At 43.7% G+C, this 136,484-nt stretch overlaps 20 protein-coding genes and 1 non-coding gene across 34 annotated transcripts; 8 read left to right on the top strand and 13 right to left on the bottom strand.

Annotated features, from left to right (window-relative positions):
• Positions 1–36,888: 36,888 nt before the first annotated feature.
• On the bottom strand, positions 36,889–37,540 carry LOC132262064 (ER membrane protein complex subunit 5). Its single transcript, XM_059761195.1, has 3 exons — positions 37,390–37,540; positions 37,270–37,322; positions 36,889–37,207 (listed from the first exon to the last, which is right to left on the bottom strand). Exons 1-3 carry the CDS (start codon positions 37,469–37,471, stop codon positions 36,998–37,000), a joined length of 345 nt encoding a protein of 114 aa, XP_059617178.1. The 5' UTR covers positions 37,472–37,540; the 3' UTR covers positions 36,889–36,997.
• LOC132262062 (leukocyte receptor cluster member 1 homolog) lies at positions 37,538–38,666 on the top strand. The gene is made up of 3 exons (XM_059761193.1): positions 37,538–37,633; positions 37,693–37,792; positions 37,854–38,666. The coding sequence occupies exons 1-3, from the start codon at positions 37,611–37,613 to the stop codon at positions 38,664–38,666; spliced, it is 936 nt and encodes a 311-aa protein (XP_059617176.1). The 5' UTR covers positions 37,538–37,610.
• Positions 38,667–38,708: 42 nt separating this feature from the next.
• On the bottom strand, positions 38,709–40,382 carry LOC132262063 (large ribosomal subunit protein uL16m). Its single transcript, XM_059761194.1, has 3 exons — positions 39,521–40,382; positions 39,389–39,463; positions 38,709–39,325 (listed from the first exon to the last, which is right to left on the bottom strand). The coding sequence occupies exons 1-3, from the start codon at positions 39,552–39,554 to the stop codon at positions 38,709–38,711; spliced, it is 726 nt and encodes a 241-aa protein (XP_059617177.1). The 5' UTR covers positions 39,555–40,382.
• Positions 40,140–40,348, bottom strand: LOC132263590 (small nucleolar RNA U3). The gene has a single exon (XR_009468498.1). It is a non-coding gene; the product is annotated as a small nucleolar RNA U3 (small nucleolar RNA).
• Positions 40,383–40,412: 30 nt separating the features above from the next.
• LOC132262061 (transcription factor GAGA) lies at positions 40,413–42,983 on the bottom strand. Of its 4 annotated transcripts, none has more exons than XM_059761188.1 (4): positions 42,837–42,983; positions 41,788–42,734; positions 41,663–41,725; positions 40,413–40,787 (listed from the first exon to the last, which is right to left on the bottom strand). In XM_059761188.1, the coding sequence occupies exons 2-4, from the start codon at positions 42,731–42,733 to the stop codon at positions 40,567–40,569; spliced, it is 1,230 nt and encodes a 409-aa protein (XP_059617171.1). In that variant the 5' UTR covers position 42,734; positions 42,837–42,983; the 3' UTR covers positions 40,413–40,566. The 4 variants fall into 4 exon arrangements, with proteins under 4 accessions (XP_059617171.1, XP_059617172.1, XP_059617173.1 ...); XM_059761189.1 differs by having other exon boundaries at positions 41,663–41,722; XM_059761190.1 differs by lacking the exon at positions 40,413–40,787 and adding an exon at positions 40,795–41,352.
• Positions 42,984–43,316: 333 nt separating this feature from the next.
• On the bottom strand, positions 43,317–45,089 carry LOC132262629 (serine hydroxymethyltransferase). The gene is made up of 3 exons (XM_059761954.1): positions 44,958–45,089; positions 44,682–44,899; positions 43,317–44,613 (listed from the first exon to the last, which is right to left on the bottom strand). Exons 1-3 carry the CDS (start codon positions 44,964–44,966, stop codon positions 43,410–43,412), a joined length of 1,431 nt encoding a protein of 476 aa, XP_059617937.1. The 5' UTR covers positions 44,967–45,089; the 3' UTR covers positions 43,317–43,409.
• A 1,201-nt stretch (positions 45,090–46,290) lies between these two features.
• Positions 46,291–48,467, bottom strand: LOC132262625 (translation initiation factor eIF-2B subunit epsilon). The gene is made up of 2 exons (XM_059761948.1): positions 48,252–48,467; positions 46,291–48,192 (listed from the first exon to the last, which is right to left on the bottom strand). Exons 1-2 carry the CDS (start codon positions 48,345–48,347, stop codon positions 46,321–46,323), a joined length of 1,968 nt encoding a protein of 655 aa, XP_059617931.1. The 5' UTR covers positions 48,348–48,467; the 3' UTR covers positions 46,291–46,320.
• A 295-nt stretch (positions 48,468–48,762) lies between these two features.
• Positions 48,763–49,919, top strand: LOC132262633 (uncharacterized). Its single transcript, XM_059761960.1, has 2 exons — positions 48,763–49,438; positions 49,505–49,919. The coding sequence occupies exons 1-2, from the start codon at positions 48,959–48,961 to the stop codon at positions 49,883–49,885; spliced, it is 861 nt and encodes a 286-aa protein (XP_059617943.1). The 5' UTR covers positions 48,763–48,958; the 3' UTR covers positions 49,886–49,919.
• A 79-nt stretch (positions 49,920–49,998) lies between these two features.
• LOC132262624 (ER degradation-enhancing alpha-mannosidase-like protein 2) lies at positions 49,999–52,371 on the top strand. Its single transcript, XM_059761947.1, has 2 exons — positions 49,999–50,209; positions 50,273–52,371. Exons 1-2 carry the CDS (start codon positions 50,100–50,102, stop codon positions 52,323–52,325), a joined length of 2,163 nt encoding a protein of 720 aa, XP_059617930.1. The 5' UTR covers positions 49,999–50,099; the 3' UTR covers positions 52,326–52,371.
• On the bottom strand, positions 52,363–53,396 carry LOC132261606 (uncharacterized). The gene is made up of 3 exons (XM_059760493.1): positions 53,285–53,396; positions 52,941–53,222; positions 52,363–52,862 (listed from the first exon to the last, which is right to left on the bottom strand). Exons 1-3 carry the CDS (start codon positions 53,331–53,333, stop codon positions 52,363–52,365), a joined length of 831 nt encoding a protein of 276 aa, XP_059616476.1. The 5' UTR covers positions 53,334–53,396.
• Positions 53,397–53,608: 212 nt separating this feature from the next.
• LOC132262623 (anoctamin-1) lies at positions 53,609–61,370 on the top strand. Of its 8 annotated transcripts, none has more exons than XM_059761939.1 (6): positions 53,609–53,638; positions 54,252–54,574; positions 57,710–58,667; positions 58,730–58,962; positions 59,041–59,871; positions 59,932–61,370. In XM_059761939.1, the coding sequence occupies exons 2-6, from the start codon at positions 54,290–54,292 to the stop codon at positions 60,454–60,456; spliced, it is 2,832 nt and encodes a 943-aa protein (XP_059617922.1). In that variant the 5' UTR covers positions 53,609–53,638; positions 54,252–54,289; the 3' UTR covers positions 60,457–61,370. The 8 variants fall into 8 exon arrangements, with proteins under 8 accessions (XP_059617922.1, XP_059617923.1, XP_059617921.1 ...); XM_059761940.1 differs by lacking the exon at positions 53,609–53,638 and adding an exon at positions 53,910–54,014 and having other exon boundaries at positions 54,252–54,514; XM_059761938.1 differs by lacking the exon at positions 53,609–53,638 and adding an exon at positions 53,910–54,014.
• A 67-nt stretch (positions 61,371–61,437) lies between these two features.
• On the bottom strand, positions 61,438–63,630 carry LOC132262632 (uncharacterized). The gene is made up of 3 exons (XM_059761959.1): positions 63,556–63,630; positions 62,460–62,763; positions 61,438–62,402 (listed from the first exon to the last, which is right to left on the bottom strand). Exons 2-3 carry the CDS (start codon positions 62,548–62,550, stop codon positions 61,567–61,569), a joined length of 927 nt encoding a protein of 308 aa, XP_059617942.1. The 5' UTR covers positions 62,551–62,763; positions 63,556–63,630; the 3' UTR covers positions 61,438–61,566.
• Positions 63,631–63,907: 277 nt separating this feature from the next.
• Positions 63,908–65,077, top strand: LOC132262631 (uncharacterized). The gene is made up of 2 exons (XM_059761958.1): positions 63,908–64,028; positions 64,208–65,077. Exons 1-2 carry the CDS (start codon positions 63,920–63,922, stop codon positions 65,050–65,052), a joined length of 954 nt encoding a protein of 317 aa, XP_059617941.1. The 5' UTR covers positions 63,908–63,919; the 3' UTR covers positions 65,053–65,077.
• Positions 65,078–65,084: 7 nt separating this feature from the next.
• On the bottom strand, positions 65,085–74,862 carry LOC132262620 (E3 ubiquitin-protein ligase UBR1). Its single transcript, XM_059761935.1, has 6 exons — positions 74,746–74,862; positions 73,810–74,347; positions 70,814–71,352; positions 68,252–70,176; positions 68,077–68,188; positions 65,085–68,014 (listed from the first exon to the last, which is right to left on the bottom strand). Exons 2-6 carry the CDS (start codon positions 73,991–73,993, stop codon positions 65,399–65,401), a joined length of 5,376 nt encoding a protein of 1,791 aa, XP_059617918.1. The 5' UTR covers positions 73,994–74,347; positions 74,746–74,862; the 3' UTR covers positions 65,085–65,398.
• A 63-nt stretch (positions 74,863–74,925) lies between these two features.
• On the top strand, positions 74,926–76,715 carry LOC132262626 (5-methylcytosine rRNA methyltransferase NSUN4). Of its 2 annotated transcripts, none has more exons than XM_059761949.1 (3): positions 74,926–75,057; positions 75,158–75,344; positions 75,406–76,715. In XM_059761949.1, exons 1-3 carry the CDS (start codon positions 74,995–74,997, stop codon positions 76,650–76,652), a joined length of 1,497 nt encoding a protein of 498 aa, XP_059617932.1. In that variant the 5' UTR covers positions 74,926–74,994; the 3' UTR covers positions 76,653–76,715. The 2 variants fall into 2 exon arrangements, with proteins under 2 accessions (XP_059617932.1, XP_059617933.1); XM_059761950.1 differs by having other exon boundaries at positions 74,952–75,057; positions 75,141–75,344.
• On the bottom strand, positions 76,693–79,909 carry LOC132262635 (sialin). Its single transcript, XM_059761962.1, has 5 exons — positions 79,748–79,909; positions 78,287–78,501; positions 77,897–78,210; positions 77,064–77,829; positions 76,693–77,000 (listed from the first exon to the last, which is right to left on the bottom strand). The coding sequence occupies exons 1-5, from the start codon at positions 79,785–79,787 to the stop codon at positions 76,791–76,793; spliced, it is 1,545 nt and encodes a 514-aa protein (XP_059617945.1). The 5' UTR covers positions 79,788–79,909; the 3' UTR covers positions 76,693–76,790.
• Positions 79,910–81,167: 1,258 nt separating this feature from the next.
• Positions 81,168–82,100, bottom strand: LOC132261603 (uncharacterized). The gene is made up of 2 exons (XM_059760491.1): positions 81,503–82,100; positions 81,168–81,446 (listed from the first exon to the last, which is right to left on the bottom strand). The coding sequence occupies exons 1-2, from the start codon at positions 82,098–82,100 to the stop codon at positions 81,280–81,282; spliced, it is 765 nt and encodes a 254-aa protein (XP_059616474.1). The 3' UTR covers positions 81,168–81,279.
• A 9,407-nt stretch (positions 82,101–91,507) lies between these two features.
• LOC132262621 (protein timeless) lies at positions 91,508–101,650 on the bottom strand. 3 transcript variants are annotated; one of them, XM_059761936.1, is made up of 15 exons: positions 101,364–101,650; positions 98,961–99,229; positions 97,622–98,380; positions 97,386–97,567; positions 96,243–96,547; positions 96,042–96,183; positions 95,472–95,983; positions 95,219–95,417; positions 94,707–95,147; positions 94,472–94,649; positions 94,204–94,404; positions 94,006–94,141; positions 93,825–93,908; positions 92,811–93,011; positions 91,508–92,755 (listed from the first exon to the last, which is right to left on the bottom strand). In XM_059761936.1, exons 2-15 carry the CDS (start codon positions 99,055–99,057, stop codon positions 92,662–92,664), a joined length of 3,531 nt encoding a protein of 1,176 aa, XP_059617919.1. In that variant the 5' UTR covers positions 99,058–99,229; positions 101,364–101,650; the 3' UTR covers positions 91,508–92,661. The 3 variants fall into 3 exon arrangements, 2 of the variants coding, with proteins under 2 accessions (XP_059617919.1, XP_059617920.1); XM_059761937.1 differs by having other exon boundaries at positions 97,386–97,548; positions 97,618–98,380; positions 101,364–101,649; XR_009468462.1 differs by lacking the exon at positions 91,508–92,755 and having other exon boundaries at positions 92,905–93,011; positions 93,713–93,908.
• Positions 101,651–103,323: 1,673 nt separating this feature from the next.
• LOC132262129 (programmed cell death protein 10) lies at positions 103,324–104,881 on the bottom strand. Its single transcript, XM_059761274.1, has 4 exons — positions 104,685–104,881; positions 104,140–104,450; positions 103,913–104,077; positions 103,324–103,764 (listed from the first exon to the last, which is right to left on the bottom strand). The coding sequence occupies exons 1-4, from the start codon at positions 104,754–104,756 to the stop codon at positions 103,680–103,682; spliced, it is 633 nt and encodes a 210-aa protein (XP_059617257.1). The 5' UTR covers positions 104,757–104,881; the 3' UTR covers positions 103,324–103,679.
• A 96-nt stretch (positions 104,882–104,977) lies between these two features.
• On the top strand, positions 104,978–106,624 carry LOC132262127 (WD repeat-containing protein 55 homolog). The gene is made up of 3 exons (XM_059761272.1): positions 104,978–105,108; positions 105,175–106,023; positions 106,079–106,624. Coding segments are annotated over exons 1-3 (1,332 nt in total). The 5' UTR covers positions 104,978–105,106; the 3' UTR covers positions 106,560–106,624.
• Positions 106,625–106,662: 38 nt separating this feature from the next.
• Positions 106,663–108,549, top strand: LOC132262128 (beta-1,4-galactosyltransferase 2). The gene has a single exon (XM_059761273.1). The coding sequence runs from the start codon at positions 106,810–106,812 to the stop codon at positions 107,755–107,757; it is 948 nt and encodes a 315-aa protein (XP_059617256.1). The 5' UTR covers positions 106,663–106,809; the 3' UTR covers positions 107,758–108,549.
• Positions 108,550–136,484: the final 27,935 nt, after the last annotated feature.

The raw sequence follows: 136,484 nt of genomic DNA, 5'->3' as shown, positions 1-136,484 counted from the left end.
ATAAAATGCGGACTTGAGAAAATTGCCCAATATCTCAGAATAGTGGGTTGTTTACCAGACCGAGGACGAGAGAAAAAAAAATCATCAAAATGGAAGAATTAGCCGGGAAATTGTGTGCAGAAAGCCTGACAGTATTTCCTACTATGTGTGATAGGTATATAAAATGAGATGTCATAGAAGGGAGATTTGAGATATTTATTGTGGAGACCAGTAATAATCCAAAATATCTCGCTCGGGGGGTGGGAAAATTCCTCTCGTGGCGTGTGTGTATGTGGTGATATATTAAATGGGAGAGAGTATGGCATTTTTGGGATTCAGCATCAAGAGGAGAAGCTATCTGTTATCTCGGGTGGTAACCTGTTCAAATCTCAGGCGCAAATATTTTCTTATTTCGCTCACATGTGAAGCCACAGTCATTTTCCATATTTATTTCCTTTTTATTTCACCCTGTCTGTCAGTGGATAAGTGTGAAATCATAAAATACTTCATTCACCCCGACCACCCCAAAAATCAAAACTACGTTGTAAGCGATGTTTCATGGGGGGACGCTTCTCTGGGGGCGCCCTTGGGTTTGGGGGTGCGTTTCTTGTTTTCAACACACTCGCCTTCGCCCCGTCCTGGCCACCCTTCCCGTCGCCCATCCGAGAGAACAGTGAAAGTCCATGAGGAGTTGGGCTGAAATGGTTGTAAGTTCCGGAAAGTGCTTTTTTCCTTGTCACTTGTTTCTTTTCTCGTGTGCGCCGTTGTCGTCCCCTTGGGAAAATTTGGTCACCAATAACAACCAGCAGTTCACCAAAAAAAGAGACCATCTGTCACAATCTATTTATCACTTGCTCCTGCTGTACGAAATTCGCACACCGCCACCCACCGGCCGCCCTCCTCGGCTCAAAGAAAGTGTCATAATATTTCAGCAGTCAGCAGCAGAATGTCTTCGTGCCGTGCTTGTACATGTTTCTGTTTTTCACCAACTTCTGTGTCAAACAACACGTTTATAAATTAGTTGTTGACATTACCATCCGGGACGCATGTCTAAATACAAATGGAGTGGCCGCGCTGCGCTAGTGAATCGGATTGGAACTTTTTCAACTCCACAGACGTGCCATCCGATGAATTGTCCAGCAAATGCTCAGAATAGACGACTTTATAGCCGGCGAGTGGCACGACCCACTCCTTCTGGGCCGCAGACAGATCTCTCGTTGGCTGGAGAGAGAAAAATGGCCATTGGGTGAATTTATAGAGAATTATGGCCATGCGATTTTTCTTCCTCACAGAGCGTCACTTCCGAAGAAAAACTAGGCAATATTCGCAAATTACGCCATAAATCTGGAGACTCAATCATAAACTTCACATGTACGTGCAAACTATTTCATATTCAGCTGGTCATTTGAATTTCTCTTAGATAAATACACATTGCACTAAGAGTGAACCACCGAAATTATCTGGCACGTGAGATAAGTTTCAACTCTCTTTTTTCGTGTCATCCTGGCTTTCTAATAAATTTAATTTTACCTGCATTTTGCGGCAAGTTTCTACGCTCTTTCTCTTCTTTTTCATGCACCAACCGATGTCATTTCTCTCCGTGGCGCGAGGAAATTTGCCACAAGATAAATATAACTACTTAAAATTCATGGGAATCATTTGAAATATTATCAGTAGAAAGGAATTCCTCGCAAATGGAGGCTACTGAGAAGAGATTGAACATGAACCAAAGCTCCTCCAAGATTAAATAGTTAATTTCAGTCTATCGGTGAGTCTGTTCCAAAACATTGCCGACAATGTTGGACAAATTGAGCATTTTCAGTTTAAATTCACCCAAGTCGTATTTTATTCATCAACAAAATCCCGTCAGCAGATTAAAGAGGTAAACTTTGGGACTTAGACTTGACTTTCTTTCTGTATATTTCTCCTCTAAACTGCAAAAAGTCAAACATGATCCGCATGAGGACGAACTTTGAGTTTAAGTCACTCCGTGGCACCGTTCGTCTCTCGATAGATCGCCAACAAGAGGGTGAGACGGCGTGAAAAATGCCGCCCGCCCATGAATGATTAAAATTAACCCCTGATAAATAAATCCCTAGGAAGTAAACGTGTCTCTGTCCACCCCCTCAATTCGCTGAGGCGTCATCGCACTTCCTTTTATTATTTTTATTTTATTCGTGGTTGCTCCCTTCGACGGAGGTGCTTGATGCTTTGATAAAAAATGTAACAAGTCGCAAATGAGAGTTGTAATACAATTTTTCTTTGTCACTGTCAATTTGCGTGCGAAATGTTCAATTTTTATATGTTAATAAAACATTTAGTGTCACTCGAAGAACGTAAATTCCACATGGTTGATTTCTTTTTCACAGCTTCTCCAGAGGCCAAGGGTAGAGGAAAAGCATGGAAAGCTTTTCACTTGTGTGCCTATTGCCTCTCTGCTCGGCTTTCTCTCTGTCAGTCTGCCCGTTTACATATATTTACATATAAATTTTTCTCTCCTCTTTTTCCATCTCGCTCCTTGTCTTTCACGCTGGATGAAACACCGTGGAAGGACGCACATTAGAGAGTGGAAGAGGAAAAACATGAAACGCTTCCATCGCGCCCATGATACAGTGGGTGGTGAAAGACTGAAGACGATGCCGATCAGTGGAGCGTAAGTAAGAATTTGTACCTATGATATCTATGTGCACAGTGCCGACATGGAGAAATTCGACAACATGCAAAAGAATTTGCAATAAACCCCGAAAAAAAGAGAAATTGATTCAACAGTTTGGAATTTTGCCATACAATCGCCTTGTGCAGTCTATAGACTGCATAGAATGCGCTTAATGTATGCAGAACCACCGATTTTGGCTGTGCTCTAATTAATGTTGCACACTAAAGAGTAGACTTTAGTTTAGTCCTAATTAACTGGAGCGTCGAGACTTGTGCTGCTCAGTGTACATCTTCACCTTGTTCGTGTGTTATGTTGTGTGCAGCTGTAAGTTTCACGAGAGTGAGATCGGCAGAATAGTTAGGTGGGAAATGAAGAGGATTGTCGGCGGGGGTGTGAGTGAAAGGGGTGAAAGTGCTTGTGAAAAAGTTCTCCCACCAAGCAGTCACTTCCTCCTTGCAAAGCGCACACATTATAACATTTTGAACGTTACTGCCGTGCGTGACTGGAATGGCTGTGGCGCTGGTGAGAGTGTCGATGCCATGGAAAAGTGCTCGAAGGGGAGACCCTTTTTCCCATCACCCACCCCCACCCCGACGCCAGGCGGCAGAGGGGATACACAAGGAAAAAATACACCGTGTGTATGCTCATGGCAGATACACGAGTGGCAGAGGATACACTTAAAGATGTGTGTTGTTGTGGCAATTTGCGGTTGATGAGATCCACGTAGAGAAAATAAATACAAAGTTTCATTAAAAAATGTTTCACTTATGTTTTTATTGTCGCACAGGCGAAATCGGGGCGAATGTCTTATTTGCAATAGTCAAGATCGGGGGTGGCGATATTCTTTATTATTGCACACCCACATCGCTGAACAGTATAATTTAGTTCAATTTCATGGATTATCCAACCATTCGTGGATTCCCTTTCAACTCCCACGCGCTGCGCCCCCTTTAAAAAATATCACGCACACACAAGGAAATCAATTTGGAGTTTTTGAGAGAAATCACAAGGATTCCAAGAGCGGCAGATTTGTAAATTGGGCGGGGTTTGCAAGTGGGCGGAGCTTCACTGCAGTGCAGGGACTTTTGATCCGGAAAAAAAGCAGATCATGAGGCAAATTGATAATTTGTGTTTATGCGAAGTGAATAATATTCAGATGATTATTCCGCCTATGGAGATTTGGCGTGGAAACTACTGCTTGTCATCCCTGGATTGTGCGTGTGTGGGCGAAAGGTGTTCCAGTCAGTGTGTTCTGTTGTTATGAAATTCAGCACATCCTCTTTACACGTACGAAATTATTCACGCCATGTGGATCCATATAAAACGTCCGGATCTCTGTTTTATTCAGTTCACTCTAATCATTTCCTGGGAAAACACATCTCGCATACACGCGCATTCCAAAGGCCCCAAAATTTTGTCTTGTCTCCCATATCATACATTAGCCAAAATACTTGTGCAGCAGCCAACACTCCGAGAGTCACTGTGCTAAGTTCACATTGGTTTGTCTGCAAATACAATATAATACCTGTATAATGTATTGCGCAGTATAATTTCAGCACGGTAAATATTATCAAGGCATGTGAAAGAGCGCCCAGAGAAGAGTGAGCTAAATGGTAATTCCTTAAACGAACAGCTCATTAGCAGCCAAAGTCAGGTGCTTTTAATTGTTTTTCCTTCCTCTCAAAAGCTGTGTTCTTTACTCTCTCGCTCGCCTCTCTTTTTTCTGCACCCTCCATCCGAACATACACATGGCAAAGAGAATAAACATGAATAATGTTTTGTTCACAGAAATTTATCATTTAACTATGTATGCGTACGTGAAGGATATTCGACGAAAGAATGGGAACGGAACTCCAGGTATTCTTCTGGCAAAGCACTTTTTATCCGCTTTATGCAAATACACTTTTGCATTTTAGCTCCATAATAAATTCCCCTATAAAGCGCATTTCTCTCCGTGAAATGAGTCGGACAAATTATTATTCACCTGGATTCTGTGCAGAACAGAGTGCAGTAATTTATGGAATGATACCGATTATTTTATGCTTAAAAAGCTGCATGGGTTTTTTCCTTACGTTAAGCAGAAGTTAAAGTCAACAATAAGCAAGAGAATGACATCAAATTCGCAAAGAGCATTTGACAATCCACATTACTGCTCAACGTGATGGTTTTTGCCCAAGAGACAACTCTTGGTGGCGTGAAATTAGATAAAGACCAGAGAGAGAGAGAGAGACAAGGCTCATCATCTGAAAAATAGAAGAAACACACTGGATGTGAGATTATCATTTGTGTGCTTAGGCACTTTGATATTAATGGTGACATTCTCTTGCTGTATTTAGTTTAATAATTGCTCCTTTTGTGCCCGTCTCGGTGGGTTGGCGTGGCAAAAAAATTCTATACTTCGGCAAATAGACGCAAAATTGTAATAAGTTTATTGTCTCCGGACTTTCCATCTTGCCGTATTTGATACTGAATTCATGAGCATTTCATGCTCTAATTTTTACCGAAGCACCTTTTGCCCTAAATTAATTACGCCATGACTTCGTTTCTTCTCTTTTTGACCTGAAATTGTCGAAATTTATTTCCATTCCCCTTCAATGAATTCAACTTCACAATACTCGAGAATATAGAACAAATATTGGAGAACCAAACTTTTTCTATTATGTATGTAGATGATTTTGCTTTCATATTAATATCTCAAATTGAAAATATTTTATATATGATTTTGCAGTTCAACTCGTGGTAAAATATTCAGGTAACTTGAAAGGTTTGCCTGTGTATAATTGAAAACGATATTAATATAGTTTTGAATGAAATGCACACTTTTGGCAAGAGCTGAAGCACACCACAATCGTAACTATGTGCAATTGCTATAATGGGCATAGAGAAATACACCCATTTTGGCTGGAAAATACATGCCTAACAGCAATTACAGAGAAAACTTTCAAATGACCAACCCTCAGACAAACATCATAGTAGAGAGAGAGAGAGAGTGAAACCACATCAGAGAAATGAATGATAATTCTAATTAACATTTAAAATTGTTTAATTTTATGAAACTTATTCTCTAATAATGAAAATTACCCTATTATTTCACTTGCAACTGCGCCATTCAGTGACCACAACTATAGTGTACTTAAATACACTTTTATTTACTCGTGGAGTAGCTTTAAACGAGTAAAAATATTCAAAGTCTGCGCTTTCTCGCAAATTTCAAGAGTTGCACAAACAATTGCACTTAAATTAGTAGCCAATAAATCCCAGAATTCTCATTGCGTTCGGCATTCATGCGGAAGGCAATATGGAAAAATTGCTGAATAGATTTTCAAACATCCAACTCGGCGCGTATGTGCAAAAGAGCGGTATCATGTGTTTTCTTTTTAATTAAACAAAATTTGTCGTTCTTGCCACGAATTGAAAAATATCCCACATACACCCCAATTAGGGATGGTTTGTTTCACACACTGTTGTGTGAAATTTTCCTGAGCTTTGAGCTCCACATCACGTTAATATGATATTCAAATGGAGATACTGCACAATATGCAAAAAAATTACACAGTGGCTCTATTTGAAAATAATCACGGTCATTTGAGTAGCCAAAATGTGCGTATCAATGCCGAATAATCGCCAAAAAATACAGCTGTAATTTTGCCAATTTCAAGTTTCAGCTTAATACGAAATCAATTGACTCGCAGTTCCAAAGGACACACATATGTACACGCATTATGCAGATAGACTGCACATGACACACATAAAATACGTGGATGGAAAGCTGAAGCACCAGCAACATGGCGTTTAATCAGATTTACCATGATTCATTTAATTAGCGAAGCTCTATGTGACTACATATGCGGACTGTATGAGCGCTAGTTGCGAAGGATCAATGTATAAGTCCTGGGAAATTAGTTGAATTGCAGCACAGAAATGCATATAGAATGACGCTGATTTTTTACAACATTTACCTAGTGGAAAAAGTGGAGTAAAGAGGATTTTGGTCATGAAAAAATATCACACAGCAGCGCTTTTATGCAACAGACAGGAGATTTGCAACAATGCATATGTATATGACTTGATAGGCTAAGTAAGACTCTTTATGGTGTGCCCAATCCGGCTGAGAGAATAGAGATGAGTGAAAGCTTAATTCCAAATATCTCATGCATTGAATCAGGAAGAATTTCTCATGGCACATTTTTATGCAGATCGCCATATAAATGGTCTCTCCAAGTGGGAGTGAATGGCATGAGCACGGCGCGGGGATAATAAATGACGAGCCGTAGTTTTGGAGTACATTATCGTGGCTGGAATGGTGTGGAAGCTGGAGAGAAGGGCCCCACATAATGTGCAGAGAATATTGCAGGTGGAATGTTCATTGTGAATAAAATAAAGGTAGAAAGACTAATCGCAAATTCTTTATTCCAAAATAATGATCTCAAATTCGAATTACCCCATTTTCAACGAATACTTCACTGTGAAGTACATTCATTCCATTTCCAACATTCAGCATCGACGATGGAGAAGTAAGAGAATATAATTCCCCCTTGAGCACATACCGTACTGAGTTAAGTACCTGATATTATTACGAAATTGTTATTGCTTTTCTCTCGAATTGATTTTCTACGTTTGTGTCGATGATGGAAAGAGCAGAAAGAGCCCCACACGGATGTCTTTAGTACTCTCTTTTCCTGTACTATTCCAATGATTGCTCGACTAGAGTTTTCAACTAGAAAGTGATACTTGTGGCTGTGCGAATGGCGGGCCATTTGAACATGTCGTGCCACCCATCTATTTTCCATCTCAATTGCCTCCTGAAAATTCTTCGATATATGCTCACTTAAAAATAGTTATGGAGAGGAATTTAAATTATTCACTTTCATCCGAATCCTCCTCCGCAAACTTCACTTCATGTCATCTCTCTCTCACTCTCTCCCTTGCCAAATTTCTCCGAGGAATATGTCCCACGGCACTTTTGTACTTAGCATATGAGACAATGCGACATTTGATGAAGAGAAATTCCATCTGCCAGCGACGATGGTAAAAAATTCAATTCGTCACGCTGGATACACAGCGTGAATAAAAGAAGAAAAAAAAAATTATATGTATAATGTGGAATGGTAGAAAAAAATCTTCTATTACTTTTCAATTCTTCCTGGGAACAATTTATCGACCCACATTCATTCATATTATATACTTCTCAAATGCACGAGCTTTGCTCAACTTCTCGTGCAACGTCTCAAAGTACATTTCTCGGTGTCCAATTGTCTCTGCAATGATCCTCTTTGGCGTCCAAGGAGATGATTTGAGAACGGTATACCAGACGGAAGGCGCCCTCACAGGAGTATATACAGGGCGATGGGGGTAAATACCTCTCAGGTGAGCCGACATGCCCACTGGGACAGTTAAAATCAATTACACTGTAACTTTATCAGGCAACCCGAGCAGAGATATTACTTGCAGAGGAATTTTGATCTCCCACGTGCTTCTAAATCCTCAGTTCTCCCTTCAGCTCTCCTCCTTCCAATTTTGCAAAGTGAAGAACACGGAGAAACTCCCATTCTGGAATTTTTCAATCGAAATCGAAATGAGACTCAGTTGAACGATGAAAAATTAAGAATTAAAGTCACTCGCGATTTTAGACCATTACTTTTGTTTATTACCCAACAATCTTCAGATTTTTTTCACGCATTTTCACACACTACGACTAAAACCATAATTTCGACATTAGTTGATCAGCTAACCAAGTTTGAGAGGCATTTAGAAGTTTCGATTGTATTTACCAAAGGCAAATTTTCCCCTTTTTGAGAGCACTGACATCTTTTCCTGCTTTTAGAAGTTCGTATCCAAATTTTGATTTTTTCTTTTCTCCTAATGTTAAGTATTTGATTGAGATCATTAAGATTCCTCATAAATCGGCTAGTGACTTTCCCCTTGTCTTGCCCAATAACACTATTTACTTGACTATTTACGTGCATATTTAATAAGATTAAATTCGTATTATTCATAGATTTTGGAATCGTCGGAATCGACGAAAACCAATAAAATATAAATAAATAAATAAATTATTCATAGAAGTTTTTATAATGACGTATCGGTCGAAAAATAGCTCATTCAATTCAAAACTAGAGCACTTGAAGTGTTAATGAAAAAAATGGACGTGCAGGACACTCTGAGCACTCAAACCGGATGTCCAATACCTTGTCGTCCTTTTTTCAAACGCACACTATATGCCATCAAAGACACACAAATTTTAAAAATCCATTTGCTCAGTTGCCATATGGGAGAATGATTCGTATGTGAAATAGATAGAAATGTTTTTTTTCGTACAGTGCGGCTTTCATGACCGATGCCATGAGAGAAAAAAGTCCGGAGAATTGATAAGTGTATATGTATGGCGTGGAGGATTCATCTTGATCGAGGCCGGTCGCGAAAGAGGGTGTTCGCGAGTGATGCTGCTAATCGCCTCAGTGGGAAAACACAGCCGAGCGTCACGGGTGGCGGAAAGATATTCGATGGGTGGACGGATACACAGCAACATGGCACGCTTCCATATGCTCAATATAGAGAGAATCCGCATGGATGACCTTTTTTGCCTGGGCGTCACGCACTTGGAAATGTTTCAATGCATAGTTATTAGTTTGTTGGCAATCCCTAAAATACGACTTCAATTTAGCTATGTAAATTCAAGTCTAGCCAATGTTCTCTTAATTTGGTGCAGTAATGCTAGATGTATAGAGAGCCCCCTATTTGCCGTCCCGCCCTTGTCCGCACATTTCGCAGTGCGCTATATATGGGCCCATGGCTTATATTCTGTGCGATGCTCGCAAACGGTGGGGGTGCACATATGTACCGGGGCTCGGTTGGGCCGTGCCAGGAGAAGAGTTAGAGACAAAGGATGGCGTGTTTAATAGAACACATACGGAACTCGTCGTAAATGGAGATTCATGGTTTAATGGATGGGTTTCGTACACACTCACATCGAGTTTGTTTGGATCCGCTCTCACTCTCTCTCACTCTCGCCAAACCATGTGGGGGCATTATAAGAGGCTATGGGGGATTGATATCAATTAAACTGTATCGGACTTTATTGCTGGTGGGGCTTTGTGGTGCTATCGAATCAGTCCTAAATCAATAAAATAAACTGACTATCCTGCCCGACCCTGGGAGTCACTCTATGTACGATAGAATGATACAATTTCTATCTAATAAAATTGTGCCAATTCACTTCAAAAAACCATATTTTCGCCCTCCCTAGACCATCTGGCTTCCATAATGAAGCCATCAAAACTACAAATACAATGTACTCTCCTCTGTTCGCTCATCCATCCTCATCTTCTTCAACTTTCAGTGACTCAATGGCTTCTTTTCGCTGGGGAATAGATACCTGGTCATGCTCCACATATGTGGAATTTATAACGACTTCTAACTGCATAGTTGCTGGATATTATGAGGCAAGCCATAGAAGACAGATGAGAATATCTCTCTTTTTACCCCATTTCGGAAACCACAGCCTCACATACAAACTATCAGACACCCAAGGAAGTTCATGCGCACTCTATGGATGTCCTTGCCATTTGTGCCCATTCAGGATATCTGTGAGAAGGAGAGGAGGAAGCTGAGGAAGCAAAAGTGATATGTTAGCAAAAAAATGTTGAGGTACGTCATTGTAAGAAATTTCTATTTACTTTCTTCAACTAATCTGGGATTTACCACCCGAGAAAAATTCTCATTGCTCTCTATTGTAAAATCTACCAGATTAACTGTCTGATCTTGGAGGATTTTGGCCTTTTTCTTCTCACCATTATACACATATTGGCCCCTAATAAAATGAAGCAATTCCTCTTCGTTCGCCTAAACTTGTCGGTCGACAATATATGTACAAATCCTTATACTCTTTCAACCATTGTCTCAACGGTCTCGTTGGCATTCCAGCTTTCAGGCAACTGAATAATGTACATATTTTTGGTATTTAGACTTCAATGTAACAATATCTGCAGGGGAATTCTCACAACATCCACAATTCAAGGGGTCTGATTATCAATATTAAACTTAGATTTCCTCCGTAAAAATAAGGAAAACCCCTTTAATCTAAAGTACTGGAGGGCAATTTTTCACATTGAGCTGAAGTTTATCCCAGAATTGGTTGGAAAATTTTTATAATTTATCAATACCCTAGGTGAATGACATTCTGTGGCATGCTTAAGTCTAACGCCAGCACCCGGAGAAGGTAAATTGACCTGGTGGCCCCGAAGTATCTTGATCAGACGCCTGTCGCGCTCATAAAGCGAGTCAATTCATCGTGGAGAGTGGTTGAAAGCCACAAGAACTTTGTCACTAAAGCCATGAGTTGTGTCTGCGAGCACAGTCCCCGGTATTCTGTATAAAATCTGTCAATATTCACCTCATAGTGAGATATAAGACGGCTATGCTGGCGGGTATGTAAAAGAGGGCACAAGTGAGCACCCTCAGCGATGCTTTCACTATGAAATCCCATCAAAGGTGAGAGAGCTGTCTAAGTACATTTATTTAAATGAATATAATTTGTTTTGGTTTCGCTGACAAAAATAAAATGCGCCCCCATCCCTTGTGGCTTGGCATGGGAGCTCGAGAGCTCCCCACAGTGTCGGAATACAGCAAGAGAGACAGCTTGGTTAAGAGGTTTCCGGCACTCCGTGATATATCGCATTCGAGGAGTTTCGATTCAATCCCACACTTGGTCCCTTTTCCCACCTTTTTGCACCACGCCAGCGACTCCTTCTGAATGTCTTATATCTAAGACATATGTTGCTTGGCGAAGGGATTGGATTATAGATTGAATGTAAACACATCGCACTGTGTGGTGAAATTTTACTCATCCACTTTTGCTGCTTCAATTAACAACCATTGTAGCTGAATTTCTGGATTTTTAAAAAATAAAATTTGAAAATTCTGATAGATGAGATACTGTGATTGGCAATTGTGCATTTGAGATTCTCCGCAAGGATGAAACTTTTCGAAAAAACCCTCTTACACTTTTTAGTGATGCACGCGGTGTTTGTCTTCGTCCGCCACTTACAAATCTCAAGGGGGAATTTTGAAAAGCGAACGCTTTTTTCCCAATGGTTGATACTGTTTCCGAAAAAAGGGGTGGAAAATGGTGGGTAAATTCACAAGGCCGGAATAAATCTTTTCCAATTCTCCCCGCCGCGCCCTCGAGAAATCCCGAAAATGGTGTGGATACACAAAGGATATCTCGTGGAACAATGTAAAAGTTATGAAAAGTACCAGAATTCATATTAATTTTGAGACTCGATTTCACGAAGCGACTTCCAACGCAGTGTATATTTTCTAACACACCATTAAGCCATTTTCCACTTTGTAATTTGTCTATAAAACAATTCATTATGCTGGAAAATGGAGAGGAAAAAATGAGAATGGAGGAGAGCTCTCGAAAGTTGGGAAATGCGGGAGTAATGACGGTGGGTGGAGTGGGTGTCTTGTATAAATTGGAAAGATGGTGTTATTAAGCAGCATTTCACTGAGATTATGTGAAAATTAAATTTTTACGGTTAAATAACAGCCACTTACGCCATAGCCTTTTGCTTTCATGTCACCAATCGCGCTAAGCAAGATTCTCAAGACATACTTTTTTTGCCGCGCGCTCTTCGCGGGGTGAAGGAAAAAAAGGCGTGCGCGCCTCCCCCTTCTTGAGTGAAGGTGAAAATGCTGCGGAGGAACAACAAAGGAAAGTGATGGATGGACAGTGGGTGGGGCAATTGCAAAATGCCTTTAAAAAGAATGAGGAGCGCGCGCGGAAGGAGAAAGCGAAGGCATGGAGTACTTCCTGTTCCACCAAACAAATCTGCCGAGAGAAACACGAATATGGTATACTATTCATGGCGCTATTCCTGTGTATTCACATGGAAGCACTTCCTCTCTCGCGTATAATCCAATTTATCAACTTTCCAAACTTCTATTTGCCATAATTTGTCTTGGTCACAAGTTTTCATTTCACACAACCACACACTTGCTGTTTTCATGCTGCGGCTCAAAAATACACCCATCCGTGCTTCACAGCTCTCGATTTGGTCACACAGCATCTTGTCCCTGAATAAATGAGAGCAGAACGCTCCTTCATGCATGCACAAGTTTTCCAGAGAATGAAACATATCCTGGCTATACCCATCTATATAGAAATGTCATGATTTTTATGGGTGTGCAGCGCTGAACTTTCCACCCAGTCACAAATCACCGCTTCCGAAAGTGTCTTCAAGGCGTTGCCAATGTGATTTTTTCCTGAGACACTCTTAATTAAATTCTTAATGGACCAGAAGGACTCTATATACTGGAAAATTTATCACAGAAGTGCTGGCGGATGGAGCTTCTAACCTGCAGCAATTTTCTTCATGCCACGCACTTGAGTATTCTCAATGAGAAAGTTTGCAATTTGACCTTTTTTAGAATTGTTTTGCTCCATTCTCTTGGCTCAGAAATTCACTGTACAAGGATGATAGCAGTTTCATTGTTCTACGAATAGTTTGAAAAGGAGCCAGAAAGTTTTGCCAGTGAAATAATTCTTCTATACATCTCGCGAAGCAATTTCACCTCTTCCCAGCAGACGATGTATCAAACGATTTATTAATGAGGAAATTTCATTAATATCCCATTTGAGCTAATGTAACGTGTCGTGCTTCAATGTGAGGTGCCACTTGGGGAGTCCTAAAATAAAATACAACACGACACGATACCTTCTATTTTTATCAGACATCAGCTGATATAATTTAATCAAATGTGCCATAAATATAGCGTGACAAACCACTGCAAATTTACCTCGAATCGATTTTGATTTGCTCTATGCAATGTTCACGGCACGAGGGGTTGTTTCTTTCACCATATAATTAACGTTGGGTGATTGATTCTAAATAGATTGTAATTTTGTGCCATTTTCTCGCATTGAACATATATTTAATTATACTGTTTTTCGCGAAGGAATTTCAACATATGAATTGATATTCCTGTAATTCACTGTGGATGTGTTAATAAAAGATAAAATGCTTAAGAGATCAATTTGTCTCATTTCTCTTACTTTCGGGCACACTTTCCACCCTCCATTCGGTCTGTTGCTGCACCCGCAATGCCCACTTGAAGGAAATACGTGCTCTCTTATCTAATCTCCAGTAACCTAGTTCCTGTTTCAATTGAAACACTGTGAGCCAGAGCCGCTTTCCGCCTGTTCCATCCTCCCTGTGGCTCCTGATAGCGGACAGCCAATGGATTGTACTTTTCGGTAGCGTAAAAAATTGTGGACAATAAATTCCTTTTATAGTATTATTTGGTACCAAATTCGCACCATGGCACGGCATCGCGCACAACTTGATTTTTATTACTCTGACGGGGGTTGGGGTGGCGGTGAGTTTCGGGGGGATGAGATAGGAAGAGTCACAACTTCACACAATATCGACTTTTAACCCTCCGTTCCGTGCTGGAATTTCTGGCCACATCCTGGGAAAATAATAAAAAATCCACACTTGGTGTCTCTCGAAATTGAATTAATCCAACTCCCTTCTGATTGGATTCCGATACTTCCTTCTCTGCCACACTTCCGCCCCACCTCTCTGGTCGGGACTTCGAGACGGAGTCCTCAATCAACCGCCCCCGACTTCTTGCCGCACAGCATCCGCTGCTCTGGACGAAGTTCGGGGGCGCACTAAAATATACCATAAGAGCCATGTGGATGGTAAATTTACAGTGTTGTGTGATTAAGTAGGGAAATATATCAGTGGTCGCTTGGATAGGTTTGTTATCGGAAAATAAAGTCGATTTACACGTGATAGTCGTTTATGCCGTCAATAAATGGTGGAGATACTGAACACCCTCACGCATGGAATTGGCGTTTTTCCTTCGCACAAGATAAATGGAGAGGTCGTGTTGACAAGGTGATGGGATTTTTCTAAAATTGGGATGAAACATATACCCCGGATCGAAACTTTTACGTCTCCCACCCACACACGCCGCCACCCTTCGAGCCTCCGTCACTTCTGACCCGCCCTCCTGGGTCCTGCCGTAAAGAATTACCATATAAATTTACTACACTTTTCTCTCTAATAAAAATATCGTCTTTCACAATAAATACATCGAGAGAATGTTTATATTATCCCTTCGCATTTTGGATAATATTAAATGTAATGGATATTGATAGAAATAGAATTTTTGATTTTTTAGCCCATAAAGCACTCTCGTGGCAAGTCTAGGGGTGTTTCCGAAATGACCCAATTTAGCGAAGGATATAGGATGTATCGAGGAACGTGATACGGCGAGAGAAACGGATCTCTAGTCAGGATCAAGTGCTGTCGGACAAAATCCTGATATAAATGAACATTTTGTACACAATGCATTTGTCAATCCTAAATGGCATTCAGAAATCAATCAATTTTTGCCACTCTTTCTACACTGACCTCAATTCTATGCGGTGTTCTTCATCACGGATTATCTCATCAAAGTCCCCAATTAACAAGATACTCTCTTTGAACAGCTTCAATTTCCCCAAAAATTTGGTGTCTGGGAAAAGTCATTGTTTCAAAGTTTTCCTTGTTATTCCCGCAATTTCTCTTCCTGGAAACCCTTTTTTTTCACCCAACCAGCAAAATCTCTCATATAATACACCCCCAAATTCAATCGGATTTCAAGCCACAGGGAAAAGAAAATTAATAAGAACAAATCCGACAAAATATATCATAACAAGGGGTTGAAATCGTTTAAAATTAAGCGCTAAAATCTGAGCTTAAAATCCAATTAGAGCCCAAGTGGGAGGAAAATCGCATAAAAATATTTCATTCTTGTCAGAAGGGCGCTGGTGCCATGGCGTGGGGATGTACAGAAAGGATTCAATTTTCACTTTTTGCACCGCGCTCGCGTGGGCGTCGGGATTCTTCTGGGCTTTGGGTATCTGTGGGTGCTGTCAATGCGCACTTTTTTTCACCAACGCCTCTGCCATATCACGTTACATAACACTTATGGGACGAATATTAAAAATCAATACGATAATATTTCCAGGTTATACTGTAGCACACAGCCACGCGGCCAACGCTCAGCATTCGTCTCTGGCATTCGTCATGCATTTAATGACGGTAAATTGTGGTGCAGAATGAAGAGTTTCACGCGCGGAGGTCTCGTGCAAATTTGATGCATGCCATAAATGATTTGGCACAGGAAGATGGAAGACGGCGAGGAAAGTGGGTGGGACTCATCTGAGTCAATATTGCAATGGTCCCGAATGGTTGGGAGCGCCGCGTTTCAGCTCACCCGCCGAAGTGGTGGGTGGATATTTCCCAGCTTTTGCCTTTGGTGGTTTTGTGGCAAGAAATGCATTTTGTGTACGTGATTCTCAGATAAATTGACGTCTCAAAGTTTGTGCAACCTCTTCAGCTATGCTTTGTCGCGTTTCATCATCACAAACACAAGCTTCGTGGCTCCAGTTGCAGACACAGAAGCCAACCACTGTGCCATTCCATCCATGTCAAGTCATGCCATCAAGATCCACTACGGAGGAATGCGCGCGAAGGGGAAAACAGAAGGCAATTTCTGACGGAGATTACCTCAACTCTCGCCTGAACTCGAACCAATTCGACAGAACAACACTCGAAAATACGGAATCCCTTCTACAACTCAAGCTTAAGTATATCAAATGAAGTTATATGAGAAAATTCTCAACAACCCCTCCCGATTCAGTGCATTCTGGCTGTACACTGGGAGAAAACATCAACAATTTCATCGGGAACGTGACTAAGAAATTGATCAGTGAAAGCAGCGAAAACATGAACAGATTTGCAGTGATAGAAATCCCAAGAAATCCATAATTGTATAGGAAAACTGAGTCGGCGACATCAACACATTTCTCTGAGTACAATTCAACCTAAATAACCTATGAGATAAATTCCACGAGGGAATCCATCCATTCCGATTGCAGTGGTATTAAATATGAAATTGAATAAAAGTTTAATGCTTCGGTGCTCAGAAAAATATTTTGATAAGACGAATTTGAAAATAGGGCGGTAATTTTTGGCGAAAAAGGGAAATCCACCGTCTCATGACACATTTTTCCATACAATCCCTCACTCTTCTTCAACTTTTGTAAGTGCTGAGGTATTTACTCTTCGTTATGGTATAAATCATTCCTCGTGACTGAAAAGCGAAGCCAATTTGCTGCCTGCGGATTTACTTAATCCCCGAGCAAGTCACATCGCTGGAAAGCCTATCGATCAATTGCGATTTATTTATTATGAGAAGGGTAAGAGGGGTACAAAAAAAATATTTTGCACACAGATAAGGGTTGTTCTTTTTTCCACACCCTCAGCAAATTTTTATTCATTCCCGCACACAAACCCTCAGCGAGAGCTGCGAGATTTACTACCCACTCTGGGAAATTATCTAATGATAAGGTATTTCAATGAAATTAAATCTCTCAGCAAAATAGGGCTTTTCGAGAAGGTGAAGCGACCTTTTTCCGCTTAGCATATTAATTTATGAGGCATATATTGATGATTTGATTTCCCCACTTTGCCATCTTCGTGGGTGTGCAGTGATATTTCACAAAATGACACTACTTTGATAGCATCCGGTTGCTCTTGTCGTTTTATTTCACAAGCAAACGTGCTTTAGATAAATTAAGAGTTATGCAAACTTTGGCATTCTCGACATGTTAGCATTCAGTGCACCTTTCATTAAGCTGGCAATTATTTATTAATTGCGCCATAATGAAATGAATAATTCAGTATCCTATTTAGGAGTTGATGCACTCGAGAAGTTTCAGGAAGGCATCAATAATTGAATTCTGGATGAGTCAAAGAGTTCTGTGCAGATAGGGTTATTAAAGGTAATCATGCTCATTGATGAATTATAGCATTATGGGTGAGATTCACAAATTGGGTAATTTTATTTCAATTTTCCAACTTTTTTCCATCACCGCGCTCCTCCCAACGCAGACTCCGCATATCTTGAGTCCCCAAAGTGGCACTAGCACACACAGAGCTAAGCGCTTGGGAATAAAAATACGAGGAAAGAAGTGCAATAAATTGTAAGAAGTGGTCTCCATTAGATATATAAATTTCTTTGGCGTGAAAACTTTGCTGTATGCGCCAAATAAGGCAGGGTGTTAGATAAGAGATTCTGCAACTATGTGTGTGCACTTGAGCTGCATACTTTGACGTGCGAGAATGCTGTATTTTACAGACTCCATACCTGGGAGCTTTTGTACGTCCTTAAGAACGCCATGAGAGACGAATTTAATGGTTTTCATTAGAATCTAAATTGAATTGTGAACTATGGGTGGGAGAGTGGGTGAAAGTGGGCGAAAAAAGCAATGTGTGGAAGCTTAAGGAGCTTTTGTCCTCATTTCTCTGCCACTCACTTCCCGTACTCCCGACACCGCCTCTTGTTAGAATATTGCAAGTCTGAAAATCCCACATCACACCCAAGTATTTTCCACCAAGAAAACTTCTGTGGCAATCAACACAAATGTTGCTGCCGAAAAAATACCATTTCATTTCCTCTCCTTCACATCTATCGAACCAGGAGTCATAGCGCCGGTGGTAAAGTCTCTGTATGGGTGGGAAAAATTTTTGCCTACATTAGTGCCCCAACTTTTAGTTGCATGAAAAATGATTCGCGATATTCGGCACAGTATTAAACACGTCTTTCTCGTCAGTCATGCCCTCATCACTCCATAGCTATATGGCAAAAAATTGCCTCATATATACAGCATTTTTGCACAAAAAGAGAGTCCATTCACATCCCAACCCATGCTTGGAAAAATATGAAAGGAAAATTTTCGAACTTTTCGTTAGTTAACGACTTTTACATTTCGTGTGCCCCATTTTCTGGCCCCATCACACCCCAGCTCACAGGCTTTTGCTTCGTCTCATGAGAAATGAAGGAAAGGGTGGCTCAAGTGAGGGTATCTCGACATCTGGCCTGCCACCCACTCAGCCTGAGACACGTTAGGTGAATTAGGAAGTGAGAAGCCTGATTAGAAAATCATATGCATCCTATTAAATACCAGTCCTAAACTGTACATTTCAGTGACAAATTGTCCTCTTGAAGGCCACACCCACTCAAATTTCCCGCCCAGTCCAATTTAGGCCACGCGTATTTTTAAACAACTTCTGTTCTTCCTCTGCAAAAGGGATGCCAGAACTCCTCAAAATCCTCAATTTTATCTATTCGAAGCCACATTCTGGGTAAACAATCAGTAAAGCCATTACATAAGCAGACGCGGTGCGCAATAACCTAAAAAAAGCCATACGAAGAAAAGTTCAATAGAAAACTTTTACTCATATTACGCCTTCCTGGAACAGCATGCGTTATTCATCCACAAAAAAATTTGATTAACGTGCCTCTCCCTCATCACATTCGTCTCTCTGTCCACCCCTTCCCCAATGATGGGATGGAAAAGTTTAAACCTTTCTGTAAATGATGTGCAATATATCTTGGAAAATTGTTTTATTGTCATTAATTTCCGCACGAGTTTGACGATGAAAGGGCTTTTTTCATACGAGACGCCTTTCTTGGGGGAGCTTTTGAATTATTGTAACTATATAGGCATATTCTCTGGGGAAACGCTTGAAATCTTGGGTACTGTGGAAAATTTTAATTGTCGCCCGTTTTGGTGCCATTCGAGGGTGTATTTGTAGTTTGCAATATCATCAACCATTTCCTGTGACATTAATATTTCCGTGGAAACCGAATTATTTCACATTTTATAGGCAATTATTGCTGTAATGGCAATATTGAGTTATTTTTGGAAGGGTAGAGAAAGCACACAATCGGAAAACTGGAGAGAATTTCGATTTATTGAGTAAATTGTACTTCCTTCTTGATTGTTTTTTTTTCTCTCTGTTTTCCTTCTATACCCACTTATCGTCTTTTCCCAATGAAGTGCATGTGTAAAATTATACCAATTGACGTCATGTGAGATATTTCAAAGTTGGGCAAAGGAGAAAATGTTAAATCACGGGAAAACACACCCACGATATTTCCATTTCATGTATGTTTTCTCCCTATTTCCCTATTTAATGATGGATTACGACAATTGTGTTTCACCTCTGTTGAGGGCTGTATTACCATAAAATAAATGTGGAAATTGCTTCTACATAATTATGATTGATTTCTCAAAAACACCAGACGAATTTGAAGGAAAGAAAAACCGCCGTTTCATTGAATATTTTAAGCTTCGCGCAATGCCTTGAAACCACGGAGTGGCAAAGCTCACACAAAGAGCTTCATTGCCATTCGAGGGTGAGTGAAGAATTTGCAACTCCATGCATTTCATACTCAAAGTCCCTGGATTTAAGTATAAGTGCAATGAAAAGTTTCAAAGGGTGAAAATTGTAGGAATTATTTTCACCACACCGACCATAGTGGTATTATTTAATGTTTATCAATTTACTTTTGAATACCTTTCTTGCACGAAAAGTGCACAAATGCATTCCATGGTTTATGGTGAAATCATGGAGAACAAACTTCAACTGTGGAATTCCCATTAAAATTGCTGAGTATTTCCTCTCTGCCGTCTGTTTATTATTATTTTTCTTGTGACGAGACATAAGCAAACACCCCACGAACCTAACGATAAATAATTAATTCACGAAATATTATTCATGAGTGAAATTCATAGACAGAGCGGTGTGAGTTTGGTGGCGAGCGAGCGAGCACAAAAAAGCCAACCACTGGAAGAATGTTGGGAAAATGGTTGTAGAAGGAATCTCAGCGGATAAAATTCTTCGCGTGAAGATGAACGGTCATAATTTGTTGATATAAAACTATGGTATAAATTAAGGGTATGCACCACCCTCCACATTTTTCATACCAACGAATAAAATCCTTCAGCCACTTGTTTGTTTAACTCGGCACAAGTGAAAACTTTTCTTTATGCGCCACACCTTTTGAGGATGCTCTTTTCCGGTTATTCTTCCAACCCAGAATACCAGCCCAGCTTGTCTTCTTTCAACCACTTTGGCTCCACTTTAGCTCACGCCCACCCTCGCTGTCTCTCCTCACCGGTCGACTTCTGGGTGGCAATATGTGCGGCACGGGTTGGACAAGCTGGGGAGCACGGAAAAAAGTATGGGTACAAGGTAAAACTTAAAAAATTTGTGATTTATTGTAAAAAAGGTGGTTGCTTTTGGGAAAGTTGCTACACTAACTTGGTCTGCCGTTCGTGGCATTTTTAGTGTGTGTGAAGGATGAAAAATTGGAGGGAAAGATGAGAGAATGCTGATGCCATTTGCTGTGTGCACGAGCGAATGATCTATCCTGAATCTGCAGTGTTAAATTTGGACGAGGAGTAAATTTTTCTATAATCATCCCACGTTCATTCATGCCAAAGCCCAATTGGCGTGCTAAAAATTGAATAATTAATCACAATTTCAATATTGCTCCTGTTTGAACTTCACGCAATCGAGCGGTAAAATATTAGAATTGTTCTGCATCTTTCCAAACTTCCACCAAGAAGTGTATATATGTACATAGTTTTTGGAGACCTATAAATGGTGGATATGTAAAATAATTTACGACTCTCTGGCAGGATAATCACGTAGATAAAATATTGCTCTTATTTATTTTCTCGCTTTCGTCCCACATTGAATTGAGTGAGAGATATATAGGAAGGAGTCAAAACGTGCTGGTTATACTTCCTTGTGCAGTTGAGGAAACTCACCGAGGCGAAACCGCCCCAACCCCAAGAGCCCCACCGAACAAGTGAGCGCAACAACTCCTATCCAATCAACTCCAATCTCAATTCATATCATTCTATTTCGCGCCAAACGACCACCAAACCATCGAGAATAGTTCTTTTGAGCTCACACCATTTTTTCTCGGCCTCTCGTGAATATGTACAGCCAAGGCGGCATGTATTAAAGATTGCTGAATGCTTAAATAGAATCGATACTCGTCTGTATGGAGCTCACGCAACCCATTCGTTCAACTTGTACAACATTTCTGGGGCTTGGGAATATGTGATTTTAGCCATTTGCCACCTCTCGTGGATGCCACACAATCAGGGTGACCAAATTCTGCAGATTTCATCCTTGATTTAGCACAATTGTGGACCAACATCAGCACCATTTTGCCGCCTCTCCAAATCATGCTTAAAAATCCAATTTCACCCCTGCTGCAGCGCCACAAATTGCACTCCACACAACTCCAGCTGAGTTGCAAGAGTGCATGGAAAAACTATATCAAGGGAATTACTCCTGACGAACACAAATATTCACTTGAGTGGAAATTATCACATACTGCAGCATGCAACGCTTTTCCCGGGGAAATTATTCTTAGAAAACTCCTGACGTTCATGTGAAGTGGTTTTGAAGGAATTTCCACATGACTATTGAGGCACATTAAATCATACAAACTATAGCAATGCTGAAAGCCATTTACAAGCTCACAAAATGAGGCGCCGCAGAGCTGAAATTTTAGAATAGGGGCATCTTAGGTGAAAGCTTAGTATGATTGTTTGTGTAAAGAGATACTTCCTTCCAGTTTAATTCTCAAGAAGTGAAGTTTGCTTCCTTGAGGAGTACGATAACACATTTGAATAGAGAATATGAGGGAAAAGGGAATTCAGATTGGCAACACATGAAAATTATGTTACTATGTTACACTACAGCTCATGTTTAGGATGCCTAATTAGGTCAGCCAAAGATACAGTGGCGAAAATTTGTTTAGCACACCTTAGAAATTTAGGCCAATTTCCCTTTTAGGGCTAAAAATTCGATATTTCTTTCATTCTTCAAGACAATTAATTAAACTCAAAAAATGAACCAGATTTTAAAATCAATAATAATAAATTTATGTTAATAGTTTTGAATGTCTAGAAGACATTTTGCATCATAGAGCACCTTGATTTTGACTTGTTAACTTGATTTTTGTGCATTTTTAGCTACCGTTTAACGCTTTTGTTGCAATTTCTTCATTTCTTCCGCACAACCGCGGCCCAAATCGTGTGCACAGGTTTTTTATGAAGTGCAAAATAGGAATTCGAGTTGGTCGTTCAAGAGCAATTATGCAGTCGTGTAAATTACAGTACTTTTTCTCTTTAGAAAGTATGATTTTAAGTCAATTTCTTATAATAATGTCCAGAAAATTGGTAATTTATTATTGATTGAAGCAAAGCCAACACTTTAGTTCATTAATTGGTCATCAATTTAGTTTTTTTTTTAGTATTTCTTGAAGCATTTGCAGTCTATTTATAAGCGCCACAAAGTGAAGAATTAAATGAGAAAAATATTCCCCATCAATTACAATAAAATGGATAAATGGAGCAAGCAAAAATTGCATTCAATCCACTGGTGAGCACTTCATTAAATCGCAGAGAACTGTACATAATGTATTGTGTGGTGAGTGGGTGAATCGGTGTACGACGTGAGTGAAGCATCGAAGGAGGAAAAACAACGAGGAAAGGAGTTGTGGAGGGAGTAGTCATTAGAACAAAAGATAAGATAAAATCATACAAAATTCCTTTCTCATTCACTGGCTCCCACATCGCCCTTTACGAGATAGTGAAAGTTCTCATGACGACGCCCAATGAGAGTACATCTTTCACACATTTTTCCTCACCTTTATCACGAAATCCCTTTCATCCCCTCGCCCTCCACCCACACACACACTCGCCACCCGCACATTACGGCAAAGGCGAGCCATTCGCACGAGTGTGTTAATAAAAGAGTCCAAGGATTGTGGTGCTATATTTTTCATGCCAATAAAAATTAATTGAACTTGTTTTGTTAATTAATTCAATATATAAAGCACACCCTCGGCGTCTGAGCAATTTGCCCGGTGAGAGCCATTTGTGTCTTGTGAATGGAATACAAATCAACTTATGACCATTAGCCACAGTTATAGTGAGACGATTTCTGCCATATCGGGTGAAATGAATCGCATTAAAAATTTATAGAGTGGGCGTCATTCTGCGAAGAAAACGGCAATTGCACGCAACTTGCAGGAAATTGTGGAAAATTATGCTGTTGCCATCACTGTGACTGTGAAAATCCACTCGCGATGCCATCAATCAGAGCATAAGATATAATCAAAGATGGGACAGATTTGAGGGGATTTTTGCGCGGATTGCCAATAAAATTATTTCGCCCATGAAAGCCATACTTATTTATAGGCAACGCCATCGAGGGGATGAATTTATGCTGTCGAAGAAGTAAGACAGTGTCATCAATCAGATTATTAAAATCATCCACACTCCGCGAGAAACAATCGCGACATTAAATCTCGCTGGATAAAATCTTTGTGATATATTTCCACCCCTCAGTTGGTGGAAAAGGTGGTGTCTCACCGGGCAATAACGGTTGGGGAGTGAAATTCATGAGAAATTACTTGTGAAATTTCCTCACTGGCGGTGTGAGATAAATGCTGGGAAATACCAATAAACTTTTCCATGATCTTTTGACTGTGCTCCGCGTTCTTTTTGTCACCCTCGTGACACATTAACTTCTCCTGTTTCAATCATATCCTTTCACCCCGCGGACCTCGACACCTGGGATAATCTCCACTCAATTTAGCAACAATGTGGAATTGTTGGGCGGAAAAGTTTCCCATGAAATGTTGAGAGGTGAATTTATCACGGTGGCTCTTCCGCCCTCTTGAAATACTCTTTTTTTATGCTCTTCTCTTTTCAATTGACTGGGAATGTATTTTTATGCCATTTTGTTTTTGGTGTATGTGTGACACAAAATCCCTATGAGTGCTTAAACTTTTTCCACCCTTCTCATTTTCCACACAGTGTGGTGCAAAAGAAATTCTTGTCTCGAGCACTGAAATTCCGCGATTTGGAGCATAGATCAGGCATTTTAGAGAGGAATAATCCTTCAAGGGAATTTACTGGAAATGTTAAATTGAGCGTGTTTTATGGCAAAAAGAGATCTCATGGTGGAAAGCTGAGATAATTGGAAAATTTCCATCTCCCACATAACTACATTGAAATCAAGACAATTCCCCAGCGATAAGTTTTTGAATAATCATGGTAATACGTTCGCAGAGATAGGATTATTCGACTTATAGCATAATATCACACAATGGCTTGCGAATAATATATGCCTATAGTTAGATATTGTGACTTATTAGTTGCAAGAAAATTAAACTTGCACGATTGTCCCTGCAAAATAGAGTAAAAATTCAATTGTATACCTAGTTCTGATTGCTTAGGGTTCGTACATATTCAGTTGTGAGCATCAGGAATGGTGAGGAATTAGAAGGGAGTCGTCAATGAAAACCAATTTGAAGGATAACGCACGAATTCCTCCAATGATGCCTCATATTAAATTCTCAGTTAATCCTCTCATTTGCATTTCATTGGCGCGAAGTGTGAGGAAATGGAGCCCAATTTGCAAAATGAGTAAATCATGGCAGCTGGCAAAAGGCTATCACTTCTCCAGTCAGTCTCGCGAGAATGGTGTGAACCCCAGCGAATGGGGATGAGAGCACGAAAAAGTTTCAATTAAAACAGACAGATGGAAAAAATTGAATATTCTGGGAAACTTTCGCATAAATTAACATTTTTCCAGTAAATTGGATTGTTGCAGATGAAAACTTTGCAGATTCGTCCCCATTTTTTTTACTCTGTCTAAACATACATGCAATATATAGTATGTGCACTTAATTGACGTTCAAATTTTCATTGACAAAATAACCTAGAATGACAGTCATATCCGCATATCATAGAGTAGATTTCAGACAATTATTGCTGATGTGAATTGGACGAACACTTGTCAAAATGGGATCAGAAGAGCTTTCCGTTTTGAATGCGATTTCCCGGGACATGAATTGGATTAAAAGCATATTAATGGACATGAGCCGTGTCATCTCCATCAAAACTGAAGTATATATGGAAAAATTGTACATGATGTTCCGGACGTGGGGCCCATTGAGAACAATAATAATTCATGCCAGGGGTTCAATGAGCGATTTTATGATGGCTCCGGGGTGAGTGGCTGGCACTAAGGGAGGTCTTTAAGTGTATATTGTATTTGACATATCGGAATATTATTTATTATACATGGAGCGTCCTTGAGGAGGAATCCACGCACAATATTTGTCCATCACTCATGTGCACCTCCACTCACCAAGGGGTGAATTGGCGATGAAGCCCGGTCAACAGGCGCCCATTGAGGCAATCATCAATTCACCGAATGATTGATTCATGACCATGAAGAGGCGCTCACGAGGGATGAATGGAGAAGGAGCGCCTCAGGAGGGTCTCGATATTTCCTGGTGGATCATCTCCATTTCTCCGGAGACCGTTGAATTGGCATCTGGGAGAGGAATTGCACACGCAATATATAATAAATCTTATTGTTTACATGGCACGACAGGGATGATTTCAGTTGAACTACTCACCAGATGCATGCGGTTTCGATTACATATGTAAATCATGCCCAAGTAAGTCATTGAACAAATTCAAATGTCCATACATCTCCCACATGCACACACAGCAATTCTAGACTATCAATGGGATTTCGGCCAATTGCGGTCTGTGTGATCTCTGTCCAACTGCCTGTATTGTTGCTAATTTGCTAAAATTTCTTATTCCGCCAGTGGCGAACGCCAAGTATTCGTCTCACTCTTTGCACGTCCAAATCTATTCATCTCCCACGACCAAGAGAGTCTTAGCCACTTCTCACTTTTGTCCTTGTCCGTGGCCGAGGCTCAGTCTCAGTGTGAGAATGTCGAGTCTGCTGTGCACCCAACAGAGATAAGAGGCCAATAAACGATTCAATTTAACCAACCATTGCGGCTGGAATCCTTAGCTATTTATCCCAATTTTCTGGGCTTTTACTAACACCCGTCACATATAAGTGAATAAGAGCTGGCAGAGAAGAAAGGCGAGAATGGGGCATTTTCTGACGTGGCGCCACCGGAGAAAGGGTGGCTAAACAACGAGGAAAAAAAGAGAAACACTATCCTCAAACTAAATTCAATAAATATACACAGACACAGTGCGGAAAAAGGGCCACTTGAGCATTGTGTGGATGTGAAGGGAAAGTAATGAAAAGCAGTTTGTCAGTGTATCTTATATTCAATTTTCTCCACTGATCTGGAAATTGATTGTGATTGCCTTATAAATGATTCAGGCAGTCTCTCGTGCGGCGAGAAAAACACCATAGCATCAAAGGAGAAGAATCAATTCCACCAACTATTATGGATCTTGATTAAGCAACTTACTAAATTAATGTTTGTTTAGATCTCTCAGGCATCCTTGCGTTCGGAACAAAAGGGGGAAGACTTTCTCTTATTGCACCAACTCAATCACTCTGGCACATTTCCTTTTCACTCCGCACCGTCAAGTTCCCATTCGGCTTTATCATCTTCATCCCGCTAGTATCGAAAATAAAACACACCCCACAATGCGAGATGAGGCGGCGTCAAGAGGAGAATGAATGCCAAATGACAAATTTTCTATTCAATAAACCACACTTTTGGCAGAATACACAACGGCGTCAGCATCAATTATATACACCCATTTCCCTCCTTCCGGGAAATACTATGTACTCGATTAAGAGCATTTGTGTTGCGGACTGAGGAATGGCATTCGGATGCCACCCTTCAAGCAATAGCAGAGAAGATAATCGTAAATAGAGAAGATTTAAAGTCAAGATAACACCCAATTGATTGACCCTCATCATGGTTAGTCATAAAACTCGCAGTCTCGCTTAGATGGCACGTTAGGGAAGTTGACTTAAAACTACCACCCAAGGATATCCTTACTGGGGCACATTCCATTTGCTGTTCATTGATTCCATGGGCAGTCGAATGTGTTGTGCACTAAATGAAGGTAGAAAATGATCTGCAAGTGGATTAAAAATCTAGATTTCAGGCTATAGAATTCACCACATCCTCAATAAATTATGTTGACAGGAGAGCGAGAGATATGAGGTCAGTAGAGTGGTTTTTGGTCGTTTTTTTTACCACAAAAAATGCCATTTTAATTGTATATAAAGCCTTGCACATTTGCTATGCGATTGTCCAACTATTGCTGAACTTTATGCTATTGCTGGCAAACGTGTACATATTTTAGATTGGCAAAAAGGCGAGAATGGAAGTGAAAGAAGTATAAAAACGTGATGATTTAATTTTAAAACGATTTCTCTCTCAAACACCACGAGTATTGATTCTTGCCCTCAAGACATGCTGAAATGATTTGGGCCTCCAATTTCATCGGAAAATGTGTTTGGTTATACTTTCTCTGTTTGTTCTGTGGGTGGAGGGACTTTTCACACGATCCGCACCGCAGGAGGGAATAAAAACTCATCCACCCAGTGTTTCGGGGGTGTATTTGTGAGAAGATAAAGAGGGAAATTTCACCGATAAATAATAAAATACTAAAATGAATTTAAAGGGGATGACTTTCAGCGTCTTTTTTTCACGCAGCGAAACTCATTCTCTCAAGGTCCTCTCCTTTGACCACTTCACGTCTTCCTAATAAAATTTTACGGCACCGCAAACATGCCTCGGGAGCATTTGAGGAGTGCGAGAGAGAGAGAGAGTCCCATCACCCTTCGAAAAGGGGTGAGATTGCGATGAAAATTCCACCCATCCAATTGTCAATGCAAAGTTTTCCATTATGATTTTTATGGCATCGCATTGTAGTATTTTTCTATTATTTTGGATTTCTTTCCGCAGCCACTTTTGGCACAAATGCGCCACCGGCATGGCAGAAATTTAACCCATCGCAAGCGGAAGTGGTGATGAAAAGGCGAGAGATTTGATATTTCCCCAATGACAGAGTAATTTAAATATCAATTTTCGATTTCCATCCAAGAGAGGCTCATGTGTGTTGAGACATAGCTTTCGCCATCACCCCAAAGATCGCTTCTCCTTCGCTGTATATCAGATACATATGTACATATACAGTGAAAATCCTCTTAAGAGGAAAAGTTGCGCTCTTCCTCCTGACACTCCTTATATTTTCTGCCGGAATTTTGCCAGGGATGCTTGGAAATTAATGACGATTCGATAAAATTCAATTACAGCAAATCTCGTTATGTGCGTTCCTCTGTCTATTTAGCCATGGTTATACACCAAATAGAGTAGAAATGCTTCATGGCAAACATAGAGTTGCCTCTAAGATTAGTGCATTTCGAAATTTTAATCATGAAAGCAATTTCATATGTGAAACTTTCCTTAAATTTACATTTAATTGTATTGTCAGGCACAAAAGCATAATAGAGAGTTAAATGAGATAATTTAAAACTTTCAGTGGGAGAAAGAGCTCTTCCACAAGGCGGCAAGGGAGCCACTTTGAGGCGTCCCCAGAAAAGAAAATGTGAAACAAAGTTCTACACAGTGTGTAACACCAGAAAATTGACTTTCCCAATGCAATAGGGAGAATCCGTGGGATTTTCTATTATTCGATTAAGCGAGATAAAGGATGGGGGAAAGTTGAAAGTCAGAGATTCTCTATGCCATTAGGAATTGACGAAAAAGCTGCTGAAAGGCATTGATATTCAGTACATAGGAAAATTATTATCTTCAAAGTTCAAAATTCCATTAAAATTATTATATGTATTATATCCACAAACACTATGCTGTGGCTTTGCTCACTAAATCTATACTTTAATGTTGTGTTTAGTTGATGTCACATCAATTCAAAAATACTATGTAACATTAATTGCAAATCCACATGTTCGCGTCCTTGTGGTTTTCACACAGTTACCTATAGATATCCATGGAAGATTGAAAGTTATTAAAGAAACTTTCTATTTCTACTTTCCAATCCAAACTTTTCGTATAAGTTCATTTTCCTGTATGTTCAAGGATATCCGAGGGAACGATATGGAGTGAGAAAAGAATAAATGAGAGTCATATCTCCAGGAAAAAACTCTCAAATATCTCCTTATCTTACAATAAGTCCGCTATACGTATTGTTTATTAAGTGAATTTTATAACTTTTCCCTCCGAGCAGCGCGTTTCAAGTTAAAAGGGAAATATTTGGTCATTTCTTGTGATTTTACACTCGAACAGTCTATTTAATATGCTGTAAGTGGGAAAAGAAAAATCCCTGTAAATTCTGCAATATCACGAAAAGAAGCACATAATTAACGCTATAAGAGAATTTTCTTCTAAAAACTTTTCACGAAATTCCCTTCCTGATTACACTTTGGGCGGAAAGTCGAAACTTTCAGTATAAAATTAATGATTAAATACTTTTTGCATGATGTTGTAATTGAATATATTCTATAAACAAGCTTTTCAGCAAATTCTCTCTGCTTATGTGACAAAGTTCCTGCATAGCTTGCATTGGATGAAATGTGCTGAGCACTTTGCAGAGTGCCAAAATCTGTTAAATTTTTTAAAACATTCTTTCGCATCTCGTGTGTTGTCTAGCTGATTAAACATTCCCTTGGGTATTTTGTCTATTAATTACGCCGCGCCAGCGATAGCGTTGTAATTTACAGCATCATTACCATGATAGAGGGACACAATTTCTGTGAGAAAATTTCCTCCTCGCAAAATGATAATTATTTCCTCCGCTCGCAATACGGAAAATCACTCTCATTATTTTCCCGCGGTGCACACAATATATTCTCTCCCTCCATCTCAATTGCAAGCTCTTCCGCCATGATAAGTGAATGTCACAATTAGACCAGTTTCTTTTGTGCCGCGATTTCAATATCGGAAATTGTATACATTTCACTTTTTGCAATTGCCAAGGCCCGGATAAGAAGGCGCAATTGCAAAGAAAAGTATCTATTTTCGTATGACGATTTGCACTGAAGAGAATATCTGCAATTCAACAGACATTTCATGTCACATTAATATCCCCCTCGTTGCAGTGTGAGGACAGATTCTTTTTCCGCGCCATAATCTGTGCATCCTGCCGTGCTATCTGCTTCGGTAGAGGACAAGTGGAAACTTCTGCAGAAAGCGACGAGGAGAATAAAAGTTGTTGTCTGCAGAAAGTGATTAAATGTGTATGTTTGGCTTGCTTTTGATGCTTTCATATTGTCACACAGGAATCATATCGAGGGAATACCGACAAATTACTCCACGAGAATACAATTTATAAATCGAAAATGATAAAGGATGACGGCCATCGTTGACCGAGCCTCAGTGTAATCAAATAATTGAATCAGGACAAATTGCATCAAGCTCTCATGGGGGAAATCTTGGGGAAGGTGATTTTCCCACTCTGCAATAGTGCAATTCAGCCACTCCGTGAGCACTCAAGTATACATACATACAGTCTATGAAAGACGATATGATACAAATATAATACTCGCACCACCATAAATGTGAGTTTGCTGTGGAAAACAGTCCGCCTGGAGACATCAGTCAACAGCCACTGTGCAGCTCACGGAGCAACATAGCAGAAATTGGAAATTTTAAGCAATATATACGTTGGCAATAATGCACTTACAGCGTACTTTTGTAACCTGACTGTAATTAAGAGATGAGAATGGACTAATGGCAGTCGCTTCGGCATCCATCAACCGTGTCATTTGATCAAGAGTCTTCTGGCCATTGATGAGTAAAATCAATCAACCCTGAGAGAGCTTGCCTTATGAAGGAGAGATTCATGCACCAGTAAACTTCATGTGGCCGGCAAACAACTAAATGCCATTGTTGACAAAATAATCCCATGATTGAGCTTCAATTTATTGCCCCTTGTGCCGGAGCACTTCTTTTGTACTCAATCTCCCAGCATGAGGGACACTTCAAGTTGTTTCACTGCAATTTTCCAAGTAAGAAGTTGTGAAAAGTATAGTAAATGCAGTCTCATCGTATGAGGATTTAGGGAAAAAAAGACTTTTATCGAATAAATCGTTGGATATTGAATAAAACTGAAAAGTAAATTGCTTGAAATTTCTGTCTCATTACATGTTAGTTGACAACTTCAATAAAAAAGATTTATTGAGATGACTTCTGTCTCCTCTTTTTATTTAAAATCTTATAGCTATATCCACGAAGCACACTTCTTGGCAAACTTAAGACGTTTCATCCAGTCAGTCTTGAACACTCATTCCAAGTACTCAAGAGTGGATATTTTAAATTTTGTTACTGTATATTTAATGCGTATTTATATGTATACATTACTGTCATAATTAGTATGAATCAAATCTGAAATATAGCCAGTGAGTGTAGTATTTCAGAACGTGTTATCTATATATAATGATATCATTATTTATAAGTCTCTAAATAAGCATTGATCAGTGATTCCTTTTTATTTATCTGTCCGATTCTTCGCCGCGAAACCACATATTTTTGAATAATTAATCTCAACCACAACTAGGCTCTATTCAATGCGTGGCATTTAATTGGAGACTTTGCATGGTCCATCAATTACTTTGTCACGCAAACAGATGATTTCGTATTATGTTCACATATTATGGGAAGTAAATTGCAAGTGATATCGTGATTAATTCTTGAACAAGCTGTGCGGCCATTCAAGTCAATTTGCTTGATTGAGTGCTAAATGTTCGCTTAATTATTGCCCACTATCGTTACTTTGCATCTCCGCGGGACGCATCAGCCCTTCACGGAAGGGCCGAAGAGTGGCACATAAATCACTGGGTGGGAAATATATTGGGCAACATGAGATTACACACAAATTAATGTTGAACTGCAATGAGAAGTGCTGTGGCAATTTACAAGCCGTATTTGCATAATTTTCTTCATCATGCCCAACATTCACATATTTTCACGGTGGATGTCCTTTTGCAGTTTCATTCGCATTACTCATGCCCAGGGAGTCACACCGCGCGCACAGCATATATTTTTGGCCGCAAAAGAGGCAGAACCTTATGCTGTCGACGATGGCTTATGGAAATTGCAGTGGAAATTCCACCAACGCTGCTCGAGGGATTTGATTGATTTCGTGATTTGATGCATAATCCAATCTCCGCAGGACATCACAATATGCCATATCCATGTCACTTGCGATTCTGCACTGAGGGGAATTGTATATGACAATTGAGCAAATCGTGCAAATATTTTTCGACATTGCAATGCCATTACCTGTCTTTTTTTCCCTTGAGTGGCCGTCAAACTCTCTCGCTGGCAAATCAGTTTCCAGCTAGATAAAAGTCACCCACTTTTAACGTGTCACAGTGGTGAGTAATTTCCTCTCAGTACAGCAATATTATTCTGCAGTATTTGCCTCCTTTGCATGCACGCCTTCAAGGATTTTCATATGGCGCGCCAAAGTGGGCGGCATGAGAGCGACTCTTCTGGGCAGACGATTGGGATTTTTATGCAATAAATCATTGATTTTTCATGAGTGAACACAAACAAATTCAGACAATACGACCGAATCAGGGAAAATGTCGTGGGTGGAGGAGAAGCGCCAAACTGGGTGGGCGATGTGAAAAATTTATGTCAATTGTATTTATATCTCTTGGGTATTGTTTCGAACTTGAATTCAATTGTAGCCCAGAAATCAATATAATTTATCACACCACTTTGTGCATTTCCCCAGATACTCAGCACCAAAAGTAAATACATTTTTCACTGGTGGCCAAAAGGGCGGGAAACAGAGAGAGAGTTCACGTGAATTGCGAGTTGCAGTTAATAAAAAAGAGAGCTGATGGTGGAAAAAGAAGCGAGCCGCCATGGTAGAGCCATTTTCGTCGAGTGCATAAAATGTGTATAAAATCCCATTTCATTGCTTGTCATCTCAGTCATTTTCCTGCAATTTTCCCAACAATTTTCAGCACACAATAAGCCCTTCTCGCTGGGTGCACACCGCACCATTCCAGCCACTCGCTGGGCAATTAAAAAAATCCACATGCAAAATGCATGTGGATTTGCAGTGAAGTGTGAACAGCGCTCAAAAGAGTTGCACTCTCAAATGTGGATGCCAATGTGACACCGGCAAGAGGCATTCTGTCACATGTCCTCTTAAAAATTCCACCCACACAGACCTCATCAGTGGAAGCGAAAGAGCCAAACCAATAAGATGATTGTCATTGAAATTTATTCGATTGTGAGCCAATTTCTACAATGGAAATGCATCAATTGCTATTACCTTTTTTTTCCTCCTGTGTCACATGGGGAAAATTCACAAGGAATGTCCTAATGTGTGTACATAATTTGGGTGAACGAAAATAAATATTTAAAGATTCGTGTGTCACGAAGTTTTCCCAGAATAAATTGTAGGCCAAACATTATTGTTCTGTTTATGCATTAGCTATTCAAATGAACATGTTTTTTTCCCCTGTTCCGCTTCCCATCGAATTATTTCCAATTTTGCCAAAAGACGCGAAGAATATATGTCTCGTTAGAGATGTAGAGCAAGGCAGTTGCATGTGCGCTGCACTCCAAGAGGTTTGAAGACAAGCAAAACAATGTGTAAAATTGAGCCATTAACTTGCACTACACATTAGCTACAGCTGCATATATTAATGTTCTAATCACACATGCTAAATGTGTACAGAAATATTCAGAGAACCATGAAAACTGCCTCAATTCCATTTAACATTCTTCACACTTTCTCTGTGAAATTCAATCCAACGCCAAAAAAGGGGTGAATAAATACTTAAATGGCAAATTACTCTGCCAACGAGAAAATTTCTCAATTCCAACACATTTATAGCCAATAAAGTGTTAATCAATCCAATCCAAAATCAAGCGATTCATCCGAATTGCGTGTTTTAATATGATCGAAATTGCATGTAGTGCACAAGTATTTCCATGTAGAATTTTCAATACCTACCCAATTATTGGTCAATATAATTGAACCAAAATCATATATGTAATTTGAAACGAAACGCACTTTCAAGGGCTCTCACCGACATATTTTCAACCATATTATATTTCAATGCACTTCAGCTTTATTGCATTTCCCCTGGGTAATTCCCAAAATACTTCACTTATTGGTTAACGTTTTGCTGTATGTAGCAAAATACTTCAGTGTCGCAAATTATCAATCAAAATTCCAAAATAACTCTGTAAATTCGACAAAGATATTTTGTGAAATTTAATTCATCACCATTGGCGGCAAATGTCAATATTCCTAATTTATTTGGACGCTTTTACATGGCCAAAACCATATTCTATCGGGAAATGTGAATGAAAAATCAACCAACTGTGGATTTCAATCGATCTCGAAATCCCTAATAAGCTCCATCAATATTATGTTTTACAGACTTTACCGTGATGAGAGGCGAAGTTCGACATTGCATTAAATCAAATGAATTCCGATAGTAATCCAACAGAGTTCTGAGAAGTCCTTATAGCGAAATTCCGCCAAAATCAGGAGTGACACACATTTATTTGCATGCTCCACAAACTTAATTACTTTTTTTTCCACCATTGAATTCGCTTGCATTAAATTGTCATGGGTGGAAAAAAAAAATGAATGGAGCGACAAAAATTTCACATTCATATTGACTGCTTTCTATTCATGAAGCGAAATTATTTTTAAACAATGCAAATAATAAATTCTCGAATCGCATAAATTATAGAAGAACGGATAAATGCTGTTTTCGGCTGTACTCACATTTTTCCTCCACACGATAGACAATGTGATGTAGAATCCATGTAAAATCGCGTAACAATTCAATCCCTGGAAAATCGCATTTATTGAAAAAGCATAATGCAAATATGGCCATATTTGCTCCACTGGCCAGCGAATGCATAATAACGCATAGGATGCGCATAGTTCTGCGGTGTGCCTTCACGCCAGGTGTGCAGAAAAAGCGTGAGGAATATGCTAAAATCACCACGAGGATGCTGATGAAAAATGACCACACTTGGGAGATCCCTCAATTATTAAATGCAATTTGCTTGTGGAATTTTTCTTACCCCTGTTGGAACCCAGTTTAATTGCACTTGAGAAATTCCCATGAAAATTCCATTTGTTTGTGGAATTTTAAATGTGCACCCCAATTGAACTAAGCTCCTTGAAATTTATTATTTTAATTAATATTACTGAAAATTTTCACCCTCCTGAAAAACTTTTCTAATTTGCATTTAAGTCCTGTTTGAATTATGGCGAAAAACTGCACGAATGGAGGTGAAAGCACTTAGCTAAGTACTCAAAGTTCGCATCAGCTCAAACCAGAATTTCATACTTGATTTCTGTGCTTTTACTTGCATTCCCTAATTATTCAAGGATTGAATAATAAAAAATTCAACGATGGCTGATTGAGATGTCAATCTTTCCACTATTGGAACAACAATTTTCCCTACAAGGGAAACTAATCAGACGTGAACTTTAGTTTCCACTTCAATCGAATGGAATTACCTCTTATTAATGCTCGAACGAATTGCCAGATTTTTGTTCTCAAAAGTGGCGTCAACTTTTCTCTCCTCCTTTTTGTCGCTTAACTAGTTTATTAGGGATTAACCGAGCTTATTGATCTGAATACAGATTTTCAAAGTAACATTTTCACTTAATTCTAGGGTTAGAATGGTTCACATCGAAAAGCCATGACTTAATTAGTAATGAAGAGAACAAATTGGTTCAGTAAAAGAGACTTTAATGTGTAAAATTCTAAAAATTTCCTTAGTTGCTCAAAAATTGGCAGTTTTCCAGAATTTTTTGGCTGTTTTTTCCTTCTCGTCCTCTTCCTGCTGCTCCTGTACACAGTCTAGAGCGGAAAGATCTCTTCTTTCTCATTTAAGCCACTAATTATTGCATCGAGAATGTCTAGGGGCCTAGTATTTTAAGTATTGCATGGGTTTTTTTTGTGTGGACAAATGCGTTTTCTCGGCAAATTTGCGCCGATTTTCCGCCCGAGAGCACCGAGACAGGGGCTCTTGAAGCTCGTAGCAAGTCGAGGAGGCGCCCCAGTGCCACCCTCTGCGAAGGAATGAGCATTCCATGCGGGCTCGCCATTGAATTTGCATAGAGCGGAAGTTATTTGGAGCATTGCGGTTTTTCCGAGAGAGAGTTTTCGGCATGTTCCTCTGGTGCAAATGGGCACCCAGAGGCAGACACAATATCAAATTTTTGAGTGGCAGGGGCTCCGCATTTAAATGCTGCCGCCAATTAAGAGTGTTTACATTCAAAACTCCCCACGTGAAGGGTGGTGAAGGAGAGCAAACACTGTCGATTCGAATTGTTTTGCCATCCCAAAAAGGAACGGAAGGAGAGACAACTTTTTCCACCCTCACCCCTTCCGCTGGAGCCCCTTTTGCGGGAGCCGGAGTGACGACTGTGTTATTCAAATGTCGAAAAACGGCTCGGCGAGACCAAAACCACCCACAATCACAGCCCACTTAATGCAATTTTCTTCCAGTGAAATTCAAATGAATGGCGCAAATTTTCATATCAAATGGAAAATGAAATTAAAAACTTTTCCCTCCGCATTCGCCTTTGGTGTTAATTCAATTAATTGGATTCCTTACATTCGAATAGATTCCGGAGTAAAGGGGGGCTTCCCGGACGCCTCAGTCGACGCTCGTCTCCACGCTGTCATCGTACTGACCGGAAAGGCTTTTTCCGCGGTGGTTGAAGATGTAGAATGAGGGGATGTTGCCCAGCGTTTCCCAGGACTTGGCTTGCAGATCTACAGCTGCCCGGATTTCACGGAACTCACCGACTACTTGCAGAATACTATACACCAGCACTATCAGGCTCACCACAGCCTGCAGCACAATCTAGAAGAGAGACAAGCAATATAGTCTCGGGGAAGTCTCCCACACCGCCTGACGGTACTCACATCAAATGGCAGGGAATTGAACTCCTGTTCCGTGATTCTCAGGTATGTTCTGTCTGCAGATGGAGACAAAGTGAGGTTAGTTTACTTGTTTTTCACCTTCTTCGCGGCATCTCTACTCACGTTGCGCTGCAGAATAGGCTACATGAATCAGTGACACAAATCCCACCACTAGTAGGAATTTATGGAAATTTTTAACAGCCATTTGAGGGAGTTTTCGTGGAAATCAGCCGACTTGGCAAAAATATGACACTTTGCTGGAAACTCGATAATTCGATATATCGAAGGATTTATCGCGAAACACTTCAATTGCTGACAGCTGTTTTGCGAATGAAAGCAAAACAATGAATATCTTGCCAAAGAAAAGGTGCGTTTTTGTGGGCGGAAAATCTATTTTTCCCTGATGATATATGTGTGATCTTTCAGATGGCACGTGCGAACGAGGGAGAATATTGCACGAGTGCGACGGGACGAGAAGAAAGCGGCGGACGAGGAGAAGGAACGTCTCCGGAGGATTGCTCTTGCGGTATGTTAGAAATCCTCTTATCCCCAGAAGAGTGTAATTGGACGAGTGAATTATATTTCAGGAGCAAGAAGCTCGGATAGACACCCTGAGACAGCAGGCAAAGGATCGACGGCACAGTGAAGTGACTTCCAGTCGAGAAATCCAGGAAAAGCAGCAGTCTGGAGAGCATGTGAACTTCTTCAGTGACCTGGAGAGTGGGAAGTACCAGGCTGAGGGTCAGAATGCTGAACACTTGAAGGAGAAGAAGGAGGAGACGGAGAAGTACGAGAAGCAAGTGGGATATCTGACCTACTTGGGTCAGGACACGAATGAAGCCCTCGGGAAGCGAAGCTGGTACGAGGAAGTGCCGAAGAGACAGGATGTCTACGCAGAGAGTGGGAAGATTGTGGAGAAGGGTCTGAAATCGAAGATGTATAACGATCCTCTGAACGTGATGAAGCGATATTTGGCTACAGGATCGTCGTCAAAAACATCCAGTTCCACTCCTGTGCCAAAGCCTGCCCTCCTGAAGACGTACGAGTCCGTGCTTCATTCATACAGGGCGGAGGCAGTGCCTAAGAAGAGAGCGAAGAAGCACAAGTCGAAAGAGAAGAAGAGGAAACGCAAGCGTTCAAGATCTGAGTCTGAAGATGAGGAGGAGCGACAAGCCAGGAAAGTGAAGCTTGAGAAATTGCGCGCTGAGAGACTCGAGAGGGAAAAGGCAGAGCGCCAGCGGACGGAAGCCTTCCTGGCTAAGCTCAGAGGTGATCCGGAGCCGAAGAAGGAGCCGGAAAAGGCAGTTCCCGTGCGGCCCATGAAGCAGAAATACAATTCGCAGTTTAATCCGGAACTGGCAAAGCAGAATTACGACTGGAGACACCAAGATTACAAGTAAACTGTTTATCATACTAAATTACGAGCTTCCCGGAAAGTCTTTCTATCTGTACCTGCCGAACCACTTGTGGTCAAAGGGCGACAGCCAATTGTGGCAGCCGCCGAAGTTGTTCTGAATCACGTACTTCATCGTGTATGGATTGACATTGGCGGCTTCCCGCTCGCGCTCCTTCGCCTCGCGCTTCTCCAGGATCTCCTGCGACACCACGAGAGCCTTGAAGGGCAGCTTGTGCGCCACCAATTGCAGGATTTTGTACGCCTCCGGGAACTCAAGGTGGCCGCCCAGCTCGACAATCACACGCCCCTCCTTGATGGGACTCACGTAGTGGTCAATGGGACCCTTGCCGCCGCCCATGCGCTGTCCCTGGCCCTTCTTCGTCACCGGCTGCCACGGCGCGTCCACGCGCCAAATGGCGAACATCCGACTCACGTCGAGCTGCCGTCCAATGCCGAACCTCATCATCTCGAAGTGATTCCACTTGAGTCGTCCACCGCCCAGCGCTATGATTCCGTACTGCTGGTGGATGAGCTTATTGTGTACCAACTCGGGGCCTCGCATCAGTTTCAGGCGCTTCTGCATCTTCGGCGGTCGCATGCCGCCAAGATATAAGGGCGCTCGATCCATCATTTTCAACTTTGGTCTGTCCACAGGTTCAATGGCTGTTCAAAGATAGGAAATTCATTACTTTCCCGACTGTTTCTGGGCCATTTCTCAAGACTCACGATCAAATTTAATGGGAGCGGGGAAGTTTCTCAGACCCACTCGTTGGCCACAATTCCATGGCATTCCGGAGGTTTCTGGAAAGATTTCTGCAATTAAATGTTGCTAAAGATACCGAAGGACAAGATTCATACCTATACACGTGACTATTCTACTTAATTTTAGCATATTTGCAAGAAAATTTATTGACTGTAAAAACCGTGTGAAAATGCACCAAAAATGAGGTTATGTGAATTGATATTCGATATATCGACTTTATCAATTCGAAGCGCGATTTTTATTTTGCGGGCAATTTGAACACAAATGCAAATGCTCAATTTTCCTGATGCCAAGGAAAATAGAAATATTTCCAGTTTAAAAACAAATTTTACCATTTTGAGGGCTTTATAAATATTATAAATACCAGAATCTTTTTTAAATCAACCATATAATCTCGAAAAACAATAAAATTGATTTTTCTAAGTAAAATAATTCATGAAAATGCCTCAGCTTGTTGACAGAGAAGCTATAGAAGATCTTTACTTAATTCTTTAGCAAGTATTCTAAGAGAATCCCCTGGTTTGATACATAGAAAATAACAAATGCCTTGGTGAGGGTTAAGCAGAAAACAAAAGCGCAAAAAATTCCCGCATTCTCGAATGCTTTCTTCTCTATGGCTGAAGAAAAAAGGCAGTCAAAGCCAAGAATAGCGCTCAAGTCAGTGAAGATTCGTCTCCTATGTTTTTTTGCTGTGTATGAAAAAGTTTTAAAAATACCACTCAGCTTGCACCTTGACCACCACCTCGGAAGCCCGAGGCTGACGATCTTCAACGGCCCGGGAGTTGCACCGGAGTGCATCTCGCGGGCCCTTTTCACGCTCCGGACAAGGTGCTGTGCCTCATCATCGTGGCTGATTGGTCATCCAATTTGGACTACCGTTAATGAAGACAAACTACAGAAATGATCCTGTGAAGTATAGTCTTAACTCATCGGTCACTCGGCTTCGGTCTTCAGTGCGACCAACAAGTGTTGTGTTCACGAAGTATATGCGGAGTGAGAAAAATGATGATTTTCTTTGCATTTTACTTGTCAACTCATCTGCACGCTCACATTAAAGTACAATTTCTCTGTTTTACTTCAGTTGGGGGCCTTAATAGAAAAATACACACACTTTCGCTGGCGCTCCGTCGCCGTTTCTGCCCTATTTGGCCTCCTTCGCGTCACTCTGCGGCGCATTCTTGTACTCATGGGCGATCCGGATGTGCTCTCGCAGGCTGTACTTGTTCTTGAAGCTCTTCTGGCAGTAGTCACACTTACGCGGCGGCTGAGACGTGTGCTGCGTCCTTACGTGGCGCCAGAGATTCACTGTCGTGATGACCAGCTTGCAGAATTGACACTGAGACCACTTCGTGTTGGACGTATCTGAACAAAAGGCAGGATTTTTAGTGGATACACGCGCTGATCGACCAGGATCTTTAATAGTCCCAATTTATACACACATAAACACGTGGAAACATTAGTTTTATGTCCTATTCTCTACACTAAGTCAACACTTCTAGTCATTATTTGTGGGATTCTTCGCTAAAAACAATAAATGTCGTGTGCATAAAAACGCTTTGATTACAATGATTGCATTCTCGGAAACAGAATCATGTCATATTTCTTCTCCTTGACCTTCTTTTCTTCTCTCTTATCGCGGCGCTATCAATTGTATTTAATTTGGTCGCGCGGAAGAAGTGATAATGTGACGATAAAGTTTAGGAATCACTGGATTCCTAAAACTTGTGAATGTTCAATTTGGCATCAAAGTTGAGGGTTATTTTGTGAATCTTGTTCAAATGTGTCCGCATATCGTAACTTCGTGAGAATGATCTCTTGCATACTGGACACTTGGTCTTCCCGCTATGCAAATCCCTGTGTAGTGTCAATGACATCGGATGCTTGAACCCTTTCCAGCAAATGCTGCAACGGAAACGTAGTTGGGCATCTGCATGTGAAAGAGAGAGAGAGAGAGACAAATGAAACATAAGGAACAAAACAGAAAAATAAGGGCAGGACAGAGACTGATAAGCGCAACATTATCTCTCAAACCCCGGTGAGAAGAGGTGTCTCTTGTTTTGCACAAAAAATATATAGAGAGAGAGGCATCTTGTCAAACACCCGACACCATTAAGACCACACACAAGATTGTTATCAATTCCAAAACACTTGAGAAGATTTCCCAGAAAACAACAGCCAAGCCGCGATTCTGAACCCCATTTGAATTGGGAAGTTATGAGTGGATCAAGTGTTCATACCTTGCTGCAATCCCTTGTCGTCCGCCTTTCCTTGATTGTCCGCGCTGTATTTGCTCTGATCTGCTGCGAAGGAAGGTGGAAAGATTAGCCACAGAACACTTCATTGAGTTCCTTGAGCCACTCACTGTACTCCGATGTGTGAAGGTCGCCCGAATCCACTTCCTGCACAGTGTAGGACTGCTCCATGTCGCCCTCCGACACACTGCGCACGGCCAGAATCTGCGGCTTCGAGTCCCCATCCGTTATGTCCTGATCCTGCGAATCGCCGGCCTCGTCGTCCGCACTGGCGCCCGCGTCGTCCGTCCGCTCCTCCAGCAGCACCTCCTCGCCCGCATTGGTGCTCTCGTCTGCCGTCGTGGAGATGTCGATGTACTCCGGGATGTCGATCTTCATGGGCGTGAACTCCACATTGGCGTTCTCGATGGTGATCGTGTCCGGGCTCTGCTTCACGAAGTTGATGCCCTCGATGGCGATGTTGTCGTCCGAGTCAATGTAGAAGCGCTTTCGCTTCGGCTGTGCCGTCTCCGTCGTCACTGTGCTGAGTGTCGTGCTCTTCGGCGGCAGCCTCACGATCTCTCTCACCGTCGCCTGGCCACTGCCCGTCACCATTCTCGTCACAATCCCTGACGTCTGCGCCTTCGTGGCCGACGCCACGCTGAACTGCTTGCTCACCGGCGTGGGCACAGGTGTGTCGCGGCCCTCCTTGTCGGTGCTGCCCTCCGTCAAGCCCTGCACAGACAGCAATTCCGCCGTGTGCAGAAACGACGGCAGAGATTCCTGCACCACATTAACCTCGCCCTGGTAGATGAACTCGATAATCGACGACAGATCCTCAAAGCGCACATTCTTGAACACAATCACAGGGTGCTGACAGGGATTCTCCTGGAACACCTCGCGGAAGTATGTGCTGCAGGCTGACAGGATCACCTTGTGCGCCCGGATCTTGCGCCCCTCGCAGCTCAGCGTCACGTCCACCAGGTCCTCCTGGGTGCGCAGCGAGTCGAAGGCGTACGTCAGGTGATTCACGTAGTTGTTCCATCGCAGGAAGAATTGCTGAGTTGTGGCAGACATCCTGAGGCGAAACGAACAATTTCACCCAGTGTGACATCACATTCTTCCCACCACCAAATCACACACCCCACCGTCGCCCCCCGCGCAAAAACCCCAAACCCACCTGCCTTGTGGTCTCTTCTTGCCGCTTGTGATGTTTTCCCCACGAAAATGGGTAAGTTTCCACTGGATTTTTCCAATAATTCCACACTGAAAAACACCAAACTTGCTTCTCCAAACAAGTTGACACAATATTACTGACACACCATTCCACCGCGAGGGGGCGCTGGGCGTGGAAAAAGAGCGCGTCAGGCGCGAAATTCGAAAGATGATTGCATGCAAGAACTATTCAGCCGCGGCGGTCGCGCCTTAGAGACGACGGACGCCACTGGATTTAGCCGAGATTAATCATTCGTTGCCTCAAACCACATCTTTCTGATTCAGATCAGAGCATCAAATACACTTTATTCGCTTTATTTGAGCTCTCAAAAAGCCACTTTTCCTATAATTATCTTACACGTTTCACATATAAATTCCCTAAATTCCTTATTATATGGACGAAATATAGCGCCAAGGGGTAGACTTTTGTACAAATACGTAGAAATTTTCTTCGCAGCGGCGCCAAAATATATTTGCAAGCCTCTTATTTGAAATACAAAAGCCACACTTTATCGGACAAAAACTCTAGCCAGGAAGTCTAGTAATCCTCAATTCCGGGCAGTGGGAATGTCGTGCTGTACTCCTCAATCTCATGTCGCAGCGCAGAGACTTTCTGTACGAACGCCTCGTCCTTGTGAAGGAGATTCTTGAAGTCGACAAACTTGGGACCCGATGCCGTTGAGATCTCCTTGCAGAGTTTCAGTCCGCGATCGATAAAGTCCACCACGCGGTCCATGTCCTTCTCCACGAGGCCACGAGTGGTGAGAGCAGGCGTGCCCAGTCGGATGCCCGAGGGATTGAGAGCAGATTTGTCACCAGGAACCGTGTTCTTGTTGCACGCAATGGAGATCTCCTCCAGAAGGTACTCCGCCTTGGCTCCCGTCAGTCCCACGCCGCGCAGGTCCATGAGCACGAGATGGACATCTGTGCCGCCAGTGGCAATTGAGTAGCCTCTCTCGATCAGACCCTTGCACAGGCGCTGAGCATTAAGGATCACCTGCTTCTGGTACTCAACGAACTCCGGCGACTTGGCTTGCAGGAAAGTCGTGGCGATGGCAGCGATGGCGTGATTGTGAGGACCACCCTGAAGACCCGGGAAGACAGCCTGATTGATCTTCGACTCCAGATCGTACATCACTTTGTCTCCGTTCGCCTTGACACTTCGCACGCCCTTTCGGAAGAAGATCACGCCCGCTCTGGGGCCTCGCAGGGTCTTGTGTGTTGTCGTGCTCACCACGTCGCAGTACTCAAACGGACTGGGAATCACTCCAGCCGCCACGAGGCCAGAAACGTGGGCCATGTCGGCGAACAAGAAGGCTCCGTTCTGGTTGGCGATGTCACGGAAACGCTTGTAGTCCAGGCAGCGAGAGTAGCAGGACATGCCTGCGATGATGACTTTCGGCTTGAAGAGCTTCGCGTTCTCCTCCAGCTTGTCATAGTCGATCAGGCCACTCTTGGCGTCCACCTTGTACGGCATGCTCTCGAAGAAGATGGACGTGGCGGAGATCTTCTTCGTGGCTGTCATGAAGCCGTGCGTCAAGTGGCCGCCATCGGGCAGATCCAGGCCCATGATGCGATCGTGGGGGTTGCAAATGCCCGTGTAGACCGCCAAATTGGCCGGAGAGCCTGAGTACGGCTGCACGTTGACGCCCCATTCCTCGGGATTCAGCTTGTACGCCTCCAGAGCACGCTTCTGACACAGCACCTCAATCTGATCAATGAACTGGTTCCCGCCATAGTATCTGAGGAGATTATCATTGCTCTGATTAGTCTCGTTAAGTCCAATTTCCGCTCGGGAGGCGCGTCTCACCGCTGTCCCGGCAGCCCCTCGGAGTATTTGTTGTGCAGACACGAGCTGAGACACTGAAGCACGGGCACGGATGTGAAGTTCTCACTGGCAATCATCTCCAGGCCGCGCAGCTGCCGCACTTTCTCTTTCTTGATCAGCTCCATCAGCTCAGGATCGGAATCCCAGAGATTAGAGTGCAGAAGGGCAGAGTTTCCTGCCATGTTGCTGGTTGTGCTGAACTGTAAGATAAGAAGAGATTGTAGATAAATTACCCAGGAAGAGATTGGAAGCGCCTACAGAAGCCATCCTGAGTTCTGTTCCCGGTGAAGATGCAGCAAGATCGAGAAATTACTCTCAAATGATCACTTTCTATGGCATATGGGGCATGAAAGCAGAATAATCTCGGCCCTGGGTGAGGTCAAGTAGGTCAGGCGATAGCGGTGTGTGATATTTGCGGAGAATTATCGCGAAAACAGCTCGTCCGGGAGCCTTGAAATCCCTCCCGGCGAGTTGCATCACAAGCGCAACAAGTGGTTTCCCACATTTCACACCATCTTTCCCACAGAACTGCTGCACTTACCGATCTTGCTGTTGCACAGACTCCAAGAAGATGTGCTTTCGCACTAGTTTTCCTACAAGACCACCACTTTGATGAGCTGGAGACGCCAAGAACCGCTGTAGCGTCCACCAAATTGGCTCCCAGCACACGTGGTACTCCTACTTTCCATACCAGACTGCAGATGGCACGTGACATTGTTTACTCAAATGTCAATTTATCGCCTCCGATCGATGGTTTTCCTCGTGCAAACAATAGAATTCCCGCAATAATATTATTTCACAGAATACATAATATTGCTTATTTGTTGGAGCATCTGTCCACCACTGACTTTTTCAACAAATCCACCACCATCCATCAATAATTTGTGCGCAAATTGTGTGAGAAGTTGGGAGCCGCACTATCGCATCGCTCGCGAGAACCGATAGCCTTTGACCTGGTACTCAAGACGATTTCACGCCAATATTATACAAAGAAGGTAATTACTTGCCGTCCACACACTCTATCGCTATACTTTATGGCCCCAAATATAGAAATACATTTTTTACCCGGCACTTTCAGTCACTTTTTTGGGGTTGTGCAATTGTTCCGATTGGAATGGCGCGCATGTGCTATTTCAAATTATATAACCCGATCAACGGCAAAAAACGAAAAATCATAATGTGCGCTAGACGTAGCAATTCGAGGACTTCAAGGACATCGTGCATTACGGTCATGTACCTCGTCCATGTACGGCGTCTCCTCCTCGACTCCCCGGCTTCTCCCAACTATGGTCAGCCCTGAGTTCGCGGCTGAAGCAGGAAGTCAAGAAATTTCAAAACACACGTTTTTCTTCTGTGCATTTTCACGAATTCTGACTTTCTTCATTTGTTCGAAATGAAAAAGGAATCAGTATGTCTCATTTCATATTCTGCTCGGAAAATTTAGTTGTCTGGCATTTTCGGCTGGCTGAGATGTTTCAATAGTGTTTCATTTATGTTTCGGCTTTTTAGCTAGCCGAGGCACACACCGCAATTCGACTGGAGTTCAGCTCAAGTGCATTGGCGTAGCTTCACAGATAAAATAACCATTCAATTCGATTCAGCTCAGTGCATTTACAAAATCTCAATCGCTACTCTCGTCACTGCTGGCCTCCTGGAACCACACAATAAGCTTCTTGAGGCCTTCCCTGAGCCACTCGGCATCCTCTCCCAAGTCCTCGTGCCAGGAGACAATGGCCTCCTCGCTCAGGAGGTCCTCATCGTAGAAAAAGTGCACAATCTGGGAGACTCTTGGCTTCAGATTGCTGTTCTCCTGACAAATATCCTGAATTGCCTTCAAGCAGTCGTGCATGGCTGCCTCGCCTTTGATGTAGTTCTTCAACACTGGTCCCAGATGACTGTAGATCTGCTTCAGCGCCGCCAGAACGCTCGTTGTGGCCTCGGCGAGAGGCGACAAGTGAAAGATGGCCTGGACAACGTAGAAATTGACCTCCGAGAGCGACATATTGTAGGCATAGCGTGAAGAATTGATTTCCAGGACGAGAAACTCTGGGTTGGATTTCTCCTCGAAGCCTCTCTTGAGACTGTCGATCACCTCCGAGAGGAAAATGTTGGCATCTTCAGGCACAGGAGAGGCTCGCTGAGATTCTTCCTCATCTGAGCTGGAACTGTGATCGCTCTCGTGATCTGCGTAATCTGTCGGAGCCATTCTCTTCACTGTCGTCTGCGTGATGTCCTTATCGTCATCGTCCGAGTCTTGAGCATCAGTTTCTCGCTCCTCGAGGACGACGAATGCGGATTTTCCGAGTTTCTGGCTCGGTTCCGAGAATTCCGGCGCCGTCGATTGGATCGTCAGCTTGTCTATGCTGCTCTTCTCAGGCAGAATCACTCTGTCTCCACACACTGCGCCTCCAGTCACTGTTGAGTCCTTCTTAACTATGCATCCTTGGCCGAGGACGCAATGATCCAGCCGGCAATTGTCCTCCACTGTGACGTCGTCGAAGATGAAGGAATTTGTGATCTTACAGTTGTTGCCAATCCGGCAGCGCTTCCCCACCACACAGTCAGACAGCCAGGACTTCTCGCCCACCGAGCTCGCCTCATGGATCACGAGACTGCCCTTGAGGACGCTGCTTCTGGCCAGCTGCACACTCTTGTTCTTGTACACGAGGTTCTTCGAGATGTTGTACTGCAGCTTCAGCCGCCCGATGCCCATGTCTGGCGATAGAGGATGCGTCCACCGATGGATGATGTCGTTGCTGACCATCTTGTACTTCTGCCAGTTGCTCACTTTCATCGCATACTCGCCGGCAGACAACTCAGCCACGTAAATCCGACTGTCGAGGATCTCCTCGTTGATTAGCAGTCCGCGGATGAAGTCATCGCGCGTCTCGAAGTCGAAGTTGTCGGCAAAGAGGGGCAGGACGGTTGGAGAGCAGATGGCGATCTGGGGATCGCCATAATCGTGTCGAATCTCCGCGCCCGACGGGAGTTTGAAGTACTCCAGGCCAAAGGAGAACTTCCTCTCGCGACTCAAAGGATTCTGTCGCTGGTGCGTGAGTAGACGATTGTTCAGTCGATCGACAGCCACAGTCACTTCGTCCCCTGTGCGCATTTCCGGCGGCAACTCCATGTACAGCACCGTCATGCAGGCGCCCTTGTCGAACTTCGCGATCTGCTTGTGCCTCTCCAGCAGCGGAATCATATTGACATTCGAGATTGTGTCACCAGTCATGAGAATAAAATGTCCTCGAATCAGTCCCTTGGCGTCAATGTCCCTGAGGACATCGCCCACAGAATGACTGCCCTCAGATCCAATCACTGTGATTGTCATCTTCACCGACCAGATGTAGTATTCCTTCAATCGCTGCTCAATGTGGCTCCGCACCTGCTCCAGCCCATTGCTCACCACGATGAACGTCTCCTCGATGCGGCTGAAATTGAGGAACTCAATGGCATAGTCCAGGAAGGGCACATTGACGATGGGCAGGAGCGCCTGAAAGAAATTCCAAGTGAGTATTGTGAAACTCAATTCACGCTTCAACAAGTTTCTACCAGTGGTTTTGTGTCGGTAAATGGTGCGAAATTGTCCGTAAAGTTGTCCGCCACGATCAGAGCCTGACTGATTTCCTTTTTCTCCAGTTTTTCCATGATTTTTCCAGCAAAATACCGCAATATTTACCCAACAGCCGTGATTCCGTGGCAATTAGCTTCAATGTGAGGTTATGTGCCATCCAGCTGACATTTTCGGAAAATTAGGTTCTCCCACTCCGAATAAGAAAATAAATTACACTCCGTATATGTAGTGTAAAAAATGTGTAATAATAGTTCAGTGGCGAGGAGCGCGCCAAAAAAATTTCTCAATTGCGTCTTTCATGCATTTTCTACTAAAATAGTTACAGATAAAACATGAAAAATGGTAAATTTCCATAGGTTTATTTCATGAATTTACGATATGTGATACGCGCTGGGTTGCAGAAATTCTGGTTGAGATTAATGTTTTCCTTCTTTTTTTTAAATTAAACACTACATATCACAAACTTATCAATGCTTTTTCATGTTTTTCATAGTAATAAAAACTCGTTTTTATTTTTGATGTCAATATTTTTCTACGCGTGTCACCGCAGTGCCTCCTAAGGAAGTGTAATTTATTGTAAAATTACATGGAAACACTTCTTGAAGAAAGCTTCAGGAAGTGCATGAACGTCTGAAAAGTGCGAGAAGTGGAGCTGCTATTGAGAAGTGACAGAAGTGTCGTGAAAATGGAAGAAGAAATTCAATCTCTTTGCCCCAAAATCTGGGACGTCGTAGACGTGGAGCGGCAGAAGTTCTTGCAAGGCTGGCTGAAGATTCAAGAGTACGCTGAAGAGGCAACGTCGATTCCTCTGAATGTGAAACTTCTGCTGGCCGCTGTGGGATTCTACGATCCCGTGATGCTGGCGACTCTGACGGAAAAGGAAATCGGGATTGCGGAGTCCTGCACCAGGAGCTTGATGGTGAGCGGAGTTTCCTGTGGTCAGGAGCACAATTGCGAGGAGCTGGTCAGGAAGAGTCTCTGGGGTGGTCACTACAATCGACCGCAAACCTTCCAAATCAAGCCTGGATACAAGAACGTCTTGCTCTTCATCACGAAGACACTGAAGAAGGGAAAGGGCATGCCAATCAATGAGAGAAGCACTCCCACCAGCAGTTGTGGTGAAGGAGAAAATTCTGAAATTTGTAATAAGGAATTCCTGCTCAGAGTAAGTTCTCAGTTTCTTTTGTACACCTCAAGAATTTTGTAGTTATCTTCGTTTTCATCATTGCAGAAAGTAAACAAATGGATTGTGTCGAAGAATGCAGATTCTAGAATTCTCCTCGTAACTGAGATTACACTGTCAGCACCGAGGAAAGCAGAAATCTTGTGTCCTTTCTGCGTGTCGGCGATTCAAGTGACCCTCCATGATCGCCGATGGGTGATATCGAACTTCCAGAAGCACTACGACAGACACATTGGAGATGTTCCGATCAAGAAAAGGAAGAAGATGCAAGAATCCATTCTGGAGCTGTGTAAGCTTGAGTATGGCGAACAAGGATCAACGCCGGAGAATCAGCAGAAGAGAATAAAAGAAGAAACGGGCATTAAGATAAAAGATGATGTGAGAGATGATCCTCTATTTTCTCAAGAAAGTGATGATGAATTTATGTGAGGAACGTGAGCAAAATACTCAAAATATAAAATAAAAGAAGTATTTATCTTGGTATTTATTTATAGAATTTGTATGGAAAATTACCAAAAAAGTATTATTATTTTACTTTGTTTTTATACTTTTTGGGTAGTTTTTTTGCATAACGAAAATTATTTGAATTTTTTCCGAAATTCCATGCCAATCAGCTGTCATAAAATAACAATAAAGCAGGAAAATGACCTGTTCACGTGGAAAATTATATTTCCTGCTGCTTTTCCTCTTCCTGGCCATTCTAAAATGTGACGCTCTTCGCAAATACACAAAGGAGGACATCAAAAACCTTCGGTAAGTTAATGAGTGTTCCTAAAATCCACCAATTCAATTGAATAGCTGAAACTCCTTTTCCAGAGAAGAAGTTCGAGAAATGTTCCAGCATGCTTACGATGGCTACTTGAGACATGCCAGCGATTTTGACGAACTCCGGCCACTGTCCTGCGACGGCGTGGATACTTGGGGCAGTTATTCCCTCACCCTGATCGATGCCCTGGACACGCTGGCGGTGATGGGAAACAACACCGAATTCCAGAGAGTTGTGGAGATTCTCGTGAATAACTCCAACTTCGACTCAGACATCAATGTGAGTGTCTTCGAGACAAACATTCGGATCGTCGGTGGACTCTTGAGTGCCCACTTGCTGTCCAGACGGGCGGGAGTGGAGCTGGAGCCTGGTTGGCCATGCAATGGACCACTGTTGCGAATGGCTGAGGACGTGGCCAAGAGATTGCTGCCTGCATTCGACACCAAGACGGGAATGCCGTATGGAACGGTGAATCTGAAGCACGGCATCCCGCCGGGAGAGACCAGCGTCACGTGCACAGCTGGTGTGGGGACGTTTATTGTGGAGTTTGGCGCGCTGAGTCGCCTGACAGGTGATCCGATTTACGAGGAAGTTGCTCTGAATGCTCTCTACGCTCTGCAGACGTTCAAGTCACCGATCGGACTGTTCGGGAATCACATCGACGTGCAGACGGGCAGGTGGACGGCCCAGGACGCAGGCATTGGCGCCGGCGTCGATTCGTACTATGAGTATCTGGTCAAGGGAGCGCTAATGCTGAATCGACCGGAACTCATGAAGATGTTCAACGCCGGCCGAGCGTCTGTGGAGAAATTCCTGAAGCGTGACGACTGGTATATTTGGGTCAGCATGAACAAGGGACAGGTCACACTTCCCGTCTTTCAATCACTGGAAGCCTACTGGCCAGGCGTGCTGAGTCTCATCGGTGACATCAGTGCTGCCATGAAGACGCTGCACAATTACGTGGGCGTGTGGAAGCAGTACGGCTTCTTGCCGGAATTCTATAACATCCCAAATGCTGAAGCGGGCGCCAATCGGGAGAACTACCCGCTCAGGCCGGAGCTGATAGAGTCTGTGATGTACTTGTACAGAGCCACGGGGGATCCGTTTCTGCTGCAAGTGGGCGAGGACATGCTGAGGAGTATCCAGCACAGTGCCAGGACGTCTTGCGGTTACGCCACGATCAAGAACGTGAGGGATCACAGGAAGGAGGACCGAATGGAGTCCTTCTTCCTGGCGGAGACCACAAAATACCTCTACTTGCTCTTCGATCCGGACAACTTCTTGAACAACGACGGGCGTTCGGGAACAGTGATCAGCACGCCGAATGGAGAGTGCGTGATTGAGGCTGGTGGATATATCTTCAACACAGAAGCCCATCCCATCGATCCAGCGGCTCTGCGCTGTTGTTATGATGTGCCACGCCAAGATCTCCTGGCCGGATACAAAACCATCGACTTCCGCGGGGAGATCTTCAAGTTTACCGTGCAGAATGACACGATTCCCGAGGAGAAGCCAATGGAGAACTTCACAATCGAGGTGGAAACCACCAAGACTGACCCGGAGGAGACAAGGAAGAATATTGTGTTCGAGATCTTAAGTCTCCTGAAGGAGAGCAAGCGTCAAGAGGAGGACAAGACTGAGGCGAACGCCACCACTGAGGAGAAAGCGGAAGACGACAGCATTATTCTCCCGACTGAGGAGAAGCCCGAGGAGACCACGAAATCCCCTGTAGATAGCAAGGAGGCTGAGGAGATCACAGGAGAGGCTTCTGGATCCTTTGTCTCCTTCGACGACGACAACACAAGTTCCAGTTCTTCTCTCAACACGACAGAAAGTCCCTCTGATCCGGCAGACTTGAGATCTTTTGTGGACAATCAGAGTGAAAACAACTCTCTCTTGGCGGAATTTGTTCAGTCTATTCTGAAGTCAACGCAACCCGCGAGACCAAAGTTCGACGCTCAGAATTTACTGGAGAAAGTCCGCCGAGGGCCACACTATCAGGCAGCGAGGAACTTCTCTCTCCAGAGCGACGACTACAAGCTGCTGACTTGCAAAGCGCAATCCTACCTCCAGCGCCTCAGCATCCACGGGGAGTTCTTCTAGCTCTCACTTTGTGATACCAAAAAAAAACACTAGGAAGTCAAACGTACCACGGTTTAATTTTAATCTCATCTACGGGGTCAAAATCGCTTCCATCGCCGCCGATTTGGGGCAGATTCGGGCCACTGGGCGATGTGATGATACCTGTGTCCGGCGGTTGGACAGGCGCAGGAGCCACTGGACTCACAGGCGCCACCGGAGAAACCGGAACTGGAGAGCCTGGCTCTATGATTGGGTTGGTGGGATCGACGGGATTCACTCCACCAGGTAGCATTTCCAGCGTCTCTCCGGGCTTCATGAAGGCCACACCGTCCAGGCCGATCTGCATACAGTCAAAGTGGAGCACAATGATGGGCACCGAGGCGATTCTGGCCAGCCAATCCATGCACATGTGCAGATTCGGTCCGGGCGTGTCGAGATCGAAGAGCTTCACGCAGAGATCGATGTTGAAGAAGGGAATGGGAATGGGCAGACAGAAGGGAGATGGGCTGCTTCCTCCTCCGCCTTCCTGGCCACCACCAGAACCGTCTGACTGGCGAACTGGAAGGAAAACATAATCCCAGTTGCAATGGCGCAAAATCTTACTTTACCAGAGAGACGAATTCACAGTATATTTACCGAAAATTGTCTGCTGGCCAACTTGCTTCCCATTCATGGTGACTCCCATTCTGAGGAGGGATGTTTGCCTGTTGTAGTTCATTTTTGTGCAGATCTGCCGGTCAATCTTGAGCCTCGGGAACTTGAGTCCTGCACAGCAATCACACTGGGTGGTTGTGCACATGCAATTCTGTTCAGCTGGTCGACGAGCTCTGGCCAGGAGAGCTTCCTTCACAGTCTGATTGGGCTTCAAGTGATAAAAGTAGACTTCCTCATGCTGAAGATCATTGTTTAGCCAGTCTCCTGCAAGATGACACGCGACTTTGAAGGGGAATATCGACGCAAAGATTAAGTGTGATATTCACCTGAAGCGAACGCCACGAGTCCCAGGAACACAGCCAATGTACTCCTCATCTCAGCGACTGGAATGAATCTGAGAGTGCGGAAGTGAACTTTTGGTGATCTTCATTTTGCTTTCTTTCACTTTTCCTTCTGTGGCGACAAGTTTGCATACTTAATTCAATTTCATTTTCACTCCATATGACTCGAATCGTGTGGCACAATTTCGCGGAATTGATGGTCTTGCGGCGACTCCCGCGCTTTCTTCGGCGCCCAGCGGCAGCGCCATCTGCGAGCTGGGTATTCGCAGAGGTGACGTCATGTGCAGATGAGAGAGATGTCAAAAGTCTCCAGGAAGAGGTGAAAAAGCCGACAAACAGGTGCGTTTTTGGGCCACATCCCGACCCTCCCCAGCCTCACTGCCTATGCCACTCGACTCTCCCGTGCGGTGTCCCGCCGATCAGCGCTCGAGAGCGGCATTCCGCGCACTCCTTATCTCTAAAATTCGATACTCTCGTGAACTTGCGTTCCACTGCCCGAGAGATTAGGGCGCGGGCTCCAGTGTGGGTAGCCGACGAGACTGTGTGAGTGGCGAGGAAGCATGCACTGATAGCGCTTATCAGCTGGGCAGAGATTTACCAGCTGTAATCTCAGAGCCGGTGTCTCTCGCCAGTGGCTAGACACTCTTTCGCCCTCCCGGACGGGCAGAACTGCCGAGGATTGTGTGCAATAGAGCCCTAAAGATGTACCGAAGAGGTGAGATTTCGTGGCTTCTCAACTCTGCACCGTTCTTCCGTCTTGCACTGCCTCAAGTCTGGTTGTTTAGTTACACGTCCATGTCACTCCCTGCCTCTTGTGATGATGTATTTGTGTGAATTGGGCTTGTTTATGTGACTCTTCAGGACTGTCCTGAGCGTCCTGAAGTTGGGATGTCGGGAAGTCCTGACGGCGCCGTGTGCGGCATGTCTAATCTCCTGCATTGGCTTCTTCCAGTGAATGTGAGTGAGCCGTACGAGGAATGCCTGGAGGACATGGACGACAGAGACAGCATTTACCTGGACACGATCTCTGTGGCATCCGAGGCGATCAACCGGCGATCGCTGACGCTGTCGCGTCAGACGATCTACCACTCGGCTGAGGATCTGTATGAGGAGAATGGCGCCCTGAACGAGGAGGACGAGCTGGACGCGCCCGTCGTGAGCCCCCGGCTTAACAGCGTGGCCAAGTACAGTGACGTTCCGGGGAAAAATGATGAGGTTTCTGCACTCCTTATTAAACAAAAACAGACGATAACTTATTCGCAGTGGAAAGCTAGGGTAAACGATGATTTTCTCTCTCTGCCCACAAAATTACTGGCTGGCTAATTGGACAGAAGCGCGCACACAGTTACCTTAACCCTAGCTCTCTTGGTGCCTGGGATCGCTCTGTTAATCCTATAAACTCTCTGTACAACCTTCAGGAGGCCTCGCGGGGCGATTAACTCACAAGCACACCGACAAGAAATGCCCCGAGAGAGTCTCATCACAATTTATTAGCTAGAATTCTTGCTAAATTCCACTTTTGCATAACTTTCCCCAATCCTCTATTTTGCTCTCTCCTCTTTTATCCTGGGTGTGGACTTTCAATTAGGGTAATTGGTAAGGGTTGAATAGAATTTAATGTCTGCGCTGAGGGTGAAACTCTCGCCACAGAGTGTTGGTCGACTGATGACGCTTCACGGGCTCAATATTCACGCTATCAACATTCCTTTGAGCTTTGAAATCAATTTTTATCAGGAAAATGCGATATTAATTAATGCAGGGATCAAATTCTAAAGAAAAATGTGCTCCTCAGTAGAAGATTTTGGAGATTTTCTACTACATAAAGCTTAACTGAGGGTTTGTAAGACAAACTAGACTTCGTAATTCAATGAATTTTCATCAAAAAGCGCCGAATTTGGCAATGTACAGTGCAAGTTCTTCTATGTAATGCTCTTCATTTCCGCCAAACAATTTTTTTTTGTCTTCACAGATTATTATCACAATGTTTTCGATACACTTACAAGTTCACGAGCGTCTTTGAAGCGTGTCAACACTTAAACTTGATACTATATTTGCCTCTATTGAGAAATAATCTCATGAGTAATGCAATACACAGTCAGACGACTTCTTGTTAAATGTGAAATATTCACTATATGTTCACCTCTTCTCGCAAAATGAATCAGAATTGCCGTATTTGCGAGTTAGTGTGAATAAAACCTGTGTTGGCAAAACACTTGCGCCTCTGCTTTTCATCATTTTTTCTTCAACTTCTCTAGTCAATTTGCTTCATTAGGCATTTCTCAGATAATCTGTCTCCGATTAATTACGGACTGTGCGATATTCTGTGAACCTCTGGCATTCTCTGGCATGAGAAAATGCGAATCTTGCTGGAAAAACTGCCCATTGCGTGTGAGACTCACGTAAGTTTGTATTGAGCCCGCCAATCGTTGGTCGACCTTTGAAAGTGAAAGACATTATTTGTGTTACGCAGAGCTCGTCTTTGTGGGTTTTAGGCTTTTTGCCACCCAGTGTGAAAAGTATTTGACTCTCAAGGGCAATTTATCCGGTATTTCTTCCTCCCTTGGCAGTGTTTGGAAGGTTTGGAATTATGGTGAATAACTATCTTGATTAGATATTTTGTCTTGTTCTGGAGATTGTGTGTCTGTGTTGATGAATTTCTGGGGAATACCTTGGCCACAAATGGTAGTCATCTTGCAGAGTATAATGCTTGGTTAATTAATACTCCGGAGACGGTAAAAATTTGCACAGATTTGTCAATTGACTCACGATCAGCTGCTTTTCGGCTACGAAGGAAGAGTCTTTGCGTGGCGATTAAGAGCAGAATTGCGCACAGTTCAGTCGAGCTTGAGCCTTGTGTGGGACAAGAAGTGAACTATGTGGAGTGAATTTCGGTCTGATGGGTGTCATTTTGGCGAAATTCATCTCACTCAGTGGCACGAGTAGAGACGAAGAGTTTGAATTTGTAGGTGTTTTTCTTGCTGTTAATTTGCGCCTCCGCGCTTCACTTCTCTGCGCGCCCCAAAAGCCAATTTGCATTCACTCCATATGGAAGCCATGCGGGAATTTTGGGTTTATAATTATAAAGTCAGGCACTGTGATGACGCGCACAGCCGGCAAAAGATGTGGAAAATGTGAGAGAAAGAAGATTTCTGTGCACTTTATGGCGAGTCATAAGCAAGAATTTATTCAAGTGATTTACGTGTCTCTCTTTGTCCATTAAATTTGCTAATTCTCTGGTGAGATTTGACTGTGAAGAACTTATCGAGAGACTCTGTGCTGAGGTTCATGTTGAGAAATTCGATGTGGCCTTTTTTCTATACAGTCTCCGGTCGGTTTTATGTACTCTGATAGTGTAAAGTAAACAATGTGTGGAGATTATGTGCTTGCATTAAATTATAGTATCTCTGAGCACAGGATGGCACCGAACCGCTCAATATGACTTTAATAAATACTCTCGGCGGGTCTTTTGTACGCGTAGAAAATCAGAGCCACGACTGATAGGGTTAATCCTCTTTATCAGAGTCAATAAATTTTATTTGATATACAGAAATTGCTTCTCGAGCAGTGATTTAGGGATGATTTCAGTGCGGAAACTTGTAAAATGCAGTATGACTCGAACTTTGCTTTAAACACACATTCTAAATACGATTATTTCTGTAGATCAATAACATGAATAGTACTGTTTATTCAACTGCCTGTAAATCATGAAATCATAACAATATTCAAGCTATTAATAACACACAAAGCCTTGGAGAGAAATTTATCAAGAGATTACTTAATATGTGTTTAATTAACTAAGCTAATGAGTCGTTGAGAAAGTGACTAAATCTGTTGAGTTTTCAATTGCTTTGCTTTTTTTCTCCCCAAAATAATATTCCTTGAATTTTCAATATGATGTACATTACTTTAATTCCCTTTTATCTTATTTTTTACATCCTATTCTTCAAGATAATTTAGTGTGTCACTCTCAAAACGCCGCGTTGACTCACTTGTAAATATATATTTCTTCCTAATCAAAAGCATAGAAATGGAAAGGCCAGAAACACATTTTCTATAAATATTCCTAAATGTTGCGAAAATGGCTCAGTCATAATGTTGGTTCATTTTCTAATGTGGAAAAAAGGCACGAAGACGAAATGTTGTATTCCTGGCAATAGAGAATCTTATCTCAGTCAGAATCTATCTTAATAACAATTGGGAAAGTACTTTAGCAATTGACAGAAAGCGATTGCAATTGATGTTGATAAGTGTCTATTTAGTCACTCTCGGGCCATGGAAGAGGTGAAAGAAGCACTTTCCAGACTACCTGTAGGTTTTGCGGTGGAGTTAAAGTAGTGTAAATCGTAGCTTATAGGATTGATTTGACTCTGGGCTTTTGGAGGAAACTCATCTTTCGTGGCTTCTTTGCAGACTTGGCGACGCTTTCAGGATGGCGAGCGATCGGTGGATTTTGTGCTGTCGTACGTCGGAGACGATCCGAATCCCGGCAATGCGGAGAAGCGAGAGGCCTTTGAGACGAATCTCATGAATGAGGGTCTGGAATTGGAGGTGGAGCAGAACCAAAGGATACACTTTGTGAAGATTCACGCGCCTCGCGAAGTGCTGTGTCGTTTCTGTGAGATTCTTAAGATGAGAATGCCGATTAAGAAGATTGAGGGCAGTGAAGATATCATTCAAGAGGAGTTTCACTTGCTGGATGAAATGAAGTCCTTCTTCGGGAAGCCTTTTGAGTTCGTGAAGCTCGATCCGACACTCTTTCCAGAGAGGAATAATGAATTGCGCGCCGAGTTCTCAAGGGAGAAGAGCTATCTCTTTGACACAGAGCGACCAGACTTCTTCTCGCCAGATGTGAGAATAGCTGTGGTGAATTTCATTCTGGAGAGACAGAGATTTGGGACTGACAAGGAGGCGAATGTGGGCATTGAGAAGCTCCTCAGTGATGGAGTTTACACGAATGCTTATCCACTTCACGATGGAGACCTCAAGACGCCGGACAGTCAGCGACATTTGCTGCTGAACGAGTGGGCCTCTGTGAAGCACTGGATCAAGCATCAGCCTCTGGATCACATTCGGGACTATTTTGGGGCTCGCATTGCTCTCTACTTCGCCTGGTTGGGCTTCTACACGCACATGCTGATCCCAGCAGCAATCGTGGGCTTGCTGTGTTTCCTGTACGGCCTCGTGACGCTCTTCTCCAACCAGATCAGCGAGGATATCTGCCGCGCCGGCAAGAGCATCATCATGTGCCCACAATGCGATGCCAAGTGTGACTACTGGTACCTCTCGGAGACCTGTGTTTACTCACGGGTCGCCCACCTAATTGACAATAACGTCACCGTTTTCTTCGCCTGCTTCATGTCCATCTGGGGTGAGTTGGATACAAATTTATTACTCACGTGAGCACAGTACATTGTTCTCGTTCCTCTGCAGCTGTCGTCTATCTGGAGCTGTGGAAGAGACACTCAGCCAAGATCATCCACCGATGGGGCCTCACGGGATTCTGCCACCAAGCGGAGCACGCAAGGCCGCAATATCTGGCCAGATTGCAGAGTGCGAAGAAGAAGAAATTCAACGTGGTGACACAGACATTGGAGCCGTCGGTGCCGTTCTGGAAGAAGAAGTTCCCCATGTACTTTGTCAGCTTCTCCGTGATTTTCCTGTTTGTGAGTTGAGCCAGAAATGGGGAAGGTGTGTGTGCATAATGTGCCTAATTTGAATACATTGTATCTCGCCCTGGGTAGATATTTTTGGCCGTCGCAGCGGTGTTTGGCGTGATCATATACCGGATGTCGACGACAACGACGCGAAATCTGTACGGGAACACAGATTCGATGTCATACAAGATCATGGTGACGCCCGTGACGGCGGCCCTGCTGAACTTGGTGGTGATCACAATCATGAACTATATTTACGACTATCTGGCGGTCTTCCTCACTGATCTGGAATACAGGCGCACGCAGACGGAGTACGACGAGAGTCTCACGCTGAAGATTTACATGTTCCAGTTCGTCAACTACTACTCCTCCATCTTCTACATTGCCTTCCTCAAGGGGAAGTTTGTGGGCTATCCGGCGAAGTACAACAGGATTTTCAAGCTGCGACAGGAGGAATGTAGTCCGGGTGGTTGTCTAATGGAGCTGTGCATCCAATTGGTGATCATCATGGTGGGAAAGCAGGCGCTGAATGCCGTGATGGAGATGGCTGTGCCCTTCCTCAAGAAGACCTACAACACCATTCGCAATAAGTTCGTGCAGAATAGTGAGGAAGACGATGGCGAGAAGCTGATTTGCTGCAGTCAATGGACAGAGGATTATAAGCTTTTGGCGTGGAGCAGTCGTGGACTGTTTGACGACTACCTCGAAATGATCATTCAGTATGGTTTCATCACAATCTTCGTGGTGGCATTTCCGTTGGCGCCACTTTTTGCTCTCATCAACAACATCTTCGAAATGAGACTGGATGCCAAGAAGTTCCTGAAGTACTACAGACGACCAGTGCCTAAGAGAGTGAAAGACATTGGCGTGTGGTACAATATCATGAATATCCTCGTGAGGATAGCTGTTGTTTCTAGCGTAAGTGGCAAGTTTGATCTCATTTTGGATGATGTTGTAATGGGAAAATGTCCTTTTCAGGCCTTTATCATTGCCTTCTCGTCTAACTTCATCCCACGTCTGGTGTATATGTTGTCTGTGAACCCGGACAAGACGGATGTGGGCTACTTGAATCACACACTGGCGTATTTCAACACCAGCGACTTCCAGGACGGCATTGCACCAGTGCAGACTAACTTTGTGAATGTCTCCATGTGTCGATATCAGGAGTACAGGAATCCTCCGTGGGCTGATCGACCCTACAAGCGTCCGCTCATCTATTGGCACATCCTGGCTGCCAGGCTCGCCTTCCTCGTGGTCTTCCAGAACGTGGTGGGCTTCGTGCAAATGCTGGTGGCGTGGGCAGTGCCTGATGAGCCTCGACATCTGCGCGATCGCATCAAGCGCGAAGAATACTTGACGCGGGAGATTATCATTGAGCAGGAGCGCCTAAAGTCCGCCGGCGCGAAGACTCCTGCGGCGATTGTGCCGAATGGTGGGGTGAAGGGTGAGGAAGGTGGGGATGTTAGGCATCGACCGAGGCGAAATAGCACGGAATCTACGTGAGTTTCTGAGTTCCTTCTTTGTGTGACCTTTCTTTTTTCTACTTAATAACTCAATATTGGGGAAAGCAATTGGACTTTGCGGCAAACTCTACTGCAGAGTGCGTCAGATTTGCCCGGAAAAAGTGAAACAAAATTTTTAGTTAGCACAATAAGTGATGAATTACCCAGTGATGAGCATTGTAAGGATGATTTTACCTCTATTTGTCATGGTTTTAGGTTGTTTGGGTAATTTTGGCGCACACTGTAGAAGATATAGTTTTATGTAATGCTTGACTTCTCTATGGGCGCAAATTGATGGGCTTAAAATGTGCCTTTGGACAGGAAGAAGAAAGTTGTGAGTGAGATAAAATGGGGTCAAATTGGGGTATATTTATATAGATAATTTGAAATTTATACCAAACGTTTTGAGAGATGTTTTGCAAGGGACATGATAATAAGATTATGTGGTGCTGATTTCTGAAAATCTAATGATCAGAGAGAGAAAGAGAAAATTTTTGCTCTTGCCAATTAAGCCGCCTCAGCTTACAAATACGGAGAAATTGTCTAATGTTGAATTGAAAGTCTCGAGAGTCTCTGATCCAGTGCATTTAACTTATATTCTTTTGTACTTGAAGTTTTGTGGCAGTAATTTTCACGTTAGGATTGACTGTTGTCTTTGATTTTGATACCAGAGCGAAATGAAGAAGTAAAAACCTCACAACGAAAGCTGTTAACTTTTCACACGACAATCTTTTCCACACAATATATTTTTTGTCGTTTTTCTACAACACCTCTTTTATTTACACATAATATACGTATATATGAACTATTTATTATATAATGGATATTGATATATTGACAGTTATTGTGACTCTTTTCGATATTATAAACACTCTGAGGAGAAAGTATAACAATAAATATATAAGTGGACTTGAACTGGAGGACGATCACTTTCTTATCAGGCGGAACTTCTAGTTCGACAGCGAGAGAAGAAAGACGGCAATTAAGGAGGAATTTCTATATTATTGCTTCTGCGTTTTACTTTCATTGGAATGGAATCGAGAATGAACTTTCAGTGACACATATTTTTACTTGCTTAACTTCTAAACATCCTTTTGTAAGACAACTTTCACTAATTCATTGCTAAACCATGAAAAACTGACCGTAAATCTGCCAGGGAGTCAGCGAAGAAGTCAGGAATGACGCCGTCATCCTTGTTGGCCTGCATTTTCTCCCGCGAAGTTCCGCCGGAAAGGACTAAAAGCGACTGAAAGCCAACATTTCGGGCGAATTTAATATCCGTGTTGATCATATCGCCGACGAAAAGCACTCTTTTCGGGTCTTTAATGTCAAATTGCTCCTTCAGGACTTCTCCTAACTCCTTGCCGGGCTTCCCGAGTACGATGGGCTTCTTGCCAGGAGCCAAGCTTGACAGCATGGCGTCCACGAAAGGACCAGGACCGGGCAAATCAAAGTCCTGAGACACTGGCAATCGGTAATCATTGGCGCCAACTATAAGTTTGCACTCGGGATTCTGCAGGTACAGATCGGCTCGCATGAATTTAGCGTAGTTGAAGTTCAAGTCATTATCAAAAATAACCATCTTCACTGACTCTCCATCGTGAACACGCTTCAGCAACTTCATATAATCCTCCTCAACCTCACCGTTCGGCCCGTCGAGGACTTTGAATCCCGCCTCGCGAATCAAGTTCTTCGTGTGCGTCGTGCCGATCACGTAAATCAGACCCTGGAAGTTGATCTTCCTCAGATAGTAGATGATTGAGAGCATGGGATGCACGAGATTCTCGTATTTGAACTGAACTCCCAGTTTTGAGATCTTCTCCTTGTATTCCTCGGCTGGTCGAGTGCTATTGTTGGACACGTAGATGATTCTCTTGCCAGATGCTTCTAGAGCATTTAGGGCCGCTCCAATGCCCGGAATATCGCGAAGAGCACTCCAGAGAACTCCTGGAAGAGTCCAGAGTTTATCCAATGGTTTGAACTCATTCACTGGAAATCACTCACCATCACAATCCGTCATGATAGTGTCGAAGGATCGGAGGAAGACAATCTTTTCCTCATAGCTCAAGTCTGAAATGTGTCTCACTTCTGCCATTCTCACTAACTGAGCCACTTCGGATTGCTTCTCTGGCTTTTAAAGTTCTGACGCAGCGCGATGAACAGCTTTGCTGCATAAATTGAGATACTTCACCAAACTTGACCCTTTTGAATAGTGCCACTGATCTCGCTTTGGCTGAATTGTCCTCACTTCTGTCCCAACAGCCGGAAGATCACGTCGATCAGTCCAGGTTCCAGTGCTTTTGCATATCTAAAAGTATTCAAATTCAAGGTGGAGCTATTTTAGAGCGCTAAGCGAAGACACTTCTGAGACTCGCCTTATCATTCACTTTATCACTTATATGCGCTTCAGAAATTCGAAGAAAACCTTGATTAAATTAATCTTTATTGCTTATTGAAGAATGTATTTCACACGAAATCATGCATTTTGTATTGAATTTGATAGGAAAAATAAGAAAAAATGTGAAAGTTTTGAAAGAATCTAGACTCGAAAATTTACGTATGTTTTCCATATCTCTTTTTACAAGGGGCAGATAATACTGTCTGGAGTGGTGTACAGCTCAGGAAGAGGAAATGTTCAAGAATTTGCAACATTTCCTCTGCTGAGTTTGGAAAATATTTATTCAAAAAACTTAAGAGATTTATTATAGTTTGAGAACGAGTATGGAAACAGTAAAGAAGTGGTGTACAAAATTAAGAAAAATTGTCTTCCCCTCTACCCCTTAACTTTTTACCAACTTTTAAGTATTTAAAACACATTTGTGTATTTTCTGGTGTCAATCAAGACATCACAGAGGAAAATTTTGAAATCTAATATCGACAAAAACTGCCTAAACACGGTCTAAAATAGATATGCGTATTTTTATGTACTTTTTTTCTTCAGTGCACAAGAAATCCTGCAAACACAGAGTTGTTTTGTTGACAAAACCGTGAATGATTGCTCTTCTAACAGTTCTTATCTTGCAATCATAAAATTTTCTTGTTTATTTGTTATTTACACGAACATTTTGAAGTTGCAAAAATAATCACATATCAATTCTACCTTGATCGGAAGCCTCTTGACTGAGCTCTCTTTCTATTAATTGACTAGGAGACGTCGCGGCGCGAAATGTGGGTTTGATTGGGAATTGAGAACGATCTCCTCTCTGTTGATCATCAAGCCTTCCGGTTTCAATTACTTGATCTCCGAGTCTGCGCCGTACCGCTCGTTATATCGCTTCAATTGTGACCAGAAACACTTTGGAATCAACCGAAGCCACATCAGTGCTGATTTTCTCGTTCTGTCGTGAGCTTTGCTTTTTCCACTTTTTCTTTTAGTCATTATCTTATCACCGAGGCCAATCCGCTGTTGTGCACTCGATAAATTGGAGTTTCTTCAGTTTTGACTAAGTGCTGCTGAAGTGAAGATGAGCATCGGCGAGAAGATGTCCCAAGTGAAGCCTCTGCTGAAGCTCAGCAGTGACGAGAGAAAGCAATTTCTCGACTCATTTGATATCATGATGGCAGATTGTGACGGTAAGTATTTAACAAACGGTATGAATTGATAAGGGGAAAGCGTGATTTGGGAATATATAAATGGCTGTAAAAAAAAGCAATTTTCGAGTGGAAATCATAAGCTTCCTGCTGTTAATCCGGATTAATCCAAACCAGATTATTGATAAATATTTTGCTTACTCAAGTCATTGAATTTTTAGGTGTTCTCTGGAATCTCTTCAGCCCAATTCCGGGCACTGGAGAGACTCTCAACACTCTGGATGCGCTGGGAAAGAAGATCATCTACATGTCCAACAATAGCATTCGCACAGAGAAAAACTATGAAGATAAAGTCACGAAAATTGGCTTCAAATTCGAGCGAGAAAACCTCGTGCATCCCATCGCGGCTATCATTCGCTACCTGAAGAAGATCAACTTCCAGGGATTGATTTACATGATCGGCACAACGTACACGAAGACGTTGGTTCGCGAGGCGGGATTCAGAGTCATCGACGGTCCGAATGTTTTTGTTGAGGAAAATTTTACAAACCTCGTGAAAAACGTGAAAGACGGCGAGCCAGTTAAGTTTGTAATCATGGATGTTGACTTCAACTTTGGATATCCCAAATATCTCAGAGCTGAACTGTATCTCAGACATCCTGAATGTCAGTTAATAGTGGCCGCCACCGATCATCGTCTTCCTGTTACGGACAATTTCAATCTGCCCGGACCAGGATACTTCGTAGACGCCCTGGTGGCTTGTTTGCCTCCTGGTAAGAAGCCCATCGTACTCGGGAAGCCCGGCAAGAAGCTGGGAGAGGTCCTGCGGGACCAATTTGACATTAAAGACCCGAAAAGAGTGCTTTTTGTCGGCGATATGATCAATCCAGACATTAAGTTCGCCCGTAATGTTGGTTATCAGTCGCTTTTAGTCCTTTCCGGCGGAACTTCGCCGGAAGAAATGCTGGCTAACACAGATGAAAGCGCCATTCCTGACTTCTGCGCCGACTCCCTGGCAGATTTATCAACGCTGATAAAGAATGCTGCTCCCCAATCAACTTTATAGACAAATTGTTGAATCTATAGACAATATAAATATACTCTTCAATCGTTTATTACGTTTATTACTCTTTCTTTGTCTCTCTTTCTCAATATAATATATTTCACAAAATATCAAACCGAAGATTTTAACTAGACTCTCTTTTCATCGTGATCATCAAAAGATTAAGAAAAAGGATGGAGACTCAATCATTTATCATCGAAAAGCGTCAACAGCTGCACAATCATTGAATTAAAAGTCGCTCGAGTCGTGTGAGAACGCAATATACACTAAAATTTTCCTCCAGAAACTTTACCTCAATTATATACAAAGACTCTCGCGAAACTCAAGGGGCAGGAAATGACTGTCATCTTCAGTACAACTCCCACTGAGCCGGTATTGTGTTGTTCATCTCCATGGCCCTGGCGATCTCCTCGTAGAATCCATGGCTCAGCCACATCAGCCTCAGCTTCTCATACCTCTCCCGACACAGATGCAGCGGATTGCCTCGCCTCAGTCCAGCATCGAACTCCCCGTACTCATCCAGATAGGGCGGCGACACGTGGCAGCCTTTGCCCACGCTCAGCAGCATCACTTCGCACTCGCGGATCCGCAGCAGAGGCACGATTCCGGCGCCACAGGAGTGAGCATGGGATGTGCAAGCGCCCACGGTCAGCCTGTTGATCTCACTCTGACAGCAGTACGTGTGCGAGCAGAGAACCTCACCACAAATCAAACACATGGTGGGATTCCTCGTGTCGTCCCGGGAATTGTTGGGACACGTGAAGAGACTCACGCTGTTGATCAAGTCACTGTAGTCCTCCGGCAGCTGCTTCAATTCCCTCACCGGCAGATACACATCCGTGAAGCTCTTCTCCATCTCACCTCTGCGCATGGCCTCAATGGTGGGATGAGTAGCTGCCACAGTCATCAATTCCAAACTCTTTTTGCACAAGAAATACGTCTCCACATTCGCCTCCAGTCCTAGATATTCGCACATCGACTCAAAGGAGTCCCCCTGGACATGTGACAACTCCTCAGGCAGCTCAATTCCCGTGATGAAGTAGAACAAAAGTGTGGCTGATCGCAGGAAAGTTGCACTCTTCACCTTAATCTCCTCAATAAGTTGCTTAACTGTGATGCTTCGCCTTGCCTTGGCGCTCAGATAGATATTGTGCAGTCGGAAGAAAGCGAGAAGCGTGGCTGTGCCTGATTCCTCCTCCTTCTCCTCCTTAGGCGGCGTCTCCATTGGGACATCCTCAATCACGTCTTCATTAGCAGCTTCCTTTGCAGGCGCTGAACTCTTCTCCATTTTCGCTGTTGATGCTGATGTTGATGTTGACGGCACTTCCTTCACCTGCTCCTTGCGATATCTCTCCTCAGCCTTCCGCGCCACTTCTCTGAACACCTCATCCGCCTCCTGAGTGCCCTCCTCCTCCTCCATCGCCACTTCTGGGCAGAATGTGATGAGAATTTTGGCCATATTGAGCAGGAAAGCCACCCTCAGGATGTAGTACTCCATCAATTGACCCGTGGGAATGACACAATCACTCTTCTGCACGCCCTCCTGACTCTTCTTCTGAACATACACAATGCATGGCGTCATGAAGACACTCATCACCAGTGATTGGAAGAGATTTGCCTCCAGTATGCAACTCTCACCCGCCAACACGTGATGTTGGGCAAATAGTGGCAACAATTCACGCCTCTCCTTCTCCGTCATTGCAAATCCCATCACACCACACATCCGGATCACACCACACAAGCAACTCAGTTGTCGAATGGAGAGTTTCCCCTTCAGCGGCTTCTCCTGGGCACGCAAAAGTATCTCTGCCGATTGAATGGTGTACATGCAAGCCATCCACAACTCTACATGCTTGTTGATCTTCTTAATGCCAATCAACTCCTTCATCACGGACACAAAGTCCCCAACATGCCCCAGAAGATCCCTGTCAATCTGTCGCGTCAGCGGAATGCAGGCCGCTGTGAAGAGTTCTCGCACTTTTGGGCCAAATTCCTCCAAAATAGCCACAATTCCTGGCATCTCCTCCTCCTCACCGCCCACACCGTCGATAAACTTCCTCATAATGTCACACCACGTGGAAAAGTCCAGGAACTCACTCGCCGGCTGATGCCCCACACCGCCGTAATACAGAGGCAAGGAGCTGGCCAGCGGAATGACAGTATTGCTGAGACAGCGACACAGCGGGCAAAGGAACTCCTTCTTGTCTGTGTCAAAGCTTGCCGGTGATCTATTCCTGTACGGGCGTCGCGTCTCCTTCTGCACCTCATTGTTGAAGTACTCCAGCCAGCAATTGCCGTGCATCACATGACCACAACTGCTCACATGCGGATAAATCTTCGATGGACCGTAGATCAGTGTGGATTTCTGCACATACGCCGAATACACCATACAAGGACCACCTTTGCTCACATTCACATCCTCAGAGCAGAGAATGCACGACACAATCTCATCCTCCTCAATGTGCACCTTCCGCTGAGGTCCCAAACATGCCAATGACTGACTCTGCTCACTAATCATCTCCCACTCCATCGCATCCTGCGCCTCATCGCGCTCCAGCTCCGCCTTTGTACTCTCAAACAGTGCCGCATTCTCCGTCATGAAGTTCTTCTGGGCATTTGCCATCTGTGCCATGATCTTCGCCCGATGATCGGCCGCCAATCGGGCACGTCGTTGCGTCTCCGTCACTTCTTGCTCATCTGTCGTCACTGTCGGTTCATCCTGTTCCATCGCCACACCACTTGAACTCGTACCGGCTCCACTGTCTTCATCCTCTTGCACTTGAAGCTCCTTGAATTTCTTCACCGTCCACTGAATATGTTCCGCCAGGGCCTCAACGCGTGGATATGTGGACAATTCTTGCAGAAGATGCAAGATATTCCACTTGATGGCTTTCTCGTGAAAGATCAGGAAGGGATAGTAACCACTCTCCTCATCCTGAAGCGCATATCCAATCAGATAAAGCACCTGCAGAAAGACAAAACAGTGAGTCACTATTGATTTATGCAAATTTAAAGTTGGAATCTGACCTTTTGCAAGTGTCCCTCAGCGAAAGTCTTCTCTCTGAGATCCAGTGATTTCTCCAAGACAGTCTGCATTATCAGCAGCATCACATCGCATTGCAGAAGATTGGCAATCATACTGAAAGGGAGAGAGAAATTGATGAAGTCCATTTGGATCATTGTTGTTTGGCAAATTACTCACCAGAAAGCCTCTGACAACATCGGTAGTTTCGGTGGCAAACAGCATGTCTTCTTTGCATTCTTCCTCTTCCGCTGCGCCTCCTCAGACTTGGACTTCTCCTCCTTGTTGTAGTGGTAGAAGAACATGTTGTACACATCGTAGAACTCCTCTTTCAGCTCATAAACACCCTTTCGATCTGCCTGAGCGGGCTTATTGAACACCGCCACGGCATTGATGACACTCTCCATGCCTGTCTCGTGCTGGAAGTCCGGCAGCGTGCGATTCAGTTCAGAGTGAGAGAATGGTTTGATGCACAGCTGCTGGATAATCTCCTTTTTCAGCCTGTCCTCCTCAGTGACTCTCCCAATGCCCGGCACATATCTCTCACCAATTATGATGATCAGCAACTCGAGGAACTCATCCACCATGTTAATGGTCTGGCGAATGTTATCCTCCTCGTTGATGCGGGAATCAGTCTCGGGTGTTGTCCAGGGTGTGGGCGACACCCAACTCATCAGATTGAACTTGTTGATAATGCGAATGAGGAACTCGTTGCTCTCAATGAGTGAGGCTCCAATTTGCAATGTCACAATGTCCTTATCCAGCATCTCTGACCGGCACTTAACATTCCGGTAAAAGTAGAGCTGGTTAAGGAGAGAGTACCCATTGCGACGCCACATGCCTGCGTGCACCTGTGCGATCATGGTTTGTGTGCACAGAACAGGCTCAATCAGGTGTACGAGTGACAAGCCTGACGAAGGTGCGGACACAGTGTAGTAAGACAGCCCAAACTTCTCCAGGTGCAAATAGAGTCCGGCGAAGAAGCGCGATAGGGGCAAGTGAATGGACACAGGTTGACTTGCCACGTCATACATTAAGCACGTGACACTGTGATCGGCCAATTCCTGCACCTTCGTCACCGTCTGCGCCACAATGAATTCACACTCGGACAGTGACGCCAAGACCATCCGGTAAACTTTGACGAGGACCACCTTATCCGTGCGACACCATTCCAGAGCCAGACTTATCACGTACGCCAGTTTGATGTGCAGATTAAACGCGCTCTCCCACTCCGGCTCGTGCTCAATATGTGATCCCGTTTGCCGATGCACGGCATCCATGCCCTGCATTACGCGCAGCAACTTGATGAGTATCTGCATGCCGTGCAGAAAGCCCTTCCTCAGATCATCTGTCCACACGTCCGGGGTGATATTGAGCAGGTATCTGACGTCATACAGAATGTACGCTGAACGCTTAAAGACATTGAGATTGATGGTGGTCTTTGCGAACTGCAGCACCTTGTTTTGCACATACTTCTCCACACTCTCCGCGTAGAATGTCTGCATGAGAATGAAGAATGCACTCTCATGGGCGATCAAGTGGTGAGCAATTGTCGGCACCGTGAATAGTTGCACACTAAGTGACACAATTGAGAATGAGTGATCGTGATCATCTCTGATGTACTCCTGCATCACTGAAGCATACAACTTGGTGAACACCACAGCCAATTTCTTCTTATTCTCATACTCCATCAGCATTCCCGAGATCAACACACGATGCCAGCTGCTCCTCGCCATCTTCCACAACTTGCAGTCATTCGACAGCAAGTGATTGATGTTGTAGTCTGTGTTCATGGTGATGATATCACAGAAGACCTTCCTAAAGGCCGCACAGTGCATGAGAAATTGCTGCAGCCAACTTAGCAGTTGCAGTGCAAATTGCTGATATGACAGTGATTTCCTGTGCAACACAGTCACCCTCAGCGGTTGCGTCTTGGCGTGCATGATATTCCGCAGAGATTGCTTCTCCACCTCATTCTTCAGACGCACGCACTCATTGAAGGAGCCACAGTACACAACAGCCCGTCCATCCCTGTCCACACTCGTAACGTAGTCCACAGCATTCTTGTGTGGACACGCCACGGTCCTCGTCAATGTCTGGATGACCTGCCAGAAGGAGGAGAAAAGAGCAATACAATCACCATTTCCAACATTCGATGCCTATTTTTATCTTCGCCACTGTGCTCTGACGTTTGTGTGATAAGAGCCAAGGCGACTGAACTCTGCCTAAAGTGGGTAAATTAGGCTTGTTCCCATTTCTAAACGCGCCTTTGTCATTGTCATAGAGATAAAAAAAAAATATGTCTTTATCACTTTCTCAAGAAAATTTTCCAAAGGATCAACATCTAAATTTAGAATCATTAATGTTGTTAATATAAAAATATCACACCACCAAACCCATTATCTTTTGGGGAAGCTCTTCTGCTCTCTCGCATATTTTCTCTCTGTGCTTCCAGTGAATCACAGCGTAAAGATAGAGAGTGAAACTTCATGCTTTGTTTAGTCTATATGTGAATTATCACTTTTCTTCTGCTTCCTCGAATCCATGCATATTATTATAATCATTTGCTTTAGCTGATGTAACAGATATCATGAGTCTCGAACTAAACGCAAGAGTGACGAAGAAAAAATCCACTGATTGCCAAAACCAACCAAAAAATGTAAATCGACAGGACAATTGTCCTGAAGACACCACGGATTAATTTTAACTATTGATTCTCTATTGGATTTGGAGTCACTGTACCTGCTCATAAGTGTGAGTTTCATCATTGTACAGAACTGTGCAATATGAATCCTCATCCTCATTCACTGCCGACATGTTCCCATTGCAGTCAATCTCAAGGGATGTGCAGCAGTAGCTCAGCACCGCGTGGAAGACCACCTCGCACGCCTTCTTCATCCTCTCCGTGATGATGGGATTGTCCGGCTGGCTGTTCTGCAATCCCTGGATGTGCTGCTCACAGTACGGATCCCTCTTCCACGCCTCGGCGTCGCCGCAGTCGCAGCATCCGCCACCATTGGATGTGCCCATCTTGTACTTGTGGTGCCGATGCGCCGACTGCTTGAAGCAATTCACGCACAGCACGCACGTGGGATCCATGCCACACTCGCGGCAGCAGTACGTCGGCTCGCCAATCTTGAACACGCGCCCACACACTGCTGCCACGTTGTTCTCCGACTTGAGCTTCTCCAGCACATTTTGCGGATTGTCACCGCAAATGAACTCCTCCAGAGCATCCAAAATCGCCCCCTTGGCACTTTGCTCATCGAAACAAACAGTTTCTGTACAGATAAACAGAAGATGCTCCATATTAATGTCTTTATCTCATTATGCAGAGTCACATTCATTCCGGTCAATACATAAATCTCCTCTCATCAAAACACTCACACACAACAGTCTTTCTCTCCCCATCGCCAATCTCTGACTTCGTCAGACAAAATTACTATTTTCAGCAATTTTGCCCATCAACAAAAGGCATCTCTTGCCAATTCTCATTATTCACAAATATTTGGAGATTTCGCAAGACAAAAAGAGAGACTTTTTATGCGCAGTCTCTCTCTCTCTGCAGCAGAGCACACAAAAAGGCTGGGGAATTTTTAGATACACACAAAAACCCATTCTTGTAAGCTTAAAATCCAACCATTGATTTATTACATATGATTTCGTTCTGATAACACCTCAGTGACGTAGCAAATTAGATGAAAGAGTTATTCAATTTCTGATAATAAAAATTAATTTTGCAGTTTAGAAAATAATGGAAAAAAAATAAATGATTCTCCGTGATGAAGTGTAAAGAAGTTCCTCGCTTTTTGGATGAAAACTATTGCAATAGGGGAGAGGAGGGAAGATGGATACGAAAATTTTAGTATTAATTTTCGATGCATTTTCTAAAGCATTAAACGTTGGAGGTAAATTCTATTCGGCCTTAATCCTAGATGTGAATCAGATTATTATCTGAATTTACCACTGTCGCATTTTGTCCCGCTCTCCCCTAAATAATTTAATTCTTCAACAAAAAAAAACTCCTGAAACAATGGCTAAACTACACCAATTGCCTTCCAGTGAGTTTAATTGTACCACATTGCACACACCTAATCAATAATGCTCCCAAAACACTCTTCACGAAATTGATTTTATCATTAAAATGCCATGAAACTTAAGTGAATGTCGGCGAATATTGATTCTCAGTCAATTCCGCCGCCAACGAAATCGTCTGATGAAAGTCAATTCAGCCACTCAAGTTTATCAAAAACTCTCCTACGCGCTCACTTGAACCGCATTCAACCCAATGACGTCTTCACCTCGCGAAGAGCTTTGAGATTAGAGAACCCACATCGACACCCCCTTGAGGAAACCCTTCTCATCATGTCCCAAAATCTCTCTCATGAGCATTTCAAGCCCACCCACAGACACACTCGCGGCTGTGTAATCAGTGTGAACTCACAATTTAACGCACAAGCGTGCAGTCAAGTGTGAGATGATACATTATTTTGTATAGAGTAAAAATCTCCCAATGCCACAATGTCGGTGAAAAGTGAAAGAGTCGCGCTATCGGAGCGTCAAATAAATCACTTCATGAATTTTTACGTATTCCTTCTCTTATCCAACAATTGTGTCTCTCATTGCATCCCAAAAAATATTATTTCAGTCAATTGTGTAACGAAAAAGTGAAGGGAGGGAAAAGAATCACAAAACACGTTATAAACTGCACTTATTCGCCTCTTCTTTGACTCATCGTCCAACTAACAGAAATAGACCAATCAAGGTGACAGTTATTCAGGGAAATGAAATCCACAACAAAGGAGTTGACCTGAGAAATTCCACAGGAAGAAAAAAAAACGACCGCATAAGTTTATCAATGCACAATGGAAGAGATTGCAAAGAAAAAAAATACTGTAGAATTGAGGAGGAAGTTTTCGTCGCCTTCACCTTGCCTTAATTAACCAGCTCAAGTCTCAATTTTGCACTATTAAGCGGGAAGCGCGTTTAGTCAATTTGTGACTAGAATTAATATATGTAAGATATTGAGCGCTTGTGTGCGCAAGTTTCTATAATTGACTTTGGGCTCTTTATTGGTGCACTTCAAATATAAGCCGCCACTCTTCACGCCTCTCAGTGTGCGCCACCCAAGAGCGCCCCAGCGGGCATTCCTCGATCAAAGAGCTCATCAGCTGATCGTGGAAGGAGAGTGAAAAGTGAAAATGATTCATTGAGTAATTGTCTGGCGTACAAATCGTCACGAACTTCGCGAAATTGCTCAACTTTCACTCCACAAACTCTCACGCAGACCCACAAGATCGTCGTCCTGAGCGTGAAAATCAGCAGCGCAGTCGACAGAAACAGATCGATAATGTGCCAGAAAACTAATCTGTATTCATATCACGAAGAGACTTTGCTATCAACAATTGATGTGTTATATAATTATTATTGTTGCTGAAGGGAAGAGTGCGGAAATCTCGATCTGGATTTGCAATGCAAAGCAACTGATCTTACTGGGATCTTGAAAAGCGATTTATAGCTGATAAAGAAGATCTCAATTATGTCGGAATTTCTAAACAATCAAGTTTAAACTAAGAGGAACGGGAAGTAAACAATTTCTGGTTAGAAATATCTTCTCAATTCTGTGAATATTTTTCACTCTTAGCGACAATTTGAGCGCCTTTGTCCAGGACAACAATCAGGCGAGACATTCGATTGGGCGTGGTCTGACTAAAGTCTAGTGATCCTTTGCAACTCACCAGACTCTCCCTCGGGCTTGATGTTGATGAAGAACGGACAGGCGGCGTGGAAGTACTTGATGAAGGTCTCCGTGGTCAGGGAGTTGTTGTCAAACTTCGCCCGCCAATTCTTCAGCGGATTCTCAGGCAGACTCTCCTTCGGCTGCATCTCCTTAATCTCCCTCGCTATCTTGTCACTCGCCATCTACACACGTTCTATCTTCTTTCTCTCTGACCACGCAAAACGGTTGAGCTCTCAATCTCTCGAGTTCAGTCACATAAAAGTCTGCGACGTAGTTTGTCTCTTCAACACCACAAAAACAGATTGATTTTCACACAGAATTTTCCGCCCCACAAGAGTGGGTGTGCGCTCACAGACACAAACACAGCACTAATCGATGGCACTGCTGAGATGGGATCAGGATGAGGTCCTGCTCATCGCGAGTCTAGCATCTCCTGACCAGATTCACCTGGACTCTGTCTCCGCTCTCTCTGGACTTCTCTGTCAGCTGGCGCGTGGGCGTGCGGAGTTAATGGGGCATCTAAGCGTCCGGAGAGGCTGCAAAGACAACCGAGAGAGCTCTCTGATTACTCTGGTGGCACGGAAAAAAGTATAAATATATAGAAAATACACGCAAGGCGCCCATCAAGGTTCCCCACTTGCTGTCTCGCTCGCGCTCAGTGCCTCCTTGTCGGACAAAAGGTGGCTCATCGAAATTTATTTTTAATTTATCACTCTCACAGAGTCACAAGGCGCCCCCAGCCACTCACAGATTGCCAATCTGGACGGTGAATGAGTAAAGCACAGTGGAAAATGGGAGAAATTGAGGCAAAGCGATGATGGAAAAGTGAAAGAGACATTTTTCCTTTGTTGACTCCCTATCGACCCACGGAAAAAGTCCAAGAAAAACACACTTTCCCCGGGATGAGCACGCCAAAACTACACTCAATACTTACTCAAGCTTACAAGAAGTGTTTTCAGTCACTTTTATCACGGTTTCAGCAAGAAATGTCCTTTTTCCAGAGAGTTTTTTCAAATTGCGACGTCAACTGCAGTACGGACGACTGACTACTGAATGTCTTAGCCACCAGAGGCGCTGTGCCTGCTTTCGGAACGCCTTCCGAAACTCTCATCAGGCAACTCGTGGTGAAAGTACAGGGCGATTGGTGCAGGAAAAATCAAGAAAAAACCTCGTTTTCCTAAGGATGTTGAGGCCAAATAGTATAGTTTTCCACTTCAGGAGATTTAAACATAGTACGGATCACTGGGTGAGTAGGAGTTGGGTGAAATCGTCAATGCGAAACGCATGTTTTTGTGTTTGTTTACATTCCGTGCGGGAGTTTGAGGTTAGACTACTTTGTTTTGCAGGCAGCATTGAGGAAGAAAACATACCCTAAAGATCGTGCTCTGACCAATTTTGATGAGTTCTATGGGTCTATCTTCGGGCTGAGATGGAAATCCATGAGATTGGCTCTCCTGTGTGAGCACAAGTACATGGCATTGGTGAATAACTTTGGGGATGTGGAGAAAACAGTGGAAAAACTGGAGGCTGCAGGTGTGATACACTCTTTGCATATTCAAGTCACTTTTTCTGTTAATGTTTTGATCTCTCATAGGTGCAATCAGTGTGAAAACCCTCTATAATATTACCAAAGAGAGAATAGAGAGAGGAGAGTTTAAAGATCTTGAGAAAATTGATAAGAAATTCACTAAACTCGATGAAAGACTCCAGTCAACTCTCGTCAAGAGGCAGACTGAGGAGATCCAGGCACTGTATCCGCAGGATAAGGAGGAAGCTTTGAATTTTATCCCTGATTCTATGGAGAACTTGAGACGGCCAACTATGAATGCAAATGATAAAGAAACGGGCGAAAGCAGTTCGATAGAGTTGGATTCTGAGGTGCGAGATAGTCGAATTGTCGATCCGGCGTACGGCGAGGGAATTTTGTATGACTTTGTGCCCGCCACAAGAGTGAAAGGCTTGGAAGATTGGGTGTTTGAATCGGATCACTACAAATACTACAACGCAAACACGGATTTCCCATTGAAAATTGAGCCTGAATTGGAATTTAGCTTCCCAGATAATCTTCGCATTTACACCTATGAGCCGTGCAATATCTCTAAGTTCGCCAGTCCCAAGAAATGTATCACTGGCTCTTATTCTCACTACCTACTGGATGGATCCTCGATTTTGCCGCCTCTGGCTTTGGGACTTGAACACGGCGACACTGTGCTAGATGCTTGTGCTGCTCCTGGAGGAAAGGCTCTTCTCATGCTGCAGACTCTCTACCCAAACGTGCTCGTCTGCAATGACACTCCGGAGTCACGCGTGATGAGAATCAAGAACGTGATGAGGGACTTTGTGTTCGATTTTGAGGACAATTGGGCACACAAGAGATGCTTTATTATTCAAGGGGACGCGAGAATGCTGAAGGACTACAAGAAGTATGATAAGATCCTTGTGGATGTTCCCTGCACCGTAGATAGACACAGTGTGATGGAGAATAACAACAACATCTTCAAACCCACGAGGATGAACGAGAGACTGAAGATACCTGAACTGCAAGCGGGCATTTTGGAGAATTGTCTGGCTATGCTGAAGATTGGTGGATCTCTGGTGTACTCCACATGCTCCCTGAGTCCTGTCCAGAATGATGGAGTGGTTCAGATGGCCCTGTCTAATGCCTTCAGGGAGCGTGGAATCTCCGTGGTCATCAAGGATTTGAACAACGTCATGAAACCTTTCTATGAGATGTTCAAATTTGAGAATCCCAAGGGACTCAAGTACGGCCAGATGGTGATACCTCACCTGCCGTCGAACTTTGGACCGATGTACTTCTGTAAATTGACGAGGATCAGCTAGGTAAGCACATGATTTATTGATATAGAGCATAAATGCGCTTATAAAGGATGCATTGTACAATATCTTGGCATTGTCTGTGGGATTGGGACTGTACGTGAATCCTTGTGAGTATTCTCAGCGGGAGGGCATGAGTGGTTCTCATTCGTTTTCACTTGTGTAACTCGTGGGACTGGCCTTCTGGCGCAGCGGAACTCCTTCGGGATCGTCGGTTTCTGTGAGTTTCTTCACGTCTCCGCCCTTGTTCCACGGCTGCTCCTCGCCAGATCCGAAGAGAAGGTAGAAGATGATTTCAATGATGTACAGCACGATGGTCACGTAGAAGATAATCCTCCAGGCGGAGATGGTTTGCTGAAAAGGCAAGTTAGTTAAGCATTGTGATTGAGAGCATCGAATTCTGGCTTGAGTACTTACATTCCCATGAGTGATGTAGCCGACAAAGACTGGAACGATAATGCCTGGAATTGTGGCTGCGGTGTTTGTGATTGCAATGAGAGTTCCAGCGTAGTTTGGTGCTATGTCAATGTGATTGCTGAGGAAGCCGCAGAACATTCCGCCGATGGCAGTGATGGCGATTCCCATGAGCGCCACAGCCACTCCCCGTTGGCATCCGATGTAGCAGAGCGCGAGGAGGGCGAACATTGGCACAACGGAGGCAAACATTGTGGCCACTTTCCTGGCTGTGGTCGTGCTGATCATCGATCTGCTGCGCAGCGTGTCCAGACTCTTGCTGATAGCGATGCTGAAGAGCCACATGGTGAGGAAGGGAATGGCAGTGGCCACAGCATTCTCTTTGATGTTGAATCCCAAGACTTGCTTCATGTAGAAGGGTAGTTCGATCAGCAGCATATACCAGCCCCAATTGCTGGCCGTGTGGGCGATGAGGATGGCCAGGAAGGCGGGCGAGGTGAAGACCCTCTTCCACGGCACCGGAGGCTTCTTCGCACCGTGCGCTGAGTCGCCATTGGCGGCGCCCAGAGCTGACGTGATTAAATCTCGCTCTTCCTGGCTGATGAGCTTCTGCTTGCTGGGCGAATCTTGTGCCAGGAAGATCCACATCACCATCCAGATGATGCTCAGGAAGCCCATGACGTAGAAGACGGACTCCCAACCCCAGCCAGCTGCCAGCTGGCCAGCCATCAGCATGGAGATCACGGTGCCCAGAGCAGTGCCGGCGTAACTGTGGAGGAGCGGAGAGAGGCGATTAGCTATTGATCTGAGGGTGTAATAGAGGAGTCAATATTTACATTATCGCCGATATGACACTCCTCTCGACGGGTGGGGCCCAGGAGGCAATCATGACATGCATAGCGGGAAAGGTCACTCCGCCGCCGATGCCCTCGCCGACGCGCATCGCGATAACGGCGATGTAGTGCCACTCGGCCATGATTGGGGTGAGAATGGTGCAGACGACGTTGATGGCGACGGAGAAGAACATCACCCACTTGGCGGAGAAGAGTTCAGCGATCCGCGCGCCGGGGATTTGGGAGATGAAGTAGCCCCAAAAGTAGCAGCTTAGGATTGTTCCTTGCAGAGGCTCACTCCACATGAACGGTCCGTCCTGGGTGAGTTTACAATCATTAAATTAATTGTCTAACAATTGAAACATTGCGAGAATTTGTTTGGCAATTTCTCACCTCAACTGCCACGTTGGCATTCGCATCTCCCGCGCAAGATTCATCTGCTGATGTTGAGGCGCCGGTTGTCCCGTTGAGGACGTCATGAGCAGACGCCAAGGCGGTGTGATTGAGCATCGCCACCATTGCAACGCTCAGATTGACCTTCAGTCCGTAGATGATGGCCATGCCGATGGAGCCCAAGAGGGCCAGAATATAGCGTGCCGGAAGAAGACCTGGCGAAGATGGACATTCCTTAGTGAACCAAACCCAAAATACGTCCCTGAACATAAACATCAAACTAGTTTCATAGCTTTATTTGTCTAGCCATAAAAATTCACGTCTGATATTTCGCCGAGGCGATTTGCATAAGCGATCTTCAATGCTTCATTTAGTGAGTGAGACATTTTCACGTGGACAGGTGATGTCGGTTCGCTGTTATCAGGTTTTGGGTCAAAAGTGTCTCATTTTTGCGATTGATTAATTTACGATCGACACTTCCGATTTTATCTGGTTCAATATCTGGCTGCCACTTTCCTCAATCAGGCCCAATTTTCTGATAACATATGGTTTAGCGATAGCAATTGTGCGTGGATTTGCTCAGTGTGTGAGTTTAATCCACTTTTATGAACACGCCGCTAAATTCCTCATGTCGACTTCTGAGACTTCTGAAGAGTTTGTTTATATTTGAAGCAAAGTGGAGAACAGTTTCTTTGGCAAATATTGCTGTGCAAAGAGACTTCAACTTGCGAAATAAAATAATTCTACACTTGATTTTTATTTACATCAAGTGCAGGATTCTATCTTGATTTTCTCAACTGTTTAATCTCACTTTTGTTAGGATCAACGACATTTTTAAAATCGTAGATTTCATATATATCACCGAGTGAATGCACTTTCTTTGCTCTTTGACAAGATTTATCCTGCAAAATGCCATAGAATTTTATTCACTCCGACTATTAAAACCCGTCTTGACACACTATTTTATGGCGTTATCCTACTTTGGGCGAAAATTGCCTTTTGTCTGGGAGATTTAATAATTCTGACCACGCGTGGAAATCGCATTGAATGCGTGGGCGTTGAGTAATTTTCTTGTCTATTAATAGTTCATCTCGACGATGTTCCATTTTACAGGTTTTTCACATCTTGTGATCAATTTTCCCTCATTACAATACGGTTCTACTGCATGTCAATGAACTTCCTAATGATTGAGGGTGGTTAGGAAGAATAATTTTCCGCCTCACTGAGTTTTTCCACTGAGCATAAGGCGTCTTTCTTGGATTTACGTCAGCAACAAGTGTCCGTCGCTCTTGGCCTGACCTTGATGTGTCCTTGTCTCGTGACTATATCGCAGGAATTACCAAGTTTGAGGACAGGACGAAGAAGAATTCAATTTATCCCGTCTTCAGAGACAATTATCTGCTGTAGTTTGCCACACTAAATAGATGGGAAGGCTTAACATATGGCGCGCTAAAAACTTACTTCCGAGCACATTTCCTCGCGCTGGAACAGCTTCCACCATATCGTAGGGAATTTCCTCGTGAGTCTCTTGTAATGCAGAAATGTAACTTGTCAAATTGACCCCAGCTCACAACACTTTATCACTGGCGATTGTTCTTGCAGTCACAATTGGCCAGGAGACTGATATGGATGAAGTGGCATCGCAGACTCACTTTCGCTTAGCGCTTCAAAATCCACCACACACTGATTTCCTTCTCGGTTTCTCACGATGTGATAAAAATTCACTTCGTAGCCCGCGGTTTTATTTATATTTTATTCAAATCGCCAGCTCAGAATTCTCCCATCTTCTCCGTGAGACGAACACCAGAGAATTGAAGGCGATTCCATCGAGCACTGATGCCGCGCTCTGGCACGAAATTTCGGCTCTTGTGAGTCAACAGGTTTTCGGTAATCACGCGAAGGAAGTCTTGCTATCAAATTGTGGTGCGGAATAGAGGGAGGCATGAATTCGGATGGGAATGTTCTTTGATTTTTAGGGACACTTGCAAAACGCATTTTTCAAATTTATCCTAAATAATAGTTTTTATACTGTCATTTTTAGTATATATACATGAATGTGTATCGAGATATGTTCAAATTGTGTTTATTCTAAATGTTCTAAGGCATTCTGTGTTGTTCTATAAAGAATCCCTGCGCCTGTGAGAGGTTCTCAGGTTGTGTGGCGTTTTCATTTCATGCTTTCTCTGTCATATGACGTCATTGTCCTTATCAACCCGCGCACATATCGATTTTTTTTATCCAAGTCATAGCTTAACAGATGAGGCAATTGGCGAAATACCTGCTGAAATGCACCTCCGCCTGAACACTGCCCAAGTGCAATTAATCGCGATGCTTGTGAAATCGCTTGTCCATCAGCGAACATCACACAGCGAGTCATTGTCACGGTCGCTCATCGAAGGGGGAATTGCGTTTGGCTCTCGCGCGCGCATTTCTTCAATGAACTCCTCTCAATCGAGAGAGAGAGAGAGAGAGAGAGTGTGTGGAAAAGTGGGGCGAACACGTGCTCACGTTACGACATAGTATTTTGCCAGGGACGGACTCATTCATCAAATAGCGACGCGTCTGTTGTAATTGGAATGCAGTGATTGATAGGTTTTTTTGCATAATTCATTAACTGTGGTGATTATATTGTGTCATTTTCCCATGCTAGAAGTCATTTTTTTCCAGCTGGGCTATCAATAAAGTGCTGAAGGGTCTGTGTAAATGGATCGAATTAAGTGTATTATTCAATGGATTTTATTATAATTTCTCTAAATGCAATCACGGGGCTTTTGCGCCATCCCGGCTTCCCTGGTTTCACTGGAGAGAGACCTTCTAGATGTTCACGGCTAAGAATATAAAAATGCCAGTCTTTTGCAAGACTGCGAAAGCTGATCGCCTCAAGGATTTTTATTGTTTATGAAAATGAATATCAATTTCTCTGCATTGATGCACTATCGACTAGTTTAATATAATTTAAGGTGTGCTCTTAATGGTAAGGAAGGGGTTTAGGCTCATCGGTCATTGTGACCGAACGTTAGCGGTCCTGGCACTTGAAGTTGCCTCACTCGCGCCGGCGTCAGGGAGTCATAGTACTGCTTCTGGCTGATGTATCCCAGGGAGCCGCTTCCGAGGAAGAAGACTCCGTTGGGAAGTTGAATGTAGCCCAGAGAGCCAGAGCCTGGAAAAAGGAGGTGCGGATTAGGGCGCGTTTGAGTGGCTTTGCGGGGCACTGACCTAGGGCGATGGGGCCATGATTCTTGTGCAGTCGGTCGGGCTTGAACGGGTGGTCAACTAGGAGATTGCTGCTGACCAAGTAGGGAATCTGGTTGGCGTATCTCGCGGGGAGCTGCGCCAGCGGATTGGCGCGCAGTGGGTTGGTGTCCTCGGGCGCGGGATAGTCGTAGATCTCCTCTCGCACGAGATACTGCTTGAGCAGGCGCCCCTCGTGGTGATAGTACTCCTCGTCGTCGAGGCCGTTGGACGTGGGCGAGATGATAGCTGGCGGGAAGTAGAGGTTGGCCGGGGCAGTGGGCGGAGGGGGTGGCAAGTAGGAGTTGAGGTGGGAATAGTGGTCCTGGACGTTATTCGTGTAGATGGCGATTGGCAGGGGTTTATCCACCAGCGTCGGCAGGACGCGATGCGGACTATACGAAGTGGGCGTGACCGGGGCGAAGCCCTCGTTGGCCAGGAAGTGGAGCGTTCGCTTGACCGGAGTGGCTGGGGTCACGGGGGTGACGGAGCGAATGCTGAGGAGGAAAATGAAGAGACAGAAGAGGAGGGAAGAGTGAAGTCTGCAGAGTGTCTGCAAAGAGAAGAGATGGCAATTATGCATAATTTCCCTTTCAATCGCGAGAGAGCCTCAAAACAAGTCCGCGATGTCGATCAAACTTCTTTTTCTAATGTATGTCTCAGCCAGGAAAACGAGATGTTATATCAAATAGAAATGATTATGCATTTCACTCTCTGGCAGTGCGGTGACATAAATCGCGTACGGAGAAAAACACGCACATTGCGAGTAAGATCACATCTCGTATGAATCATATAAAGTAATTTTTTCTCTATATAATTTTAATGGATTATCTATGAGAGAGACACGCATAATTTCTCACCATATCACCCATTCACTTTAGCCCCCTTCTGTCACCAATGTCCAAAATATTTACTCCAACACCGCCAAGTGAAAATGATGCCTATTCCATTCATTATTGTGCAAGAGATTGCACATAATTGGAACAAAGTATGTTTCACCTTGATCAATTGTCTTCTTTCTACACAGTCGTTAAATTTTATGGCATTTTTTTGCGCTCCTTCAAAAATAAAAAGTCTTCTGTTTGCGGATTGGAAGGAAAGTTGTTCTACATGGATTTTTTCACCCATTCAGTAGTTTTTATGGTGTTTTCGCATAAAAAAATGTTTTTGATATATTTTTCACAATACATTTTTGAGGGAGGAGAATTGCAAAAAAAGATTACAATGTGAAATGAAACTTAAGCAATGATTTGTTGTCTTTTTTTGCACGACTCAAAACACATCTATATACTCATGATACCCACAGATCAATTACAAAAATCACTCTCATGTATCTATGCACGATCATGATAGCTGGACAAATACTGCAAAAAGATCACCCACCGCATGGGTGAATTGGCAGAGAAAAAATCCCCTTCGGGATAAATGATAAGGAATATGTAACAGTATAAATAGCTGGAATTCTTCGCAAATCTCACATCTTGTGTCATGATCGCGCTTTGCGGCATACATTTGCAAATTGATCACAATCAATCACTCGCACTTTTGCCTCAGAGACTATAAATCTCCCAGTGATTCAATATTAATAACCGGAGCGTGGAGATGAAAACATTAGAGAAATGGGGAGTCGGACAAAAAAGGCAGTACGGAGAGTTATTTCTCAAAATTGCGCGCCAAATTGATACTTTCAACTCCTACTCACTGGCTATATTGGGCGAAATGGATTTTGCGTATACAACTTTATGAGGAGTGATGCAAAGCCTTGCCAATGTGCATCGCATACGGGGCCCCCGGCGGGCCGCTCTCATGCCCCAGAGGTTCATTGAGAAGAGAGAGTGTGCCGAGGTGGACAGAGTTGAGGGAACTCTGCGAGTGGCTGAAGTGCTGACTTGTAGAAGAATCACACAGTGTCCTGGTCGGGTTGATCAGTGATTTTCCAGCATTTTTAGCATATAAAAAGCTGGATAGGAATTCTAGAAGTATTTTTTGTACGAAATTCTAGGAGTTTGGCAATGAAGATAAATGAAATCTCATGGTTAAATATCTATTAAGAATGATTTCTAGAGTAATTTGAACTCTCTGCGCGATCTTGGTCATCTGGATCGACACTCTGTGTGTGGTAGTCTTTTTTCCGAGAGTGCTTCTTGGCAGAAAAGTGTGAGACAAGATTGCCAGCGGCACTAACACGCCACACGTACGTAATATTCAATTAATTTGCATAATGGGAGCAACAGAGAGATGTTAGAGGGTAATTTCGCATAATGCTGGATATTGAACAATTGCACATGATTGGAGACGATGGAGGGTTTCCATCTCACTTCTGCACCCAAATGATTTCCTGAGCAGCGCATTTAGGAGAGTAGCAATCAGCAAAGGGAGTCGCAATTGATCTCTATTAATTTACCCACAATAGCAATCAATGGCAATTTTTCACCTCTCCGCCCTCTATTTACTCTCTTGACTTGGGCAAATGGTGAATTATTGACTCTGTGCGGAATCCACATGGACAAATTTGAAATTATTGAACACATTCACTTTATTTATAGGCTACAGGCGTATTATTTACATTTTTGATCTCCTCAGGTGTCTGCCCTTTTGTCTCGGCATTCACTCTCAATCACGCCCGCCTCCCCGTGCAAATGGATCTCCCACGACAGCGCGGCTCATTCTCATGCTCACGGCGTTTGTCACGACTCCTCACCGAGCGAATCGGGCTTTGCCACCTTCTTCATCTTCCTCACCGCATATTTTATGTGCGGCTGAACTTCGAGGAACTACAAATACTGCCCACCGATGTCAATATGCGATCATGATGGAATTCGCACGCAAAATTGCATTTTGCCATTTTTGCCAATGAAAATTGCGCCTTTGGATTACATAAAAACACTATATTGATCGCTCACAGCATTTCTGGGGCAATTAAAAATTATTTCCTCTTCTCACGTACACATAAACTGACATTTTGAGGAGGAAGAAAAAGACGAAGAGGAAATCTTTTGGTATTAAAAATTTAACCTATATTCTGTCCTTCTCTTGAGGGATAACTATTAAAGATATAATGGGATTGTTATGAGGTCAAGGTCGCTTTTGGATGTCACTTGATTGTTATTTTTCTCCAAAGATTCTCACAGAAAAGTTTTTCACAAAGAAAGTCAAAGATCACATTTGTCACAAAGGCGATGATATTTTCCTCACACGCTTCAGCCTGATGTGATCTCGAGCCATTCCCAAAGGAGTGTATTGAAATGCGGATCACGATTAAAATCCACATAAATTCTGAAGGATCGTGTCTCACGTGTTGTGTGGCAAAAAGAGTCACACAGCGCATTGACGGATCACCAGCAAATTGCTCTGACGCTTTATTATTGAAAATATCATTCATAACATTACAAGAGTGACGATATAATCGACAAATACCAAATCGAGTGGCCCCTGAGACATTTTACCACATTGTCCGATCGACAGATGCTTGAGAGGTGCAGCAGAGATATGCATGCACAGATCTTGCGACATTTGCACCTCCCTCATCTTCACAGTCTTCACACAAATGGCATCCCAGTGGGAAATTGTCACTGAGTCACGAGATTATTCCTTTGCACTTCTCCCTAATCAAGATCATCACTTCACTGATGTTGTCAAGACACCTTCGCAATCTTCACTGATTCACTGAACTGATCACGTATTTTCAGAGGCATTTCTAAAGGTATTCAATAATAAATTGGACAGTGAAAGAAATTTACCACAAACATGATGGAAGTGACGGAGTGTGATGGAATGTGTGAGTGGCTTCAATGTGAGGTCGGTTAGGTGAGGCTCTCGGTGTGTTTAGTTCTGCACTAAGAGATTTTGCCAGTTCAATTTTGTTTATATAGCGCCGCTTCTGGATCCTCCACCGAATGGCGGGGATTGAAAAGCGCGCCGAACGCCTTCCAAGCACGTGAAAGAGCCTCCAAAGCAAATCGATCTACTAACACTGCAACGATCGCGCGAGCTTTGCCCTCGCGATGGCAGAAGACCGAACTGACTTAATACAAGAGTTCTTTGCAGAGAATGTTCAGTCTTACGCCCTTCACGCCCTTTCCTTTCTACCTTGAAAGTCAGATGGGGTTTTGTGATAAAAAAAAACAGATCCACGATTCCCAAAGAAACCAATTTTTGCGTCAATGTCGGTAAAAGTCAAACTTACTCTTCATGCTAAATACTCTGGGAAAGGTTATTGCCTTCGGCCTCAATATGAAAGACAGTGAATTCATAAACACTAATCTATCAATTTCGGTTTCAAAATCATTTCAACTGTGGGTGATAAACATACGTAAATATAGAAATATGTGACACAATTGAATAACGAATTGAGAAGAAAAAATTGTAATACTATTTATAGTGATAAAATTATTTCCTGTGAACACATTTTTTTTATTACATGATGTAAGAATTTCAAAATTAAAAAGCCAACACAAATACCCAATATCTTTACGGGAGATTCTGCACCGCTTTGGATCTCATGATCACTTATTGCGATTGCACGGAGAATGTTTCCTTAAGAAATAAAAGAGCGCTTTAGGCGACAGGAGGTCAAGTCAGGAAAACAAAGGAGAGCCAATATGATACACTTCTGGGAGGAAATTGTGGCAATTGTCGCGGATTTATTGTGAGAAACGGCAACACTTCACTAATGAGTTAATGATGCCTAATTTCAGATCATGGTCATGATCATTTATTGCTGTGTAAAGTGTTTATGTAAGAGGAATGAAAAATGCGATGGAATTGCACGGGTGATTTACCTTTGTATTGCGCCCAGAGATCATAATCACAGTGATTTCGGGTGATTTCATTGTACAAATATGAGAATTTCCAAAAGAAGCGATCGCAATTTCCCTTTCGCGATTGCACACGTTATTCAACGACAATGCAGACTAATTGATTCCCTGCGCGATCGTCCCCTTGGGCGCACTTGCATTTGAGACATTTCTTCCTAATCGCGTGGCGTTTGGAAAGTGCCAAAGAAAATGCGCGAGACTTCAAGTTGACTGCAACATTTACAATTTGCAAGACACTTCCCTTCAGGCTATACAGCGCGATCGCGAGAGGAGAATTGATCTCTTGTCAATTTCATCAAATCTCAAAGGCAAATAGTGCACAAATTTAGTCATTGTTGGAGTATTAATAGCATCGCGATATTTTGATATCACTCCGCTCCGGGCGGTATTGATCTTTTTGCCCTGCCTTAAGGTTTCCTCAATCTCATAAATGGAACTGTTACGAACGTGAAATTGCACTCAGAGCAAACAAGTTGTGAATTCAACAATACGGCCACGATCTTCTCGAGTGTAATCTGCGATTTAGGTGCAGATTTAAATCTCTTTCTCCGTCTCGTGTCGCTCAAGTAATATCCGCGATGTGATGACGAGATGTGTGCGGTACAAGAAAGGGCATTGAAGAGGCACTGCAACAAAAGATCACAAATGACTCTCGTATTTCTTTCACAACAATTGGCCCTGTTTCGCGCTGTTGTTCCACCAAAGACATAATAGATGGCAAATGGGCAAAATCGTCATTTTATCTCCATGAGCAGAGGCGAGATTACTGGGTGTGTGTGACAATTTATTGTCAGTGTCTTATAATTACCTGGCGAGATGCATTAGGAGGCAGCGTCTTGAAGAAAAGGCACAAAAAAGGCGAGCAAACGAGACAGAGAGAAATTGTATCTAAAGGCGTGCAATAGCAATTTAGTAGAGACATTCTCTGTGGCGGCATCGCATCGGTTATTTAATGTATCATTCTTGAATTAGTGGAGGACGTTATGCAATTAAAAATCCGCACACTCTCGCGGATTTCATATCCATGGCGGTTGGAAGACAAATTCCTGTGCGTCATCGTGTCAAAAGATAAAATTGCGAGCAGTACAAAAAGGGGCGCACTTTCTTCTGTGCGTGGCGAATTGAGGCTTCTGGCGAATGACTCAATCTCGGCCGCTATATGGGCGCAGAGGTGCAGCTTCGGGAGATTGTAAACGTACGCAGGAAATTCACAGATCATGAGTCATCTTCTATTCTAACGCAGCACTCAACTGCAGGTCCCAGATTTTGGTCAATAAATCATACCAATTACGGCTAAAGACTGCTATCAGTGCTTAGATTAAGGTCACGTTGCAGTTCAGTGCGGCAATCGCGACGGAGATCATAAGCCAGCATAATCACTTTCACTGGCACAAGGTTGCCGCCTCGTAGGTAGTCGCTTTCCTGCCTCCCTTGCTGTGTCTTAATTGAGTTGCATTTATAGGGATCTGTGACATGCTTTTTGTCCGTCCCGCGCTCTTAATGCCACCATATAATCCGAAATCTCACGAGTGTCCCCTCGAGGCTCTCTATTGCAGACAAGGGGAGAATATCTGACGCCTTCGCACGTCGAATGAGAAGAAAAGACCGACAGCCAAAGGGAAAGTCACTAGCCGATTTTTGGGGAATCTCAATCGAATTATCCAGGAAATGATTGAAATTTGTATGGAATAACCAATATGTTATACAAAAATCATAAGATGATTGAATAATCGCAAAGTTAATGATCTGAAATCGCGAATGACTTTTTATTTGATCACAGCTTTGCAGATAATTTACCCTTATTTGTGCTAGTAAACATGAACATAAAATGCACTCAAGGCTGCCTAAGGTTTTTCCCTTTTGCACCAATTAATTCGCCGCGGCGTGAGATGGTCAGTTTTCAGGAGTCTTTTTCCATGACGAAATTGATTAAATTTTATTGACACAGACCACAATTTAAATCTCAATTAAGGTGCCGGAATGAGAAGTCGTTTCGTCACTTTCGCGTGGTGTTTTTGTGTGTATGTGAGAAAAGTGTGGCTTCGTCTTAAGGTGATCGTTTTTTTTGGGTATCGCTTTGAAATATCATAAAGAGTTTAATTGTCGTTTTGTGCCAAGTGCAATAGAGAGGCTGGAATTAAATGCGAAATTCAAATAGTTGCCAGCTTAATTGAGATTTTTAGTGGTTTTTGCCAATCGCACCATAAAATATTTTGTCTGCTGATGATGGTCTTTTTTGGGCTGCGCTGGCCTTTTCTCAATTCACCATTTTAAGAACAAAAGACCGGCTGGAGATTTGATTTTCGCCGAAACGTTGCAATTTGCGAGACTTTTTGCGTAATCATCAATGGACGAGATTAATTTCTCAGTCAGATTCAGTTCATTTCTGCAATTTTTGATTTATTCAGTCATGGTGCACGCTCGACTGGTCAGTGACTCCGGCACAAGCGAGACGCGAGGCTGTACAAACGAGACATAATAGGCGTCTTGGCTCTACAGGAGTCAGTGTTGAACGCGGTTTTCCGTGTGTTTTGGTATAAATTGCAAATGAGAGCGAGAGTTGAGGACTGGAGCCCACCTGAAATGACATTAATACCTGAGCAAAGAGGTGAGCAAAAAACTGTGAGATAGGCAGAAAAAAGAGGACAAATAAAATGCACGATGTTACAATTTTGAGATTTTATTTTTGCCCCACTTAATCGAAATTGAAAGAAGCATATAATGTTCCTTTTGGGCCATTGCATAGAGAGACCCGTTTGATTTCGATTCGAGCAGTGTGCTCGAGTGGCTTTCTTCACTGCTGAATGAAGCATTGAAGCCGACCCACAACATTATAGGATAATACAATTAATTGCAATTGAGGTTGCGGGAGAGACGCGGCCCAGGGAAAATGTTTGTTTATCTGAGAGCAAGAGAGTGGCCGAAGCACAGCATAAAGTTCAATGCGCTGTGCGTGATTGTGGTCAAAGGGACATGAAGCTGAGTTTCGTGGATTGCGCAAGAGAGTCGCCAAGTTGGGTGTTGAGCAGGTAAAATATGACACGGACTCGCTGAGTTTTCACAATGTTCGACATGTGTAAAATGAAGGGCTTGGCAAAATCTCACTCTCTTATGCATGAGGTCACGTGAAGAATTTGAATGAGATTCTTTGGGGATTTGAGAATAACGCTCGTAAATGCGTGATTTCTCATTTCGCCAAGGTTGTTCCACGCTTGACACCCATTAAAGGGTCAATCATAATGCACAGAGAGATTAATTTGAGAGGAATTTTACAGTCTCTCAAATAAGGGTTTCACGTCAGTCTGAACATTCACGATGCTCTGATTTATGGGTTCATTGGAAAGGTTGTTGCTGAGAAAATTTCAGCAACAATGACTTGCTGAAGTTCACTCAAGGGATTGTTGTTTGTGAAGCTTGCAATCACAGCAAAGTCTCCTCTAGATAATTAATTTATTCACTGTTAAGGAGACTTGGATGCTCCAAATTGCATTGCAAAGATACGAAACGTGCCAAATGTCGACGAAATGCTCACACTCCGGATGAACAGATAGAAACTTTCGTATAAATTTCGTCCCATTGAGCCCTAATAACCGTGATCTCTCCATGCGGCGAAGACTGTCTTGAGGCGGAGAGAGATTAATTACAGGCATTAAGTTTGAAATAGTTATGATTAACTCACTGGGCATGAGAGATCACGGGTCTCTCCGGCGAAGTCACCAAGTTTACACGCGATCGCGGGTCTCAAGTGGAAAAGCATCGGTCAATCAGTCCCTGATATCTCGTTGCGACTTGTACTCCGGCTACTTACATAAGTTTCAGAGCAGCGCCCCAGCGATATGTCTTTCCAGGCCATTTCATCGGCCACCGGCAAATGGGACGCCGAGAGATCTTGGTTGGAAAAAAGCGCGGCGGAAAAAAGGCAGAAACTCGATTTGGTGTGTGGGGAGCAAAAGCTCATGAGGACAGAGCGCTTTCACGTGAGGTTGTGCCTCATATTTTCGATCAATAAATCTGTGCTAAATTCCATTTATGCGAAATGCATTTTCTGCGGCATTATCCGTGTCTCTGGACATTTCTCCTAATGACTTTCCAAAGTGCCATGGACAAGTCATTAAATGCGGTTTCATTTAGCGTTCATTATCGCCACTGCGCAGACTATTAATTGTGCCATTCTGTATTGCATGAAATTATGACAAATACGATCACGAGGGGCTTGCAATTCCCATCAATTCATTGTGTGAACTTGCAAACGCGCTCAGAAGACCCAATATTCGCCATGTAAATTAAAATAACAAATATGCAATAAATTAATAACAAAAAATTGCACAATTCACCGGTTTTCCACAGCAGGTGCAAAAAACGCTGAACCATATTTGGATTTCGTACCACAAGTCCGATTGGGAGAGAGAGAAACAGTACAAGACAAAGTGATCAATTGGCGAGATTTGCATGCTGGAGATCGTGCTCGTGGCGTCTAATAAAATTGCTGAATCCATTTATTAAGATAGCGCTTGGCATTCGTCAGGGCTCAACGCTAAATACACTCAATTTAGCTTTTCTCTCACCGCAGACAATGGACACACGACGAAGAAGGTGAACTCCATACATCAATTGATTTGCACCTTTTTTCCGCAATGAGCGACACGCCACTGATGGAAAGGAAGCAGTTTTGTCGTTACGTAACCTTTTTGCGCAGGTGAAGAAAGTCCAAAATTCTATTTATTTGTAGAGCCGCTCACGACACATGCGATTTTTGCGAAGGTTGTACTTTGAAAGCAAGTTTGAGAGATATCACCGGTTGATGAAGGAACACAGAAGTCAAGAGTAAAACTATATGGAAAAGGACATGTGAAATGTTTTGATGATACGCGGACAGTGTTTTTCTCTCTCTTTGATACCGAACATCTGGCTATGATACTCGTTTTGTGTGTTTCGATCGCGAGAAGCCAGATCATTTAGCCTCTCTATTATCTGAGTGGAAGAGCCGTGAAATTCCGTGCTTTTGATCTTGCAAGAGATTTCAATCAGAATTGCTCGCAGGTGAAACGCCTCAATCACTCTCTTTCTTCTCTTTTGCACTTTCCTATTTCACATCTTATATCAAGTCTCATATTGATGACTCAATATCCAGAGTATGTGTGCAAAGGAGGAGCAAATTTCGCAAGACGTCATCTTATATTGCAAATGTCTTTTATTTTTCAAAAAATACATAATATTTTTTTAATTGTTCTACATATGAATTTCTCTTTTTTGGGTTTGTTTTCGCGTGTTTCCTCACTGAAAACTATAAGCAAAAAACATCCATCATAAAATACATACATCATGTGATTTCTCTAAACAAACAATTTATTTATTTATTTATTTTGGCATAAGAGTTGGTCTCCACAAACACATCATTCCATCCTTCCTTTGGTATCGGATGGAAGTGATTTTAATACTTTGTTCCAGCAAATTTTCCCTATAAATTCATTTTAGGCGCGATCAGGAAATTTCGTCCACAATGGTTGGCACTTAACAAAAATGAATGAAATCAAGAGTATATTTGTTGTGAGAGAGAGAATGTAATATCGCTTTGTTACCATCATAAACTTAAAAACACAATATGACCTTAAAGTTAATATTTTCTTCACTTTTCCTTCTCTGTCGCCCATAAAAAGTAGACCAGCAAAATGCAATGTTGAGATATTGAGAGGCAAAACTCATTGGACATTGTGTTGTGAACCTGTGTATTTATGACGCTATTCAAACCTATACTACCGATTATGTTGATTTATGAAGTCACCGAAATGATATTAATCAGCATTATCTCACACACGCATCTGTACGTGCGAGAAATTAGATCCTCTACATATATGGCTTATTTAATGGCAAAGCTGCGCCGGGAGGAGGTTTTGTCGAGTGGAAGGTGGAAAATGTTCCTGAAACTCTCTTTTTGTCATGAATATTTTCTGGATGGAATATCACTATTAGGCGTGTGTTAAAATCATGAGACTTCAAACTATTGTACTTTCTCAGCCTGTTTCTCCGTTCGCGGAGTTTGTAAGTCCAGTGAACCGTGCATCATTCATAAATAATATGGTAAATAGATAGCAAAATTGACAAAACTGTTGACAATGTCCAGCATGACGACAATTATATGTTACTATATAAATCCGTAGAATGCATAAATATGGGGGAATTGTCAAAATTCACCCCCGGCAAGAGCCCAAGTGCATTTTATAACAATTGATAAATAATTGGCGACAGTGTGGCCTTAATTGTAGCTGATTATCCATATAAAATAACATATACTCTGAACTACATATAGCATAGTATCTTAACGGTGAGCTAGAGCGGTCGCGGTCTGATGTCTGGCTTCTCGTCTTCATCACTCACGTACATTCGCGTGAGATTGGACGCCACGGACGCAGTGTCGCAGTTGCTGTCAAGAGCAAGACTGTGAGTTGTGACTGCGAGTGAGACGCTGCGAAACTCACCTGGCCACGTCCTCCTGGACGGAGGCATTGCAAACTGTGGACTGGGAGTCGTCGTTGAGCTTCTCGCTGTCGTCCTTGTCGCTCAAGTGCACCACTTCCACGAGGAGGGTCTCCGGAGAGCCCCCAAAGATGCCCGTCTTGGCTACTCGTTCCGCTGTGGGACTCGGAAGGCCGGCGTGAATGGAGACATCAGTATCGGAACTGGGGAAGAAAAGCGTCCAACACATAATATGCTGCCAAAGAATGGGCAGTTAACATGATCGATTGTGGTGATTTAACAAATGATCCCACGCTATTAGGAATGGTTAATATTTGATTGATTTTTTCTCCTCTAACAAACAATCGTAAGATGTTAAAAAAAATTAGCTATCGGGTAAAATATTTAAGGTAGCGTTTAGTGACTTTTACGTGTATAAATTTGCACTATAAAAAGTCATTCACGAGTGGAAATGCTTACTTTTCCCCCATTTGATTTATAGACTAGAATGGCTATAAATTCTAACAATACCATTGATTTAATTAAAATTTAGTACTTTCATCAGTTAATGGTGGGAATAAAAATTGGCAAAAGCGACAGTGCCAGTATATTTTATGCAAAATGACGAGTTAATCACCTCGTAAAAGTGGTGAGGAAGAAGTCAAAAGATCTGGCTAGAGATGAATGGTAAAGTGTTATTGACGTGAAAAGCGTGCAAAAGAAACACCTTCTCTCCCCATTCCTAAAGCACCATTTATATAACAGCCCATCTCTGTGATGCAGAGGCAATTTATAAGCCATATAAATGAGTGTAGTGTCGCTTTCAAGGCGATTGCATATGCAAGGCGATCGATTTTGAAAGTAATACGGCCCTAATCAGCTAAATTAATTAACAATATGCAGAAAAAAGGGTAACAAGACAGACCTTCTGACTAATCGTGATATCTGTACGATTGTGGCGATACTTTATTGGAATATTGCGGTGAGAAATCCGGCGAAATCGACCTTTTGCCAGTTAAAATCTATTCTTATCATACCTCTGATCGAGCGCACTCTTGCTCTGCATGACGATCTGCAGCCAATTGGGCAGAGAAGGCGTCGATGTGGGCTCAGGTGTGAATCTAAAATTGAAAGTTGAACTGTGCTATCACACCCTCGAGATCGCATTCCCTGCAAAAGGCAGTGTTGGGCAATAGAAGCAGTGTCAATTGGCCTTACCTAATGATGGAGCTGGTTTGCTTCAGTCCAGGAATGGCGAAGTGTTCACTGGAGGTCTGCAGGCCATCCTGTTTCGCGCTAAAGTGGCTGTCACACTGTGATCCCTTCAATTGATTCACATCGAACTTCAGCAGACCTGAAAGACTGTCTGATTAGCATCGCTCACCAAGTCAATTTTCTCACACGACATTGATGTACATTTATCGATTGGGCCCAATTTCTCAGCAATGCTGTAGAGAATGTCAGCCGTCCAGAACTCTGGGATGCGAATGAACAACTTTCCCGCATCCACGGGCAAGTGGAAGCCCAATTTGTGCAAGAGCAGCATAAAGGGTTGATACAGCAGCACAGCGCATTGTTCTCCTGTCCACGGCACCACAGGGATGGACTGCTTCTTCACTGCAAGTGCATCAAAAGACCACATTTAGAATGACTTCTCTTGTGCCTTGTCTGGCGCACAACTTACAAATGCAGTGATGCGGAACGGGCTCCATTGTCTTCACCTCTGACTCCACGGTGATGTCTTTGGATGTGACTTTGCCCTGACTTATGCACAACTTGATGAAGCAACACTCAACGAGAACCTTCTGCAGCCACAGAACAAACTTCCCTTTGTTCTCTTTGTAGAGACGATCACGAAGCACCTGAGGAAGAATCCCAGTCACACATATTCGAAGATAGCGACTCCTTGTCTATCCCACCTGAATATCATCTGTGGCCTTTGTCGGCGTGACACTGTCCTTCAGTTCAATCCCACTCTCAGCAGTGCTGATGGAAGCTCCCGGTGTCTTTATATCTCGCTCATAGTGCGCGTCTTCCGCCTTCATGAAATCATCAAACTCCAGCAGAGTGATTATGTCCTGCTGCAGAAGCTGCTGAATGATGTCAATGCGCGTCTTGTGGCGAGTGCCATTGTCTTGGAACTGCCTGAGAATGCTGCCTATGACATCGCTGGACTTTTTGCTCTGCAAGTAGTACCAGTAGAGAGTGTCGATCTCTTCTTTAGTCCATACAGAAGCCGCCACGGTTTCTCCATTCTGTCCGGGCTCAAGACTGAACGACGGATTGGGCAGCTCGAGAGGTGGTTGCTGGGGTGTGTTGACAAACTTGTGGATTACGTATTCAATCAAATCGGACCAGTCCTGCGAAGGAGACAGGAAAAATCATAATCACGAATCTTCATTTTGGGTTGATGCGAAAATTTCGGGCTTACATCACACAACTCGTAGTCCGTCTCCCAGATTTGGGTGTACGTCTTGAGAATGATCGGCTGAAAGAGTGTGGCCACCTGTCCCAAATCCCCACCAATGTGGTGCATCATGGTGAAAATGCAGTCATTCACACACTCCCCATTATCACGAAAGTCCTCCAGCAGCAGTCCGTAGTGATGCATGATCTCCACGGTGGCGAACCTGCCAAGGCGGCATCATTAGTGTCACTCAGAGAGATTGATTCTCACCACTCACTGTTTGATGTGTTCCAGCATCTTGGTGCTGCCTTTGTGTTCCGGGAATTTCGCAACGCCCTCCAGCAGCAGCAGAAGAATGTGATTGGTGACAATCAGGTCCGTGAGATACTGCTTGCTCTGCAACTCCGGATTGAAGCGCCCCAGCAGCAGCATGAAGAGGCACTTGAGATCCTCCGTGGCGCCAATTTGCAACTGCAGGAACTTCAGGTGCTCCTTGTCCTCGTCATTGAGATGGCTGACCTTCTTGTATGTCTCAAGAGCCTGCAGGAACTCTCTTATGGCTGTGACTACGAGATGCATCCGTCGAAGGCATGGTTTGAGATCTGGGCTTTGCTGCTTGGTAGCCAAATCTAGTTGTTCACATAAACTCACCCCCTCGTAAGTCAGATAGCTGACAATCTCAAAGGACAGCACGGAGTGGATGTGCTCAAGATCCAATTCCAATTGGGCAGCAAAGCGCAGGAAGTACGTGACTAGCCAGAAGAAGTGGGATGTATCGATCTGCACTTGCTGCAATAAAACGACAGCGTTTGGTAAGAGATTCTGGTTCAGAGCCGCGTGTCCTTACCAAATCAGTCAGGAGTTGTGCGTGGAGTTCTTGCACCAGACAACCGTATCCCTTCAAGAGAAAGTCCACTGTGAACTCCTTCAGTATGTTGGAGATGTCCTCGTCAGTAGGCGTGTGATAGAGCAGTCCTTTCATGTTGATTCTGCAAGCGAATAGCAATCTGTCAGGCCACCAATCATTCTAAATATCTCCATGACTTACATGTTGCTCCTGCTGCGCTTCACGAGCTTCTTCCTGCGCAACTCCTTCTTGTCCTGCACCGTTGCGGCACTCCTCTGCTTGTTGGCCGCATTGTATCGCTGCTTCTGATTGCATGGCGGCTTCTGGTGCACCGGCTTCTGCTGTGGCGTCTCGTCCTCGTTGCTGGACGTAGAGATGGACTCGTGCTGGTCCTGAGTGCCGTAGCCACAGTCGGACTCCGACTGTGAGGAGGGCCCTGCGGTGTTCTGAGCATTGCCTGCACCTGAACCTACCTTCTGGGATGGTCCTTGTTGCGGACCAATAGCCTTGAATGGAAAAAATTATCAAATGACCGGAATAGAGGCAAGTGGAGCAATACGAAGTCCTAGCGTGTGGTCAGAAACACCTGAGAATTCCAACCCTTAAAGGAATTTTCTACATTTATTTACCACAATATGTTCCAAAACCACTTTCATCTGATTGGAATCACATGAATTGAGATTTTATTAGACATTCCTTCAAATAGTGACTGTCTTACAAAAGTGCAAACTTATGTCTATATGGAAAATTAGATCTTTTTATTTAAAGCCATGGATTTGTGATAAAGTTGTTCTTGCATTTTTACATTTAATTCGCACTGGAAAATCTTTGACAACTTAAAGGTGTTTTATAAGCTGCAATGGTCTTAGGAAAATGCACACTTCTGGCCACGTTCAAAGGGTATTTCAATATTTTGGAACATACTGCAACTATTGTCGATTTCCGACACATACTCATGTAATCTGCGTTCCTCATCGCGAGCGAAGAAAATAAACACATTAAATCAAAAGGCTAATTCGTGCTAAACTTCTGGGCAACACCTATTGAGACATTAAAGCCCATCATTGACATCATTTCCGAAGCCAGAGTACAGAATCAAGAGCACGACTGCAAAGTTCGTCTCCCAGTAAGAATGGATTTTCGAAGCACTCGATATGCTGACATTTGAAAAAATGCGCCTTCCACGAGCTCCATAGTTAATTGAATTACCTTCCCACACATTTTTGCGCAGCGCAGAATCGTGATTCGAGAGATTATTAGAGGCGAGACAATTGAGGCGCACTAATTGCTGTGAAGAGAGGTGTGATCACCAGCACTGGGCCAGGAGTTCGGAGTGCCACCTACCTGTTTCTCGCCCGTGAAGCTGAACGCCGGCTTGGGATGGGGCTGCTTCGTCTTGCTGCGCATGGATTCCATGCGACAGAACTGCGGCGACTCCTGCATGGAGGAGTCCGAGGTCTCCTGCACAGTGGTGGAGTTGCGTCTCTCCTCGTGGACCATCTTGCTACTGCCTGCGATCACAAAGTCTTCGGTTTATAAATTATCATTGCTCTCACGTTGACAATCAATGAGTCACTCGCCTCCATTGTCCGAGGAGTCGGAAGTGGGATCGGAGGTGAGCATCGGGCTGGAGTCGCCTGAGCACTGCTTTGGCGGTGACGTGTTGGACTCATTGTCATCCGAGCTCTCGGATATGGACGACTCGAACCAGATGCTGAGCAGCTTCTGCAGCGTGCCGACGTGCTGATCCTTGTACATGAGCGCAATCACCTGCACCATCGTCACGCCCCAGTACGCTCGCTGTGGGCACGACATCAGGTGGATGAGGAGCTTGTCCACGCTCTGCGTGAACAGATTCCACACTATCTGGTTCTGCATGGACGTCCCGCCGTGATGGCTGCCGTGGTGCTCCTTCTGCGGCTCTGGGATGTGCAGAATATTCCGCAGCAAAAGCAGACAGTTGTTGATCCCGTCGCACTGCTCCACACTCAGCTTTCCCTCCCGCTCGAGGATGCTGCGCATGTAGTCCAGCACCGCCTTGGTGGCTTTGCTGTCCGTGAAGGCCTCCTTGCTCTGCACCAACAGCTTGTTCAGCTCGAAGATGGTGTGACGCCCAACATCGGTGCGACTCATCATCTCCATGGGCAGCAAACACTCCACGGGCACCGTGAGATTGACCAGAATCCTAATCGTGGCCTCAATGAGCTTCTCATCTTTCACATTAAGCAGCAGTGGAATGATATCCTTCTTGATGCACTGGCTGAAGCCAATGGCTCGCCTGAAAGTCCTCAGTGTGTGATCCTCAATCGATAGCTTATAGTTGATTTCTCCAAGGAGTTCTGCACACAATGGGAAGGCGTGTAATCAATAAACTAAATTCCGCATGTTCAATTACATGGAAAATGGAGGCATTTTCGTCTCTCATTCAAATTCACTTACATACATTATTGAAATGGGCTAGAAAGGTCCGCAAAGTGCGAATTGTACGGCTTCTCGCGTACACGAAACATTATTGTGTGAAAGTGAGACTAAAATTAATCTGCACGTTGGAGTTTAGAGGGTTTCGCGCCTCGTGCGTTGCGACATCGCTAAATACGCGAGATCAATTGGCATGAATGCCGTCATTGATACGCATTGGACTGTAGCAGATGATAAAGTGCAGCATTTGGCTGCACTCAAATTAATCAGCAAAACATCAAAGTAGGGGAAGATAGTGCGAATTTCCGATGCCTCGCAACAACAACGCATGCAAACTTCAGTTGTGATTGAATACAAATTCTCAAACATCATATATGCATAAAGTCCAATTAAACCTCGGATGTTAAGCTCTAGTCGGGGTTTTCTTCTGAGTGCAGCTGCTTAGCATTGAATGAGCACGATTGCATATCATGACTGGGACTGGCTGCGACTGGTACTCACCGAGGCAATTCTCACTGGCCTCGTAAGTGTCGCCGTGCATCGCGCCAAGCGAGGCGAAGATGCTGTGGATCTGCGGATTCGCCAGCAACCACTCCATCGCGACTCTCTTCACTGTCTACCGTGGAGCGAACAAAATTGGCAGTCGGCGTCTGCAAGTGGCATTTCCTCACTGGAGCAATTTCCCTAGGAATCATGGACGGTGAGCTGAGATCTGGGCCGTCTCCGCTTCGCATGAGTGTCCCAGGCGAACGTGGCTCCTGGCGGTTTACCTGCAATGAGAGCCGCACTGATCACATTGCCAAAACAAGTGGTGCATTCTGCTGTGATCCACCGAGAGCACGCGTTGGCAGAATCACAGAGAACTCGGTGCGCTGCTGTATGACTGCACGAAGTGATTGAAATTGTGCCATTGAACCATTGGTATCAGTCACGGGTTCAGACACGCGACCGCCTTCATAGCAAACTCTACTGAGCGAGATGCGGAGCTCTCTAGAGGGGCACTGAATTAGCCAGATGACTTTCCTCCACTTCAGCAGAGTCCTCAGTAGCTGTAGGTATTATTATTCTACTAATAATGTGTGTTTCCTGGGAATTACTCTTTGATGAGCATTGAATTGAAATCTTGATTGATTGACTTTTCATTAATTCTCTGCATTCGCTGAAATGCATTAAAGCTCACTTCTACAATTTAAAGAGGTAGAAAAACAAAATACGTGTTAATTTATCCAAGAATTCGACACCAAAATCATTGAATATTCTCAAACTAGAATATTCTATGTTTTATATGTTTATATATATTTCGTATAGAAATAGAAATAATAATCAGAAAATTGATCATCGAAGCATTAAAGGGAAAAATTGTGGAAAATTTAAAACCCCTTATTTAAAACAACTCTTGCAGGTAGTGGTAAAGCTCTAAATTGTGGAACTTGCACAGAAGTTTCATGTCATGAAATCCATTTCTTCTGGTCTGATCTAGAATCAGACATCAACGGATTTGTTTTAAACATCTTCAAATTCAGCATGATAATTAGTCATTAATTATGGAAGATTGGTGGAAAAATTTAGACCTCTAACTTCACCTGGGAATTCGCGGGATATCGATATGTTTCAGAGCCTCAGGTGGTTTTTTTTTTTATTTGGAATCACTGTATTTATTTGGATAAATTATATTTGCATTATCTCACTATGAATTCGTTTAATTAATATTATGCATTAAAATTCGTATAGCATCTCAAAACAATGAGGAAAATATGCATTTAAAGCAAGTTTCTGAAGAATTCCAGATCAATGCACTCTATTCTTTTACTTAAATTGTTTCACAAGTTAGATAATTTCTATTACCATAATAATAAGAAGTAAACAATGAAAAGTTTACAGCTTTATTTGGTTTGTTATGATGTGATATTTTCAGTCAAGCATTAAAAATGTATTAATGGAAATTGCATAAGAAAATTGACGAAGAACTCTTATAGAACTTTTTCCCTATTTTTGCATTTTCCATTTTTGTATAAAAGGAAATTTTTTCTTTTATTTTCATAAAAACAGAACTTTATTTCTAATTTCAATTGAAAAGTTTCCTTGTAATTGTTCTGCAGGGAAAAAATAGAAATACAGACTTTGTGAAACTTCTTGTGGGACAAAAAAGTTATGCACAATGCAACAGAAATAAGGTTTGCACCCTTTGCGGGAGGGATGGAAATGAGCGTGGGTTGGAAAGTCGCGAAGAAAGTCCGTAAATTTAGATTATTTGTTTCTCTGCTTGCCACCCACTCGACATAGAAAATTTGTTGAATAACCTTTGTTACATTACGCTAATTGTTTAGCGTGGGGTAATTGGAAATTCGTTGATGACGTATGAGAAGAGTAGAATCGCAGTGGAAATCGAGGTTGAAAACTTTTCACGTTTTGGAATTGACAAAACGTTTTGTCAGTCTTCCTGTAACGCGAAGTTCGTGCTCAAAAAGGCAATTTTCATGCAATCATCCGTACAAAAGCAACGTGAATGTCTCTTGATAACATGTGCAAATCCTGAGCCACGGAGTTTTTGACGGCGGACGAAATGTAAAGTCGACAAGGAGGAAATTATATGAATGAAATTGTCTAAGAAAAATATATTTTTGCAGATATAAATGTGATTTACAAAGTCTAGGAATTGTTTTTTCAATAACAGCGATACAAGTTTTGTTTTGTGTTTTTTACGTGAATCAAACAGCCGCAGGATAAGTGATTGAATCACAAAAGGAGGCCAAATAGATAAAGGAATGCAAATACTTTTCGTGGCACGTAAGACGGAATTTTCCGTTTAATTTTGCACAATTGGCATATGTTTGGTTTCTAAACAACTCATGTAATTATTCAGTTGCACACGTGAGAAGATATATAAATTGATATGATTCTCACCAATTAAGTGATAGTGACGCAGAAAATTCTTAACTTCGCGTCACAAGTCTGTTGTCACGATCACCGAATGTCTTCACTTTTCTTAAATCTTCAAATTATTCTGCACAATCATAATTGTCAGAACATTTAATTTCACTCTCAATCACTGAATATGTTTTACAATTATAATTGTTATTATGTTTCTTCTTGAAAATGCACAAAAGATAAATCCTGCGCTAAATCAATTCATAACTGCACAGCTCGAGAATCACCACCAGAATGAAAAGCCAAGTTGAGGCATTCTGACTCGTACGATGTTCTGAAGCTGAACTTCCCGCGAAAGCGTGCGAGAGTGTTTCGTTTTTCCACCGAACAGGAAAATCACGTGGAAAATCAACGTGATGCTTATTATTAAATTTTATCTGTCAACAAATTCAACCTTTCACCTGCACCCAAACCGCTTTTCCGGGCAACTTGAGGTGCAGATTCACATTGTATTCCTTCGATTTTCCGCTGTTTCCACTTAAGGTCAAAGGTAAACTCCTATCAATTAAGCTCACATTTATCGGTTCAGTTTCAGATTCCGCACATGCATTTATGCTGGTGGGAAAGGGACTTAATGAAAGGATGTTTTGTTATTAATTCCAAAACTCTTCGTCTACATTAGAGGGAATAATATATTTTTCTAACTTCACATCTGAACCTGCGTTTGATGTCTGTTTTGATTATGATTTTGCTTTACATTTAATGTTAATGACGGAAGCTGGATTTTCAATAAGGCTTAGAATTTTTGAATAAAGACAGGAAACGAAAAACGATAACGGCACAGGTATATTTTCTTTTTAGAAACCCAACCGCTTTTATTAAAAAAAAAAATTATATAATTTTCTTTTTATTTCTCAATTATGCTGACGCCTGCAAAATCTTGCTTCTTAATTACAGTTTCATGAGACGATAAGAAGATAAGTAGGGCCTCTAATGCTTCCATTTTTTGTTGCTCATGCAGCGATTTTTATAGAAGATTTCAAAGGTTTTAACCAAGAAATGTGTCCAAAGTAGTCAATAAATTTACTGATTTTAAAGCTGCTTCGCATGTTTTTCTCATTTTTAATTAAATTTTGCCTTAAGCTCATCTGATTACAAAGCCCTTTGGAATCTATTAAAATTAGCTTTAAATTGTAAATCCTTTTATCTCTATTCAGTTTATTCATGACTGAATCACTGAATTGCATCAGTTTCCTGGAAACAATCCTCCCGTCTCTCTTTCAATTTGCATCCATCAGGATCAAACAATGCGAATGCTTTGCGAGAAGTAGTGAATCATCAGTAAATGATGTAAACTGTAAAGAGAAATTGCAATTTGAGACTGACTAAAAATCTATAAATAAACGTGTAAATGCTGAACCGAAATGGAATACTTTTTCCCTCCAAAATAGGGATGTTTTTGTCTTGCGAGTGAATGTGAAGGTTAATCAGTGAAGGGTGCAGAGAATCTGTCGCCAACAGGTGTTTCTCGACTCTCCCACAAAAAAGCCACTTCACCTGCCACAATCCCAAAATAGTCTCCAATGTGTCTTGTACACTTTTTTTCCACCCGGCCTGGCAGACACTCTCAATCTGGCGCTGAGGGCGCGCCCGATGGGAATTTCTCATCATTCGCATACTCTGCCGACACCCACATTAAATGTGATCCGAGCCTGACTATTGAATTTCTCACATTGAGGCCACTCTCGCAGCCCTTCTCCCACTCCTCGGGTCTCGTGGTTGTGCTGGGAAATTGGAAAGCATCTTGCATTGACTGAAAATAGATCGATAGCAGGAGTCGAAGTGACAATAAATGTGCTAAATTGCCATGAATAGCAATCTCATGCCTGAAATTTTCCACCCTTTTCCCCCACACTCTTCGCTCCGAGCTCGAAAATGGGCAAACGTGAGTGGAAGATTTCGGAGCTCCTTCGAATTAAACGCTTTGTAATACATTAAAGTTTACTTTATATACGCTTCATAGATTTTTTTTATAACACAAATACTTCATGGGTGAAATTATAACGAAATACAATAAGAACTCATTTGTTACTATACATTTTTTCAAAATACTTTCTTCACTATCTACACTTACGCTATGTCAATTCGTGGACAATAAATTGTCTGACGGACAAATATTTTGCCTCTAAATACCAAAAATTATATCATTAAGTTGCCCTTGTGGATTATTAACACCTATAATAAGAGAAATCTTCTTCTATCAATATTACTTAACGCTTACAAAATGTCAAATCAAGTTCACTGCTTGGCATCTGTTTCTCGCTTGTCTTTTCCTCCCTCAGCAGTCGAATTTCATTCGCACTTGTTCTTCACGGTGATCATTATTTGATTTGTCTGGTGAATCAGGTAAAGAGCACTGATAAACACGGCGTTCGCCCTTCAAGAGAAACACAGGAAGAAAGTCAATTAATGTCTCGCCAGAACAATGACATGTGAAGAAGTTTCCCAACTCGTGCACATCAATCGAGATAAGAAAACAAGTCCAGCTTGAGTGCAACAATTGCGTTTCTGGGAAAGATACTCACTGGCCCTCTTTGAAGTACTCTTTGAGCGTCGTGCTGAACTTCTTCGAGTACTTGACAAACTCCTTCTTCCTCTGCTCCACCGCTTGCTTCCCCGAAGTGCCCGGAATGAAGCCCACGACCTCGTTTACAGCGTCCAGCAGCTTCTTGATGGCACTGGCGATCTCTCTGCAAGGCAAAAGCCAATCATTGGCAGTCCCTTTGCGGGCAATCAGCAGTCTCTGACTCACTTTATTGTCTCCAGGAAGGTCTTCCTGTCTGTGATCTCGTCGGGTATTCGGCTGAGGATGCGCTTCAGCGACGCGGACTTCTTGTTCAGCTCCTGGAAGGCGTCTTCCGTGCGATTGAGGCGATACTCAATGAGGTCCGAATCCGAGGCGGCGCCCTGGAGTCGCAGGATGCTCTCGTTCATGTTCACACTGATTTCACCCTTGCGCATGATGCCCATCACCAGGTCATACGTGAGGCCCGGGTGTGTCTGCTCTGCCTTCGTGAGCGCGGCTCTCAGTGTCTGCGAAGCCACCACGTCGCGCCTCTCCAGCTATCGAGGGAGGGAAGAAAGTTGAGGGAACTTGTTAGAACTTATCGCGATGGCGAGTATCTTGCTTGTCTAATCACTGGTCAGCGATAGGGACGGAGCTAATTGAGTGGGCTATTCCCAAGGCGCATTCTATTGTTCACAGAGCTGCGACTGTGGGAAGTGGGTCTTTGACCAGGAAGCCCGACCAAGAGAAGTTGAGGAAAACCTTGAGGGAAATCGAGTTCGCAGAATTACCTGTGACAAGATGGGGCGTATCAAAACAGGCAGAATCAGCGATGTTACTGGCGTTTCGTCACCCATGGTCATTTTCCTCAGCAATATTATGATTCACAACACTCTAAAGCACACTTCTAGCCACTTCACATGAAGACGAAATACAGGAAATAGGCGAATTTTTCACTTTAACAGCGAAAGGCCAAAGAAAATCCAGAAAAAATGCAACAAATGTCACTTGTGATGCGGTGTTGGACGGCAGAGGCGCTGCTTGATGGCAAAATGGCATGCCAGCAAGTGTCATTGGCTTCCGGTGTAAACCTCGCATGTTGTTTTTCACCTCCTGAAAACTCATTTTCCGCAGTAGATACCCTCTAGCATAGTGTGCAGGATCGCTGCGGGTGGTCAGAGTGGTCAGATGCGTGCAGGAGTTCCGGCAAACTATGTGAGTATCGGCGGAAATGGAAGTCATGCAGTGTCTTCACGACTTTGTTTACACTTCCCGCACCAGGAGGGACTTCTACAAGCCCGATGAGCCAGAGTACGTAGACGTGGACGACGACGAGATTGACGTGATTGGTGAGGTGCACTTTGCCGAGGAGGTGATCAACGAGATGGCCAGCGAAGCCGAGGATGTTGAGCTGGCGCAAGATAGCGATTCGGACTTCGAACCGTCCAGCTGTGAGTCTGACGAGGACATGGACTCGGATTCGGGCGAGGAGGAGGAGCAGGAGGAACAAGATGTGGACCTAGAGGCGCCACAGCCCGCCATGGAGGCAATGGATGGCGCTGAGGATGAGGACTACGCAATAGTCCAGCGAATTATTAGTGAAGTGAAGATGCCGCGAAATCACCCAAAGGACATCCAAACGGAGGAATTTGTCACAGATCTCTCCTTCCATCCCATCTCAGACCACCTTGCCGTGGCGCTCATCACGGGCGATGTTGTTCTGTACAAATATTCTCTCGAGGAGAACACAATAGCGGAAACGTACGAGCTGCACACGAAAGCGTGTCGGGATGTGGAGTTCAGCGAGGATGGAGATGTGCTGTACTCCACATCCAAGGACAGGAGCATCATGGTGACGGACGTGAAGACGGGGAAACTGAGGCGCTTCTACGATCGCGCGCACGAGACGGCGATTTACTGCGTGAGGCCAATTAATGAGAATCTCATCGCCACTGGAGATGACGATGGACATCTGAAGGTGTGGGATCTTCGGACACAGGACAAGGCGCCACTGTTCTCGCTGCGCGAGGTGGGCGACTACATCTCCAGTATTCACTCGAATGACTCCAAAAAGATTCTCTTGATGACCAGCGGCGATGGCTATCTGACTTCCATCAGTCTTGGCGCAAGGTGAGGCTCTGTTTGTCCTCCTCCAGCGCCTTCTAATCCACTGTCCTCTCCACAGGAAGTTGTACGTGCAGTCGGAGCAATACGAGGAGGAGCTCACGTGCATGGGACTGTACAGGAATGACTCCAAGCTCGTGGTTGGCACATCCAAAGGCCGCATGTACTCGTTCAACTGGGGCGAGTTTGGCTACCATTGCGACGTCTTTCACGGCTCCAAGACGTCCACCAACGCCATGCTGCCCATCACGCAGCGAATGGGCGTGCTGGGGTGCGAAGATGGGCTGCTGAGGGCGGTGAACACAGTGCCTGGACGGAATCTGGGCGTGGTGGGACAGCACAATCTGGCTGTGGAGACAATGGACATTAGCAACACGGGCGAATTCATCGCCTCCAGTTCGCACGACAACGACGTTCGTTTCTGGAACATCAAATACTTCGAGGACTTCGACGATGACATGCCTGCAAAGGATGCAGGATACAATCTGCCCTCGTCCAAGTACACCAACGCGCGGGACTTCTTCTCTGGACTGGTGGACTGAGAGCTAAGAGGGCGCGAAGATTGTAGAAATATTTTAAGAGCCTAGAATAAAGTCATTACTGTGAAGTTGGTGAAGCATCTGGACTTGGCCCTGCTGTGCGCTGCCTTATCGACGCTTTCCGGACGCCCGGAATGTCAGTTGCTCAGGTGGAAAATAAACAAAAGCACTCGTGGTTTGCGAAAATGTGGGATTCCGCGTGAGGGGAATCACCACGGGTGCATATTTCGACGTGACCCGCTGGGGAGTCACGATGAGGAGAATCTCAGATAGGAACTGCGTGTGTGTCTGCCTTCTAATCGTTGTGATCTACTGCCTGTGGCCGGACAGGTACGCGACGCACTATGTCGCGCTGCCGGTGGAGCGCATGGAGCTGGAGCTGGTGGCCCAGACCACGAGGAATATCACGAAGAGGGGCCTGCAGGCGTGTGAGTATGGAGACATAATTGCCGGGAACAAGTACACGCTGACGGAGGAGTACTTGGCCAAGCTGCACCATCCGGGCAGCATTCGCCTCGGCGGCGAGTACTTTCCGCCGGATTGTGCGCCCAAGTACAGCGTGGCCGTGATTGTGGTGTACCGGGACAGGGAGGTGCAGCTGCGCCAGTTCCTCACGTACATGCACAACTTCCTGCGCGAGCAGCGGCTCCACTATCGCATCTTCATTGTCGAGCAGTTCGACCGGAAGCCCTTCAATCGCGCCAAGCTCTTCAACATCGGTTCCGTGGCCGCCATGAAGCTGGGCTTTCCCTGTCTCGTTCTGCACGACGTGGACCTGCTGCCGATGAGCCTGGGCCAGGTGTATGCGTGCACGCATCAGCCGCGCCACATGTGCGCCAGCCTGGACCAATTCCGCTACAATCTGCCCTATCTGGGCCTCTTCGGCGGTGCCGTGGCAATCCGGGCGAAGCCCTTCGTGGACGTGAATGGCATGTCGAACATGTTCAACGGCTGGGGTGGCGAGGATGACGACTTCTTCAGGCGTCTGCAGGCGAAGGACATCGACATCTGCCGCTTCCATCCCGCCTACAGTCGCTACACGATGCTGAAGCATGCCAAAGAGAGGCCCAACGAGGACAGGCTCGCCTTCCTGCGCACAGGACACCTGCGCTACGACACGGACGGCCTCAACTCCCTGATCTACGAGCAGAAGGCTTACATCCTGCACGATCTCTTCACGCACCTCCTCGTCAACACGTAGCCGAATTCTGGGAACTCGTCCAGGACGAGGAAGGCGCGCACGTATTTATTATCGCACTATTTATTGTGACTTTGTTTGCTCCGGCGCGCTTTGCAGGATGTCGCAAAGGTCAGTGATATTAGTTTACGTTCAGTGGAAACGCCGAAGATCTGAATTTGACCAGGAGGAATCTCAAAGAAAATTATGACTTGATTGAACTACAAAAAAGAATTGATAGGAAACCAAAAAGATTATGTGAAATGAGAAAATATTGAATTTAGAAGCGTCCTCGCAATGTAGGAAAAAACTTTAGGAAAACCCTAGAAAAGAATTGAATCTCAAATTTACTAGAAGATATTTTGCTTTATCGTAGGATATTATTTTTTTTGGAAAACCAAACTTATAGCATTAGTGGTTTCGATGACCTGGAAGAGCGGGAAATTCTTATTAAGCTCCTTTTGATCGATTTATCGATGCGAATGGCGATAAGAAAGTCTCCTGTTGTATTTCGGCATCCCTGCAAATCGTGCTCGACGGTGATTTTAGCCATGCCGATTAGATATTTTTGTGTGAAGTGTAGATGTTTTATTGTTTTATAGAGATTTTTTAGTTTAGGAAAATTCAAAGGAGTCTCAATGGATCTTTTCACGGCAATCTCAGAATGATATTAGAAAAAAGAGGAGAAGAAAGAAAGATAAAACACTTAATAGTTTCTCGTACAATTAATGTTCTTCGTCGAGTGACTTTCATTGTAAGATTTTGTGTTCACATTTTGGTGTCGCAGAACATGAGGAAAATGAATAAAGCGAGAGAGAGAGAAATCCCAGTGTTGCATTTCTTGGGGCCCACGTGCCTTGTGGAGTCTCTCTGATTGACGGCGTGGGCGCGAGAGACACAAATCATATGACTAGAATCACCTGTCGATTTATGCTGCGCCGTGACTCATCGCTGCTGGAACAATGCACAATGCGCCGAGGCGTGCTTTTTACTCTCCGCCACATGAGTTCACGTGGATTTTACTGTCGCCGCTGAAAAGTGAAAATTGCGCAAATTCTGCGTGAGCGCGAAAAAAGGATTTGTCGATTCGCTCATCCGAAGTGCTCGGAAGTCTGCATTTCGGCGTTTTGGTGATTTTTCAATTTCCCCTTCGCTTTGTTCAACAGAAGGGGAAACTTTGAATGATTGCGAGGACTTAAACCAAAGAGGAAGATATTATATTCATTCAGAAATGGTGAACAGTTCCGTAGAAGTACTTAAGAAGTGGAATTGTTTCAATATTTGCAATGCTTCTATTTGATAAGCTGATAATAAAGTTTTCAGGCTGATGAAATCAAGACTGTCTAATTGGTCCAATTGCCTAAGAAATGTTGGAAATGTCAGAAAGAGTGTGTAAAAATTGTAGCCATATTATCTCCCCCCTGAATTAAACCTTACAAAACCCTTAACAAAATCAATCTAAAATTATTTAAGGCTTTTCAGAGCGGTTAAAAACGGTTGTTTGAAATTTGTACACTTTTGCAGAAGAATTAGCATTCAAAAGCGTGAAATCCCTCAAATTCAGCAGGGCAGATTGCGGAATTTTATATTTTTCTATTAAACATCCCTCTTGGACGCGCCCAAAACGCATATAAATTCAATATTATACAGGCATTTGATCTACAACAGTCGACTCGCACTTTGTGGTAAATATTCGTCTGCCTGAGATGTTGTCGTGCGTGGAAAACACTGAAATCCAGTGTTTGTGCTGCGACTGAAATTAACATCTCAACTGCGGCAGTTTTTTTTTCCCTTGTTTCAAAGCCACTATCAGTGAACCAATAAATACCACGAGTGGCGAGGCGCGATTGTAAATCAGAAATAGACCAACCTTCGTCGCCGCGAGAGGCGCGCAGAAGGGAAAAAAGCCTCAGAGATCACTTGCTCTGGCCATTTTGGCACGTGAACATCGGCTTCGGTGTGGAGGTGGATGGGAAAAAAGGCACGCGCAGGGCATCGGAGATGCATTATCCCACGCAATGGCTGGGGTGCAGCGATGGAGAGCCTCTCAATTGCTGGGGATCTCGCGAGTCGCGGCGCAACTATGTTGCCTTTTTTCGGACGATCGCGCGCTCCGCATTTGCGGTGCGTCCGCTAACACAGACATTATCCGTCCTTATCTGCTCTCGGTGGTATTTTATGGGTGCAGATTTGTAAAATAGCTTTTACATAATGCAATAAAATCTAGGAATGGAGTTGTCCATTTCCCTAAATCCACCCATAAACTCTACAACGCCACCGCAATGACTCTCTCCTCATTGATCGCGCTGATCTCGGCGCTGAATATTTCTGCTGTGAAGATTTTTGAAGATCAATTTCACTTTTGGCAACGAATCCCAATAAAATCAATAAAATAGTGCGCTGATGTTTTTATTTTTTTGGGGAAGTCTTTGTCTTCATTTGTGCCGCAAAATCATGGATTTCCCGCTTGTTTTCCGGCCATCAAACGAAAAAGGCACGTAGACGAAAACATTGTGCAAAGATCTCATGAGTCACAGGCTAGGATTTATGTTATGTGTGCCGCAAAAATTATTTATAAATAATATTGTGTAATTGAACGATCTGCAGCGGAATTCACTCTCGGCAGTTGCGGAGGGAGGGATTTTCACGCGGAGTCGAGATCAGCGATTTGCTCAGTTAACCTGGATTTGGTTATTAATTCACGCTTAGCATGTTTATGACATATTCACAGTGAGTGACGCACTCTCGCCACAATCAGTTCATAAATCCACCCTGGCACTTTTCACTCCACGCGTGACAGAGTGACGCGTCGTGACACTCCTCTTGCGCGGGACGAGCTCTCTAGTCTAGAGCGTCACTTGACATGCTAGAGCGAAGCACAGTGCCGAGAATTTACTTGAGTCTAACTAAATTGAATTAACTAAATGAATTGAATTCAACAAGTTGTGGAAAATGCTTCAATTGAGCGTTGTGCCCAATGGAAATTTGTTTCTCAAATTTTTAATCTATTTTAGTGCGCCAAATCGTGCTTTTAACTACTAATTAAACCATTGCCTTTCGATTTAGACTATTTTTAGCTTGATTTTTAGCCGAAAACAATGCTTAAAAGTGTTTCTCCAAGTGATTTGGGAAGAAAATCATCTCGATCACTGCTAAAGCGGGTAAAAGTCACCCTAAATTCACGTTCGGCTACAAATAGTCAAGACTGCAGTGTACTTAGGTATCTCAGAGGCACTGTATATCTCACCTGAATTTCTTGAACATGTGGATATGATTCAGCGGATAAGCAGTCGCGAGAGGTGTGCTTTTTCCCGCCAGCCTGCGACAATCTCAGCTGTATTATTCAAATTAATCGCAGGACGGCCCATATCTTTTCATTAATTGAAACATAAAGTCATTCGTCTTGCCTGGCCAGATGAGGGGCGAAATTGCGCGCCAAAAAACAATAAATTATCATATTTCCCATTGTGAGGCGCGCGCGAGCGGTTTGAATCACAACGGATGCCGGTGTGTGACAATGAAATTATGCCATTAATATGCAATGATCACAAAAGAGATCGACCGGCGGAGAAAAATGCACACCTCCCATTAGTTGCTGATCGCGTAGACTTGCAGTGCGCCTGTGGCATATTCTTGCACTCTCACAATGGACACAAGCCGCCAAACCTGTTGATTTTTGGCGCCGTCTGACTCAGTGACACAACACAGTGTTTCTCTCCCGCAATCACACGGGCCCCGCCTTGGCCAGGCCGCTCGACTTCCTCCTCCGGATTGCTTCAATGTCGTCGAATCGAGAGCTGTGGTGGCTCTTTTTTACCCTGTCTCTCACCTTGCGCGGAATTTTGTTGATTTATTGACGAGATTCTTGTCTCTGGCCGTTCCTCTGTTGTGATCGGCGGTCGGGTTGACAGCAGGATCGCTGCTTGAGCGCTTTATGACACCGTGACATGATTTATTCTCATGCGTTATCAATTCGCCTCTTGGGAGGCAAATTGTGTGCCACACAATCCGACATCTCGAAGACGACGCTGCCGAGATTGCAAGAGGATCAGAATCGTCAAAAATATATCTCATATATACAGAGAAGCTCTGCGTACTCAATAACTCATCAAACAGGTTCGATGGCGGTGAAGAAAGACGGCGAATTCCCACATCAATTGGTCAAAATGTTGCCCAAGCGCATGAGGATCACGCACTTGTTCGAATTTATTGAATACCGAAACGTCGTCGCGCTCTTTAACGGCGCACACAGATCGCGGAAAGATGAATGAAGAGCTCGAAGGCATCCAGTGCGGCACTCAATCGAGATCACCAATGCTGCCTGATTGTGATCTCGTGAATCACTTCACACACGCACATCACTCGAGGGACTTTCGCACACCCAAATGATAAAGTACCGTCCAGACAGGAGAAATGATCAACGCCTGCGATGGGCCTGCGATCGCCCTGCGGCAGGCGATGCCACGGCATTTAATCTCTCATCGGCGTATATATGCAAATTGGCTGGAATTTTTATGGGTGAACATTTGGCGATTGGGCGAACCCGAGTGAGATGAGAGAGAGCAAATTAGACTTGACCAATATGAGCATAATGAGGCGATCGATGATGATCGTCCCACCTGAGAGTGGCTCAAATTAGCATTTTAATGTTCCCCAATGCGGTGCAAATTGATACATTTTATCGCTTCATTCATTCGATTTGGCAAACACCACGAACATCACTGATGATCACCATTGAAGAAGCGCACCAGAACGATCGCCGGGAACTTTCTCAGGTCACTCAACACTCTCTCCGCGAGGGTCCCGCAATAAAATGCCCGCCTGATTAATCATTGTGGATGTTTAGTAAAAAGAAATTGGTATATTAACATCCACCTTGTGCGCCATAAATATACAAGATCAATCAGCATAATTTATTAGTGAAAAGTGGCCTTTTGTGCGTCCATTGATGAAGTCAAGTGTGGGGAAACTCAATGGATGGGAAGCAGAGCCACAGACTTCATCATTCAAAATGTGGAGTTGATGGATTTAGCATTTGGCCAGACAGTTCCGCCTCCGACAAGTGCATCTCGCGCGTCGATTCCACTCCTCCGGCTCTGTGTCTTGGATCTATGCGATGCCCACATGACAATCATCCGGCAGAGGTGGGGCGGAAGATCACCCACGAGACACTGACTTCGGGAAGAGAGAGAGAAAGAAAGATCCGTGCGTGGACTTTCATTGAAGTCAGCCTGAGAAAATCACGCGGCGGAGAGACAATATTGCCTCTAATTGGCACGATTTGGCCGTGCCGAAAAAGAAGGCAGAATATTTTCACCGCGATCGTGATCGTCAACGGTGATCAAGCAGTTTGGCAGAAGGCACACAAAATTCACCGATTGGCACACACATCAAAATTTTCCCTTTCAATTCTAAGCCCTATTTGGAGCGCGACTGAATGGAGAGATTGTCTCTGGCGAGTGCATGAATTGCCACAACATTCCATCATCCCCTTTTTGTCGCGATCGCAATCGCTCATCCAACACGGCGGTCGTGATCTGTCTCCCCCCGCCAGCCGTCCACTTGACGCGCATTCCGTCGTGTTGGAATTTCCACTCAGCATCGGTGTGACAAGTGTTCAGCAAGAGAGCTTTTTTCCGCGCCATGCGACAATTTGTTCCTCCTCCTCCTTTTCCCACTGGCGGTCTACCGGTGTCGAGCAATCAAATCACGATCGTATGATCACCCATAAACACCTCCAATTGATTGATTTGCTCTCATAACACGTGAATGATCGCCGAGTCAAGATCTTCCCATTCATTTTCACCCAGCGACGACGCGCGCTTTGGATTAAGTAATAACGATCGCGAGATCATAGATCGAGCGATCGATACCGCAAGTATGGCATTATGAGGAGGTTTCAGAGAGAGAGATCGCACTGTTTCTAAACTCACAAGCCAAATCTCAGTCGTATTTTCAACCTCATGTGAGTAAAAGTCGCAGAACATTTTAATAGCTTAAGCCAGAGGGAAAACAATATGCCTTAAATCTGTACAACACTTCTTAACACACCCAAAATTGCCTGACACTTGAAGTTTTTAGACTGTTTCCTCAAAGAAGAATCTAAAGAGTCGGATTAATTTGACAGTAAAAGAAGCACTCGGGAAAGGAATATTGTAAGTTGTTGAACACTTTTGCTGAGCTGTACACCACTTCTGACTATATTATCTCCCTCTTGGCATAAGCTTAACTTATTTGTAAACTGAATCTTCTGAGGCTAACTTGGAATGTGACGAATTCGATGGATTTTCCATTTCATTCCTTCCTAGACAATCTTGCCTTTCTCAGCTGATTACAACAATGTTGTGAATTGTATAAGAAATCTCAGCTCACCAAAATGCCACACATTTTGAGCAATTTGATCGAAAGAGAGAGAGAAACCTCACGATCACGCTTGGGGATGGAATTTCGCCCTCGGAATACCTGACTTAATAGTCTAATTAAGTAATCAATTTGTCCCGCCGTTGCGAAGGTGCTATTGTTGGTTGTCTTGTGTGCGTGGATACGGCGAAGGATCGTCTGAGACAGCTGGGAAAACACCATTAAACGGTGGCTAAATTGTGAGGTGTCGTGTAAGTGATTGCCTCTCCCTCAGGCCAATTCCAGCACCCAACCATTAATATGCGAGCGAGTCAAGTCTCAGTTGCAGTTCAATTGTGCCTTAAATTATGGCCCATTTGAATCTGAGAACAGACGTTTTTTTCCGCGCGAATCACAATCAATTGATATTTGCGCTTTATTTTATGCAAATATTTGCTCCAATTATATTCCCATGCCAAATTCCGCAAAGAGTTCTCTTGCACGGCGGTTTCCCAATGTTCGCGGACAACGAGTAGCTAACACACGACGACCATTGGCATCGGCGATATTTTGCAAAACCAATAATTTACACGCTAATTTCAGTCTGCACTTTGTCTTCAGGTTAATGAAGATCATTTCATCAGCGAGTCTCTGGTTTTTTCACAGTTACCGCCCTCGCCTTGGCAATTTCGTGGGTCTGCTCTTGAACTTTTCATCCCGATCACTGTGAGTCTCACGAGGAATCAAATGCAATTGCCCTGATTTTGTCAGTGTGCGCGATGCAATTGGAGCTCACAAGTGATATTTTGCACCACATTTTGCCATTTTACACTTGAAGCCAGTGATTATCCTGCCGCGGGATAGAAATATCAATTTATTTCATCACGCGCTCGGGTAAAATTCCATTCCTCGTGCGATCAATTTGAGGTGATCTTTTTCTTATGGGATTTATTTATTGGAAATCACATAGAGCCGAATTGGGCAGTTATTGATGATGTTATCAACGGAATATTTGACAGAGATGTAAATGGTGTGCGCTTTCCCAAATGATCAATTTTGGATGATCAAAATATCTCTTAACAAGCACTCGATCGCGCCTTTGTCTATGGAGACACACAAAACATATGCAAATGCGGTGATAAATCACGGGCTGAATCGCAGTGTGAGGAATTTTTATTTCCCATTGAGTCAAGTGAATTTTTACGATGAAAAATTATACTATGGATCACTTGGCATTTTGTTCCACAACAGATATTGGGGAAATGTGTGTCACACGCGGCGAACAATGGGGCTCGCGTGGGTGGTGATTTTTCCTTCCCCATCGGCCCCAAGCAAATAAATCCGCATGAGATCCGCCGAAGATCGCCCAGACAATCGATCGTCGTTGATCAGTTTTTCGCCCGTGATTTATGGCCACGATGCCAGGCTGTGGCGTGCCAAAAATGGCAATGCGATACGCGAGATGAATGGCCAGAGCCCCGAGGAGATGTCTCGGCGTGAATAGATCATTGCCATTGGTGTGGATGCGTACTGTGGGGAGAGATGTTCTGGAGTCGGCCAGGCGATGAAAGTGCGCTCTGGACATGTGTTCGAGTGCCTTCTCGTAAATAATGGGCATCGTTTGGTTGGACCCCCCGACGCGCTCCGGCGTCTGAGGAAAGGTGGATGTGGCAATATATTTCTCATCTGGGTGAAATGGCAAATGTTCAAATTATCCTACGATATGATGAACGACCATAAATTGTGGCATATTGATAAAATTATTGTTGCTGATCAAATAAATTGATCATGGCTGGGATTGTGACTTTATTTATACGGCCCCTGGCCGGCTTCCTCACCATCTTCATCGCGCACACAAGAACAGCTGATCTGCTGGCGGAACGCCAAATGACTTCTTGCATTTCTCAGGTCACGTGCACACAGTTGCCGAAGCCACCCGCAATTAAACGTGATCATTATCTGTGCGCTTTCGCCCGCTGAACTTTAAGATATACACACACATTTTGCCATTTTCCCCACACATCATTTTTAATCATCCAAGCGCGGGACGCCAGACAACAAATGATCACAATAATTACTCAAAGCGTCACGATTTGCAATTGAATCTATTTATGAGGGAGATTAATTGCACCACTCGCGGCAGAAGTTTGGGTGAGGAAAAGCTCTTGTCACGCCAGGCTCCGTTGACACTGACAGATGATATTGCCGGGCAGGATCATGAGCGGGATTCAATCACTCACCCTGCTAACTCGTCAGTGGTGTGAAAATGTCCCCCCGTGTGCCGCTGGCCAGCATCGAGATCTGCTGGAAACGTGCACCCGCCGCATGATCGCGCCCGTGTGATCTTGTCTGATGGCAGCGGGTTGGGCTCAGGGGGTTCATCACTGCAGTCTCACCTAGTCATGCTTCAACACTCCTGCGGTGGAAGAGAAGCTGCGCAGGCAGTCATTGATAACAAGATCTTTTTTGTCGTTTTACCACAATTTTAACAACCAACGTTCTAACTACTGGGTCAAAGTTGCTTTTGGGAAACACAATCGGAACTTCTACATGCCTTTCAAACTTTATCAGAAAATATTGATTTAGAAAATATTTAATTGGTAAATTTGAGTTTTTTTTTAGATTGTGTCGAAAAATATCAATTTTTGATTTTCTTGCATTTTTAAGTATGTATTAAGAAAACAAACAAGTAAAAATTGAAATATAAGAATTTCTTGATTTTTTTTCTTTTAATTATGAATTTTTGATTTTTTCCTATACAAAGTAAAAATCAATATTAATTTGAATATTTGATTGAGGCTACTGAGATTCCCCAAAAAATTGCTAGTGACTTTCCTCTTGGCGGCGGCTGAGATCTCCAGCATCTCTGGTTGCACCATCTCTCGGGGGAGACACTCAGGGAGTGTGAGAGTGGGCCAGAGGTTAACTAGGCGGTACAGTGCGATATTTCACGCCAGCAGAGCCGCGGTGCATCAGGCTTTCCTCAATATTTGCACGATGCCGTATTGATCTTCCATCATGACTTCCAGCTACACACATTTGATTCGCGACACTCTTTTGTTGCTGCTCCGAATCGCAGAAACAGAAACAAAGAAGTGCACGCGGCGTCTGGCAAATTGCACTCTGGCACAGTATCTCACCTCTCCTGACCGCGATGGCAATTATGCGGCCGCAGCAGCAGAGGAGACAGCCGGGCCGCTTTTGCCTGAATTTTACGCGCGCCGCCGAGAAGGTGTGAACACAATTTGAATTCGCTAAATTATTCACTTGATGGCAATAATCTCTATTGAATAATGGACACAAAACATTGCTTCATGTCACGTGCTCCGCGGAAATATGTTAACCTGCCTCGCAGCCATTACTCCTGCTTCTCCTCCTTGGTAATCATGTTTGGGTATCAGTAGCATTGATTATTTTCACACTTTAAAGGAGACACACGACGCGACATTAGCGTAATTCAACATTTAGCACTCAATGGCAGAGACAATGCAAATTTGTCAAGTGATTTCCTCGTTGTACCTCTCCATCAGACCCTCCCTCGACATCCAATTGATATTCCAGCGCCTCGATAGCGACGACAACCATAATTACAATGTAGGAACTGCTGAGGACATTTGTCGCGCTGAGATTTGATCCAGAGACGGCTTGTATGGTAAAAATACTGTGGTATTAAGTGAAGTTGATCGCTTGAAAGAAGTCTTGGGTGTTGTCCTGGTGAGTGGTACTGAGAGAGAATGGGCTCATTTGCCCCCTGGTGAAGTCTTGACGACTTGTTTGCACAGAATCTCAATCAATGGCAATTCACTGTGAAAATTATTGCACCGAAATAATGTTAATTTGCTCCGCATAGTGTACTTGAGCATAATTCTGAGCTGCTGGAGAGAGAGCAAGTGATTGCTATCGAATTTGGTACGGCAATGCGCCTCCCGCATTCGTGCGGCCGCAATATTTTGAAATGGCTAAAGAAACACGCAAATGACTCATTTTCAATTTTCTCTGCCTTTGCATGTGTCATTTTTAATTGAAAACGAGAAACATCGGAGAGTGGATTGTAATTCGGGAGAAGCATTCATGAGGGGGAAGACAATGAAGATGGCATGGATTTGGATGCGGAGAGAGAATTTCACATGATGAATTCAGGTGTGCAGTTTCAGGGCATCGCAAATTGATTAATGATCATCTCACGGGAGTGAAATTCATCCAAAAAAAAAACGTGGGAGATGATCCCGATGGTGTGTGTGTGCACATGCAAATGTGAACACGCACATTTGAGACAAAAATTGGTTTTGGGCGAAAGAGGTTCCTCGCCTTGCCACCCATCGATCTCATTTGCTATGGGATAAATCAAGCGTGAAATGAAGTGCGGCTCATCAGCACCTTGTCAGCTTCCCACGAGAGTATCTGCACTTCCTACTGAACTGTGCTGTAGACTTTGTGCAATCATTTGTGCAGCCAAATCGGTCAATCTCGCAGGAGAACCTGCAATTACGCTGCGAGTTGGCGAAAAGACTTCAGTGATGCCTTGAGATGGTGAATATGTGACAAATGTGGCAAAATATTAGTTCGACCAGGAATTTAATTCTCATAAATTTACTCACAGAGATATTGTCTCGCATAAATGGCTTCTCCTTAATAGAAACATTTTCATTATGCCAACAGTCCAAGAGAGAGAGAGAGAAAAAAAGGTGCAATAATAGTTAAATACGGGTTTCTCGTGGCGATCTCCATTGCACATGTTTTGTATGGCAATTTGTTCAAAATAAACTGCTAAAGCAGCTTAATGCCACTTTTATTAGTTATTTTATGCTAGTTTAATCGCCCTGAAATATCCACATTGAAATGCACCGATCCAAGGCGCAAGAGTTGGAGAGAAAAGAACATTTTCAATAAATAATGCTTAATACTTTGCGCCGTCAATTTCAATTGAGGTCTTTCTTTTCGCTCCTTCTCACCCGGATGGTGAGATGGTATGGAAAAAAAGGTGTTGGCGAGGGAGAAAGACGATTGCCAGAGTGTTGAGGAAGTGGCGTGGAAAATTTCTCCCGAGACAAATCAATGCATATGAGCTTTCCGTTTGGAAATGCGCTGCACTCAATGCAACTTCTTGGCAAAGTTATTGCAAGAACTTGTGTTCTGTGTTCGAACACATGAAAACAGGCATTTTCAATGCCATTAACTCTGTCGTGCCACCGTCACAGAATCCGCCAGCGACTGCGTGTGCTGAAAAGAGAAGGGCCAGAACAATGTTTAGCTCCATGAGGAGTACAATGTTGTGTGCCTCGGTTTCATATGTCGCGCCGGCAAATGAATGAAAATTCAACCTGTCAGGTGTCCTCCAACGCATTCCAGCTAAATTTGTGGCACTTCATAAATGCAAGATCATGTTTTCATCTCACTGTTCTGGACTCTCTGGCTCTGGGATGTCGCCAAAAGACGTGTTCTTTGAGATTATTGACACAGTCAAATTACCAAATCTGTAGTCGCAGTCGTCATGAGATTGACTGCTGGATTGCCTCTCAAACGGTGAAGTTTCCTAACCAGTGCAGCAGCGCATTCTTGAGACCGAAATCACACCTCTCGTGAGTGGGTCATTAATATCAAGGATACCACGTTAGGTCATAAGTCATAAATTGGCCGGCAATTTTCTTCCGTTTTGCGGTTAAGGTGTGAATTGCCGAGCTCAGGGTCTCGCCGGTGAGTTTCCCTTTTGGCTTGCCAAGATAAATAATCACAAGAGCTGCCATGCAGTGGGCTTTCTTGCTCCTTTTTCTGCGCACCTGTAACCATCCGCCGTAATTACAGTGCCAGCGAGCGACCGAGTGCACACAATAGGGCTCAAATTTAATTATCCACAGTGAGACTCTGGTGAGCATGAAGACATTAAGCCTGGCCATTCGACAAGCGCTCATGCAAATTGCATTCAATGTATTCTATGTGCGTCTGCTGAGGAAATTCAATGCTCCAGCCATTCAGCATCTCGAGCGCTGATTCTCAAGAGGAGCATTAATTCAGTGCACAGCGATTGTCTGTGCGCGGGGACAAGCGCGATGTGGCAAAATTACATTTTTGCTGGTTAACAAGGTGAGAAAGTGTGGCTGAAAATGAGGCAGTTTGTACACAAATTGGATGGCATGAATGCCCAATGAAAGTGAATTGAGATTTTGCATTGGAAATGTCAGGAGAAAAATTAAATTTTACGATCCTCACACATCGTATTTTCTTGTGCGAAAAATCCAATATGTGCCTTATATTGTCGCGGCAGATAAAATAGGAGAACTTATGGGGCAGCCGGAGATATACTTGATCTGAATAGTTGATCAGCAGCGCGGGAGTTTTTCGGCTAATTTGGCTTCGACGGCAGCCTAAATGGTCTAAATTTCACATGGATTGAGTAACTTCTGGGAAGTCTGCAAAATTGCTGAACATATTCATTTAGCCCAAGAGTAATTTTGCCATCTTCCTCCACTGACTTCAGCGAACTCCCAACGTTGGCGTGGAGGAATTATATTTGCATTTGTGGTGGCTCATTTCTGCAAAATCACAATTGAAAGAGAAATGAAGTCGTGACTGGAGGCAAACGATATCATTACGCCTTATCTGTGGTGGTGGAGCTGAAAATGCTTTAAAATTTCATGTGCACTGCGCTGAATTCCAGAAATCAATGAATTGAAGCTCGTGTTGCAGTGATTTGAGCATGTGAAAAATGTAAAATTGATTGTGTGCAATTGCCAGGTCCTATAATTACCCCATAGATCTTGCAGTTTATTGACAATTAGTCGTGGCATTGCGGGGAAATTTCTTCATCTCGCTCCGTGGCTTAGGATCTCGACAGAAATCCGCCAATCTGGCGGTTCACGAAGTCTTCTCAGGTGTGCTAGGCGACGTTGAGTATTGGGAGATTTATGGCTGTGGAGGACAAAGAAAGAGCACATCCAGGAAAATGGCGATACGGGCGAAATGCGAGCGATAAGAAGTATCAGAAATAGTGTAACCTCAGCGACCTGCTTTTAACCCCATTTTGATCTGACTTGCGCGAATCGTGGCACTGCGGCTCGCAGTGATTCTCAACTTGGCGTGATTGCGAGTTTATCTACACCACGGTTCGCCTTTATGACTTATATCTTCTTCATGAGACAGCCGAGCGCCGGCCCTTGTCTCCCAGTCACTCGCAATTAGATCTCACATCGACCTGCGCCACATCTCTGTTGACACTGGGGTCTCGCTGGCTCTTCCTCAGCCTCTTCTGCACTCATCGAAGCCGTGCTGCTCGCTACTGCGCCTCTCAAATTCACCGCAGACAGATTAGAATTACATAAACTGCACTCAGAGGAATCGTCAGCCAGTGTTTATGATTCCTTCAGTCAAATGTTGCTCACATTCCGAGATTTCCACCTGAAATCACATCTCTTGCAAGTCAACCTCATGTGGGTGCGATTTAAAAAAGCCTCTTCTTGGCGTAGGAGAAGCTGAGGTTCAAATGGTTCAATGCTGATCTCTGCCATGTACCATTCTTGACCCACATCTCCAATTCACTTACTCATCCCAAACGGATCGTATCGCTTTGAGTCACAGCCTCGTCGTGCCGGCGAACATGCAATCAAGTGATGTTTCAGATGCTGAATTGGAGCAAAATGCACGCTAAAAGTGACTTCACAGCACAGTTGAGTCAAAATCAAATTCTTGGTGCTGTATTAGAGATATTTTGTAACTTCACCTCCCAACACTACAAGTCTAACCATAAATCGCCCCAGCATCGTGGCTGCGCGATCTCTGCCAAATGCATTTTCAATCACTCTCCGAGGCATTGCGTTGCAGTTGTGAAAAAGTCCAGCCCAGAGAGACTTCCACGAGACAAGAAGAAATATTCTCTGGATGACTAATCTCGCTAATGCGCTAAATATTGCACATGTTGGCATGAGAAATGCGGCGCACGGCAATTGAGGTCTCTTTCGCCAAAGCCCAGCGCCGGTGTGTGGGCTCACGGCTACAAATATTGACTATGTTCAATTGGCGCGAGACTCACTGGCAGTGTTAAATCGACAAGTAACACGTCTAATTGGGAGTCATAAATTCACGTGGCTGAATTAAAAATTCACCCAATATCAACACATTCGAATGGCAAATATCAACACTGATGCCCAAGATAAACTGCGAGGATTTTCCATACTCTCTGGCACAATTAACATTCAAATTTATCCGTCTCTGCTTGTGATTTCGACACACTTTTTCCACGCCGCCACCCACAATTGCGACGCCGCGGTCTTCGCGAGCTGAAAGGAAAGCTGAAGAGATGCTCGCGAACCGGATGGCATGGCTCCCAATAGATCATCGTCTGTTTCTCGCTACGCTGAGCTTTTGCAAATTCCAGCAATGTCACTCGGCAACTGGCGCCGAGCTTGCGTTCATTGTCCGCATTATGTCTATAATAGCGCACAAATTCGAATCAGTATGAGTTGCTTATACTGGAAGTAATGATGTGCTAATCTACAAATTTCCAGGCAGAGCAACTAGTAATTATTCCGCACAACTATTGGACAAACAGTAAATCTCCTGGCCTTCAAGTGTACAGACTATAACGACTTAATTGCTCATCATAAAGACGGTTTAGCGAGAATATTAATGTACAAACCATGGTGTTTATTGCCTTAAATCACAATACGTGTAAGTTGTTTGTTTATGTCATTAAAGTTTCCTATAATAAATGTGCACTATTTAAATAATATGGCCATAATTTCTCCCATTGCCACAAGTGCATTTGCAGTACGCCAATATGGGCCATTACGGTGCACGAGGCGGCTCCATTTGCCGAGACTATTTAGAAAATTGGACACCTCGAAAGTGCCTCCAGAGTACGACATAAGAGGCACTTTCATTTCAATTAAGGAAAAGGACTCTCGCGGTGTTTGGCTCCTGGGCACAATGCTGCGATGGGTGAAATGCCACTCTCGTGTTGTCCCACAGCTCGCCTTTGTATCTCAGTTCGCCTGCCAAGTGCAATTTCGTAAATAACACCACTGACACTATTATGTGAAAATAATGCGCACTTTATAATAATAGTGTGCAAATTGTAAAAACAGGTTGCAAACTCCCATTCGGCGAGCGTGAAACTGTTCGCAAATTGAGAGTTCAAAATTGCCCGCGCACACCTTTGTCGTAGGTGAGCCATATTATGCGTGCAACGGTAGAAAGTAGCCGAAAATACCGACGTCATTTATCACATGGCTCGAATATGCCAATAGGCGATTTATGGTCTGGCAATAAATTATCAAATTGCCTAACGCGCGACGAAGGGGAGGGCCTCGACACTTGCTGGAACCATTCTTCGCGAGAGGCGCATTAGTTCACGGTTTACTCCCAATAGAGTCTCAAGGAGGCGCCCAAAGACGCTTCCCGGCGAACCACAAATGCTCAAAAGTAGCAGACATTTCAGCTGAAAAGTGCTACGATTTCTGAGCTCAGATTTTAGCAGTCATCTATGGATCAATAGATTTAAGTGCTGCATCAGTACTTTGATCGGTCGCTAATGCGCCCAATCAATGGCTAACATCTTAGTAAAAGAAAGCGAAGAAATTAGCTTTTTGAATCTCAATTTTGAGGTCTTAGGCATTATGTGTTCGCTGAATTGCTCGCATCAATTGAAATTTGGCGCGATGATGGCTTGCTAACTGGATAATGAGATTCTGGGAGTTCAAGATACAATTTTTTAGGCCTTGCGACCTGCAAGCTTGCATCAATTTAACAGCTGCGCGAAGTGAGGAAAGGGCCTCTCATCTTCAACAGAATGAAACTTTGATGTGACGTTCCAATGAAGGTGCTTTTCCCGCCCTGAATTGTGATGCCTCAGTACAATGGGTACAGCGTACAATTAATTATTTTGACTGTGACGAGAGACTCAATTGTGTGATTGCCAAGAAAGCCCGAAGCATTCCAATCGAGAGTAGGTTAACACTTCACCTTTTAATTGATATCAAGGCTCCGCGGCCAGAGGATCAGCCGCGGTGATTCAACACGTGAGGCATGCGAAGTCTCGGCTGAAATCTCAAATAGACACCTTGCCCTCCGCGAGAGGGAGAAAACCTGTTGCCAGACAGATTTTGCACATGGTGAGAGCCAAGAGTGTAAATAGCACCATATAAGAATCGATCGTGTCTCGATAATCTTAATGTTGAATCTCAAATAATATATCAAGCGATCGATATCAGCAATTATCGTATTATATAATAAAAGTCAGTATTAGAGTCTCCACCTGATTGGACGACAGGCGCGGAGGTTTGTACACTTATTTGCATCATATCCACATAAATCAAGCTGCCATTTCACCCTCGATGAACTCCCGCGCTTTTTTACCTGCTTTTCTGCTTCCTCAAAGTGGAAATATGGCGTGCAGTGGGAGGGAAAAACCAGCATTGCCACAGAGAGAGAGAGAGAGAGAGAGAGAGAGAGAGCTTTCGTCAATACACATATTTAATGGTCTCTAGTCTTCAATGAAATTGACAAGATTTTGACATCTTAGCGTGGAAATGCAGAGAAATAATCCGATTTTGTGCACATGATGATCTTCTTGTTCTCATGCGCACTTCGCATATTTTGCCTCTTTCGCCTTTTCTCACACATGAAATAACACGATCACGATAAAAGTCAATTCCTTGACTGCATATTGATTAATAATTTCCCATTAAATTAATATTGTAAAGGGAATATAGTATAATTGCGAATTTATTGCAACAACATTCATATTAGTGCACTGGCGTCGAGACGACATGGAGGCACACAGCTGAGCATAAAAGTTAATATCCTCGGGCCCTGGGGCCAGCCACTGAGTTGGGGGCTTTCTTGATCACCACTAATTGACAAGGCGAACACACAAGAATTGGCCACAGTGCCATTCTGTGTCGTGATTGCCAACGCGCTCGGGTGAAAAGTGAAAAGCAGAGGGAGAGACCGGCTAATGGTGTCGGCCTCTCTTTGCCTCCTGCAGCCCCACAAATCAAAGGCAGAGCCTCTTGGCGTACGCGCAGCGCAATAAAGCATAGCTAAAATATGCTGATCGACACAACACTTTCCATCTCTTCTTCATCAACTCGCCTCAGTTGCCATTCAGCCTCTTGGCTTTGAGTTATTGATATCGGGTCCACTTGATTCACTGATCTTTTGTCCTGCCTCGAGAGCTAAGGATCTGCAGAAGTGATCAAGGAGATTATCTCGATGTCGCGGACAGTGTTTGCTCATTTACTGCAAGTTCAAACCCCTGAATTTGCATATTTGAGGCACTAACCTAAGCACTACATCTCAGGCTCGCTGTCAAGATGGGGATGAATATTGACTTGGGAGGGACTCGACACCTTTAGTTTCTCAATTCGTTCCATACTTTAAATATATGTATAAAGTGCACACCATCGCGCTGACCGAATGTGTCTGCAAAACACCTTGCTTTTGCGCGAGTCTCGTATTCGAAAGTTCATAAAATAAAACACTTCAAAGGTGAACATCAAAGGACTTAATTAAAATGTCATGCAAGACTTTGTCATTTGCGAATCCTTAATTTGCGCACGTCCAGCAACTATATTTGACACTCTCGGTTGGATTTTGTCGGAGAGTTACGAGCACATAAATGAACTTTTTCATTTACTCATGAATAATTTACCTTTGCACAGATTTCAGACGACTCCCGAAATTGACTGCGCCTTCGTCTCGTGGGACTTGTTTCAATTTTGGGTGCTTTCTCTGCGGGTTTGAGAGCATTTTCCCACAGTGAGGCTCAATTGACTAAAGTGGATGAATCGCACAATGAGGCCACACCCAAATTTACACAAGCTTCACCCCATTTCATTCTCATAATTTGTGCGATAATTTCTTCTGACAATATGCATCGTGTCACTCTATAGACCATTGCTGTGAACACATAAATTATTCTCTCGGGTATAAATAGATGGAACCCTCCGTGGTGAATTAAATGATGTTTGATCCATAAGGCACCGTCCTACCCTCTCAATGCGTCAGGATATTTCTCATTGAGTCCGCGCGAGGGGATGAATCTCTTGCTGCTTAGTGCATTTGGTAAATAACCAGGCATTCCCAAAGCTCAGTTGAATTTCATTGATGCAATAGTGCATATTTCCAGCCTTTGCAGCAAACAGTTTCAGAAGCTGTGGAAACCACCAGCGAATCGCTAGACTTGTCTCTCGTATCCTAAGTGCTGAACTATGAATTTATGGTGCTTCATGGGCAACACGCGACCCTCATAGTGCATCTCTTCCGCTCTGACATCCGGGAGATGTATCAGGATGGATTTGGCCGGTTCCACCCGTCGTTTCGGCAATTACAATTGATTGTACACATTCGCGTCTCGCAGCGGAGCGTGAGAAAAAATGGAAAGTGCATCGCCGAGAGGGAGGGCAGTTTTCACTTGCTGGCGCAATGCTGAGGAGGAGGACTTTAATTGAAATTGCCCCGATCTTGTCCAGACATCTCTTTGCGTTGAGATAGAGAAGCGCGGCTACCACAGAAGTTGGCAAGAGAGCCATCGGTCTCTTGTATCTGCGAGTGTTGCACATTTAATTTGTTGGGTGTCTGAAACACTGGAGAATTATTAGCATTATCACACTTTGAGCGTCGCTTACCTGTACGCCTGCAGGTGTCTGGTTAACATTAATTAATAATAAATTTGTCAAAACATCAAATTGTCCAAACGAATAAAACGAAATGCAATAATTTATGCCTCTCGTGCACTTCCAATGCGAACGTCCTAGCTCTTGGGTGGCTCCACAGCCAGCGAGAGTTGGGACACTGAGAGTTTTGCACACTTTTTGCCGCATCTCTGGCGGTATTTATCATTCGGTGGAGACGCACTTTTTCGGTGTAAATTAATCACACACGCGGTGCCGAAAAAAAGACATCCACGGTGGTCGTAAACAAGCCGAATCTCTGGTCTGGGAGGAAAATCTCGTGGTTTATGAGCCAGGAAGGATGAACGATTATTTATCTGGCACTTGCCTAAATAACTCACATTGAGCGAGGTGTGAAAATGTCACTTGGCGTTAATTTTCACTGCAATTGCAGCCCAGTGGGCACATTATTATTATCGATTTCGTACGTCTGGCCATGTTTTTTGTGTATCTTCGCCACCATGTGAGTTATTGGCTCCGAATGACCTTTCCATTCATAGGTGTAATTGGCAAAAAATTGTTTGGATTTCGCCTCTTGTCTACGTGGAAATTGATTGTGCAGCGAATATAAACAGCTTTGATTTCGTGCCACGATAAGTGCTACAATTTTGACTGCACGAGAGTCAGTAGAGAAGCTCTTTGGCAATAAATTGGCGCTATTTTCATTCTGCTTAAGCTCAATGCTGAAGCACGAGCTCTCCAAGCGACCGTGTGCAGTTTCTTTTTCTCTCTTGGCGTCCACTTCACCCACAAAATGCTCGTGCATTGAGATAATTAGCCCGCGGAGGAGCAAAAAGCCGCCATGGCACAAGAGGTTGAATCTAGGTGACTAGGTGCTGGAATTCCACTCGAATTTCGGTGAAGGTTGAATGTGAGCAAGTGTCGAGAGCGTGATCGGATCGTCTTCCCCAGAAGATGCGCGCCCAATTTGTGTCTCTCTCCCACATCTCAAGATCACCGCGCGTTCCACATTTCGCGCCAACAATAACTTTAACGGGATCCTGAAATTCGTGGTGATCTCGCAAATGATGTTGTATTCGTTGGCTTTTAGTGCTTCGCTATCTCAACGTGCGACTGCTATCGCGATGCACTTTTGGGCAATCTCAAGTGGCTCCGTGATGCTGGATTTGTGGCAATAAATCTCTTCGCAGGATCATCTCGGGTTTCGCTCATCGCGGAGGAACGTCGGCAGCGATAAATTGACATTATGGCCTCTGGGACATCATTAGACAGAGAGTCAGTGGGCGGTGGGCGCTCAATTGAGAGCTAACGCGTGTCAGTCACGTGCTGGCCGGAAAGCCCGGGCATCTGCTGGTGACATGCAAATCCTCAGCCTCTGCTTTGACCGGCGATCCGTGAGAGATGCGGTGAGATATTGTAAACATAGCTGGATCAGTTAAGTGGATTTTATCGATATTTACTCATGAAGAACGGGAGAAGAAGTCTCACTTTGAATGCATTTAACAACTCACGTTTTCTCTATGGGTTTATTTTTGTTAAGACATACACGAAAATTTAATTCCTTTTCGCCCAACTCATTAATGTTTTGTGAGGAAAATTTTGCATCTTTCGAGCCACTATATGTGGACATACAATTTTAGTGTACATTCTCCGTCTGAGCGACGAAACCTTGCACTCGACACTGGGCGATTTAGCATGAGTTGAAAGCAAGAACGACGATCCTGTCCAAGTTGGTCGGCCAATAAGCAGCCAATTAAGTCGGAGAGCGAAGGGGAGATGGGCAGAATGATAAATAAAGAAAGAAATCAATTCACAAAAGTGCAATTTAATTGAGCCACACACTTTCCAACGGAAATTAATCATCTGCACCGCTTGACAATGCGCTGAAATGGCAAGAGGACGACGAAGAATAAATTCAATTGGTTTTCTCTCTTTTGCGGGTCCACTTGGGATTTCGTTGGGGCCAATTTGTGGCTGTTTCATCTTCAATCTGCGCAAGATGGCACAGCAAAACAGGGGGAGCCGAGGAGGAGCAGGCCGCGGAGATTCATGGGCTTTCGTGTGGGGGATTTGTTGCGTGATCCGCACGGAACTGCGCGCGATGCTTTCTTGGAGAGTCCCACTGAATGACATGACATCCATTTAACCACATTTTAAACACATTTCCGAAGTGAAAACACCATAAAGCATAAAGTGCACACAAAAGGACTGGGGCAGCCCCACAAAGATCTCCACAGCCTCATGAGACTCATGTCCGAGCTTCAGCATAAACAACATACATGTGGTTTCAAATATCAATTACATTGCAACCTGCAATTTTAGCCGAATCACGATTAATTCGCGTGTTGTAAATTATTTACATTTACACTCTGTTCTTGGCTTTTATACTCCTGCGCGATCTCACAGACTCCGGGGACTTATGTAATGTAATTAAATTAAATACCGAAACTGATAAATTTCCGAAATGTTTTAATTACAATTTATCCACTTGGCTGTGCGGCCCATTTTTCTGAATGGAGCTCCGCAGCGGCAGGTTTCATTCCGTTTCTGCCGCGATATTGCGCCGATTTTCCCGTGGTCAAGTATTGCAGAGCGAAACGTGTGCTGGCTTAATGTCTTTCTTCTGTCTCTCCGACTAAGATCACCTAGGCAGATCACTGAAAAGGCACAAGACATTGCCTAAGATCACCACAAGTCGTTCAGGCATTTGATTTGAGAACAATAATTGACCATTTGTTTTATGCAGAATCAAGACTTTCCAAAAAGTATGCGCTAAAAAAAAAGAAATCTCTGCCAGTAAACAATCTCTTTCGCAGCAAATATAAATTATATACATTGAGAAAATATTTAATGAGCCTAATACGTGCCTCACCGTGAATTAAATTTTCATATTATACTTGTTAAGTGATAATAACAGAATATTTTCACACACAGCCATTTATTTTCATTATCAGCACTGGCAGAGAGTGGAGGGAATTATTACATGTAAAGTTGGTCCCGGAGATTAATCTTTCAATTAATAGCTTGTATCAACACGGCAGCCGGCGAGAGTTGCAAAATGGTGAGAGAATTATAAGAAGCTAATTTTCGGAGATTAACATTGCTCTCCAATAAATCACTCTGCGGTGGTAATTCAGCAAGTACGCGTTCTGGCAAAAATTACCCCGCGCAAAATTTATTTATGCGATGGAGGAAAAGGTAATCGATATCGCAGCCAGAATAAATAATTTCATTTGCACCAGTATTGCAAAATGGAAAATTTCACCTCGTTTTACTCACGGCGTTGGATTGGCTTTAGGTCAAGATTGGGGGCAGGTTTTTTAATTGAACCCCGATGGCTTTGGATATTTGACTATCTGCGCACTTCCATAGCCAACTGGGTGAGTGGAAGAGGGGTTGTCTTCGGAGAAGCTTCAAGTGTCATGTGTTATTTATGTGGAGTGAAGAGGCGAAGAAGCAATTAAACGAGCCACAATATATGTTCGCAGAGTCATTACCCTTCGCTGCTTGTAATTTGGCCAAGTGGTCAGAGCACGTCTGAGAGTCCTAAAAGTCGCCAAATAAAATCCAGACCATTGAGGTGAACAAGTGAAGATCGCACGGTCTTTTGTGCGATGCCGCAAAGTGGCTCAATTGCTCATTGTCGTTAAAAGCCGTGTCGGGTGGGTTTTTAAAACGGCCGCGCGATAAGGCTTTCGGGTGGATGAATCAGCGCGAAGTGAGGAGGTTTTACGAGCCGATCGGCATGTCTCTGCGATTAGGAGAAGGGCATCGGTGAATCTTCCATCTGCTCTCTTTGTGGGTCAGTGGAAACGCGGAAGTTTCTTCATTAGTTAATCCCGATGCTCAGGCGAAATGGTATTTAGTTTCACCATCAATCAGGCTCTTTTGTTCCCTCCATCGTCGTCTCGCCGTCTCGCGTGGCATCAATTGGTGGCTGGGATTGCCGAAGACAGGCCGTGCGCACCTCTGGGACCAGACACACATGAATTTATTTGACGTTGATGCTGGAGTTAAATATGATTTAGGATGCGCGACTCCATCGGCGAAAATAAAGGTGTCTAATGCGCTACAAATGCCCTAAATGATTCACTCCATTTGTGAAATTGCGCACACACCACAAACATCCACGGATTAATGTCCATTGGCCACGGAAAGGTGCTCGAGAGCACCTCGAGAACGGTGCCTAATGAATGGGTGCGAAAGAGCTGGCAGACGTCTCTATTTATTGTAGAAATCCCTGATTTAAGTGCCAATGAGATGGAGACGCGTATTTATGACACCATTAAGCTGTAAATCATTATTTTATTAACTCATTAATGAGATTCTAATGGGCGAATTGCACTTTAGACACATCTTTATGACTGCGAGAAATGCGTCTACGGATCACTCATTATTGCCCTCAATTAACACTCAATGCTCTCGAGAGCGAATGTGCGAAATCATCGAGCGGATGGAAGTGCGTGGATGCACCAGGAAGTTAACCCATCCTGGCTGACTCTTCCCAGTTCGACCTGCGACTCACCTGGAAAGCGCGCTCTTGAACTTGCGGAGGAGGCCAGAGTCCAGAAGCGTCTATCCACGAGGCGATCAAGCGCAGACTTTTTGCGATACTCTCTCAATTGCCAAGCAAAAATGGTCAGCACAATGATTTATTCCATGCTCGCGAGGGTACATGGAAGGTGGCTCTTGTGGCAATACAATGCTAATCACAGGAGAGATCTGATCGTGAACGTCCAGCACCCGCATCCGCCCAAGACTCCCACAGCCCATCCAGAGACACACGACATCGCGGGACATTTGCAAATTAGATTAGATTCCTAATCTGCTGTCGTGCTCGCAATTTATTCACATGTTGCCGAGGCACAGATAAGCTCCGCACTGTGCCTGTGACGGTATGGAAATCTAATGCAAGAGATGACTCGAAAGAACAGCCGTTCGGTGTTTTATGGGCTACAGTGGCAACAGGGCCGTTCACCCACGACATCACCGCGGCTGCAAGATCGTCAAAAGTTTTGTCATGCAGATCTTCTGATGAGCAACTTCTGCGTTCGAGTGATTGTGAGATAGTGTTTCAGGAGCATCGGCGGAATTCTGATCTATCATGCTCTGCTAATCCACAGGGACACGAAAAGAACAGAACAAATTGAAATATGTCTTTGGAAACCTTATTTTACATTTAGGTGCATAAAAAGTCTTAAAATTATGTCGGGAAAGGTATTAATTTTAGATGAAAACAGGAAATTATACCACATTTCGTCGAAAAGGACTTGAAATTAGTGTAGATTTGAGATAATTTCAAGAATACTCATTTCGTGATACAAGAATATATTATTTCTCTAAATGCAATTGTCAAACACGTTTCTTTCTGCTCTTAAATATTCAGTCAGGATGTTGAAAAATAAACAAGGATAATAAAAAAAATCCCCGCAAGAAGCCCCGCAAAATCGACTTCTTTCCAATTTAGAAAATAAATGGTTCATTTGGGTCTGAGAACTCAATGCATAACTTGAGTTGAGACGAAATCGTGAATTTCTCCTTAATTAGCACCACCCGTATCGGATTCAATTGAACTCTACAGGCGTTCCGAGAGGCACCGCTTAATTGCATCTTCCTCGCAATTGGCTGTCAAGTGCTTTGCAACCCTGGTGCCATGAGAAAGTAGAAGAACTCATGAGGGTTTCTCTGCGTCACCATGAATATTATTTGCGCAAGTGATGGGAACAATATTGCGGTGCACACGCTCAGGAGGGATGTTTCTGGAGGACCCTGGCCCATTGTGCCATTAGCAGGGAAAACATAAGCTCGAGGGTGATTTTTCCCACCCTTGGCAAGTCACTCTCCCACCGACTTGGGCAAGCAGCGTGTGTGTAGATTGGAAATGCCAGCCCGGTGATGGGTAGACAAAGAGAGAGAGAGCTTGGGATGCATCCCGTGGGATCGTGGGCAACAATGGGAAATCTAATCTGCCAACGACTGAATGCTCATGAACACGACGTTTTGCCCACTGATGGCTGCTTCAGTTGCAAACACGACACGATTAATAAACTTCCATCGACACTCTCGCGTTGTCTGATTAATTAAAAGCCTTTCGATGTCACAAGGTGACTTTTAGAATTATTGCCAATTGCTGTTCGCCTTTTTTTGTCGATTGCCATGCCAGAGTCAGTGTTCTCCTCTACACCCTGGCAAAATGCTCATAAAATGTAGTACAAAGCATTGCCAATTCTCGATTTCCCTCTTCTCGTGCACTGCCAGCCACCCAAGTATTCGCCCAGGGAGGACCTATCTGCGGGCCAGTGTGAGTGCAGCTCTGGCCAGGGTGTGTGCGGCTGTCCAGATAAAGGCCCCCTGACAGGGCCTCATGGCTTCCCATCTCGAGTGGCGAGAACATTTGAGAGAAACATCAGGCGGAGAATGTTAAATGGCAAAATCTCGTGGACTCGCGAGTTCCACCTGAAGGAAATCAGTGGCGCTTGGAGCGCTTAGTCAGCTGGTGCAGAGGGACAACAAATCAGTTGCAAAAGTGTTTAAGTTCTTGTAACCATTTAAGAGATTTGCTCTGGCGATGTAATTATTTGAAGTCCAGTTTGGCCATTGCACAACGCCGCAAAGTGAGAGCAATTGAACTAATATTGTACGACTGCGAGACTCATGGAGCCGAACATTTTAATTTTTGCCCAAGAGATCGATTTAAATTTATGCTCAGCGCTCGAGAGACTGTTGGGATCGGGAAAGTGGTTCGCGAGGGGCTGGGCAGAAAAAAGGGGGAGCTGGAAAAAAAGCGTCGTATAAAGTCAAATATTGCGAATGATGTGAGCTCTGACGAGGTGGTCCCCGCGGGAGGGGCGCAGGGCGAGGGAAGAGAGCCATAAAATGGTCAGAAAACAGAGTTCCACCCGCAGAGTCGAAGCACTTGCTGAAATAATTCATTTTTGCAATTCACCTCATGTACAAACCATTCGACATCTCTCTTTTCTTTCCCTTTTCTCTCACTTTTGCCATCATTTGGGTGTGCTTGTTGGCGTTTCTTTTGCACCACACACACCATCCTTACCCTTGTAAATTCGCCTTTTTATTATCGCCACAAATTAAATTTTGAAATAAATCTTTCCTCTGCGGTTATTTTTGCAAAAACCACACATTCCATCACTCTTAGCACTCTCATTGCATCCTTTCAACTTGTCCCACATGCGCCTCTTATGCCTTTTTTATGCACTTTAAATTACATATTCGCGGTGTGCAATTTTAAGGAGAGATCTTCACTTGTGCTCACAGTCCTTAATGGGGAAACCATGGGAAATGTGGACTTCTCATTAAAGGGATTATGAGTAATATGCGCATTGCTTATCTTGCCACTCTCACTTCTGATCTTGACAATTAATTAATTGCCAGAACAAAGTGGGCAGACTCACATTTTCCATATCTCTTGTAACTTTAAGTGACAGAAGTAAAGGTTCAGCAGGTAAACTGTCAAGTCCAATTTTGGTCAAAATGGTCAAATTTGGTAAACTTCTTCTCACAAATTATTGAATTCAGTGAAAGGGTGACATTTTGGTTAATGAATTTACCTTTTTATCTCTCCAACTTGTTGCTTATACGAAAACCTCATCGCGCTTTGTTCCAAGTCAGGCAAATCTCTTGTATAACCGCGCATAGAGTCTTAAGGAGCAAGTGAAATGTGTTTAACACTAGTCCTCACCTGTTTCTGCCCATTTCTAATTAATTCCGCCGTCTTTCGCACCCATGCTAATGCTATCGAAAACATGACTTTCCATGTTAAACTCGTGACCTTTATGGCTTTTTCTCCCCCCGCGTGAAAGCAAGTTGATTGGCACAGAGACAATGGCGAGGATGGAATTTATGCAAAAGCTCTCCCATGAACTTGATATCGCGAGCAATTTCCTCATTTTGCAATTTCACTCATGGTGTGGACGCCAAGAGATACCCAATAAATATTTGAGAACCTGTTTCCTCAATAAATTCACCCACAATTTATGGCACCTCCATTGACAATTTATTCGTTGGAGTCAAATTGATTTCAAATTGCTCAGAGTGAATAAATCTCGTGTGAGGTGGGATTGATTGATTTATTCGACGACTCTTCCTCTTTCACTCCACCAAAACAGGTGCGCTCGCGATGCATCGATTCGCAAAGATAGTGAAATTGACGGTCGGATTTTCACTCTCACTGCTGAGTGAGAACGCCACGAAGTGCTGTGGGAATTGAGAGGGATAATTTTGCCAATGCTTTCCCACGCGAATCAACCAAATCTGTGTGACTCTTCTGGTGAACAGCGCGCTATTTGTCACCCCTCAAAAATTGACCGAATGTGTGTGACTTTGTTCGGCAATGAGGGTGCGCAACAATCACTCGGTTGTGACTCTCTTAACTAGTTTCTATGGTTTACCCATAAACTCCCCAGCTGGTGAGTAAAATAGGCGCTGATATTATGGTCTGAAGTATTGTACAGCTTTTGCAGAAGTACGAGTAATTTAAAACAGATTCTGGTGATTGAATAACTTAAAATATCTTCAAATTTATGTTTAATCCGGGAATATTCGTTCTTTTTCTTGCGCAAAATGAAGTATTTGTCTTCGCAAACCTTTAGATTGGTAAATTTCTGCACAAGAAAGCAGCTGAAGACTCAAGCATAATATCAATAATGTCATTTAAGTCTGAAGAATGTCTATTTCCTTAGGTATTTCTTTGTTTTGTATTTTAAATATAATGTGATATTGACCATATTTACTCATTTCCAGGTTCAAAATGATTAAAATTAATCCAAGAAGGATTTTAAAGTCGGATTCATAACCTCGCAATTTAATCAGGGCATTTTCCGAGGATAAAACAAGAAATCAAAACAGAAATTAGTTCTTAAAAGCTGAAATTTGAGCATTTTGATGAGCTCAAGCTTCGTGAGACGGAAAAAACCTGGATTAGATTATGATAGGTTAGAAATGAGTATAAGAAACAATTGAAGGAGTTTCAAAAGTGCGATGGAAAATGCGTTCAAGGCGTTCAAAAGTGTTTGCACAGTCTTATTACTTAGTCTCAAGACTTGAAATAGAGATTCCAATACATAGATTACCGTAAAAGCTGAACCAAAGCGATCATCGCACTGTTTATGACTTGGTTTATGATCGATCACAATAGTGAATTGAATTCCCAGCTGAGAAATCACGAGAGCACCAAAATACCTGCAATGAGAATGAAAGTGTCGAAATATATTTTCACGTTGTGTCAAACTTTCTTTATGCTCAGCATTATTTGTAAGCTATTTTGATGGGTGAAACATGGGCTCTCCTCATGAGCCCAACATGCACCAAAAGTGGCGACAAGCGCGCAGATATTTCCTCGATCGCGATCATGACGCCGCGCGGAGAAACTTTCCCAAAAAATGACCGATGCCACAATTCAGCGCTTCCGGACATGAGCGAGCGCAGCAGTTGGAGACCTGCAGGCACTGTGCTCGCCACCAGATTAGTGTCTTAATCCAATTTTCGCCAGCGAAACGCCACTGTGGGCCGTGCAGTTCCCACGGATCGTGGCACATATCTTAGATGCGCTCCCCACCAGGCATATGATTCGCGATATAATGTTCGGTGTCCATTAACGACGTTATCGCGGAGATAGCCTGAGATTGTGTATACACATTAAATTGAATGTTGGGTGCAGGAAGAGATTCGAGACTGCATCATTGCCCTCGAGTGGCTCGGGCCCGTTTGCCTATCAATTCAATTTGATCGTGTTGATCATTGTTCGGAATCACTCACAGGCACTTC

Source organism: Phlebotomus argentipes, unplaced genomic scaffold (genome assembly GCF_947086385.1).
Source record: "Phlebotomus argentipes unplaced genomic scaffold, Phlebotomus argentipes genome assembly contig_15, whole genome shotgun sequence".
NCBI lineage: Eukaryota > Metazoa > Arthropoda > Insecta > Diptera > Psychodidae > Phlebotomus > Phlebotomus argentipes.
This window is presented reverse-complemented; position numbering and strand designations above follow the sequence as displayed.

What these genes read in the sequence shown, in the direction of transcription:
- LOC132262061 (XM_059761188.1), bottom strand. Translation starts at nt 42,733, where the DNA reads ATGTCTGCCACAACTCAGCAATTCTTCCTGCGATGGAACAACTACGTG. An exon ending in CCTTCACACATCGGAGTACA is followed by an intron (nt 41,726 to 41,787) that starts GTGAGTGGCTCA and finishes CTTCCTTCGCAG; the next exon opens with CAGATCAGAGCAAATACAGC. An exon ending in CGACAAGGGATTGCAGCAAG is followed by an intron (nt 40,788 to 41,662) that starts GTATGAACACTT and finishes CCTTTTGTTCAG; the next exon opens with ATACGTCCAACACGAAGTGG.
- LOC132262063 (XM_059761194.1), bottom strand. Translation starts at nt 39,554, where the DNA reads ATGCTAAAATTAAGTAGAATAGTCACGTGTATAG. An exon ending in TAGAATAGTCACGTGTATAG is followed by an intron (nt 39,464 to 39,520) that starts GTATGAATCTTG and finishes AAATCTTTCCAG; the next exon opens with AAACCTCCGGAATGCCATGG. An exon ending in CGCTCCCATTAAATTTGATC is followed by an intron (nt 39,326 to 39,388) that starts GTGAGTCTTGAG and finishes ATCTTTGAACAG; the next exon opens with CCATTGAACCTGTGGACAGA.
- LOC132262635 (XM_059761962.1), bottom strand. Translation starts at nt 79,787, where the DNA reads ATGGTGGAAGCTGTTCCAGCGCGAGGAAATGTGCTCGGAA. An exon ending in GCGAGGAAATGTGCTCGGAA is followed by an intron (nt 78,502 to 79,747) that starts GTAAGTTTTTAG and finishes CATCTTCGCCAG; the next exon opens with GTCTTCTTCCGGCACGCTAT. An exon ending in AGTGTCATATCGGCGATAAT is followed by an intron (nt 77,830 to 77,896) that starts GTAAATATTGAC and finishes GCTCCTCCACAG; the next exon opens with TTACGCCGGCACTGCTCTGG.
- LOC132261606 (XM_059760493.1), bottom strand. Translation starts at nt 53,333, where the DNA reads ATGAGGAGTACATTGGCTGTGTTCCTGGGACTCGTGGCGTTCGCTTCA. An exon ending in ACTCGTGGCGTTCGCTTCAG is followed by an intron (nt 53,223 to 53,284) that starts GTGAATATCACA and finishes GTCATCTTGCAG; the next exon opens with GAGACTGGCTAAACAATGAT. An exon ending in TGGCCAGCAGACAATTTTCG is followed by an intron (nt 52,863 to 52,940) that starts GTAAATATACTG and finishes TTTTCCTTCCAG; the next exon opens with TTCGCCAGTCAGACGGTTCT.
- LOC132262062 (XM_059761193.1), top strand. Translation starts at nt 37,611, where the DNA reads ATGAATATCTTGCCAAAGAAAAG. An exon ending in AATATCTTGCCAAAGAAAAG is followed by an intron (nt 37,634 to 37,692) that starts GTGCGTTTTTGT and finishes GTGATCTTTCAG; the next exon opens with ATGGCACGTGCGAACGAGGG. An exon ending in TCCGGAGGATTGCTCTTGCG is followed by an intron (nt 37,793 to 37,853) that starts GTATGTTAGAAA and finishes ATTATATTTCAG; the next exon opens with GAGCAAGAAGCTCGGATAGA.
- LOC132262633 (XM_059761960.1), top strand. Translation starts at nt 48,959, where the DNA reads ATGGAAGAAGAAATTCAATCTCTTTGCCCCAAAATCTGGGACGTCGTA. An exon ending in ATAAGGAATTCCTGCTCAGA is followed by an intron (nt 49,439 to 49,504) that starts GTAAGTTCTCAG and finishes TCATCATTGCAG; the next exon opens with AAAGTAAACAAATGGATTGT.
- LOC132262623 (XM_059761938.1), top strand. An exon ending in ATTCGCAGTGGAAAGCTAGG is followed by an intron (nt 54,575 to 57,709) that starts GTAAACGATGAT and finishes GCTTCTTTGCAG; the next exon opens with ACTTGGCGACGCTTTCAGGA. An exon ending in CTGCTTCATGTCCATCTGGG is followed by an intron (nt 58,668 to 58,729) that starts GTGAGTTGGATA and finishes GTTCCTCTGCAG; the next exon opens with CTGTCGTCTATCTGGAGCTG.
- LOC132262129 (XM_059761274.1), bottom strand. Translation starts at nt 104,756, where the DNA reads ATGACCATGGGTGACGAAACGCCAGTAACATCGCTGATTCTGCCTGTT. An exon ending in TACGCCCCATCTTGTCACAG is followed by an intron (nt 104,451 to 104,684) that starts GTAATTCTGCGA and finishes CTCCCTCGATAG; the next exon opens with CTGGAGAGGCGCGACGTGGT. An exon ending in GAGTACTTCAAAGAGGGCCA is followed by an intron (nt 103,765 to 103,912) that starts GTGAGTATCTTT and finishes TTTCTCTTGAAG; the next exon opens with GGCGAACGCCGTGTTTATCA.
- LOC132262631 (XM_059761958.1), top strand. Translation starts at nt 63,920, where the DNA reads ATGAGCATCGGCGAGAAGATGTCCCAAGTGAAGCCTCTGCTGAAGCTC. An exon ending in CATGATGGCAGATTGTGACG is followed by an intron (nt 64,029 to 64,207) that starts GTAAGTATTTAA and finishes TTGAATTTTTAG; the next exon opens with GTGTTCTCTGGAATCTCTTC.
- LOC132261603 (XM_059760491.1), bottom strand. Translation starts at nt 82,100, where the DNA reads ATGCATAATTGCCATCTCTTCTCTTTGCAGACACTCTGCAGACTTCAC. An exon ending in TCATGGCCCCATCGCCCTAG is followed by an intron (nt 81,447 to 81,502) that starts GTCAGTGCCCCG and finishes TCCTTTTTCCAG; the next exon opens with GCTCTGGCTCTCTGGGCTAC.
- LOC132262064 (XM_059761195.1), bottom strand. Translation starts at nt 37,471, where the DNA reads ATGGCTGTTAAAAATTTCCATAAATTCCTACTAGTGGTGGGATTTGTG. An exon ending in AGCCTATTCTGCAGCGCAAC is followed by an intron (nt 37,323 to 37,389) that starts GTGAGTAGAGAT and finishes CTCCATCTGCAG; the next exon opens with ACAGAACATACCTGAGAATC. An exon ending in TCAATTCCCTGCCATTTGAT is followed by an intron (nt 37,208 to 37,269) that starts GTGAGTACCGTC and finishes TCTCTCTTCTAG; the next exon opens with ATTGTGCTGCAGGCTGTGGT.
- LOC132262625 (XM_059761948.1), bottom strand. Translation starts at nt 48,347, where the DNA reads ATGGAAAAACTGGAGAAAAAGGAAATCAGTCAGGCTCTGATCGTGGCG. An exon ending in TTACCGACACAAAACCACTG is followed by an intron (nt 48,193 to 48,251) that starts GTAGAAACTTGT and finishes AATTTCTTTCAG; the next exon opens with GCGCTCCTGCCCATCGTCAA.
- LOC132262624 (XM_059761947.1), top strand. Translation starts at nt 50,100, where the DNA reads ATGACCTGTTCACGTGGAAAATTATATTTCCTGCTGCTTTTCCTCTTC. An exon ending in GAGGACATCAAAAACCTTCG is followed by an intron (nt 50,210 to 50,272) that starts GTAAGTTAATGA and finishes CTCCTTTTCCAG; the next exon opens with AGAAGAAGTTCGAGAAATGT.
- LOC132262621 (XM_059761936.1), bottom strand. Translation starts at nt 99,057, where the DNA reads ATGGAGTGGTTGCTGGCGAATCCGCAGATCCACAGCATCTTCGCCTCG. An exon ending in GGCCAGTGAGAATTGCCTCG is followed by an intron (nt 98,381 to 98,960) that starts GTGAGTACCAGT and finishes CATTGTGTGCAG; the next exon opens with AACTCCTTGGAGAAATCAAC. An exon ending in AAGCGCAGCAGGAGCAACAT is followed by an intron (nt 96,184 to 96,242) that starts GTAAGTCATGGA and finishes ATTCGCTTGCAG; the next exon opens with AATCAACATGAAAGGACTGC.
- LOC132262620 (XM_059761935.1), bottom strand. Translation starts at nt 73,993, where the DNA reads ATGGCGAGTGACAAGATAGCGAGGGAGATTAAGGAGATGCAGCCGAAG. An exon ending in CAAGCCCGAGGGAGAGTCTG is followed by an intron (nt 71,353 to 73,809) that starts GTGAGTTGCAAA and finishes TTATCTGTACAG; the next exon opens with AAACTGTTTGTTTCGATGAG. An exon ending in CTGAGGGACACTTGCAAAAG is followed by an intron (nt 68,015 to 68,076) that starts GTCAGATTCCAA and finishes GTCTTTCTGCAG; the next exon opens with GTGCTTTATCTGATTGGATA.
- LOC132262127 (XM_059761272.1), top strand. An exon ending in TCCATCAGTCTTGGCGCAAG is followed by an intron (nt 106,024 to 106,078) that starts GTGAGGCTCTGT and finishes TCCTCTCCACAG; the next exon opens with GAAGTTGTACGTGCAGTCGG.
- LOC132262128 (XM_059761273.1), top strand. Translation starts at nt 106,810, where the DNA reads ATGAGGAGAATCTCAGATAGGAACTGCGTGTGTGTCTGCCTTCTAATC.
- LOC132262626 (XM_059761949.1), top strand. Translation starts at nt 74,995, where the DNA reads ATGTTGAGGCCAAATAGTATAGTTTTCCACTTCAGGAGATTTAAACAT. An exon ending in AACATAGTACGGATCACTGG is followed by an intron (nt 75,058 to 75,157) that starts GTGAGTAGGAGT and finishes TTTGTTTTGCAG; the next exon opens with GCAGCATTGAGGAAGAAAAC. An exon ending in GGAAAAACTGGAGGCTGCAG is followed by an intron (nt 75,345 to 75,405) that starts GTGTGATACACT and finishes GATCTCTCATAG; the next exon opens with GTGCAATCAGTGTGAAAACC.
- LOC132262629 (XM_059761954.1), bottom strand. An exon ending in GAGGGGCTGCCGGGACAGCG is followed by an intron (nt 44,614 to 44,681) that starts GTGAGACGCGCC and finishes TAATCTCCTCAG; the next exon opens with ATACTATGGCGGGAACCAGT.
- LOC132262632 (XM_059761959.1), bottom strand. Translation starts at nt 62,550, where the DNA reads ATGGCAGAAGTGAGACACATTTCAGACTTGAGCTATGAGGAAAAGATT. An exon ending in TATCATGACGGATTGTGATG is followed by an intron (nt 62,403 to 62,459) that starts GTGAGTGATTTC and finishes GGACTCTTCCAG; the next exon opens with GAGTTCTCTGGAGTGCTCTT.